At 40.1% G+C, this 144,179-nt stretch overlaps 2 protein-coding genes across 6 annotated transcripts; one reads left to right on the top strand and one right to left on the bottom strand.

Annotated features, from left to right (window-relative positions):
• The first annotated feature begins 32,293 nt into the window (after positions 1-32,293).
• On the top strand, positions 32,294-69,354 carry VRK2 (VRK serine/threonine kinase 2). Of its 4 annotated transcripts, none has more exons than XM_041417257.1 (15): positions 32,294-32,501; positions 32,640-32,780; positions 41,525-41,580; positions 42,073-42,142; positions 42,483-42,570; positions 42,707-42,815; positions 44,010-44,102; positions 50,646-50,778; positions 60,079-60,199; positions 62,000-62,058; positions 63,233-63,423; positions 66,342-66,515; positions 66,807-67,013; positions 67,721-67,812; positions 68,832-68,966. In XM_041417257.1, the coding sequence occupies exons 2-14, from the start codon at positions 32,645-32,647 to the stop codon at positions 67,790-67,792; spliced, it is 1,509 nt and encodes a 502-aa protein (XP_041273191.1). In that variant the 5' UTR covers positions 32,294-32,501; positions 32,640-32,644; the 3' UTR covers positions 67,793-67,812; positions 68,832-68,966. The 4 variants fall into 4 exon arrangements, with proteins under 4 accessions (XP_041273191.1, XP_041273190.1, XP_041273189.1 ...); XM_041417256.1 differs by having other exon boundaries at positions 67,718-67,812; XM_041417255.1 differs by lacking the exon at positions 67,721-67,812 and having other exon boundaries at positions 68,832-69,354.
• On the bottom strand, positions 68,515-90,205 carry FANCL (FA complementation group L). 2 transcript variants are annotated; one of them, XM_041417261.1, is made up of 15 exons: positions 90,112-90,205; positions 88,340-88,398; positions 87,282-87,342; positions 86,455-86,511; positions 84,645-84,742; positions 81,014-81,110; positions 78,322-78,396; positions 75,597-75,605; positions 72,758-72,908; positions 71,054-71,137; positions 70,891-70,936; positions 70,721-70,802; positions 69,839-69,955; positions 69,487-69,558; positions 68,515-69,167 (listed from the first exon to the last, which is right to left on the bottom strand). In XM_041417261.1, exons 1-15 carry the CDS (start codon positions 90,202-90,204, stop codon positions 69,132-69,134), a joined length of 1,137 nt encoding a protein of 378 aa, XP_041273195.1. In that variant the 5' UTR covers position 90,205; the 3' UTR covers positions 68,515-69,131. The 2 variants fall into 2 exon arrangements, with proteins under 2 accessions (XP_041273195.1, XP_041273193.1); XM_041417259.1 differs by lacking the exon at positions 75,597-75,605 and having other exon boundaries at positions 78,328-78,396.
• Between the last annotated feature and the right edge of the window lie 53,974 nt (positions 90,206-144,179).

The raw sequence follows: 144,179 nt of genomic DNA, 5'->3' as shown, positions 1-144,179 counted from the left end.
ACACAGAACATGCCAATCCCCAAAACACTTTAGATCCTGGAAGCAACAGTTAAAAGTCCTTCAAAAATAAAGCTGGAGTTAAAGAGAGGATCATTGAAGGGATCAGCACTGACTCCAAAATTATCAATCCCCTCCCTGCAGTTTTGGTTATATTTCACATGAATCTGTACCTTCCAAAGATTTATCTGTATGTTTATCACTATCCAGAATGTAAAATGTGTGCTAAATACCCTGTTCCACTTTAATAATTTCAACCTCTTATTTTGTGCGAATTCAGCAATCACAATATTGTGTTTTAACAAACTTTTTCTCAGAACAGTTCAGATTGCCCTCATACTTGGCATCCCTTGCCTTGCAATCAGGAGCAAGGATCACAGCCTACAAAGTCCCAGGATTTATTACAGAATGCATAAAAATGCAGGCATAAAATTCTTGTGGTCAAGAGACATTGACACATGGTCTGGTTGGCAAGGTGGTGATCAGTGAAAGGTTGGACTTGGTGATCTCAGAAGTCTTTTCCAACCTAACTGATTCTATAATTTTTCTTTTCCATTTACCAAAGTGAAGAAAAATGAAAAATATGTAAGACTGGGCAGATCAAGAGTACCAGTGTATTTAATATTTCCTAATTTTTTATTGACAAAGATTGTCACCAGTTGCTGCAGGCAGAGCAACAGTCAGACCCCTCCCAGGGGTGAGCATGCATATTTTCTCCCCAGCCCACACTAAGTAATGTCTGGCATATGCTTTGAAGCAGGATGGTTTATTTCCCTACAAAATTTTTTCCTCCTGTCTTTAAATATTTGCCATTAGAAATCTGGATAGTCTTGTTATATTTATATAAATGCCAGTCCTTAGACTTCACTGATATCTTCTGGCAATGAATTATTTATTCTACGAGCACACTGTATACTCGTTTTTAATGTACAACCCTTCAATTCCATTGCAAGTTCCTTTTGCTCATATTATAAACATTGCGTGGTTGAAAATCAGCAGGGAAGAATCCCAGAAACCCCAATCCTAATAGATGCAATATTAACTACACATCCCTGAACAAGTGTGTGGTTTCATACAGTGGTGTGTGTATTTTATCCCTATTTACTATTTGTACAGCTGCAGCTTGCAGAGAACCACACAACTGTGGATCGGGGCGACATTGTTCCAGGTACTCTGCAAAGAGATTGTCACCTTCCTAAGGGCCTTGGTGCAGTACAGGACAAGAGAAAGTACAGGAGGTTGGCCAGATGTGTTGTCATTTACAGTGCCCCTTCCAATGGCCTTATGCTGCCATTGCTGTGCAAATTTGTGTTTTGAGTCTCACTTCTCTCCCTGCAGATGCCGAACTGCTTTGATTCAGTGAGGCAACAGGGCAGCTGTTATTTGGCTAAATTCCCTGTAAACTGGTGTGCAAGAAAGAGGAATGCAGTGAAGGCAGAGGAATGCAGGATGAGCTTCCAGCAAGGCTCCTCTGGTCCATCTCTCTTTCACAGGAGCCCACCGGGAGCACAAAGGCTGAGGGAGCACCCTCATTTTCCAGGGGCAGGGCTCTCACCCACTCACAGTCAGGTGTTGGGGCTGAGAAGAAGAAAAGGGGTTTTGTTTGGGATACCCTTCCATGTTTTAAATAGCAAAGCACAGGAATTGCTACCTGCCTCCAACTGGCTCTGCATAACCCCACCATTTTCTGCCTTTCTGGCATTTACAAAGGATTGTGTGAGGCTACATCCTCCCTAAGCAAAGCCTTAATCAGTTTTCAGTCTGTCACTTTTTTCCTTCCTGGCAGCAGATATAAGGCCACACAGTCAAATAATGAACTTGTCTTTCATTTGGATATAGTTTATTAATGACAAAAACACTAATCCATTAATCAATTTAAAACAAGTTGGTAAATGAAAAAAAATTCTCAGTCTCCTTTAGTAAGAGGATCACATGCATCTTAAAAGGGGGCCATTATCTCCATGGGTTTCTCAGCTGAAGTTAAAAATCTAAAAATGATTTTCATTCATTTCTCATTAATATGCAAAATTATTCAAATTAGATAGTAATTAACCATCTACTCAGTAGAAAACCTTTTCATGATAATTTATGATAAACTCAGTAGCAGCTTTGATTGAGATTGATTTTTGGTGTTGAGAAGCTATCGTGAATACAAAAAAGCACCTGAAAAAATATTTTTAAACACCTAACTTACAGCTCAGCTAATTATATGGGAACCATGTTCACAGATTATTTCAAAGGAAGGCCTATAGGCAAGATACTAATGCTGAATGAAACGGGCAAAACATCCTTTGGAGTTTGTCCTACATTTCATCTTAAAGCTCAGCTTTCTTCACATCTCCCAGCCTAATTCATTTAGAATGTTAAATGTTTAGCGCTATTTAATTCAGCAAACGGCTACAGTGGAACCAGGGCTTTGCTTGATAAGGCTTACAGGATTGCTTTCAAGATAAAACTGGTTTGAAAATCAAAATGCATTCAAGACAAACTGTTGTTTTACAACACTGTGTTCCTGGGAATACCACAATGATTTGTAAACAGACTCCAGGTCTGGTTTTGCAGATGGTGACGGGAGGTCAGTGGGTTATGGAGAGAATATGGTTTTGTTCTCAGTAGCAAAGATGAGCTTCAGGACTGGGGACTTGGTAACTCTAAACACTGGGGACTGGTGTTCAGTAATGTGATTCTCCTGAGGTGGGAAAACCAGAGGGAAAGCAGCAGTGACCTTGTGCTACTGAAGTGGTGTTCAGGGACAGAAAAAACCCCATTCAATACCTACTGCTCCTAGTGGGAATTGCTGCAAGCACCCATGCCAAAGAGGCAGGACTACAGAGGCAAGGAAAAACTGATATTCCTAAAGGCTTTTCCTCTGAACTTGATCACAGAACTAATGCAACCGACAACTGACAATCTCATAATTCACATTTGGGGGATTTTGTATTATTCAAATAATTACCAACAGTAACAGGAGAAATGGGAGCCTTGATGCCAAACCTCTTGAACTCTGTCATCAGGGAGAAGGAGGAGGGGAAGGATCAGGTTTCAGTTATGAGCTCTGGGACTGTCCCTGAGGTTTAGCTCCAGCCCAGATCCAGAGCTGTCTGCTCTCCAGGGTGAAATCAAGGCCATGTGTAAGCTGCATCTCACCTCAGGAAAATCTTTCCAGTCCTTAAACCAAGACTCAGACTGAGTAAACAAGTAACTAGCAGCAATAATAAACATGTAACTAGCAGCAAAAGGAAAGCTTTGAGCAAATCTCCACTCCTTTAAGTACAATGGCATCAGCATCTACACACATTAGGTCTTGGCTGAGGTTTATTTACTGCCCCACCACAACGCCCAAAATCCTTTTCTCCATCAGTGCACTCTATAAAGGTCCTGGTTCATCAATAATCCCCAAGTGGACTTCTCAGCCCTGCATTACTTTTCACACTGCACTGTATTTGCCGTCTCTTGACCTGGTACCTACACGAGCCAAAGCACACTGGATCTGCCTGCATTGCTCCTCGTTATCCCTCCTGCCTGCAATTGCTTCCAGATGCTGCTGTGCTACAATGGCTCCATTCATTCCTCCCTGGAAGGTCCAGCGGGTGGCAATGGACAACCTTTCCCAAGAGCACTCCTTTCTGCAGGCATGGAAGGGACCACATTCATCCTGATCACATTCATCCACGGTCCTGACGGGAGAATGTTTTCAAAGGGTAATAAAAAACTCTGTCAAGAAGTTACTGATGACACCCAAGTTAGTATTTCCTCTTCCAGGGAAACGGTGAGAGTCAGCTCAGATGTGGAACAATGGTTTTAGGATGGTGAAACCAAAATTCCTGCTAAAGTGACATGTCACAGATGGGCCTCAAAAAAAAAAAAAAGCCATTCTGGGGAAGAAAACATCATCTCTCAGCTGGCACATTTAACTACTGGATCAAAGTGAGGGGAGTAACACAGGGAAAGATGATAAAGAAGAATTTCAGAGGGACTGATGCAGTTAACAGTGCTCTCTGAGACAGCAGAGAACAACAAATTTGTTCCAAATTTCCACATCCATTGCTTTTCAATGACCTATTTTTTCTACATTTTGAGATTCGAATAAATTGAAGGTAGGCATATTTTTGACAAAAGCAGAAATAATAACAATTCTCTAAGCCCTTATAAATCTCTTATTTCTTTCCTTCCATTGTAGTGTCTCAGAAGTATGAACTTCTCAAGTGCTGAAGTACCATTCAGCTTATTTTACTGGTGGAGAAATTGCAGCAAAGGACAGGTTTGGTTACGTGTCCAACAGGTCACACAGGAAGCCTTTGTCAGAAGTAGAAACAGTTACTTAACATTAACCTGGAGCCCTTGGCATTAGTCACTGAGTGTTTTTTGTGGTTAGGAGGGAAAAGATGCCAGCAGAGTTTAGCCGAGTGAGTCTGGAATTAAACAAGCCCTGATAAGCAGTGCTGATAGGCCATGGTGAACCACAGGAGCAGTAACACCACATTTCAATGGGATGTGCACTTTGCAATCTGACAGACAAAAGCTGAACGACATCCAGTGGATGGCAGTCAGCTCCTGAGGTCCAGCTGGAAACCAAGTGGGATCTCTCTGATCACTTTGCACCACTTGAATGAGACCAAAGCTACCCAAGCCAGCAAGGCAAAGCCATCAGGCCAAAAAGAATCCAGCTCAGAAAGGTTCTGCCTCCTCAGGAGTGCTGGAACAGCCCTTTTCCACAAAATGCTACACAGATCCTGGTGCTCAGTTTACCCAATCAAAGAGGACTCAAAATGAGGTGGGATTGTGCATGGCCCAGCTGTGAAATTGGGCAGCAGGGACACCCCAGTAACTACACTGGGCAAAATCCCCTCAATGTCAGCCTATTTACTCCCTGTCAGTGAATGAAGCTGTAGCTTTGTCCTTGTGGGTTTCCAGCTTCATTTCTTTCTGCTGCTTGTGGAAATGTGAAACAGTTAACAACCTTGTTTCAATAATATGCAATTCTGAGGGAGGAAAAATTGGGACCTAAGGAACCTGGCTTTTTTTCCTACCCTTATTATAAAGTCATTTTTCAAATCACCTTTCTGACACATTTGTCCATATTGATTAGCTGCTTTTAGAATGACATTGTCTGACCTGTCTAAATCCATCAATTGCTCTCCTGCTGATGCTTCATTCCCAGGCTACTTTAGCTTCTAATGGTATGGTATGAATATTATTCATAAAGTCTTTTTGCTGAAAAGATCAATAATCACATACATCTTACGTTTGCATTCTGGGTGTTGTTCAAGAAGCCCTTTAACTGGCCACAGACTCCTCTATTTCCCTTTTATCACCACAGACTGTAAATGTTTCATTAGTAGCATTTAGAGAGTACATACTTGATACTATATCCCCAGGAGTTTCAAGTGAGTTATTAGGAACTTGTTCAGCATTAGGATTAATGCATATTCCCAGTAGTTTTCACTGCATTTCCATTCTGTGTGCCACAAACTCTGCAGTTAAGTATGTTTTGTCCACTTAGAAACTGTTTGGTAGGGAAGGCATGCCTTAATTGTTCCCAAGACATTGGGTAATGCTCTACTGATGGGCCTAAGGTTGAACTAATAGGCAAGTAAGATGCAGTTTAGCTTCAGCAGGTTTTAAAGTACTAATGAGGCACAATATAATGAAGTTAAGAACTTGTCAAGACAGGCAGTTCATATAAAAAGTAGAAATAACCTTTGCATTTTTTTTTCTTTAAAAAAAACAAAATCAAGATTATCCCAACGCTGAGAGGATTTATTCCACTTAAATATTTTCTGGACTAATAGAATTTCTAGAAAAGGCTTTTTAAAACTAAATGCCCTGGTTGAGCAAGGAGCAAAATGTGTCTGCCTAAATATCAATAGGTCAAATATACTCGCAAAATACAGAGTTTTTTGTTTGAAGAGAGGGTGAGTTGGATATCTGTATTCCAAGCTGGTTTTTATGCAACTGCTTGCCTATATTTAGCAGCTTTGCTGGCTGGGAAATTTTAGAGCTTTAAAAGAACAAATACTGACTAGTCACCATTTTAACTTTATGACATTTTCCTGGAAGCCCTCTCAGAACAAAATCACAACATTCTAGGTATTTTAGTAACTACAGGATTGATTGGAACTTCATTGGATTTTAACTACTGCATGCCAGGCTGTTGTGCTCAGTGACATAAAATATTTCATTTTCATTTTCTGACATAAAAGTCTAAGTGTCCTTCTGCTGAGATGTATCAATCAAATCAGAGGTTCAAATAGAATATTATCTTTATGCTGGCATGAGAGGGAAAATGATGCTTTACTTCCCAGTCAATCGGTACCAAATGTCTTCACAGTCACTAACAGACTTCTGCACACACTTGTGCAGAGCCATTACTTCAGGGTTCATAAAGTGGAGCACAGCATTTCTGACAAAGCTGTAGCTTTTTTAAATTTTTTTATTTTTAGAACATAAAAATCTTGCTTGCATCAAAAAGAAAAATCCAAACTCATTTTTCGAAGGTTCATTTTAAGACAGGCTTTGCAAACAATTAAAGCCCAAGAGTTTTGTGGGGAGAGATATTTCAGAGATGTTTGAAGAATGTTATAATCTGCCCAAGTCCATTTTTTTAAATGAAGACCAGTGGAGAGCTGCAGCAATGGGTAGGCTACAGGATTTTTTATTTTGTTTAATGGCCATGAAGCACATGATTGTTGTGGAGAGGTGGAATGAAGTATTTCCTGCACTTGAAAAGCCCAGAGTATTTTAATGCAGAAGGATGAACAGAAATGTTTAATTAATAAGTATTTTGGCTTATATTACATTTACACCTTAAGTGTGATTTTTCCTTCTAGCTTAGCTCACTACTCAAGCTTAGGACAGGCTTTACAAATTTAATTTAAGACTGTACACCAAGTGTACATCCCCCAAACACCCCTTCTAGTGGCTCACTGAACAGTGGCTTACAGACACTTTTCTTTCATGACACCTATCCAGCACCACGTTAAATTTCCTCAGTCAGCTGAAATATTCAAATGAAAGTTGCTGCTGCAATTAGAGAAAAAGAGGAGTTTGGGTTTTGTTGGGCCTTTTTCATGTCATTCTGGTAGTAAAAGAATAAAAAGCTGACTTAAGTGCTTAAATGCTAGAAAAAGAAAGTATAACCTGCAGGTAGAAACCAGATCTGGGAGAAAGAGAATGAAAAGAAAAGAACAACTCCAAAAGATGAAGTGCTCAGCCTCCAGGCTAGGCTGCCTGCTGCATTCCCATGACTTGGTGTGGGAATGAGCACACACCAAAGGGCCTCTATCAGGCAACCAACTCAAATTTGACTTTTCACACCTCTCAGTACCAGAATCCTTCCATTCCTTGCTGCAGACAAGCAAATCCTCAATTTCGTAGGAATTCAGGATCTTCTTGAGTGACTCCCAATACAGGGGAGAAGGACCCAGGCTCAGCACTCTGCTCCTTAATAAAATCAGCCTGGTTTTATTTGACCAGTCCTGGAGCATGTGGGGCACAGATAGCTTTTTGCACCTGGAAGCCACAGAGATCATTTCTGGCCATGCTTTTGGTGCTTCTCCAGGCACAGCACCAGCTCTTCTCCATCCCTGCATACAGCCACGCTGGGTAGGATGCCTCAGTTTTCACAACCAGACATCTGAGACTGCTCTGCAGGAAGGCATCAGGGAGCAAAACCTACCCAGTGAAAATGTGCAAACTTTTGGTGGTATCAATTGCTTCTTATTGTTCCTCAATGAGTTGTCCTTTTCTAAGGCAGATGTGAATCAGAAACTTGAAGAGGCACAAATGAAGATCCCCAGGACTGGACCCTCACTGTTACTCCGGAGGATATTCCCCTCTGTCCCACTAACACATGAAACATTTCCCTCCCACACACAGAGATAATAACAACACTTCACTTTTGCTGACCCTTCACAAGATCATCTTCTTTGCAGCTTCTCCTACTCACAAGTCAGTTCAAAAGTGCTGCTGTCCTGTGCTTAACCCTGCCCCAAAGGACAAAAATCACTGCACTGCAAGGAATGCTGCAGCACTCGTGCTCACTGCCTCCTTATTCCTTACTTCTGCCCACCACATCATGGAGCTTTTCTACGAAGTACCAAAGAAGAGAGGGAGAAATCCAAGTAAAGAAATTGTTCTGAAGCTTTGCTGCAATAGAATTTATGATGCCTCCTTAGCAAATAACTGAGTAAGGCTTCATTAAATGTTATTGTCGGGATTTTCACAGTAATATCCTTTTTCATCTGAGGTAGATAATATTGACAGTGTTGCCAAGTAATTACACCAACAGAGCAAATATATGGCATTGTGCCCTTACAATTCCTCTTCTGGCTGCCCAGCATGCAGCTCAGCAAGCAAGGCTACAGGCCACTGACAGTAGAAGAAATTGTTTTATTTCTTAATTGTGAAGCTCCTGGTTACAGAAATGCCACTCAGACTTGCTAAGCCTCCCAAATAAATAATTGATTATTTAATAGCTCAGTACAGTTACTGTACAAGCCCTAATGCAGAGAGGAACTGGCATTTGTTGGCACTTTGAGTGTGTTGGCAATCCAGGGGAAGCCAGACTAAATTTGTTCATGTGGTTCCCTCTTTCCCCAACCATTTGATCAGAGCACAGGCTCAGTGTGGTTGTGGGAACTGCCAGTTCAATCAAAACCCACCTGTAGAACACACCAGCACATCCTTTGTAAGATCATCTTGCTCTAGCACTGCCAGTAGATTCTTGGAAATCTCTGGAACTCTGTGAATGTCCTTTCAAATGGTGAACACCTTGTCTCACCTTGGAGGTCAACCAGTCACATATATAAATCCTAGTCCCCAGACTCTGTTCAATGTCACTTGGTCAAACCAATTTCCATTTTCAGATTGGAAGAATAAACAGTGTTCCTCAACATGAGACCCCTTTTTTGTAGATGCTCCATCTCAAGCAACAAGACAATTTATTCTGGTTAGAAAAGGTAGGGATTTTTTACTGTTTACACTGGAAAAAAAAATTAGAGTTATCTGCTCAGTGGATCAGCTACTTGGATTATTTCTCCTACTTGTGAAAACTGCCAAGTTGACAGCATGGAAGTCTAAATCCCCTACAAGACACATTTGTATAGTAAAGGAACCAGCAAGTTATGTCTCCCCACTGTTGAACCACACTGTTTCAAGCCTCCTTTGGAAGGACAAGCACAAAGAGCTAGGATATAAATCCCTGCAGTGCCATTCCATGCCTGGTCTGTGGCTCTCACTGCTAAGCAGACTGTCCATTAGTGTCAGCTGTAGCAGTGGATATTCACTAGAAACATTCTTAGCTGGGAATTGGACTGCAAACCCATCCTCTCATTTCACACTGCAAACCAAAACAGTCATCATGCAGTAATAACTTTTGGTCACTGCTAACCCAGACCCCATCAAAGCAGTGACCTTGAAATGAAAAGGTCTCATCTCACTCTCCTTCCTTCAATTTCTCCAGCAGAACAGCAACACCAAGAGTTCTTAGGACTGGAAGGAATCCAAATGTAATGAGTTTGTCATTGAACTTTGAGCTCTAACTGGAAGCCAATGAGAATTATTCCTACCGTTCCTCTCAAGGAAGATAAAAACAACCCAAAAAAATCAAACCCCCAAGGATTTAGTTTTCAGCAACAGGTCAGGAGCTGAGCAATACCCATGAAACTCATCATCACTGACCTCAGGACATCTCTCACCACCAGCTGATAACATCCAACATTTCCTTATGGCAACCACCTTTGCTGCATTCTGATTTATACGTAGAACATTGAAGATTTTGGAATCAGTCCACTGTAACTGACCACCTAAATTACTGGGTCCTTATTTATTTGAATTATTAGTTCAGATTAATTGAAGAGGTTTGTTCCTGAGCCAATGCTGCTCTGTTAGCCCTGTACAACTTGAGTCAAGTGGTAAGGTTGTTTGGAATAGCAGAGATGAAATTTTGGTTTGGTGTTTTTTATGTCTTTAATTTTTAGTTTAAAAAGTTATAAATATTGCATTAACTGGGTTATAATATAGATAGTGATCTCTTTAATTTCCACTCCTTATGGTCTGGTTTTTGGTTGGCTTTTTTGGTACAACACTTGCTGCCTTTTCATTTTCAGAAAATCAAGCCTGAGAATTTAAAGTGAGATCTGTATATAACTATATATACATATATGTATAGATGTGCTATAAAAATTACAGCACAAATATCTACATATGCTGTGGGTTTTAAACACATTAATCTAAGGCTCTGAAAATATCCAGTATGTGAGCATTCTACTTTTAGGTCCATGGTATTTAAAATGGCCAAGGCTGGTTTTTGCATTGCACATAAGGTTTTTTTCTGTTAAAAAATAATAACTATAAATCTGTTTTCTCATGCCCAAGTAGTCCTTGATGAGACATGTGAGGAAATGCACTGTGGATTGTCATGAACGGAGCAATAATCATAAAATTAGAAACAAAAGAATGAGACAGAACAAAGCTTTTTTTTTTTTTTTTTTTTTAAAGATTCTAAATCACACACAAAACATTTGTTCTGCTCCAGCTCTTTGTGAACTAATTGGCTCTCCTGGAGGGACAGGTAATTGTACTTGACTACACAAGCTGTCCTGAAGCTCCCTTGGAAAGCTCCAGTAAGCTTCCAGTGTTAGCAGCCATCAAGGATTTCACAGGTCAGGCATCGGATCGATACAGCTAAAAGCAGCAGGGACTGTAATGTCGACAGCAGGTTTCAGAAAACGCTGCAAGTGCCAGTTTGTTCCCCTTCATGCAGAAGCTCAAGACAGCTTAATTAACCCTTGGAAAATACAATTTATCCAGAGGCTCTGCAGGTCTGTACTGGGCCTTATTGGTGAGCTGCTGGCAGAGATAGTGTAGCTGGCAGCTCTGAATTCCCATTTCCCCCTTCAATGCTGTTCAGTTAGGATGCAAACAAGCCATGATTTTGGGAGGAGGTGCTCGCCCTGTCCTAGGAGCTGCTGCAGGAGGCCACGGGAGCGGCTGCTTTGTTAGAACTCGCTTGTGCTTGCAGCAGGAGCCCGGCCCAGCAGGAGCATTGATCACTCACGGCTTGGGCTGTGTGTGTGGCTCTGTGTGTGTGCAAGAAAAAGAGAGAGGGGGAAAGAGTCATCTCCCATAGGTCTAAATGCTTCTTTGCCCTCTTGTAAAGATGTTCCCTTGTTAGTTGTCTACTTTTAGTGTCTTTTAATACCACATGGCCATGAAAAGTACAGACAAGGTAATTTTCCACATCCCAAAACACCTACATTTTAGAAGATAAAGAACTTGCCAGGGGTGACAGACCAGTAAGAAGTTAGCTTGTCTGATGTGATATTCAAATTTGTGTCTCCAATGTCAAACCAACAGGCTGAAGGGTTTTCCTTCCACAGCTCTTTTCAAGTTAAGGAAATCTTCTAAGACATGCACAGAACAACTATGAAAAAATACTCAAGTTTCTGAGGCTTGGCAGTTTTAACAAAGAAATCTGTCTGTGAATTCAGTTAAATTATTTATAATATAAACTACTTTAAAACATTAACTACACATTGATTATTTGTGGGTTTAAGGTCTATAATTTCAATTAAATAATGTAAATGTATCTTGTTCAGTTTATATTTACTTCCTTTAATGAATGTAAACCTGCTGCTTTTGTTCTGGAATGGTGAACTCTCACTGGAGAAAACAAGGAAGGAACCACTTTCTGTCTAATGGTTTGTTCCTGTTTCTGATGGTAAAATACTACCTGAATTGAGTAGGATGAGGGAGATAAAATCAAATTAGAAATTTGATTTTTTTACATGAGTGCACACAGATCATCACATAGACTCACTCAGAGACTTGTGGCATTAACTATGCAACTCTGAATCCATATTTTCATCTTCAATAACCATTAAAGACATCAGAATTTACAATAAAATACAAAAATGATGAACAACAAGCAACAAGGATTCTAAAAAAAGCCAAAGCAGCCCAGACTGTATTCGTGATTGTTGTATTAACACCCTCACAAAAATGGCACACTAAAAGCACTTGATAGAATTATTTAATACATCTATGTCACAGTCCCCCTGTCCAAGAAACCAGATATTAATTTTTCAGGATATCTTGTGAGAAACACTCTGCCAGAGGTAGTGAAAGATGCTGCTTGAAGGTCTGCAAGCAAAGGGGAATGACAGATACTTGACACATTTCAACCTGGCATATTGCTACCTACTGGGGAGCCAGAAGGTTCTGAGGTGGGCCCACACTCATCCACATTCGTAATAATGACAGGCAAGAAAAAATAAACCAGTGCTGGAATGACAAAAGCAGGAGTGAGAAAGGGCTGGGCTGTGCCCAACAGAAGTGTACAAAAGGAGGAATCCATTGCAGAGGAAGAACTTGGGTTTGTTCATTCAAAGGGTGGTTTCACATGAGCATCTTAAATACAGGCACATTGCACTCCCCTCAAGAAGAGGGGTTTGCAGAACAATTGGCAACAAAAAAAGACAGAAATGGGTGACAGAAAAGAAGTTTTATGGCTGCTTACACCAACTGTGAGTCTGTCTCCGGAACTGGAGAAAAAAAATCCATCCTGCTGTTTTCAAGTCTTTACTTGCAGTTTGGACTACAAGCAGCATGTGCTTGAAAAGACCACAGAATCCAGCTGGCTATCTCTGATTTGCGAGATCGAGCAGGATAAAAGAAGCATTGCTAAGCACCTTGCCCCAGTTCTCAGGAAGGCTTGAAACTGGACTGAAAAATGTGCAAGATTTTGGTAGATGGTACTAAGGGAAGGAAATATGATTACTGCTAGAACACCAATTAAATAAGAGAACCTTTCTGACTCCAGAGCACTGCAGTCCATGGAAAGATGCTGAGGTACACAGATACGAAAAAGAGAGCTGAATTCTTCTACCTCTGCCACTATTCTCCTGCAGTTTCTGTTTTTCCTGTCACTGTATCTTTTTATTTTTATCTGCACTTAGACTTCTGTTTTCACTGGCTTGGGGTTGAGGTTCTTTTGCAATATTGCCTCTGTAAGGGTCTGACCTGTACTGGAGCTCCTTGGTATCACCATAACACACAGCAGCATCTGACCAGCTGTGCAGTGTGGGAGAACAAAGCAATAAAAACAACCTAGTGGAAACATTTTCTTCAGGAAATGCAAATGATTTCTGGTAAAACACCATGAAGTGCATCTTGGCATTTTCTGACAGTTCCAGAATATAGGACTTAAAGATCCTTAAGGAGGGCTCTGCTCTGATATATTCTAAGCAGTGTTATTCATTAGGACCTGGAAGAGCAAAACCTAAATCTGACATAACTCAGGAATTCAATTTTAATAATATCAACAAAGAGCTTTTACATTCCCACAATACAATTTAAAACCAAAATCCTCCTGTTAATTATCAGGGAGTGCAGGCTCTCCAAGGTTGAGTACCTATTTCTGTTTAAAGGTCGGCACTTTAAGTGCTCTAAAATCCACATACTTGCTCAAATTGCCTTGAAATTTGGTGTGTCTCATGGGGAGCCAAGGGAAGGTTAGAGTCATATGCTGAGGGTCACATTTGCCTGGGTTTTTCAATATATGCTTGAAAAAGCAGCTTTATCTAAGTGATAAAATTTTGATAAACTGTTTGGGGTTTTTTTTTCTTTTGTATTCTTGCATATTCTTAGTGGATCAAACCACAGTTCTATACAACGTTTAAATGTTTGTAACATTCAACATCTGTCACCCTGGACAGGGAAGTGTCCAACTTCCTGATCCTAAGAGTGTATAGAACATCAGTATTCTGAAATCAATGGCTCCCACCTCACTGGCCAACTTCCAAGTGAGCTGGAGAGTACAAGGGGATGTCTGATACTAACCTACTCTGTGCCTGGTGGCAGTTTGCATTTGGTCCTTCAAAGGAATTCTGAAACCAGCTGATCTGATATTATGAGTGATGGAAAAATTAAAGACATATTTTATCGTGTGGGGTAAATACAATAAAAATTGGTTTTTTTAAAAGCAAGTTACACATATGAATTCTTGGCTTAATGAGACAGGAGAAAAGGTCTGGAAATAGTGACTGGGGTGACTGCAATGTTTTTAGGAAAGTTACAGAAGATAAGCTCACTCATTCGTTTTATATGACATATTTAAAATTCCTCTAGCCATCCCATAATAAAAAAAAGAAAAGCCCAAATGTTGGGCAATGTGGCATATTTGTGATTTCTCTGTTAGTAAGCAGGAATTTCTGATTACATAAAGCATCTGCTTGCTGATGGTGTTGTGAGGAAAATATGCTAGGAGCTGATGACCATACGCTTTGTTATTCCCTGCAACAATTTGGTGAGGGGCTGTCTCAGCTCAGGGCATGAGGTGTCAGCCTTACCAGGAGACAGCAAATTTGAGCTTTAGTGATGCTTAAGCTCAGAAAGTCTTATGTTATACATAAAAGGCAGGCTTTGTTCATGCTCCATGCACTGGCATCTGTTTGTTTTTACTGAGAGCTTTGGAATTGGCAGTTTGGAAGAGGCATTTATAGTCCAGTATCTTGGGCCTCTCCTTTTCCACTCTAACATGCCTGTAATTTGGGGGGGGGGGCAATGCTACCACAGAAAAAAGCAAAAAAAACCCTTTAAAGACCTTGTACAATCTATGTAGAATAGGACATCTATTCATGTTTTATTGTTATTAATCAGTAAAATGTTCTGAATAGTAATTGGCTCAATAATAAATGTGGTTTAAAAGATCTCAAACCTGTCAGTGTAGTCAGGGCAAATTAGAAGTTCAGGTGAAAAGAGTACTTGAAGAGAAAATTCTTATTGTGGTATTTTTGCTAGCACCAAAAATGGGTTGTTTGAGGTTGTGCTTGTACAAAATTTAGTCTAAGAAACTTCTGATAGGGGTATGACTTTATTGTATGACTTTTTCTGTCACCATTTTAGAGAACAAACTTTGAAAATCATTCTATAACCTTTTGGATTTGAGCTAATTAGATTTTTTAGTACTTCATTCATTTATTTCCCTGATGTATCACATAAAAATCATGCAAAACACAAGCTTATCATGTCACAAATTTGTTCCTTTTACATTTTGCCTTTTTAAAGTTTAATGATTTAACTCCTCTCCCCCCTCATCACTATCACCCATATGAGGTCAAATGATTTTGGAATGCCAAAAGGAAGATCACCAGAGCCATGAAAACTGACAGCCATTGCTCTATCCCAAAATCAGGAGACATAGAGGAATGGTACAGAATTAGCACAAATTCAGGTCAGGAAAATTCACCCTACTGCTCCTTTTGCTCATAAAGAAAGAGAGAAGAGAGTTTTGGTACTTTTGAAAGGAACAACTGCCCTTTGCAGCAGTTTAGGAGATCTGGCCTAAACATTCTGGGTGAACTAACTTGCTTTTCAAATTTCACCAAGGTACACCAAGATATTCTTGGGAAGTGGAATGGCACAACATAAAGTTGTCTTCAGGCTTCCCTTCACTGCAGCGGGGTGGCTCAGACAGTCTCTGACTGAAGGGTGAAGGAATAAAAAAATAATGATAACGGGATGATCAGCAGTTACCTGGAGAAGTCACCAACATATTTCTGAGGGACAGAAGAGCTCACAAAACAAGAAGTCTCTGCTAACCACAGAAATTTGTTACTCTAGGTAACCACCCACAGGTGAAGTTAGTCCCAGTTTTCTTTTTAGAGGTGTTGTGGCTCCGTTATCTGACATTTTCAAGGCTGCCCCTGTGAAAGCCATCCTGGGAAACAAGCATATGTAAGAGGGGTTTTTTGCCTTGCTAGAAAGAACATAAGCACCATATGGTTAGAAAGGGACAGGCTTCAGTTTCTTTGTCAGCATGAGGACTGTGCACACTCCAGAACAGAATAAAGCTTCTGAAAGCTGTGGGAGAAAATGGTTACTGTTAGCTATTAACTCTGTAATTTTCTACATGTGCTGGGCAAGGATCCTGTGAAATAGCAGGAGTCTCTCTGCGGTTACAGGGACTATAAAGCAACCCTCAACAACTGTTTAGAGAGGAACCTGTTTTAAATCTTGAAAGCCTGGAATCACTTTATTTAGTCAGCAGTGGGGCAAAAGATGATTTAGAAATAGCTTCCTGGTGTGTCTGGAAAAACATCTGTATTTCATCATATAATGGAACAAACATGGCGTAGTTCAAATGCAGGAATGGGTTATATAGATGATGTGTTCATTATAGGTACAAATTAGGAAGCTCCTTTGGGAAGATCAGTCTGTTCTGAAGGTCACTGTCAGGTCAGATTTATTCCAAAGCAGCTTCTTTTTTACAGAACCTGGAACTAACACGCTTCTTTAATAGACTCAGCTTTTGTTCAGCTGAGTTTTTATTTGTGTTTTGCTTTCTAAGTTCAGAAAAGCCCTAAACTTAGGCATATTGCTGCTGTCTTTACAACATGGAAAGCCTTCATGCTGCAGTGTTACACCTGGTGAGAGCCAACACGTGCCAGTGCTGTCACTCTGTTCCTGCTGCTGCTCTGAGGCTCCTAAGCCTGCACTGAGTCCTGTATCCCTGCAGCTCTGCTCCAGCCGCAGGGGACATTTGGGAGCACAGGAGAAGCAGCACATCTGTCCCCAGCTGGATCTCACAGCACAACAAAGCAGCACCACAACTTACAGAAGAACTAATGCTCAGCATGAGATGGAACTGCAGAGCTTTCCTGCAATGAAGTGAGAGTGTGGAGTGGTCTAAAAAAGAATAACTGAAAGGCAAGGTGGGGTTCTTCCAAAAAGAAGGGAGTGCAATGGGAAGGGAAAAGCAAGGGAAGCAGAGGGTGAACATGCTGGCAGAAAGACACACATGGAAGAGAAGGTCCATACATTTCTGGCTGTCCATACACATCTGTTGGTCTTTGATACTGGTTTCCTGTGGGACCCTGGAAAAGCAGGACTCCCTGTGCACATGGAAAGTGAAGACAGAGATACTTCTGCCCCACAAGGGACTGGCAGGAATTTCAGCTCCTTGGCAGGAAACACGGCTGCTTGTGTGGGCACAAACCCCAGCGTTTCTCTGCTAAAGGCAGGGAGTAAAAGTAATCCATGCAAAAGTTCAAATACTTCACTGTGGCAAGCCAGGCTGAAGAAAACTACACAAACTCCTATCTTTCCTTCTCTGAGCAGTTACCCAAAAGCTCAGGAATCTTAAGAGTTTATTCTGTCTAGAAGGCAGAACTGGCAATGGAGCTGTGTTCCCCCTCAAAAAAATTCTGTTCATCTGCAAAGAGCCCAGGATGCTCCATGTCCATGAAGGTGGCAGGACTCAACAAGAAGCATTATTTTTTCTCAAATTCTCTAAGTCCACAAAATAGGCAGTAAATTTCATGGCATGGTCACAGAAGGTCTTCAGACTAACAAATATAATAAGACATTTGAACATGGGAAGAAGCTGTGCATACCTCCAGCCCTCCCTTCTGACAGGATTAGAATTTACAAATTCTGATTTTCAAACCTGCTCTTGTGGGTGACTGCCTATTATGTGAATGTATAATAAAAAGGTCTTGTTGGCATAAATGCTTGGAAGTATATTTGAAACCTTCCAATAAGTTGTGCAGGAAAGCTTCCTTTTGTTTAATAAACTAAGCTTTCATGATACTAGACTGAACAGACTCTTTAGATGTTACACAAACCTTAACACAATTCAAATTATTCTAGATATTCTGTTCTACATGTTACAATTTACTCAGTGGGTTTATTATAGAAAAATGACAAATCATTAATAATTGTAATCCTCACATGACAATTTAACAAGGGGTAAAAAACAGAAAAGAAAGCAAAACAGTTGAAAGAATTTTCATTTATTTTAACAAAAAATTAAATTCAACATAAAAAGTTGGTTTTGCAGTGGGTTAGAATATTACATATCTGTCACAGAAAATACACTTCTATTAATTAAGATATAAAAATAGAATATGTAATTATATTTTAAACACTTTTGTTGTTACCTAGAAATCATCTCATACGTCACTACTTTCTTGAGCTACCGACAACACTGATTATTTCAAAAACACAAAGCAAACACACTTTAAGACAGGCTTCTGGTTTGCTGCTTTTCTTGGAAATCAATGGTTTAATTTAAACAAAACAAAACAAAAACTCAACTACAACAACAAAACCCCTCACATACAGATGTCCTGTGAAAAAACCCAAATTCTTACGAAAGGTTGTTTTATACCTTGGATAGGCATCTGAGAAACAGATGCAAGGTTCATGAAAAGTTAAATATTGATAAAGGTGAGTTTGTTTGGTTCCCTTTGCTGCCTCACACTACCAAATATTCATTAATTATGTCATCAGAGTAATTGTCTCTGGTACCTCAATGAGTGTTTGAATTACACTTAAACCCTGGGAGTAACTTCACTACTGTGATCACCACAAAAAGCACATACTTGTACTCTCCTTTTAACTGCTTCCCCTTGCAAAAGTCCTTTACCAGGATTTTCCCCTCCTTTTTCTGATAATCCATAATCTTCAGCCTGCTGCAGACAAAAGACTTGCACCTCTGTAGTTTGATGCCTAAACTACAAAGCTTTTGCTTCTTTTGCAAAGCTGCAAAACCTTCAAATGACTTCATATATGAGCATCGTGTGTCACTTGGGACAGTCCATCCCATACCAGTCCATAGCACATTGTAACACAGGAGTTGTTTTTTAAAAATCAAAAACTCCAAACTTGAAAGCCTGTTGTGTGCTTTAACAGAAGAATAAAACTCTGAAGAGCAGCAGAAGAATAATGCACTTGGACTTTTCAATGCTTTGCCTACATTTCTGTTTCATCTGCTTGTGTTCCTTGACTCATTCAAATATCAGCAAGAAAATGACACTGATAAACACAGCCCTTTCTTTAAGCATTTATGGGTTTTACTGTGCATTTTGAACAACGTTTTGATATTTTCATTTTACAACCAATTAATGAAAGCCCACTCTGAGCTATAAAGAGGAAATAATGCCACACTCTGAAAGATATTTTGCATGCATTCTGCATTTATTACAGTGTTTCCACTTTAAAGCTGGAAAGAGTAACTGCAAATCAGATTTCGTTTATCCATTAACACATCTTGGGGAGCCCTCAGGAAAATAAATGAAATATCCTCCCAAGACACCAAAAACAAAGTTCCTTGAAGGTACAGAAGTCTTCAGCATTCCTGCCCAAAAGGATACAAACAGGTAAGGTCTTTCCTGATTCTCTTTTACTTCTCTCTTTACAATGTCTTTAAACCTGTGATGTAAAAAACTATGACCCTTTTTCCACTTACTATACTTGCATGTCCTTTGCCTTCTGCTCCCTGGATTTCACTGCAGGAATCAGGAGGTGGATGACTGCCACCAGAACCTCCTCCAGAGGCTCAGCCTGTGTCTTTATCCCCGTGATTATTGCTTGCAATAGACTCATTAAGCTGTTTTGTCCCCAACTACAGAGTTCAGTTGAAAGGTGGCTTTTATGCTTTCTCTGTTTAGAAATAACCTCTTGTCTAATCCATAAAACTCCTCCTTCCTTTAAAAGTTCCTTTTTTAAAAAAGCTATTATTACGCCAGTAATTCTTCTTTTTCCATCAGGAAAAAGATCTCTCCTTGCTATCACAACAAAACTTTAAAAATCAAGTTACCCTTGAACTTTCCCAAATGGCCTTGTACAAAACATCCCGGGCTGGCTGATGAAAAGAACATAAATCTTTTAACACTCAGACACTTGAGTTCTGCCTTTCCCAACTGAAATGATAATGACTTTCCCACCACCCTGCCTCGGAGCGCTGCATTACAGCGCCACACAGCCGCTGTGTCACCGAGGGCAGCGTGGCTCCAGAAGGACACACAGCTCAGCTGTGGAAGCCAATTCCTTGGAGAGCTGCAGTGCAGACCCTGGTGGAGCTCATCAGCAATCCCAGGCACAGCTCCATTAAGGCTCTCCGCACTGACAGCAGCTGCTTGCTAAAGGAGATGAGCAAAGCCATGGGAGCAGGAGGGTTTCCACAGGGCAAGGCAACTTCTCTGCTATGGGCTGACACCAAGTTTTTGCTCAGTGCTGCCAGGAGCCTCCAGAGAGGCCGCTCTCAAAAGAGATCAAAGGTGATCTGGGCAGTTACCAAGCACTCACTCTCATTTAATCAGGAAGCATGCACAGGAACACTGATAAAATTAAAGCCTTGCATTAGACAAATACAAAAGCATGACAGTATTGGGGTGTGCTCAGACAGTGTGTTTGGAACTGCCTTACTCTTCCTTTTGCCAAAAAATTAAGCCTGTAATGATACAGAATAACTGGGGACAATAAATACCTCACAAGAACTAGAAATGAACTTCACTCCCTTGTGCATTTAGCTATTAAAAAAGAGATTTAAAAGCCACAGTGAAACTCCACTATAGAGTCAAGGAACAAAGCACATGAGAGCTAGAGAATGACAAGATCATTGATAGCTTGAGGGAAACCTTGAGAACTTTGAAAGAAAGTGAAAATTAAGCAATTCCAATTCATCCTATTGTAGGGAACAAGTACATTCTGCAGGGCAGCAATACAGACTGAACTGATTTCTTTTTGGATTACAAAATTATGTTAAATGACAGAGCACAACTGCTGTGAACCCAAAAACAATGCATATTTCTGATTAACAATACAGTGTGTACAGTTGAAAGGTCTAGAAATTCCAGAGAGATGTGAAGGTTGTGACAGCCAGTGTGATCATCCATTCTAATAATCACAAGCTATAAAACCCTCTAATGTCCACACCCAACCTCCTTAATGGGGCCAAATTTGTGGCCTGTCAGAACTTGGTAGGATGGAAGAGCTGACAGGAATTGACTTGAAACAAAGATTACTTTTATAGCTGGGAAGAAAGACATTCATTTGACAAGACCCCTGCAAATCTTCCGTACTTCATATTTAACAGTCAGCACACAAAGCAAACCAAAATGGTTTCAAGACATTTTAAAGTCACCCCAGTTTTGGAATGCTGAGGTAAAGATTTGCTTCCTAGGACTTGAAATTCATCTGGAATGGCCTTTTTTTGGCTGTGGTGCTCCTTATCCATATGTTCCTAGCATACTGCCCAGTACACATAGCCCTTCTCTGATGTTAGTACTCTGCAGGTTCCTCTGCTGTGAGGGTAACATTTACCTTGGCTGCATTATTGCTCCTTTACTCGCCTTGGGAATGCATTTACAAAGAGCTTCTTTATAGATTTTCTGCCACCTATTAGAATAGGGAATGTAAGTCCATTTTCTTTATGCATATTGTCCCTCTCATTTGGATTCAGGTGCCCTTCACTCTGAAAGAGTAGGGTCAGCTCTTTAACACAGAGAAAGTGCAAGACTGTACTTTTCAATCCAGATTGGACGAGATCTAGGCTGCACCAGGGGAGGTGGATATTGGAGAAAATTTCATCACTGAAAGGATTTGTAAGCACTGCCCTGGTAGTGGTGGATTCACTATCCCTGGAGGGATTTGACAGACCCTGTAAATGTGGATGTCAGGGATGTGGTTTAGCAGTGAACTTGGCAGTGCCTTGGGAATGGTCAGACTTGATGATCTTAAGGGTCTTTTCCAACCTCAATGATTCTGTGTGAACAAGGGGATGGACTAGGATAGATTATTAGAGCTTAATGACCCCTTGATTAATTTCTTGTTGACATTTACTCAGAGGAAGCAGCAGAACAGAGAAGAGAGCCATAATCTAGGGGAAGGATGTCTCTGGAGACTGTCTGGGGTTTGGTGTGCATAAACAAAGTTAGTCCAAGCTTTCAATGGTTACGCTAAACAGCTGCTTCATTATTTATGCAAAAAGTAGTAGCATATGATGACTCGGATTCTTGGAAGGAAAACTTTTTTTCTTTTCCTAAAGACATGCCTCTGGATTCCTGCAAGTGATATTTATATCCTTAAGGGATTTCCTCAAATGCCTTCCCATGGCAATCTACTTTCCATAAAGGCTCGATCTGATGAACCACTCAATTACTGTAGGTCATTGTAGTGATGTAATGACAATGTCAGGCACAGACACTTACACGAGGCAGTTTCATCTCAGACAAGTAGAAAAATTAAAGTCAACTCAGCTGAATTTCTAGTTATTTCAGTCACTGTGCTTAATTTTGGAGTCTCCTTTATCCTCTTGGTGAAATTTTCTAGGTGGAGCTTGACACAGTAGCAAACAGTGTAGTCAGCACAAGGGTCTGTGCACCACTGGTAATGCTGCTGGAAAGTTCCCTGCACCACTGAAGAATTCCAAGACAGTCTAAACAACATCTGCTTCCCAAATTTGTCTGCTCCCAATGCCAGCAGCAAGCCTCTTCCTACACAACCCACTGTGGGTACCTCCCCCAGGCTACTCTGTGACCCTGGCTGCAAGGTGAACAACACAAAGCCTTGAATATCTGCTCTCTATCTCAACCCTGCCCAGGAGAGAGTTGTGTAATCCACACACTCGTGATGATACATCTTGTGATTTACATTGTCTGTATAAACTACAATGAGCTCTCCTTTGCTCCCTTGCTGCCAACTCTCTCCATTCTCATCTAATCTCCTCATCTTTGGGAATGTTGCTGCCATTTGGACTCTCTTCTGAGTATCTGACTACTCAAGTCCCCTTTGACCTCACACATCAAACATTTCTACTTCATTCCTGCACTTCAAAGTGTATGGGAGACCTCAAAGAAATGTCCAGATCTGCCAGAATTATGGACAGAGAGCCACAGAATGGCCGTCACAGCTCCGTACTGACCCTCAAACCGTGGCAGTGTCTAAGGAAACATTCAGCCCAACTTTCTCCTACTCAGCAATTCCATGACAAGGTGGTCTCAGTTAAAAACGGCTTTGCTTTTCCATGGGAGCAAAATTTATAAGCACAAAAAAAAGACTGTCAGACAAACATCCCCTCAACACCTACTGCCTCTGGCACTAAATTTTGTATTCATTCACTACCACGTGCAGATGAATCATGAATCCCGAATGTAGAGATTGTCTATAAGGTGAGGCACAAAAAAAGTAACAGAAAGATGGTTTCTACTACCATGAAACATCCCTGCCTAATGATCATAAACTACATTCTAAATAGCTGACACTTCCACCTCCATGTTTCTGCCATGTTTGCTCTAGGAAAGATCCAGCCCTAACAAAGACCTGTGGATGCCACCATAACATACATCTGTTATTAGTGCAGATGAAAGCAATCAGGAAAAATGTAAATTGTTATAAAACTGCCAGACATTCAATAACAAACTGTTGCAGCGTTCAAATAGCAAGAAATCTCTGGCCTTGAGCAGTCTGATTGAGCTTTGAAGACTAATAAAGCTTCAGAACTGGTCCTGCTTTTTGTACTGGTGTTGGAACAGATGACCTCAAGAGATTTTTCTTGGCCTAACTTACACAATTTTATGAAATTGTAGTTAAAGTGAAATATAAATAGTCTTGAACTTTTACACAGCATTAATTTACTCCTTTGAACTGTTACTTGTATATATGATACAATTAATTCCATGACCAATGTAAAAGCCTTCATTAGATGTGCTGTATCACAAAAAATTATGTATCATCTAAGGAATCAAATCCCCAGTAAAGAAACTAATATAGTACATTACACCCTAATGCACAGAGAAATCAGATATTTCATCCAAAATCTTTATAACCACAGTCTTTTTATCATCATGTGGAACTCACAGACTCTCCTGTCTGGAGATGATGGCTTAATAGTAATCCTTGGATGTGGACCTGTCCTTGCTTCTCCTTGTTTCCTTCTGAACTAGGGATGCATCTCCACCAGTATTTGGGCTATACCTTCAAAACAAAGCTCCTGATTGTCTCCCCTTATCATGCTTTGCTTTGTGGTACAAACAAGTTGTGGAGCAGTAGAAGTAACTCCATTTGGAGTGAATGAAGCCACGTGAATTTTGGAGTGAATATATCTAGAAAGGCATTTCCTGGTGAGTTCTAGAACACTGATGCTGTACAACTGAGCTGTCTTTTTCAACTCTGCACATCAAACAGTACTGAAAAATAATCCTAATAATACCTAAGGGGTGAGTAAATCTGATCTATACATTACTGAGGATGGGAAGAGAAGCTGAATGTCATGGCCCACCCAGCTAACAGCAGAGCACTGGCACAGCAGCTGACAGAAAGCCCAACTCCCTTCTCCCCTCCCTCCTTAGGCATCAAGATGGAACTGGAATGTCAGTAAATGAGAACTATTGCAAGCTCCTGCTCAGGGGGCCACAAGTTCTCCGAGTGGCCCAGCATGGAAGGAACAGTTTATGGCTTTCTTACAACCTCTGACACCCTATTTGCAACTTTGAGAGATTACTGCTGTAACTTGTCCTAATGCCCACTCCCTGGCTTGCTCAGGAATTCACAGTTTCACTGCTAGGTCTATATAATACCTTAAATATTGGCAATCCAGTCTCCATCCAGCACTTAAAGCAAGTCTGGAATATACTGTAGTAAACCAAACAGCTGCACCCTACACAGAACAGTCCAGGCCTCCAAATGAAGCACTGAAATGAATCTCTCCAGTGCATCTTTATTGCACAGGGAGATGGCTCCAGGAAGACTCTATACACAGAAGCATTATATTTTTGATGGAAGGATCGTACTCAGCTTTTAGAAAAGCAGTGCTAACTGGTTTTCCTGTGCTCCACCACTTGTAAGCACCATGGACCCAGCTGTCCCTCCCACACAGCTTTATGTATCATTCCATATATTATTTATTCTTGGAAGACACAGAGGCACAAAGAAGTCAGAACTTGTTTGCATTTCAGTTATGGAATAAGCTATTGATTCTATTGCATCAAAGGTATTTCTGTTTGTTCAGCAGTCCTATGATCCACACACAATGAAAATAAAATTTAAAAAATAAAAAATGGAGTTCCAATTAAAATGGAGTTGAGATAGGTCCCCCCAAACATATCAGAGTTCTACATTGATTTCATGGCCTGTTATTTTTAAAGTGACTGCTTTTAAAACTTTTGCACACTGCTGCCTTAGCATTACAAAAGCACTGCCAAGTGTAGAAGCATGGAATTAGTGTACTTATGTTAAAGAAAATTAAGGCAGAACGCCCATATTCTTAACTTTGTTTCTTTAACAGATACTCATTCTTCATTTTTTCCTTTCAAATGTAAGAAAGCTTGAAAGACTTAAACCAGGTTTCATTTAATAAGAGAAAATAAGAAGCCTGCCACACAGAAAATTACTAAATTATGCTCAGTTTAGGGGTTACACTCTTTTCTTTTGCCTCAGGCTTTTGGGACATTAAAGCCATGATATAAATCCTGGTCAGTGCTTTTTTCTAAGTAGCAGAAACGAGAGTTTATTAGCATCACAGTGGTTGCCTCAATAATGACAAAACAGTTGCTCATTACTGCTCATTAGATTCATATTAGATTCATTTGCAATAGCAATGCATCTTCTATTCATACTCGATTGCAAAACAACAGATATGATTTGACACCTGCTGTAGTACAGAATTCATTAGAAAGTAATAATACAAATAGGATTTCAATGGGTGGACTTAGTCTTATGTCTCTGATGGGTCTAAAATTTGTCATTTAATGTACAATTTATATAGGATAAATATCACAGCAGGCAGTCAGCTTCTCCAAATCATGTGCTCCAATAAAATACCACACACAGAAGCAGAGAAGCAAAGAGCAGACAGACAGACACACAAACAAGCAAATTAACAGTACCATATGCAGGAACAGACATTAACTGTTTCTTTTGATATCCCTAATAGATAAGTGTAGTTACTAGAGTCACAGAGAAGTGCAGAAAGCTGCATTTTCATCAAAAGATTAAGTCAACAAGTAAACAAGTTCGATTTTCCCTTGAAAACTTCTGGGACAAACAGCCCAGGACAGACAGTCCTGAAACACTTGTTAAGTGCCATTGTCTTAATTTACTTGCATAGTGCAAAACCATTATTGTGTCTCTATGCTTTGGAAGCACCAAACTAATAACAGTGTTTCAATGAGCTGAAATCTCTTCTTTTTCCTGGAAAATCCTTGGAGGAAAAGACAAAATTATCTCCGAACTCATCAGTTCTTGCCTCCTTTTTTTCTTGTGCAAGGGATGAAAGTATATGGAAGTAATAGGTCTTCATATCATAAAGCAGAGAGAGGTTGATTGCACAATGTAGCCCTGCATATCATGAAATAATTCACATTATAATAAATTCAGCCTCATTATTACCTTTCCTGGTATTTCTGAAGGCACAAAACAAATATCCTGTTTCTGTACTCTGCCCAGCTCTTAATTCAACTATCAAGTTAATTAATTCCCTACTATTTACAGCTTATGCAAAGTAGTGTGTTCCTATCCCTCAGTACACCTAACATCTGAAAAAAACCCATAATTTTGCTTACTCTGCCTCTGGCAAGAAACTTCTTCACAATTTCCTATCTGTTTCTTACCAGAACTCCTTCCCAGCAGATGAGTTCCTCTTCCACTCAATCCAGTCATAATCTAGCTCTGCTCTCCACAGAAAAACTGGGTATGGCCATTGCCCTCTGCATTGTTTCAGATAACTTTCATGATTTAACACTCAAGGACTGTAAAGATGAATGCTCAATGGAAGACTACCAAACAGGTATTTTGAATTTCATAATAAAACACCTGATCTGATACAACCTAGAATCAGACCTAACTTTCCTACACTTCTAAAATCACATTACCAGCCATGGTCCTCCTGTGCTTCTCTTCTTTTTCCTCCAAACCAGCAGTTCCCAAAGGCACAGACTTATATTTTGTATCCTAAAATTCTGTTTTATTTCTCTAATACCAATACCCCAGTACCTCACAACTTCATATTCTTCAGCAAATTGTTTAAGGACACTTCTCTTTCAGTTTTGTTGCTCATGAAATTGGTAATACTGAATTACACAGGGTGCTGTTTTCTCAGGACCTATAGAAAATGTACAGTACTATTTAAAGGTTATTTCAATGTGTAATGTCCTATCCCTGCTCCTTATAATGCAGAATTTAGAGAAAATTCACATACAATTACTCTGTGAGGAGCATTAAAAACTAACAGACTTGTCTTGGTTCAACCAACCATTAGAACAGCAGTTCCAAGCCTGGATTTTCAAGAGTCACTATAAACACAAAAGAGAAGGAGGGAAAAATAAATAAAAGTCACACGTAGGGCAAAACCTCACTTGAATAACTGTTTTAAAAAGCAGCTGTTAAGAAAATGACTAGCCTGATTGTTGAAGTCAGAGCCACAAACCATCAAATGATCCCATTCTTCTTCCCAGAACAGTGATTCAGCACAAGGAACTGACTGCATGGCAGTGGGAAGGGGAGCACAGTCAGGTTCAGACAGGGCCTTGCCTTCCCAGACATCCTGGAAGCACATCCCATCCCTATTTTGTCAGATCTGCTATACACTCTGTTTGCCACTTCATCATCAGGTTTAGTTTTTTAATTGAAAAAAACCCAAAACACACCTCAAACCAAGAAACCAAAACACAACAACATATAGAAAGGAGTCTCAACAATCAGGAAAGTCAATGGCTCCCTGATTTCTCCTGGGAAAGAAGGCATTGGCACCCTGCCTCTTTTTTTCTGGTTGGGATTTGAGAAATAACAATGCAAATATATTAATATTGCACGGTCAGGGCTACTTTCTATTAATATGTCATTAATATAACAACCTTTGCACTACATTTAAAGATCATGAAGATCAATATTTATTCTGAGGTCAGGAAAAAAAAATCAATCTTGCAGTAAAATGAGTCATATTTAATATATCCTATCAGCATAATTAAGTTTATACATAAAAAGTAGCATTGATATGTGAATAATGAATGCCATGACAGATGAGTTTCCCTTCTTGAACAACTTCATGTGGGTAATCTCAGAAATTGAAAGATTTCCATGGATAAAATGAAACAAATATGAAATAATTCCTGTAAGGCCAGGCAGTGGCCGAACCAGGATTAGGATCCCAGGAATTACTCCCATGAGAAGAATCTTCCTGATTCCCTTCTCTGCTCTGAGCACTAGACAGTCTGCTCTCCCTGCAACACAACCCATTCCCACAACACCAATAAACTTACATTACCTCTTCACACATTTCTCAAAGAAAATAAAAATGGATAAGAAAACACTTTTTCTTCAGTGCTCAGCAATAATTGCTTTCTAAAGGCACGAGCAACAAAACCTCTGACATCCAAGAGAGGAGGAACGTGCCCAGGCTCTGACCACCTTTGCAGTTACAGTGACAGGAACAGGGAGTAACATCTCATCCCAACAGCCATGAAAATGATGAGAGAGCAGCATTTTAAAATTAAAATAATTCCTCAGTGAGAAGAATCCTGACCCTGACTGGGCACATTCTGTAGCTCATTCTAAAGCCAGGCATTCCTTCTTACCTCTTCCAGGGCTTTTGGTTGCTTTTGTTGCCAGGAAGTTTGCCTTCCTTGTATTGATTTCCTGTTCTGGTGAGTTCAGGGTCTAGAACTGGCTGCACAATTCCATGGGATGGGAAGCAAGGTGAGTGTTAAAGGAAGGCAAGTTCCAGAGGCTAAAGTGGTCCCTCTGGAAGTGTGGGAGTCATTCATTCAGGCTACTTTATACTAAAGCAAATGCCACCTATTGCCACTTCTCAAATAATCTGTTTATTTCAAATGCAAGTTCCCAGATCTCCAATCTTTTGCATTTTCTTTAAAGAGAGGACTAATTTCTTACCTGCCTTTTTCAAGTCTCTGCTTCTTTCTTCTGATCTGCTTAACACGTAAACACCTCTAATAGGCTGAACTTACCGTGAGATGCAAAATACAAGACCTGTCTACAAGAAAAGCCTTAATCAGTCATGAGTTTGGTAAATGATGCCTCCATGCCATCCATATTGAGTGTCCATTGCTCCTGGACATAGCACATTAACTGACTCATTAGCTATTTCAAACCATATGGACTTGGGTTTGGGCGGGTTGCTCTGATAATATCCTGAGGTGAGCTTCCTAATTATCGTAATTACGCGATCTCAATCACGGGGCCAGCCACACAAAAGAGAGTCAGGAGGCTCACAAATGGGTGTCAGTGCACCCAGGCAATGACTGAGCTGAGCAACACGGCCCCTGGATGTTAGAGCTCCCTGGATACTGCAAGAAGTAATTACTCCCAAAGTTCTGAGGAACTGGCAGGGAGCAGCAACAATGGAGGGAGCCCGGCAGGAGCACGGGATCTGCACAGATGCAGGGACACAAATAGATCTCCCAGCACAAACTGGGAAGCAGTCTGAAACTTGATGCCTTGTTGTCAATGCTCTTAATATCGAGATGTTACATCTCTGGAGTAAATTTAGCCATGATATTTTAAGCATCAGTGAGATCTGGAGCAAAGCAGGGGAATTGAATGTGGGAGCACTAAAATGTCAGTGTTAAATACCACAAAAGCATCACAATGCAATGGTGAGAGAAGCTACAAGTGCTCACCTACTGTAGAAAATTTAAGGGGCTTTGTGCATGTGACACTGCAAGATTTCATATAATTGACTGCAATCTTTTATATTCAAACTTAGGTTTCAGCAAGGAGAAGAAAAAAATTAAAATAAATGGAAGATGGACCAAATGTTTAATGTACAGTGCTTTAAGACAGAGACAGAAACAAATACAGCTCCAGGACAGGTTTGCTGTCCTATTAAACACCTAAAGAAAGCACTGACTCTCTGAGAATCTCACCACACTCTTCAAATGCAGCCCATGATAAACCAGCACAGCTGATTGTTACTCTCCAGAACCTATGCTAGAAAGACTTTGATACTGGTAGGATTTGTGCATTTTTACTCTTGTTAGCACATTCACATTTCTCCTACTAGGATTTTTGAATTTAGCAGTAGTGGTAGCTATATCACCTTGAAAAGAAATTGCCTCCATCATAATTAGGCTTTCCTGAAAAACCCAAATCCCCACATCTGTAACCACATCTGTAGTTACTACAGACATTCATTCCCTTTAAAACCTCCCCAAACTGCTAATTTGTAGTAACTGTAAAGAGGGCACTGAGCTTCATTTACCCTGCCTAAATGGAGAACGGTTTTTTGGGAGGGTTGCTAATTGGTTGATTATAAGCAGGCAAAAAGAAAAAAGCCCCACCTCCAGCTCAATCCAACAGGAAAAGAGGATTTCTTAGTCCCACCCATGCATGTGCTACTAGCAGGGCCAAGGCTCTAGAATCAAGCTCTAATCTGCTTGGAGTTATTCCCACTAAAGCCTTTGGTCTTAATTATTTTTTAAAAGTATGTATGTGTCAATGTTGTGTTTTAAAGTCTCTGAAACCAAACAATCAGAACTTTGCTGACACACCTTTCTGTGGGCCTGCTAGTTATGGCTTTTTATTAATAAAGATCTGGATTTAACACATAAACTCATTCTTCAGGAATGGCCTGGTATGTGCAGGAACTTTTCTTTTAATATTTCCTTTTTAAATATGAGTTATATGAGTAGTTTCTATTACATTCCTGAGTGGTTGTCTTTGAGGATTTTAACTTTAAATGACTGATAAGAGCTTGAAAATCTTTAACTTTGCATCTATCCTCTCATTAAAAAAAAGGAAAACCAAAACCAAAAAACCAACAACCCAGCAAACAAAACAACCAAAAAAACCCCTCAGGTATTTCTCACAACTTGTAGGATAAATATCTTAAACCCACTTATACCACATATTAACATTAAATTACACAAGTTGTGATAGAGTTCTAAGTTATTAAAGATGGTTCACTGTTCCTCAGAACTCCATTAATTATTCATACTTAACCTGTTTCGGTTGTTTTGGTTTTTTCTTTTTCCCTCTACCTCATCTGACTTTGTTTCACTTTCTTATTCTAGTGAAACTTTGTGGGCATGGAAAGAGCCTGGAAGCAGGAAGCCCTTTGATAATGCTTTCATTTCAGTTTAATCACATGGATACCTCTTTGCAACAGCTGAACAAAGAAGTTTTCTCCTTAAACAGAGGTTTATCCTCTGATTCCCAGGCAACTATTTCAAGGCAATTTTCATCTGGAAAGATCCTTTACCCAGGTAACACATAACACTGATATTGGTGATGGTTTCTTTGATGCTGAACTGGGCAGGTGTAGTTGCTTTTTTAAATAAGCCAAACAACCCAAACACCACCCTCCTACAGTCTGTTTTGGCAACTGTTGCAAAGGGGAAAAACTCTACAAAACGCTTTATGGAAATTTTGAATTTGTCTCCTTTATGGCTGAGCTTTCTGCTGGTGATTCTTCAGCCGGTCTTCTCAATAATGATAAAACCACAGAGCCTGCAAGACTGATGAATCCAAGAGTTGCTACATGTAAAGGCTTAATTTACTGATGGGCTTTGCAGTCGCAATATGTGTTACTACTTTTAAGTTTACGTGCAAATTCTGTGGTTGCTGATGTTTTGGATTTTGATTGTTCTTTTAAAAAAGACACAAGGGCTTTAAAAAAAAAATAGGTTTAAACTTTTTATACCCTCTTTTCTGGAGAAGGACTTGTAGTCGTGGAGTGGTGGTTCCCCCTCAGGTCTGCCTAGGTTGTGTGTACTTGGGTGAACAGACCCTATCGATAAAGCAAACTCGCACAAAATGGTGGCTGTGATCAAAACTATGCCCTGGGATCTCGGGAAATAAAAACTCACCTCAGAGTGTCCTTTACTGCCAATTTACATGGGAATGGGGCTGAGGGACTCCTGGGTCAGCAGCATCTCTCCTCTGTCCCTGCCTGGAAGCAGCCTGAGGTGGCCATTACCTCTTCCACTGTGCTGTTCTGGGGTGAGTACCTGTGCTTCTGGGTGGAAATGGTTACTCTTGACCTCTGCCAGGAAGATCCTGAGGGAAAACCGAAGTGGCCTGAGGGAAGCGTGGCACCACGACAGTTCTGTGACTTCGCTGCACCTCCTCAAAGTGCATGGAGAACAGTTTTGGGGCTTTTCTTTTACTTCAAATCCTGTCAGCTGAGATTTTCTTTTTTTACCTCAGGCAGGAGACCGTCTGATCTCCTACATCTCTACGCACGAAATAATTTTTTTAAAGTTCCTCCCTCGCGAAGCGCAGCCTCAGAAGCGGGAGAGCGGGAACGCCTGGGGCTGATGGCAGCGGACGCCATCTCCCTCACGATCTCCCTGCTCCATCTCCCTCCTCCTCCGTTCCCCTTAATGTCCCTGCTCCTCCGTCTGCCTTCTCCCGGAGCGAGGAGCCGGAACAACCGGAACACACCGACTTCTCGGGCGCCATCTCCCCGCTCCGCGGCCCCGAGCGGAGGCGGCGGCGCCTCAGGGCGGGGCTGGTGGGAGGCGGGAATGGCGCGCGCCCCGCCCCGCCGCGCGGAGGGCCGTGAGGGGGCGGCTGCGGGAGTCCCCCGTCCCGGCCGGGGCTGCCCCGGCCCTGCCCCGATCCCCGCCCCGGGTTTCCCCGCCCCGGGTTTCTCGGCGGGAAGACGGCATCCCGCTACCCGTTCCTCCTCCTGCTGTTGCTGCGGAAGTGCCCGGCTGGGAAGTTTGCGGGCGGCGGCGGGGGGAGGCCGAGGGCGCTCTGTGGAGGTGGGTGAAGGGGAGCGGGCTGAGGGACATCGCCCCTGTCTCTGCTCCGTGCTGGTGGGCAAAGCACATCGAGGGATATTGTGCCTTCTGGCAGCAATTTTTCAACAGGCTTTCTCTTTCGTTTTCCCCTCCCTCAAGGTACGATGCCGCCCAAAGGTCCCGGCAAAGGCAAGCTGCCAGTCCCGCTCCCTAAAGACATGATCCTGAAAGACACCGAAGGAAAAACCTGGAGGCTGGGCAGTCAGATCGGCCAGGGAGGATTTGGCCTGATCTATTTAGGTAAACTACTGCTGATAATTAAGAGGGTGACTTGCAAATTGCTTTGTAACTTCCTGAACTGGAAAAGGCAGTAACTTTAAAAAGTGTGGTTTACGTGCTGGTGGTGATCCTTGTTCAAGTGTGGTTTTCTGAGCTGTTGTTCCTGCTCCATTCCTGCTCATAATGCACAGTGTTCTCCATGGCCTGTCCAGCTTATTTTACTGGATACTAATGTGCTTTTCTATGGATCTTGAGTGGGGCAACCAAGGTGCCACTGTGTCAAAGCACTGCCAGGTGATGTTTTTCAAAGTAAAAGTAATTTTCCTCAGCCAGGGTTTTGGCCTTGTGCCAGCCTCATGCTCTCTAGTATTCTTTCAGTTTCTGGTTATTGGAAGTGTTATTTGCTGGCCAACAGTAAATTGTTTTTTGACCCCGAAAGTGAAACAGTAACAATACTTAGCTGGGTGCTGCCTCTGAATTCATCTTTTCAGCAGAGGGGGAAGTGGTGTTCTGTATTTGCTCTGGCCTAAGTAAGTTTCAGTGATTCCTTCAGAAGCCACTGCATTTCAGTCAGTTTGTGCTCTGCTCTGTGAGGAGTGAATAGTTGTGAAAGGCAGTTTGTAAAGCATTCTGGGTCCCTGAAGAGGGTGTAATGTATGTTACTGTTGCTGGTCTCTGTGAAAGGGCAAACCCTGTGTCCCAGGCAATATTATGAGCTTGGGTGGTTTGGTTTTTCTTTTCATGGCAGCATATAGAAACTACTTCACAGTGTCTATTTGGAACTAAGTTGAGCTTGTATGGAGCAGTGAAGAATCACCTATAAGCAGTTTACTGCATTGTCCCTGAAGCCTAGCATGGTCTTTTTGAGTTACAGTAATGTGAATTCTATTTGGAATATTAAGGCTTAAAACTTAGTAAGCAAGTCCCTCCTATACACAAACCAGCTTCCTTTTATGTAGAAATCAGCTACATACAGTAGCAAGGTTCCTGTAATGAAGTTTCTGGTTTGGTTTCCTCTGGAATTTCTGTTCCTCACAAATTCACACTGTTCCTCACTGCTCTGCAGACAGAGCCAGTGGGAATGACAGGGATTTCAGCTAACAGATCAGATACAGAGGTGTCAAAGGGTAGGGCTCTTAGAGTATTTTTCTTTTGCCTTTTGGTATATCTTATTACATTTTATGACCACCTTTGAAGCATTAGCTGGTTACATTTGAGAGGTGCTGTGAGTTGGGCACATGAGAGATGTTACTGTGAGAAAATGGACCTTAGCATGGGCTAAGAAGTAAAGGTGTCTCTGGATATTTCCATTCTGAGTTGAAGGACAGGAAGGTGGGAACCTGCAGAAGTCTCCCACAGACAGAAGGCTTTGAGGGAGCTGGGGATGCAGTGCAGAAAGCAATTTGTAGTGGGTGTAGCTCTCCATGTGTAGGACCAGTCATGCTGTGTTCCTGAATCACTCAGAATATGACTGTCATTTCCTGCTGCAGCCAAATCACACTGGACCTTGAGGGTGGCTTAGCACATGGGATTCAGACAGTTCCAGGGAGATTTGAGTTTTCTGCCTGATCACAGAACCCACCAAGATGATTTCTTATATTGAAGTGTTTGTTGCAGTTTGGCTCCCACTGAACAGAGGTGGAGAGCAGTCAGTGGATTAGAATGAGAATCAGGGACTCTTGGTATTACTATTCTCTGTTTTTTTGTAAGTGACAGCATGGCTGAGGAAATGCAGCTGCCACTTTTGTAATGGCATTTGTGTTCATTTAATCCCTTCTTTCAGGAGGAACAGTGAATGCTACCTGCTAACTGCACTGAAGGCTCAGTTCCCCTTGTAGCTCATCAGTTAAAGACAAAATGGACATTTATCTCTAAGTATTGACACTGAAGCTTTCTTTTTCTTTGTCCACCTCTTGATCTCTGATGTGTTTATATTAAAGTATACCATTCAGCAGCTTTTTGGGGCCTTGATGCTACAAAATTCAGCTGTCTTTGAGAACCAGAGGGAGTGAAGTGGATGACAGATTTTTGTGATCAAGACACAGGTGCTTGGAGACACCCTCTTTTCTCTGTGCTGTTCAGACCTGTTTTTAGAACACCTAGAGCAAGGTGTGAGAGGACCACTAACTTTCAGAGAAGGAGCTGTAGAGAGGTGGGAGACAGGAGGTTCGATTGCCTGCCAGGTATGAAGAGCACAGCCCTTTTCTGAAAGTAAAGGTTAACTTTGCCAGCTATATCTTTTAATAAGTATTTTTACAGTAGCAGTGTAAAGATTTTGATGTGGTTGTTACAGCTTAATTTCCCATTAAGGGTATTCCATACTCCATTAATCTATAACAACGTTCTTGAGAAATTTTACAGTATCTCTGCAAAATCTATTTACTAGGGGTGCATTTTGTGGAACAAGGTTCTGTTCACTAAGTCAAAGCTGCTGAAAGCCACTTACTGATCCTGAGTCCTAGGATGCAAATGTAGGGCTTCAGAACTTCTAACTGTGTGCATGAAAGTTACCATGATCTTCAGGTTCTGCCCTGCCTCACAAATGCTTTCCCTTGTTTTCTGATTATTCTTACTCTTTCCTCTCTGTTCCAAATGTTTGTGTTGTTGCTGGTGCTGATTTGCTCTCAGGTAGAGCTGTTACCCCTTTGATGAGGGGAGCAGAATGAAGAGCACCTGTGGAAGGCTGTGACATTGGTGGTCTCACAACTGGTTTGTAGCCCTGTGGAGAGCAGTGGAAAATTAACCAGGAGCTGAGGAGCTTTACATTCTCTCATTCATCTCTCTGATCACAGCCAGTAATTAACACCAATCTTTATATAAATCATTCTCTAGTCCTGCTGCAAGCACTCTATTAATGTACAATTTGGACTGAAAATTTAAATGCAGAAAGGTCACACAATGTTTTGTTAAGATTCCTCTGTCACGTGCAGCCTGCTGCATCCAGTGCTATCTACTTGCAGGCTTCTTTCTCATGGAAAGGAGTGGTTCTGAAAAATAGAATATTTTTTAAAATTTATGTACAACTGTTTGTTAGATGGTGTCTTTTATGATAGAACTTACTGCATTGTAAATGTCTTTTAATTTTATGAAGCTTGGGAAAATAAAGTCATCATTGAATTGTACCCTTCTTGGAGATCAGTATAGCCAGTGCACTTTCCTTTCCTTTTGAGGTTTTTTTCTCACATTTTCAAGGAAAAGAGAAAGAATTTCTTCCTGAGCAGTAAGCAGTGATTAAATGTGTGAATATTGTCTTTTAATACTAGCAGTACAGTGAGCCCTGCTACTGGTGGAGGTAAGGAGATCTGTTAGGGCCTGTTCTTTTAAGCTTGGGTCATAGTGCTGGTACTCTGGGAATCAGGCTGAGGTGTGAAAGAGAGTTTGTTTCTGTTTCAGACTAACTTCCATGGATAGTTTGTATAGTTGTGAGCAGGGATGTACCTCTGTCAAGGGAGAGAAGCATCCATGGAAGCACACTTGCTCCTATTGTTCATTCCTTGGTTTGCTTGGGCAGCTGCTTTAGCAATTGCTTCTGGAGAAACCAAGTCCTTCAGCAGTTGCTTAAATTAAAATAATGCAGCAAATTAATTGAATATGCAATAAAATGATACCAAAAGATAAATTCAGCATGGTTTTTGTTAGCTCAGTGGAAGGATGGATCATAATAGCAAAGCCCTGTAATTAAAAGCACTAGCAGGTAACGTGGGTTAGGGATGGATTTTTCTCCATTTCAAGATGTTAAAGTACCTGCAGGTGTGAACCTTAGTGTGAAAATAAATGTGTTAGAAGACAAACACCACTTCAGGAAGGGTCTTTTTGTCTAGTCACTAATTTTAAACTGTACAAACAGAGATACTGCAAGTGCCCTGTTTGTAGACAAACTAAATCATAAACTTAGCATGATTTTGCTACTCAGAGGCTACTTAGGGGCTGACTGACCTGCACCATCTCTCAAAGAGAAAATATTCCTTACCTTTACTAGTTCTTGCTGGTGAGTGCTTCCTCTGGAATCTTCCCCCTTTCTTTTTCTTTTTGGGTCCCCTGTAAGCTGAGAGTCCTTACTTGGAATGTGTAACTCATTTTCGCACGATAGTCGAAAGCCTGTTACAAAGCCTGCAGAGGTCATTGCTCTTACACTGCAGTGTTCTGCCACATCATGTGTTGGGATTCTTCTTCCATATGCTGAGTAATTCTGGGAGGTCAGGAGAGCAGTTTTGATTGAATTTATTTATTATTTACTTTCAGTGGGGGATGGAGGAGGAGCTTTGGAGGACAGCTAAGGTACCTGTTGTCTCACAGAGGGCACTGCTTCAGTTGTCTTTGGCACCTGTACCCTACTGAAACTGGCATTGTATCTTCTGAGTGGGCACCATGTCAGACCAGCAGATGGGCTGCAGCAGAATCTTGCCAGAAAACAGTTTGTGCATCAAGTTTTAAATATTAGGGGCCTGGGCTCCCATCTGAGAGTGCTGTAAGAGCAGGCCATGCAAAGCTTTTCTGCCTGGGGTTAAAGGATGTGTCATCCCTATTCCAGCTTGAAGTAATTAACTTTGAAAGTCAGACAATTGGCTTCCATTAATGTGGCATACAAAAACTCTGGTGAGTCAAGATTAAGGTTGCCCAGAAACACAAGTAAGAAATGTTGTGAAATTTCTTTACCAGTACTGAATGCTCTTAACTTGGAGGCACTTGGAGTTACCTGTAAAACAGTAGAGCAGTTGAACACTATTTTGTCCCAAAATCAGTTTAGTTTGGTCTTGCAGAAGATGGGTCTTGTGGAGGGTTATGTATCTGTAATCTGTATAAAACCCCTCTACATTCCTAAAGCCACCTGTAATAAGAATCTAGAATAAAACCTGGTCAGACATGCTGCATCTATAAAGTAACAGAGAAGCAGATCTTTCTTAGGCTGCAATGAAAGTGGGGTGTAAACTCCCTTCAAACATGGAATGTTTCAGTTTTTGGGAAATATTGTATATTGCAGTGTCAGGGAGGGGGAAGCAGTGTGCTTTGTTTGCCTTTAAAGGCTTGCCTTAGCACCTTCCCTATGTAGGAGGTAGATGAAGTTGTGTTTAGTAGCAAGTGCTGCTTTTTATTTACTTGTGCTCGTTTTGTTTTTAGTAATTCTATTGCTGCAGCTTGGGTCCTTTTTTATTGTTAGGTGCTCTGAGCAGCACCCCTTCCCTGCTTTTACCCATTGAACTTAACAGCTCTTGGCTTGACTTGAACAGGGTCAGAACTTCTCCAGCTTTTTTATAGGTAGCCTGTAACTTCAAAAATGTGATATTTTTGAGATTAGTCTTGATTGCTGCAAAAACTAAGCTGATATATCACTCCTCAGGATTAGCTAATGAGTGGGACAAAGCAAAAATAAAATAGTAGCAACTAAAGAACTTCTGAAAATACTTTTATTTGTGTTTCCCAAACAAATATATCCTCAAAATATCCAGCAGTGGCAAAGACACCAGCTGTGGACAGGAGCAGGGCTGTTTCTCCAAACTGCCAAATCAGTGCTGTTTTCTTTTCCACTGTGTAAACTTTGTCAACAAAAGTGGTTCTGTGAGAGCCGTTGAAAATATTTCACCATATTCCAAATGTGACTGCCACAAATTAACTGCTAAAACTACAACAAGCACGTTTGAACTGGCAGAGGGAATTGGCACGTTCCTCTGTGTCAGGCTGCAATTGTGCTGTGTGGTTGTAGGAAATGGCAGTTCAGCCACAAACACCCTTTTGTTACCATAGCTTGTTAACATTTACAGAGTGCCATTAATTAAGGATGTGGCACTCAGCAACAAAAAGGATGAAATTAATGGTTAAAGTGGATGATAAGGCCATAACTGCTGTGCTGGGTGCAACCAAGGAATCCTGGACATGGGTTAATTCCAGGTGAGATTTTTGTGCAGGCACAGCAGTTGGAAATCATGGCTAGGATGTGAATCTTGCTGCACTGCTTTATTTCAGAGGGCATTTTAAAGCTGTTTGCCCCACACTGGTGTGGTAGCTGTGACTGTGGATTGAAGGGGAGGAAGGGAGGGCAGAGCTGTGCCCTTTGCCCTTTACAAATGTTTTGTGAGACTCCTCTTGGTATGAGGTGAAAACAGCCACAGCCTCCTTCACGACTACATCCTGCACCAGTGCTCCCAGTTATGCAGACAATGGTTTGGGTTGTGTGCCTGCATCAACACCCCCGTCCCCAAAAGTCAGGAGTTGTGCATCTCTAGTTGACAAAAGCAGCATAAGCTGGGAACTTGTGCACTTGTTATGCTATTTTAAGGGCTTTCTTGCAAACATAATCTCACCATATAGTGCTCCTGGTACCCTCTGTGAGTACTTATCTGCCATCAGAGACCTCCTGCCTATCAGCACTGCTCTCCTGCAGAGTCTCTGCTCACTGTCCTGCAGTCTAGCATTTAACTGATTGTAATATTATAAATAGCCATGTGCTACCACACAGAACGAGGCTAGCACATGGCTAATTACGAGTATACAGTAATTAACTATGAGCTAAACTCGCAGGAGAGTATGTGGTGGTGGTCTATGAGGTATGTAATCAGACTGTTTGTTAAACCTTGGGAGCCTTTCCAGTCTGTTAAATAACTATACATAGTAATGAGACAATTTTTAAAAAACCATTTATGTTTATTTATGGACAAAAAAATAGTCTGCATTTTTTCTGAGCTGCGAATGGAGTATTGCTGGTTGGCATCTGAATGGGTAAAGTGGTGTAGCAAAAGGTGCACATGCAACTTCTGCTCATCTGTGTGGATGAGACTGATTGTCCCAGCATTACCTGTGTAAGAAGCTTAGTGTTATTCGTGGGGACTGTTGTGCCTTGTTCCATGTTTATGCAGTAAAAATAATACCTTTTCTCGTTTTGTACACTTGAATGGAACTCATTATGTGGGGCACCTGTTTCAGTATCGTGTTGAGCTTTGACTTTTCTAACCCTTTTCACTTTGTAACCGTTGCTGGTTGTGTTTGGGTTTATTTTCCTTCAGGATGTGTGACTTCCAGTGTGACTCCAAAAGCATCCAAGCCAGCGCAGTGTAAGAACCACGGGGGTGAAGCCCTTTTGCTGGGCTACCGCCTGTTAATTGCTCCTCTTCATTACCCTGACAGCTGTTATTCTGCTCCAGATTACCATGAATGAGGCCTCTCTTTATAAAATGTCAAGAAGTCTACAGGGAAGTTAGATCAGCCTCTTTCAAATACATTTAAATTTGATACTTGCTACACCTATCAAACCTCTGTTAAGTAACTTGGTATTGAACTACATTTTCTTATCAAGAGGTTCTTTTCTGATCTGTGCCAGAGAAGGGAGCACATCAAATTCTGTTTGGGTAATGTGATGTTGTTGAATGCAGTGAAAGCATATGGGATGTGCTTCTTTTACTAGTGTCTTCTATTAATACATATTCTATATATGGCAGAGAAAAATGAAAGATATAAATGTCTGTGCCTTAATTCCCACTTCAGTACAAAAATATGGTAAGAACAAAGTGTACCAAAACTTCTCTTCTAGTAGATTTAATGTGTGTTCTCGATGTGACTGTTACTTGTGTGAGTCTGTGGATAGTTCACACCTTCCAGATCTACTGTTTTAATATTTTAATTTTATTTTAGTGTGTTATTAGCCCAGCAGCATTCACATGGGGAAGTGTCAGTGGGGAGCCTGTGGGTAGGTGGGGTGTGTACCCTGCCAGATTCAACCAAGATGCTGAATAGAATTGAAGGAAGATGGCAGCTGAAGGAGACTGTTCATTGTAGAAGTATTTTTATGCCCTGACCATCAAAAAAAGTAAGCTTGGATGGTTTGATTAGATCCAAGTTTACTTGATTTTTATGATGCGGATAAAAGGGGTCTATTTTTGTGTGTGCTCGTGGTTGAAGTGTGTCACACCTGGACTGTTGTTGGTATTTGATCATTATCAGAATTTTGAAAGGGACACTTATTTCCTAGGAATTGTATTCTTTTTACCTTTTTTGAGTGATGATTCTAAAAGATGATTTAGTCTCATTAAATTTTAATCCCAGTGTAGCTCTGTGTAGCTTCAGTAGTATCAGAGAGAGCTGATAGTTCTCTCAGGGTCAGAAGAAAATAGGATTGCATTGTCTGTGCACAGAGGTTCTGTCTCCTGGGCTGTAATTGGCACATGTGGTCAATTATTGTTTTGAAATCTCTACTTGCACTGAGAGGCACAATCCCTCAGCTCCCCTTTAGGCAGGTGGTGACTGTGCTATCCCCAACTTAGGCCAGTGTCTAAATAATGCCAGAATAGAAATCAAGGTTCTAGGGCCAAATTAATTTGTGATAGAGGAAAGCAGACAATCCTGTCTAGAGGCATAATGTAGGTCAGAACTTCTAAGTGGTGTCTTTGTCACGACAGCAGATTGACAGCAACCAAATACAGTGGTTTTCCAATTGGCTGGAATGACTTATACAGGGTCTGTCCTAATGGAATGGCTCATTGTGGTGCCAACGTGCACTGAGGACATCCTGCTTACTCCTTAATTAACATCCAGGGTAGACTTCTGAAAGCAGGGCTTCAAATTGCTTCTCTACTTGTTGATTAAAACTCCTCTCTGTGTGTTGGTTTTGTTTTATATTTCTTTGAACTTGGCAAAGCTCTGACCTTTAAAAGCAGGAATTCAGACTATCTTTTGGTGTGTATTTTTGGTTGCCTGACTCAGTGTTAGCACAGTCTTTATTTGCAATTACATTTTGTTGCATACAGCTTGATCTCCATCTCTTTGTTCCTTTACAGCATCCCCTCAAACTCAGGTTCCTGTAGAAGATGATGCAGTGCATGTCATTAAAGTGGTAACGTGTAGATCTCATTTTAAATTATTAACTTGCATGCAGTTCTTTCTCTTAATTATATATCCTTAGTTTCAGCATTGGGTTTTTATTGCTTGTTGCTTTTGGTGCTTTGGGTTTTTTATATCCTTTCCCTGCTTGGGGATATATTTGGCATTTCCATGACACACAGTATTTCCTTGACTTGATTTTTTTCCTTCATTACAACCCCTCAACAGTTTAGTAAGGAAAATTAGACTATGATCTCAAACACACCTGATCTCCAATATTTCTGAAAATAGTGTCTTAAATAATATCTGAAAGAATCTGTGTTGGTTATGAAAATGCATTGCCAAACAACTTTTCTTTTTAGCTACTTAAATTAAATTTCAGGTGACATGGAATCTGGGAGATAAAAGGGGTTTCATTCTCTTGTTATTTCTTATATGCTTTTCTTAAGAAACTGTTGTCTTCCTGATACCTTTTATCATACCAGCTTTATTTGTTTCTCAACAGGAATATCTTGAAAATGGCCCCTTGTTTTCTGAGCTGAAGTTTTACCAGAGGGCTGCAAAACAAGAGCATAGTAAGTAATGTCTCAGCTCTGACTCTGGGTTTAACTACTTTTGTTAAGAACTGTTGCTTTAGAGCTCAAAAGCCAGCTCAATTCATATACCCTGAACCAGTGCCAGTTGGTGCTGTGGTAGTTCTGGATTGCTGTAGGTTTTGTTGTTTGGGTGTTGGCCTTGTCCTTTCTGGTCAGAAGGGAGAACAGAAGCCAACCAGCCTGAACAGGGCCACATTTATTACATGCACACCAAGGAAGGGACTCCAGGGACAGGCCAGCCCTAGGACAGAGAAAACACCCCAAACCTGGTGTTCTCAGCTGCCTCTAACCCAATGTTATGTTCTTTCTATTATTACAGTAAGAAAATGGATGAATCTCAAAAAAATTAGATGTTTAGGAATTCCAGTGTTTTGGGGATCAGGCCTGGCTGAGTACAATGGAAAAAGGTAATGAGATAAATGGTAATTAAGCCTCAGTTTGACTGATGGCCCATTTTCAAAAATGGAGATTTAGTCCTTTCAATCTGACACGAACTTGCAGTCATGTCTTAAAGGATTCCTCCTTTTTTGTATTTCCTCATAGCTACAGGTTTATGGTCATGGAGAGACTGGGGCAAGACCTTCAAAGAATCTTTGAAGATTGTGGAAGCAGGTTTAAGAAGGAGATTGTTCTGCAGCTTGGGGCACGGATGGTATGCACAGACAGAGAGGAAATTGCTGTGTCTCAAATTTGCTGAGTTCCACTAGAGAATCATCTTGCTAATACAGCTCCTTTAGGTGGCTGCTGAGTTTAGAATTAAATGTGTAAATGCTATGTATTTTCTTATTTCTCTGGGGTTTTTTAGGAAAAGAAAGTGTTCAGTGGAAAATCAGGACTCCCCTACAGACTGAAATTTGGTCAAACCAATTTTTTTTTTAAATAGGTTAAAACACAGACCAACCACTTCAACCTGTGTGTCTAGACTGAGATGTGTAAGCCTATTCTCATGTTTCAACATGTATTGATTTTTTTCAGTGTCTGAAGGGTATTGTATTAGACATCCATATTTGTCAAAGTTCACAATTGCATGCCTGAATGCCAAATTTTCAGGGTGTTTGCTGAGCACACCGATCATACAGCCCAGGATTTGGCCAGTCTGCAAATACCAGTTTTGTTCTCAAATGGTGTCACTGGCACATTCCAACAGAAAGTTACATACGTGCTCCTTTGTAACATGATTTGTTACTGTGAAATACTGCTACTGCTGAGCAGAGGTGGGTAGAAAATGGAGTAGAGGCAATGGTCTTAAGTTAGAGAAGAGAAACTCTTAGACTACATGCATTCAAAGCATCCCTTTAACCTAAATAATAATATTTTTTTATAAAAATGGAAGGGCTTTCATAGTCACATGATTGAAAAACTTCTAACACTGTGTTCTCCAAAAGTCAGGACTGGCTTGTCCTTTGTGTGAGTTGCCAAGTGCAAATGTGGTTTTAATAATAATTAGAGCTATTGTGCCTCAGTAAGGAGCTGGAGGTGTTGATGCAGGGGGGCTGTGACATCAGGTGCTGGTCATGTAATCACTGACAGGATCAAATGTATGCCAGACCTTTAGAAATGATGGAATAGGATCTTTCTAAGAGCTTGGTGTTCTCAGCATCTCCTCTGGTGTTTGTCAAGTACTGGTTTCATTCTTGCTCTGTGATTTAGAAGCTGGTACTCAGGTAGTTTCACAGGGATATCTCAAGCACAGGATGACTTGTTTATGCTTTGCCATCATTAGTCCAAGCCAAATTTGGCAGCTCAGTCTGTGTAGCCCTTGGTTCCCCTGTCTAAGTGAGAAATATTTGGGGGCAGAGTGGAGAAGATGATGATGTTCTCTCCTCTGTTCTAAACTCTTTCCTAGTTGGATACCTTGGAGTACATACATGAAAATGAGTATGTCCATGGGGACATTAAAGCAGCAAATCTTCTTCTGGGCTACAGCAATCCACACGAGGTGAGCATGTTTACTTATCTACACTTCTACTCTACTGTGTTTATAACCATTGAAAAGTTTTAAGTTTTGCAAATGTTTTGCTGGCACAATTCACATATTAAAAGGAGTTTAGGCATGAACATTCACATCCCCTCACAAGAGGGGCTCTGTAGAGCTTGAGGGCTGAGAAAGAAGCAGGACAAAGCTGTGCTTTGTTCTCTCTGTGTTCTGCTGACTGGGATACTGCTATGGATGAGTAAGCTAATGAAGAGGATAAATTATGGGACCTAATTGCTGCTCTAGGTTATACCAGTTGAAGGGTTGGACGTGGCCCATTGTACTTTCATTCTGGGAAGTTCTAGATTTCTAATATTGCTATAAATTATTTCCATGCCCTAACTCTCCTGTCCTGCCCATTGTAGTGGATAGAACAGGTAAGTAGGATTAAAGTTGCTGTTCTCTAGCACTCTGAAGGCAGCCTTGAAATGGAAGACTTTGGGTGAAATGTTTTAAAACAAATCTTTTGGTCCTGTCGTATTCCACGTGCTCTTATGATGTCTTTTTTTCCTTCAGGTAATAAAATCTTAAGTATGCTTTTTTAATTGGAAAAAAAATCATTTAGGAAAAAAGGACAACTTCACTTAAATATAATTAGCTGTAAGCAATTCTTCTTTCAATTTTGGTTTCTCTGCTGTCATGATAAAGAACCAAATCTTGCAAAGCAGCTCACTGCCATTGGAGGTGAACCATTGGAGTATATCTGCTCTTTTAAAAGCTTCAAGTTAAATGGCTGAGTCAAATTTAACTTGTCAGCTTTCTGAAAGACATCATTTGAAACACAGCATGGCTGTTTAAGACAACTCTGGGTTTATACAGTGGGAGCAGCCAGTGCATAATCACAGTTTATGGTGTTCTGCTGAATCCAGAGGAGGAGGCTCTTTAGAGCCAAATTGATCTGCAACCATTAGCATAACTCAAATGACTTTTCTTTTGTCTTGGCTATTGTATATTTTTATGACAGCAAGAAATGCTGCTGTTTTTCAAATTGCAATCACTTTGGAAGTGTCCACTTACAGTAATCATAAAATGTTAAAACTTGGAGCTGACTTGGAATTGGGCAGATTGCTGGGTGATTTTCTGGTTTGTTTCATGTGTTATTTGTATAAAGATTGTGCTGTACTTGTGGTTTGCTTTAATGATAGTAAATTCATTGACAGGTTAGAAATAAGGTACTTGTGAGTTGCTGGACAGAGGTTTTAGCATTTTTTTTTAGGGTTTATTAAGGAAAAGAAATCAGTAGATGCTCCAGTTTGAGTAGCTCCTAACTCAACACGTACAAAGTGTATGTCACTGCTGGCAGGCTTGCTGTGGAATTTTGTTTCACCAAAATTTCTCTTCCACTGAAATTATTCTATAAAACATTTTAAAAAGTTCCCATTGTAATTCAGAAGTGCTAATGGGGAGAATTTCTAATATTTGCTTGCATTTCTATGGTATGAATTAAACTTTCATTCCTGTATGTGTGAAGTGTTTGTGCCACCTTTCTCTCTCTGCCAACACAGTGGATAACTCGATTGGTCTTGGTTGGTTTTTTTTATTTTTTGAAAGGTAAAGTGATCAACCAAATCTCATAAATAGGGAGTGAGAGCATCTAGCCTGTGGCAAACTCAAACTCAGGAATACATGCCCAGGGGCTTCTGTAGCTCCAGTGGAAGTTGGCATAATAAAACTGCCTGACCTAACGATTTCTGTTATGAGGTTTTTCAAAAATTTAATGCCAGTGGGTTCTTTCTCTTTAGAGTCTAGGATTTTAAGAGAAATTATATTGTATGTGTTCTAGAATTAGAGAAACTTGTTTTTAAAATAAACCAAAAACTCATACCTTAAAAACAATATTTATCTCTATTCAAAATGTAATTCCATATTCTGTTTTGGTAAAGAGAGATAAATTTCTGTTCAAAAAAAACAGGTGTACCTTTATACTCAACTTTATCTTTTTTTGTAACTGCAGAAAGTCAGTGACAAATTTGCATCTAAGAACACACATCAGCAGTCACTAAATGACAGAAAAAAAAAATGCAATTTTCCTGTGTTAGACTTCCTGCTGCTGGTCTCTCTCTTCTGTAAATTAACCTGGTGAATTTACACCATAGCCAATAAATAAGAATCCCCTTTCTCAAAGGGCATGTGAAATCCATACTGCTGTCCCCTGCTTTCTGTGGCACGGCAGAGAAACAAATAAAGCAAAGGTGCTGTCACTGTGTGACCTCCAAATGATGGTTGGAAATGGGGAGAGGCTCCCAATCGAGTGACCTCAAAGAGCTGCAGATGTGCTCAGCAGGGGGCAGCGAGGCCATTCCCTGAGTTACAGGTCACAGGATCAATTCTGCAGTCAATGGTTCTGAGCACGGGCCTGCACAGGGACTGCCAAAGCAGCAGTGATGGACTGAGGGGAGTGCACAGCCCATGAATCTCACAGAGGCCTCAAAGGAAACTTGAAGTCATCAGACCTATAAATTACAGGTGAAGCTCAGTCTCAGGGCTGTGGAGAGTTAAAGATAATTTGTTGCATGGTCCTAACTGTTTGTATGATAAAGCAGAACAAGCAGCGTGGATAGAGACTCCAAAAGAAATTATAATTCATTCATCTCATTTAAATAGTGATACTATTAAGAGGGGCAAGTGGTCACCAGACAAGAGCTTAAAGCCTGCATTTGAAATAAATGAGATTTGGGAGAGCACCTCTTGCAATCACCTTGTAGCATTTTTTCCCCATGGGTTTTATGGGCAGACGTGTTGCAGATCAAGTCTGTTTGGGTTTAAAAGCTGTGCATTTTAATTGCATGTGCACCTCAGTCCTGATTATAAGTGTTTCTTAGACCAAGACAGTTGGTCTAAGAAACACATTATAGAACTCTGACTTGATTATCAGAGATGGAAGAATACAAAAATTGTTTCAGAAGATACAGAAATCATGCATTGATCTTTTAGGAAAAAGTTGCATGAAAGCAATTCTGACTTCAAGCTGTTTTTCATTGTGAGGTGAATCATTGTGATTCCTGCTTTTTAGCCCATTGGGACAGACTTGCTAAAGTGCAGGTGAATTGAGAAAAATTCAGATCTTCTCTGTTCTCCTTCAGGGCAGAGATGCCCTGTGCCACTTCCCCTCTCTGTGCTGGTAACCAAAATGGACCTCAGTCTGCCTTTACCCTTTTTGTAGTCCAGTGCCCAACTGAACCTGACAGCACTCTGGCCATTAGCAACCAATCTGCCTCTTATTAGTAGGTATCTACTTAATTATTTACAGGCATGATGTAAACCTAGGAATGGAAGCACACAGAGAACATCACTGTACTTCATCCTTCCAGCAATAAATCTCCTGCTCTGTCTTTCAGGATAAAAGAAATACCATGAGAATCCAAAGGGCCAGGCTAACAACTTACCCAGCTCAGTGCAGTTAAATATAATCATGGGTCCAAGTTGTAAGAATTGTGTATGTTTAGCAGATATTTGGCACTTCAGAGACCTGTGCACTGTGAGGGAGTCATGCACAGAAGGGGCAGAGAATGGCTGAAAGTGGCTGGCTGCTTGTGCTCACAAATAATTATTTGTGCCTGTGATAACTCACTTGACCAAGATGGGCACATTTACGTGTGCATGAAATTAAAGGTGAAGACTTCAGAAATCTGGCTCATGGTTTGTAACAAAAATCTATTAATAAGAGACCATGCTAAGCACTGCAGAGCCTGGTGCAAACTGGGCTATGTAGAGAAAAGAAACCTGAACAAAAACAAGGGTTAAAATAAGTGAGTGGGGAGGAGTGTACAGTGTGCCACAGCTAAACCCAGCTGTTCTGGGCTTATGGCCCTGTTACACCTTCATCATCCACATTACCTTTTCTTATTCCAGTGTCCTGTTTGCCTTGATTGCTTTGCTCTGTTTTGTTCTCTTTTTTTGTTCTTATTTGGGTTTTTTCCCAAAAAAAGCATGTAGATAGAAAATATTTATAGTATTGAAACACATAGTAAAGCTGCCTTAATTTTTTTTCAGTATTCTTTAATATTCATCTGCTTTTCCCCTTCCCTATACACTTAAAAAATCCACAACAACTGTAAACTCTAAATGAGCTACCTCTACCTCATGTTCTGAGCAAATTTGGAAGGGCATGCAGTATTACATTATCAAAAAGTGACAACTAGCTATAAAGAACTATATATCTTTTTAATGATGAAAGGGTTATAATGAGAATTGATGAAATGAAATTAATGGTAATTTAAAATAACACAGTCATTCTGATAATGGTTGTGGCAAGGTTGTAACAGTGCCTTGCTGGTTTTGTACAAGCTGAAGGGGATTGATTTTTGTTGGTGGCCAAGAGGCTTTGCCTTGAGAGGCTGCCATGTTTATGGAAAAAAATCTGATGTGAAAATTATGGAAGTGATAAATGGCCCACCTAGAAACAAGCTGAACTGGTACACTCATGGCCAACTTTTGAGGAGAACTGCTGTGATCAGATGTCAGGATCACCCTGCATGTGAGTGGCTTTAAGAAGCAGTTGCTTCTTTATTTCCACATCTTTCCATCTTCAGTCAGTGCAGGATAACTTGAAGTTCCTTCTCACTTCTAGGGGGTTTTCAGTATAAATTGAAAACTGCTCTGCTGATATGGTTACTGAAGGTATTTTATGCAAATCCAGTGGTTAAAAATGTACTGCATTACGGAGCTGCCTTAAAAATAAAAAAGTACAAAGTTACTGTGATAGGATAAGATGGGGGCAGTTTAAGTTTGAGTAGCAAATATTTGTGGCTGCTAATTGGTGTAGTTTGAGAGATCACTAAGGCTGGGCTGTCACAGGGGAGTCTGTCACATAAACAGGTAAGCCCAGCCCAAACCAGAGAGCTGCCAGACGTGCTGTGGGTGTATTTTCTTTCCTAACAGTTGAAATCTTACTTTAATGTAAGTCAGAGCCTTAATTTTGAAAGGTATTTTATCTTCCTGTCTATGTCAGAAACCTGTAGTCAAGCAGAATCTGAAACACACTGCTGAGTCTGGGAAGAAAGCAGCTCCTAGGCTCCTCTCTCCTTCCCAGCCCACAAAGGATGCAGAGGACTCACAGAACTTGGTATTTAGGGTAGTTTGAGTGAGTTCTCTGACTGTGGGCTCAGTTAGGGCAGCACCAGAGCATCAGGAATACACCAGAGAACGGATGCAGGAGAAAAATCAAATCAGTCAGCCCAACCAAACTGATGCCCTGTCCCAGATTTTGTAGCCATCCATGCCTCTGCTCTTTAATCTTGTATCCCAGTTTGGCTGAGCTGTCAGGTGAGAAACATCATCAATAATCTTAAAAGCCACCTCCCTGCAGGAAGTGAGCACTGCAGCCCGGCTTACACGCTCCAGATAAGCTCAGATCCTGCAGCAGAAACAGTAAAACCAAGAGACCAGCAATCCCAGGATTTGAAGCTGCCTGGAGCACAAACAGGAATCAGTAGTTCAACAGAATGTGCTGCAAAGTAATGCATTAAGTTTTCTTGAGGCCTTTTTGTTTGTTTGGTTGGTTTTGCCTTTACCAGGACGGATGTAATTAAATAGCAAGTGAGTGCCAGGAAAGTTTGTTTTGGACTTTTTTAGGATAAACTGTTTTATAGCTAAAGAGGAAACTAAACTAACGTTCAAATGAGATGTGTTTCTTTTTCATATAATAAGATTTAGTAGAAGTGATCTGTATGCCTTCAGATGATTTTTAGCTTTTGCCCCAAAAATCTGTGGATGGAATGGTGATTGTGGCACTATTGCAGTATACACAATTTGGGCCCAATTTTTTTTTCTCTTACATTGATTTAACTCTATGTATTTGCTTCAGAGTAACTGAGAGACCACAGTTTGGTTCTGTGTCTTTTACAAATGCATTCTAAATCCATGAGTGGTTTACTGGGATGGTTTTCTGGCTTGGGGAGGGCTGGTTTGCTTTGCTTTGTTTTAGCCTAGACTTTCAATAGTTTCTGTAGGAAGTTGGTGACAGTGGCATTCCAAGGGGTTGGATTACAGGTGGGTCAGAGCCCAGCAGCCCTGTGGCCACAGGAGCCCCATGTCCAGTCCAGCTGGAAGGAGCTGCTGCCTCTTCCTCTGGCTTTGAAGCTGCACAGTAGAGTTGAATTTGAAGAGTCTCAGCTGCTGGAAAATCCAAATGGGGAAGTGAGTGTGCCTGCTTAGGTCTGGGGAGGAAGGGGTCCCATAAGCAACGTGAGGCTGCATAAAAGGCATATTGCAGTTTATGATGTCTGGATGCCCACCTGGAGAGCAGAGAGCTCAGGAACAAAATGAAATGACTGAAATCCTGCTCAACTCTGAAATAAGATAAGAGTATAGTAGTGGAAGGATTTAAATGGGGAGGGCAGCTGTTATAGCCCCCAGTTGTACATATTTTATCCTGAGGCACCATTTGGTTTAATAAAATTTAGATCTAAGACTGTCCTTAACCTATCAGTTTCTTAAGACTTAATTACAAAGGTTATACTTTCAAAGGACAAAAGCATTATTCATTTGTCTGTTCATGTCTTCCAGGTTTATCTTGCAGATTATGGACTTTGCTACAGATATTGTCCCAATGGGAACCACAAACAGTATCAGGAAAATCCTAGGAAGGGCCATAATGGGACAATAGAGTTTACCAGCATAGATGCCCACAAGGGAGTAGGTAGGTTTCTTTTTTTTTTATTTCAGATGAGTGATTATAGAATGAGTAATCAGGCTGTGAGTGCTGCTGTACACAGGAGAAGCAGTGTTGGGGATTGCTCAGCCCCTCGTGTGGCGACCTCCTCGTGTGCCTGGGAATGCTTCCCCAGGGCTGGGGGAAGGGCAGCAGGAGGAGCCCTGAGAGGCTCTGCACACACAGCACTGGAGCAGCCCAGGACAACCCTGAGAAGTGCTCAACATCAAACTTCATTGGTTTGTGTTGGGAGGACTGGTCTGTGCTTGCTGTACCCTGCAGAGGCAGGATTTGCTAATGCTGCATTGTCAAGGAAAAGGGCTTGGAGTCTGCACTGTCCTTTAGGGAGAGCTGTGTCTGAGTGTCACCATCTGTGTTATGGGAGGGTATTTCAAGATGACATTCCTCCTGCAAGGAGAAAAACCTTTTCTGAAGCCATAAAGTGTTAACTTTTTGAAATCTTTTTCCAGTAGCCTTTCATATATCTTACTTATTTAAACTCACTTTGATGGTATTGGAAACACATTTGCAGGTAAATTACATACATAGTCCTTTTATTGGATATTGATTGTACTGCCTTGCATTCCAAGGCAGACTTAATTCAACAATTCCCTAATTAGTTAAAGTCATAACCTATGTCTTGTATTCATTTACCATTAATTAAACCTTAGCTGTTTATTACGCTGCAGTCCAAATCCAATAGCAGACCCATAGAGCCATGGAGAAGGGACTGGGAGGTCAATATTGAAAATATATGGTGTAAAGTCCCACTGATGGCTGCATTGTTCACAATCAATATGGTCAATGCAACACAACTTTCTTAGTTGCTATGTCAGCAAGACAAAAAGTCAATTCTAATGTTATGCTAGTGAAAAAAATGGTGATTATTGAAAAACTTTGACTCTTGCTACACAAGAGTGTTTTTGTTAACTTTTCTTTCCCCTTTCCCCTCCTTCACCCCCAAGATCATCTCAAGCAGGAGGGATGGTTTGCTGCTGCCAGCTCAGTGAGCATCAGTGTCACCAGCAATAACTGCAGGAATTTGTGCTTGTTAATAGCTGCTGAACTGTTACCTTAAACTAATACTTTCTAACGAGTTTTAGTTGGCACAAACAACTGTATATTATTGCTTTTTCTATTAAAAGGACCATTGACCATGTAATGTAGAGGGTCTTGATAATTTGCTGGAGCTGTTAAAACCTGCAGTCGTTTAACTCTGGTCATTAGGAAAAATGAAATAAGACTGGCAAGTATTTCCTGCTAAGACAACTGCACCATTTCACCTGCTAGAAAATATTTTGTGGTGAGGAGAGCATCTGTTTTGGACTCTTCTGGCCTTCCCAAGCATGCAGGCTGTTTTCTGGAGACCTCACTGCCTGCTTTGCCTGGTAGTGTGAGTGGTGTGGTTGTGCACCATTATTTGATTTGGATGCTCTTTGAAGGGTAGGTGGAAGCTGGAATATTTGGGATTTGGCTGTTGGATAGTTATAGCAGCCAGTTTGGTAGTGTTTGTGGATGGGGATGTGGTTACAGGACAGATAATTCCTTCTATTTGAAAGTGCAGGGAAATTTTACAGACTTGTGTGACAAAAGGTGTGCAGAGGGAAGCGTGAGGTAAGTTTTGCAATCTGTGTCTTAGATAACCTCCTCAAAGAGCTACAGTTGTGATGGAATTGGTTAAAACCAGAGGACTCCACAAAACAAAATGTTCAGAAAGATAGTTTGAGGGAGCTTACCCCCCCCACCCCTTACACTTGAAAAGTGTTTCCTTGATAGCTGCAAAGAGAAAATCCACAGAATTTTCTGGTGCTCCTGCTGGAAGAGACTGCAGAACATGATGTGGGATCTGGTGTGTTGCAGAGCATCCAAACTCTTCACATGGAATGCCAGCTCTGACCTTGTGTTGGTGTCCTGCTTTTGTCTGGGACAGAGTGAATTTTCATGCCAGCAGCTGGTGCAGTGCTGTGGTTGGATTTAGGATGAGAACGACACTGATAGCACAGGGATGTTTTAGTTGTTGTGAGCAGTGCTTACCTTGAGTCAAGGACTGATGAGTTCCCCCTGCTCTGGCAGTGAGGAGCTGTGAGGGAGCGTGGCCAGGACAGCTGAGCTGGCCAGGGGGATGTTCCATACCCTGGGATAAACTGGGGGGTTGGCTGGCTGATTGCTGCTCAGGTGGTGCTGAGCAGCTCTGTTGTACATCACTTTGTCAGGGCGTTTGTTCCTTCCTTTACCTTCCTTTTCATTATTATTATTTTTAAAATTTTAGTTCAAGTATTAAATTGTTGTTATCTCAGCCCATGGGTTTTAACTTTTTTCCCTGATTCCTCCTTCCTCTCCCTCCAGGGAGGGGTAGGGGGTGAATGTCTGTGTGGTACTTTAATTGGTGGCTAGGGTTAAACCATGACAAACAGCCTGAATCCATTAAGATCAAACTGCCAGAGTTTCCCCACTTGCAGCAGAGCTCTCAACATCCCAGGGAAAATCTGCATCTGCAACGACTTCTGTTGGAGATTGCACGGGTTCAGCTGGCAGAACACAGCAATGGGTTTCCCTGCTCTCTTGGTGTGAGGCTGAGAGGCACAGAGATGCTTAGGATGCCAAAAGGCTTCCAGCAGCTGGGCCAAAGGGCTTCTTTGCTCAACAATCTCCTGGATTCCCTACTCATGGTGCAGTCTCAGCACAGTCTCCTTTACAAAGTGAGGTGGGGTGTTCTGAGAAGTCTTTAAAGACTGTTTGCAAATGGAAGGTGCAGAGACAGCCTTCATTTTGGTGTCACCCACATTTTCAGAGTGGAGTGCTTTGTTATTTCAATGCTCCAGGAATATAATTCTAATTTTCAAAATGTTATTTTATATAAATGAGATCCTTTCTAGAGGGCGTTTCCTGCGTGTGTGTAGCAACATAAGTATCTCAGCCCCTCTGAACAGCATCAGTGGCTGTGCTGAGCCAGACAAATGAGAACATTTTGACTTGTCCATGAAGCAGCTACTGAATACATGCAGTGGTTTGAGGGACATGCTGAAGCTTTAACAAAATTAGGAATTTGTACCTTTCAAAAGTGCCTCTTGGCAATGCTTGGAGCTGATACCCTCCTTGCACAGAGCCAGTCAAATGCATTCCCTTCCCAGTAATTTAAGTCAATGCTGGAGTTTCCATGGTTGGATGGACAGTTTAGCCCAGCTGTGTGCTGGGTTATTCCCCAGGATCTCTGTGGAGCTCACCAGGTGCAGAGTGTGCAGTCCACTGAGATCCAGAAAGGTTCCTACCAGTGGCCACTGCAGGGAAACACTTTGTGGTGGTGGGTTTGGTCTGCTCTGGAAAGGCCAAGTGGGATGGATGTGCTGTTCCCATGGCAGCTGCATCCTTGAGCTATGTTTGGACTTCTCCTGGAGCCAAGTAGGGCCCAGGCTGGCCTCTGCCACAGGATCCAACCTACACCATCAGCATTCCTGGATTTGTGGCAGGATCCCATCCCGACCAGCGTGTGGGTATTTGAAACTGAAACTCTTTTTACTCTGATGCAGATTTCTCAGGGCACAACTGTGTTGTTGGTTTTAGTGTCTCATTGGAGCGTACTCACTGTATTCATTTTTAAAGACCAGCCTGTATAAACAGTATTGCATTTTGGTTTGTTGATTGATAATTAAGGAGAATTATATCTGTACTCAGTGTACATTTAAAAAGTTGTTACATAGTTAGTGCTAAAAAGTAATATTTGGATCAATGCCTCCTATGGATTTTTGTAGATTTTCTCCTCACTGAGGCATGCAGTCAATACCTAATTTCTCTGGAGATTTACTGCACTTAACATATTGAGGTTCTTTTAAATACTCCAGTCCTGTGCATTGAATGTGTAAGCCCAGTTTTAATTTGCTATCATTGATGAACATAAGAGTATGAAGTACCTATGCTGAATTCCCTCCAGCATATATTTGTGTTTGCCATCGATTCCAAGCTGAGTCCTCTCCCTTCTCCCAGCATTTCACAGGAACTCTGAGCGGTGTTGCCATCTCTTGCATCAGTAGAGACCCCACTGAAGTCTGTGCAGGACTGATCTCTACATCTGCAGTAGTAAAAGCTGCTTCCCACAGGAGTGGGGGACTTTGGACAGGCTTCTCTGTGCCCCTCACATGGAGTTATGTGCTCCTTGATCTCCATCAGAGCCCTGGGACACCGGGTTTGTCCAGGGCAGTGCCAGCCTTGGGCTGATGGCAGGGAAAGCCCTGCAGCCCTTGTGCTGGTTTTGAGCTCAGCCAGAGCTGCTCAGTGGTATTAAAAACACAGCTCAGTGCTTGGCCGTTTTTCCTGTTCTGCTGACTAAAATATGTGCAGGGTTCATTTTGTGAGGAAGGATGTGCAGGAATATAAACACCTATGCCTGGAAACACATTCTTTGGGAGCCTGCTTCCAGAGAACAGAGCTCTGAGTGGCTCTGGATCAAGAGGTTGATTTGGCATCTGTCCATGCATAGTTAGGATTCAGAGGGAGCCTGCAGGATTTTTTTTCTTTTTTTTTCTCGGTCAAATGAATTATTGATCTGCTGCAGTTTGATATGTGTTTCCCAAAGACTGTGTACAGGACAAACTGTAAATCCTAAATAATAAAAGGAAAATATAACCAGTCTGGCGAAAAATGGGTGGAACTTTGCGGTGGGAAATAAATAAAAAGATGGTTGAGTTCCTGAGAGTTGGATTAGAAATGTGCCCAGCAGAGGAGGGAGCAGAAAGTGGTTGTAAGTGAAAAAAGAGTCACTAGCAAGGAAAATATTGGATGGGCTTCTACAGCCACCTCTGGAAGCTGCCAGGAATGTTCAGAAGCAGCAAAAATAAGATGAGAACAACTCTGTCACATCTTACATCTTGGGCTGTGCCTGGGAATGGGCTGTTTAATTTTGGCTGTTGTTCTCTACACCAGGAATTCAGAGAGGTAGTGAATCTCAGCTGCTTGCCCACCCCTACTTGTCAGGCCCTTACCTTTGTGATTCTTTTTTTCTGCCACACAGATGTGAAAGAAGAGTTAAAACTTCCTGTCCCCACTCTCCTGCCACATGTTGTCCTTACTGCAAGCCTGGAACCTTTTGCTTCCGACCAGGTACCGGCATCTCCTGCCACCACCACTGCATCTCCCACCCAGAACTCGTGGTGACCTTCCCTTGCACCTGCCAGCCTTCCCACTACATGAGCTTCTCCCCATCAGAGCAGAACCCCAACCCTCTTTCTTTCAGCACATCCCATTCCACCAGTCCTGATGATTCCCTCCTGGCAGCTCTGCTGTGTTCCATGCCCATTCATCCCATCGAGTGTGTATCTGTAGGATTCCAGTTTGGGAGAGAGAGCGTGGCTGGCCCAGGAAGTGTCCCTGTCTGCCATGTCACAGGCTGGGTTCTCTGCAAGAGCTGTACTCCAGCTGTGATGGTGCCATGGATTTTCCTTTCCAGCAATCCGTGGTTGGTGGTTACTGTCAGGGAGTACTTGAGCAATGTGCCAAGCAGGGCTGGGCATGAGGAGAGCAGAGATGGTTCCTGGCTGGCTTTTGCCCTGTCTGAGGCTGGATGACTCTGTGGAATGGCCTCCAAGCACTAAATGTATCATTAATTTATTTCTCTAAACCCTTCTGTGGAGCCACCCACTATTCCATTGGTCATCATCCTGCTGCAGGGAGTTCCTCAGACTGACCAGGACCTGGGGGAAGGAATACTTCCTCATCTGCTTTTTGGGGTTTTTTTTTGTCTTTTGATTTCTCCTACCCCTAATAGAGGCACTGATTTTTGTCAAGTCTTGTATTTGTCTGGTTTTTAATCATCTCAGCCTTGAGTTAAGTTATATCACTTTGTGAAGATACATTTTTATCATAATTGTATTTCACCATGATCATGTTTACTGTCCTTTCCTTTATGGGCTTTTGCCTTGCTGGCTGAGGTGTGAGTTCTCTTTGCTTTGAGTTACCATAGATTGGTGTCCTGTAATGCCAGTGAGAATTGGAGGTGCCACTGCACATCCATGCAATATGAGCAACCAGGATGATCCTGCTTATGAAAGGCTTCTAATCCAAAAAATCACTACAGTGAAATTATCATGTAACAGTGCTTATTAAAAATAAGAGAATATTTCATCTGTCACTTGTTAGCTCTTTACAGAAGAGAAAATCAGCTAAACAGAGGCCTTAGAGAAACGCTTATTAAAAATAAGAGAATATTTCATCTGTCACTTGTTAGCTCTTTACAGAAGGCTGGAGAAAATCAGCTAAATAGAGGCTATAGAGAAATCTCCCATTTCTACTTCTGTTTCAGAGGAGTTTCTGGGAGCAGTGGAGTTTTGAGAGCATATTGTGGCTGTAGTGATATCCCTGATCTATTTGGAAATAAGAATCTGAATATAAATTAGAGTGGAGATAGCTGCCAAATTCAGTGTACAGAGATACATCATCTATTTTCTTCTCAGGTGAATTGCTTCAGTTATTCTGAGTTATTGGAGCCTGTGCCTGTGTGTTGAGTATGTTTGTGGTATATTTAAAACTCTGATTTCATTGATGTGGTTGTGAGTTCATCAGCTTCAGGGGAGTTATTCCTGATTTATCTTGGCAGGACTGAGAACAGAATCAGGCCTTAAATCTCCAAATTAAGAAATTAAACTTTAAAGACATTGTGAAATAAAATACCACTGATACCTTTCTGTTAAATACTACTTCATATGAGACGAAAATAATAGTAAAAAAAATCCTGTGAGTAGAAAAGCAGAAATCAAACATCTATTAAAAAAGAAAAAAAAAAAACCAGCAAGTTTTTAGCAGAGAAGTAAGAATTTGATTTAAATAAGTATTAGTTGGAGTGTATACTCTTGTAACTGTGACAAGTTATCAAGCAGAATTGTTTTATTTTCACCTGGCTGTCATATTTAAAGTGAAGGCAGATTGATTTCTCTCCGTTGATGTTTATCAAGAATTCCTGTAATCTTCAGTTGTGTGAGCAGATTTATTTTTGCAAGTAAACATATCATTGAAATTTATCTATTAGTGCTCGATTTGACATGAAAATCTAATAACTCCTTTGTCCATAGATAATACTAACTCGTTAAAGATTAATCAATTACTTTTTAACAAGGATCTAAATGATTTAAAAGGTTGAGGGATTTCACTTATATGGAGCAGAGGGAAATAAGCAAGTACAGCTAAAGAATCAAATGCTGACATTTTCAAGTGGTTCTACAAAAACCCCAAGTAAATGTCTGTATTTAGCAGCACTTGTGGTGGCCAGGGAGATGAAGGGGTAGGGGACTCACTGTCTCCTGTGGAACTGTTCCTGTTGCTGCTGGGCAGAGGTGCTTTGCTCCTTTTTGTTGTCCCTGTGCCTCCTGTGGCTTTGGGCAGGTGTCAGCCGAGGCTTTTGCTTTGTCATGGCTTTGTCCCAGGAGCTGCAGGTGAGAGGGAATGTCATTAGTCATGGCCAAACTGTGAAGAAACTTTAATCTCTGGGACTGTTTTGTCAGAAAATGACTTTTCTTGGGGTAACACCTGAAATCTGATTGCTTTGCTGTTATTTATAGATGCACATCAATGAATCCCCCTCGTGGAAAAAAGCTGCCCGTTGGAATTCTGACAATTTTCCTCAAAAGGCCACTTTCTGTAGCCTCTCTCACACAAACAGGTGCCAGAAAGACATTGTGAAAATTAGAGGATCAGCAGTCAAAAACGCTGGCTTATATGGATCCAATCTGGAATTGCCATAATGGAAAAAAGAGTTGTGAACATGTGTGTGTGAATGGAACTGTTCCACAGTTACTGGGAGATTTATGGCCAGAGAAATCACTACAGAACAGCAAGTGGTAGAGATTGTGTTTTTATTTTAATATGGGAGCCAAGTCTTGCATTAGGACGTTGCTGAATCCAGGGCAGGAAACAAACGACGCCCAAGGGACAGCGCAGCGGTGTTGGATCCAGGGCCTTTAATAATCCCAAGCCTAAGAGCAGTTAAGATAGGGAATGTATAAAAACTAATCTGCTGCTTTTACAGTAATGTGTGTACAGCAACGAGGGACAGTTATGATGTGTTGGCACCGTGGCTTTTAGCAGATGACTTCTTAAATTAAAAGATAAGTTCACCGAGTGACTTTCTGGAATTTATTTAATGAAGGCCCATAAAATATGATATCTGTTTACAGCTGGATTAACAGCACAGTGCTCAGCTACTGGTCTTTACACTGGATAAAAAGTGCCAAACAAGTCTGAACTCTCCTTTCCTTCTTGGAAAGCACAAATTCATTTTGGAAAAGCATAAATTTAACTTCTACATTTGTCTGTCTTTAATCATGACAAGCAGTTTCTGGTTTTGTAGATTCCATGTGGTTTTGACATGCAAACTGAGGCTGCAAGTCAAAGAAATCCTGCAGTGCTCCTGCTTGTTCAGTTTTAGCAAGTTTGGTTTCCTCTGGGAACAGCAAGCACAAGCAATTCTGTTGATATTGCACTTTTCCCATCCCTCTTTCTCTAGGAAAAGCCAATCTATAGATTTAACTTCAGTTTTTCTGCGTAGATGATGCTCAGGGATGGGATTAATTTTTGATTTAATTTTGTCTCCTGTATTTGTGTCTGCCTGGGGCGTGCAGAGAGTAAGTTGTTCCTGAAATAACTTCCTTTTTGGAAGCAGCAGTGGGAAGTTCACCCAGGACTTTGCTAAACAGCGAGTGCATTTTGGGCTGTGCCGAGCTCCGCAGGCGCTGCTGGAGCCGGGAGCAGGCTCAGGCGAGTCAGTGCACACTAGATGGCACTTTTGTCCCAGCATCCGAGTTCAAGCGGCTCCACGGGAGAACAGGAAAGGCCATCAGTGTTTAGTCTGCTCTCACAGAGTCCCTGCATGACCAATGTGGACCCCATGGACTTCCTGGAACATGTGTTAGCAATTTAGCAGCAGACATTTATTTCTTTGTTTTACTGCTTGGCTCTTTGAGAAAGTGTTGGTACTCAGTTATGGGCTGTCTGGATCATGTCAGAGGCCATGGGGATCAAGTCCATGTGACAGGCCAGACTGAGGAAGGATGGAGTTGGAGGAGGTGAGGAAGCTGACCCTCACTTGAGCAGGAACAAGTCGCTGCCTGTCTGTGGCCTGTGGCCAAATGCCGGGGCGGTTCAGGTCTAATACAGCTGAACAAACAAAACACTTTGCCCATTTGGCTTCTTCATATTTCATCAGCACCAGTTCAATCAAAGTCTTTTCTATTTCCTAAGAAGAGGTTCCTATTCTTAATTGTATTTTTTTTTTCTCTTCCCCCCTCCCCCTTTCCCACATTTTAGCCCCATCCAGACGAGGTGACCTTGAAATCCTTGGCTACTGCATGCTGCACTGGCTGTGTGGGAAGCTGCCCTGGGAGCAGAACCTCAAGGACCCTGTAGCTGTCCAGAGTGCAAAAACAAAGTAAGGACAACACCCCCACACACATGGACACACCAGCCTGGAACCCTGCAGCATCCTCACTGCCTCCCAGCTCTGGGAAACACAGCTTTCCATGCTGTAGAACAGCACCTTAGGAGAAAGCTAAAACAATTTTCCTTAATTAAGAGAGATGTTGGAAGCAGTTAAAACGGGAACTTTATGTGCATGTCTACCCTTCTTTGCATGTTTATGTCTGTGCTGCTGTGAGGAGAGGATGGATTCCAGTGCACAGCACACAGGCATTTTGTCTGCTGTGTATTTTTCCAATGCTCTTTTTTTTCCCCAAGAAATCATTTGTAAATTAGCACGGGCCTTGGTGCACATACAGAAGGTTGTTGTGTGGTTCCATTAAACTTCACGGGCACTTTGTGGAGACCGTAGTACAAACATCTCTTGGAGGTTTTTCCACATGTGCACTCAATTTATTTAACTTTCATTATGATACTGTTTTTCAAATGTTTTCCTGTAGGTTTTTAATGTTACATAAGCCTACTGCCATTACAAACAATTAAATACCAAAACACTAAAGAGCTTGGTGAAAATCTTTCCTTTTTCCCAGCACGACTTGGAGCTCACTGGAGCAACAACAGTGCATCAGTGTTTTCTTCCTCTGCTCTCCCAGCCGGGACTGGAGGCAGTTAACTGCACGTGGTACCTGCAGCAGGCTCCACAGCACAGGAGTTACCCAGAGCTGTAACATGGCAAAGCAGGAGGCAGCAGACTTTTAAGTAGGGCAGGTGACAGCAGAGGTACCTGCTGGGGCTGGCTGATCCCCGAAATCATCGCGGCAGCGGCTCCCGGCACAGGGAAGGGCGGCTGCAGCCTGCGCCGGGGCTGAGCCGGCTGGGGATGTTGACACTCTCTTCTGTGTTTAATATTTCTTCTTTTGAAGTTCTGGTCATTACACAGCCCCCCTGCAAGGTAACACTTATACAATTCGATGGGAAATCAATTTAATCAATCAAGCTGTTCCACCTATTCTTCCCTTTCCGTTAACCCTTGGTTGGCTCATGTTTCCAGGATGCTGGGCAAAAGGAGGCTTCAAGGAAATGCCCAGAAAATTACACAGATTCCACTTATCAGAAATATCTTCTTACTCTAATGAATTGCATTCCTGGAATTAGGTATCTTGCCCAAGTTATCCCTCTTATCTGTCTTAATTTTCAGGTTTCTCTGGGTGCTGGACTTCCCAGGATGGGGGCTGGTGTTATTCCTGTTTTTAGGAATTGATGCCAAGCTTCTTTGCTGTTCCTGTTTCTGAATGGACAGGAATTCCAGCTGTGGCCCTACTGTTTATGGAGTGTGTGGGACTTTGGGTGATGTGACCTCCCTGTCCCCTTGTGGTCCTGCCGTGCCTGGGTGTAACTTTGGCAGGCGTGTGCTCCATGGCAGAGGGGACCCGATGCTAAATGATAGGAAGGCAGAGCAGAACTGCTGCTTAAATTCCAGAATAGAAATGGGAATCATCAATCTGAAATTAGAACGAGCCATTTGGCTCAAAGGGCTTTTGTTTTTCCTTCTAAAAAGCTTAAAATATGTGCAGAGAAAAATTTAAAGTGCAGTTTTAGGTGTCAGCTGGTCTTGGTGAAACCAGCAGTGTGCAAAGAGTTAAAAATGGAGCTGGTGAGGGGAGATCTGGGTTCAAAAGCAGTCCTGTGAATCATTAGCTATCCTGGAGGTCCACTCCCTTTGGAGCTGAGACTTGCTGTCTTCCTAAATCCCAAATGAGGAATCACCTGCTCCAAAAGCGCATTAAACTGTTGCACTCTGGTGTTGTTTCAGACTTATGGATGAGCTCCCAGATTCAGTGCTGAGGTGGGATTCTCCTGGAAGCAGCTGCAGTAAGTGTACTTGCACCTGTACCCTCTGGCTCTTCAGCCTCTTCCGACACACAGTTCAGTGTCTGACTCTGGGGGGGAGCAGAAGAGAGGGAAAGTAACACAAATTGAACAAAGTCTTTGACAAAAAAAAAAAAGAATCTTGCTCAGTCTGTGCTGTATCCCATGGAGTGACATAAGGGATCTTGGCCATATGTATTCCAAGGTGTTGGGAAGCAGTGACTATCTTGGAAACAGAAGTAGCTGTTAGTATGGAAATAGTAAGCAACTGTCTACCAAAGGTTTATTGCTCAGTCCTCAGAGTTTGAAAAAGCAAATGGATGCACAGTTTGTCTTGTCTTGTTTCTTCCTTCCCTGAAATACAAAAGTAACCCAGGGAAAACACCAAAAGGTCAGTATCTATTTTTGATTTATTCCCTTATTTTCCTAGCACTTTTGTATTGGAATTACTGGAATGCAATGTGTATTAGGTGAAATTTATTCATGATGTGTATACATATTTAATAAATCTTTCCTGCTGGGATTTGACCAGATGCTAATATCTGGTGTAGCACTCCAGTTTTAGGATACACTTGGGTCTTCAACTGAAAGAAAAGTTTGAACCCCCCATATGTTTTTCCTGCTAGCATTATTTCTGCCCATTCGGTGGTTTCCCTGTTTTTTGAACCACTTGATGGAAAAATGTTGCTGCTGTTGGACTGTTTTGGGATGCAATCAGAAAAACAATAGTAGGGTTTGAAGAAAAAAAAAAAAAAGTTGTATTTTTCCAAAACAGTTCCAGTATAGTATTTATGCATAGATTTATAGATTAAAATAATACTGTTCAGAGTCATTAATATTTAAGGGGATATTGTGATCTATCAAAGACTTTCCTCTTCTACACAGAACTATCAATACCTGTTGGTAAAATGTTTTCATTTTTATCCTTGGATAGCTGTCAATGCTGTGGGAATTAGTGCATGAACATAACAAGATGGAGCATTTCAAGCCTGGCTTGTTTATCCAAGTCTGTCTTTTCCTTTTCTCCTCCCAAAAAGACAAGACATTGTCAGTTCTGTGTTTTGAGTGTGCCTTCAGCTGAAATTGTGTTGTCTCATTTGGCATCCGTGTTGGAATGAGATCCTTTCTGAACTTCTGGGGTTGCACTCTGAAATTCACACTCAAATCTGCTCTACAGGTGAAATAGCCAAGTTTCTGGCCTCTGTTTCTGGCTTAGCTTATGCTGAGAAGCCCAAGTATCAAGTGCTGAAGAAAATCCTGCTGGATGGCCTGGAGTCGAGCGGGATGCGCTACGACGGCCCTCTGGAATTTTCCGCGGCAGCAGCAGCAGCGTGTGCACGGAATCACCTTGCTGCTAAGGTGTCCAGAGTGAGTGAGACAGCTCCTGCCTCTTCCCTTCCCTCATGGAGGGGAAGAAATGGTTAAAGCTCTCAAAATGAGACTGACACAGCAGTTCTTCTGCCTTAAATACACCATGTTTGTTAATTCCTGTTTCCCCTGGCTTTGCTAAAAAGTGGAATGTCAACCCTCAAGGAGGAAGAACTGCCATGAGTCCTTTTGACCCACAGGCTCTCACTTCAAAGCAGTAGGTCTGTGGAGAATGATTTACTTTCAGGATAATGGGGAAGTCAAGGACTTTGTTCACTAACATCTTGAAGACAGGCCTGAATGCCAGGTTTTTCCTTCGTCCCAGATTAAAAGCAAAGTTACCTTTATTAGTGACAGCATTTAATTCATTTTCTTGCTTTCAGGCTGTTCTTTGTCATTTGCCTTTATCCTCCTGCCGCCCCAGTGTGGAGGAGATGTTCCTGTGGCTTTAGCTGTGCCGTTGGTGTGCGCTGGCACAGGGTTTTCCAAGTGACACAGCTCTCCTGTGCTGTTTTCCTGCGGTGCTCTGAGTTAATAAAGCCCAGCTTCCCTAAGCAGAGAGGGAGGTAATTAGCAGTTTTGCTGGGAAATGTCAGTGCCGTTGTTCCTGTGGAAGTGCCCGCATGCAGCAGCCCCGTGCGGGGCTCTGGGGCGTGTGCAATAAGGCAGGGTCAGGGTCCCATCCATTTTTAATATTCCTGGTGAACTTTGGACCATCACAAGTGTACGTGAGCCAAGAATGCAGGATGCAAACTAATGTGACTGATAGGCTGCGAGATGAATGGTGATTCAAGTATCAGTGCACAGATGGTTCTGATTTGCTGAGTTTTGTAGCTGCTGCAACTGAAGACATAAAATATCCTTCTAGTCATAAATTAGCTCTTTGGAAGCAAAACCTTGGCACCAGAGCTTTACAACCTTCAATTAGTAGGGAAAGAAGTATTTGAATGACTGTGGTATTGACATCTGTAGGCCTGCATAGTAATCATTCCTAATAGAAGAGAATATCTGTTTGAGGGGGTTTTGCATGGCTAATTAACCACCAGTGAGAATATGTAATTTTTTCATGATCTCCTGATTGTCACCTTTCTCTCATGATACAATTAGATTTTATTGTAGCAAGTGCCTCACGAACCAATTGTCAGCACTATTTACGTATTGTGGAAGGCAGAACAAAAGTTCACGTTTAATGAAAAGGTACCGGGTTTTGATCTTGGTAATTACAGATACTTAGTTTAGCACTTTTATTGACTTTTCTGGTTTTACCCCTTTTCTTTTTTTTTTTATTTTAACAAAACCAAAAGCTGTTTTGGTGACTGGACTTGTGTGGCTGTGATGGTGACCACTGTGCCCTCACTCATTTGAGAAGCTCTTTTAAGTTTGCACTCTTTTGTGAACTGACTCAGAGCATCAGGTAGCTGTGAACTGATCTCCAGCTGATCCTGCTGGATCTCTGTTTCACAGGAGTCTTTGATTTCTTAGAGTCAGACACTAAATAGTAAATCTGTTTCCTTCTTAAGCCTGGTCAAAAGCTCGACAGTCTGTGGCATAAAAGATGATCCCAACCTTGCAGGCTGCAGGAGCTGCTGCTGCACTGGATATTTGCAGGTCACACCCCCCTGGAAAATCCCTGGCTGAGGAGTGAATGGTTGTCACCATTCCTGTGCTGCAGGGTTCAGTGGGATTGGGTGTGATGGCCAGGAACAGGACTGGGGGAATGCTTGGGTGTTACTAAATCTTGGCACCTGTCAGCACTTTCTCAGGGAAATCTGTAATGCTGTGTCTCACTTCTTGGAACAGTGAGAACACTGGGATCACCTGTGTATGACTGCAGCCTGTTCCTTCAGCCAGTTCTGCTGCTGACATGAGCCGGTTTCCTCTAAGCACTTGCTGCAAAACAGCTGCAGAAAGGCAATTTTAGGGTTATCCAAAGGATCTAAGGACTACTTAAATACAAATAGAGAGGGCAGGTAACTGAACTCTCTTGAAATTTATTGCTATTTTTAAAAAATGCAATGTTTTAGTAGCCTGGTGCACTTGTGCTGCAGCCCTGACAGTGCTGGGTGACAGGCAGGCTCTTCCCAAAGCATTTCTTTGTGGCATTGCCTGGAGTGATCCTAGGCCTGATTCTTTTCATCTCAGTGTTCCTTCCCTTTCCCCCTCTCCTTCTCCCATTAAAGAGACAACCTTGGAACAGTGGGAGCCACTGCAAACAAGCCACTGTCTCCTCACTTGTTGCTTGTGAGCAGGATCTGACTCCAGCTGATCTGTCTGATTCCTCCTGTACCACTTTGGTACACAGGAAATGAGGAGATTTGGGGTTAATTCCCTTCTGAAGAGCCGTGAACACCTGTAACAGAGGCTCCTTGATGATGTGAAGAGCATTGCATGGATTTTAGGATATTGCTCCCTGTATAGAATCTGAATCTAATCTTGAGGTGGCATAAGAAGTGTAGCTGTAGCTATAGCCTGATTCTTGGTTCCAATTGCACACCAAAGATAGGTGATAAGATATTATTTGCATTAATTCCTGTATTTGTTTACCAGATTTTTTTGCTCTGGATAAATATTTTCAGCTTTTCTCCCTCCAGTGAAAGTGCTGATGTTGGGGCTAAATGAAAGTGGTGTGAAAGTGGGTGGAAAGCCAGGTCACTGCTTGTCTGATCTTGTAGAAATCAGACTAAAAAACAATTGCATTAATACCAACCTGTAATTTCATTATTATGAAATATAGTCATTTTTAGATGTAAACCCCCTTATTTTCACTTCTGGACCTTTAAGTGAAAACTTGGTTTTGCTTTAAGTCCTGTTTGGAAAGCGATGCAGTTGTTTAAGGTGTGTATATATGAAGATCATTCTTTTTCTGTGTGAGATCTGGGCTTTTTTTCACTGTACAAAGTGCTTACTGTGCACTCCAGGTTCGCCTCCCAAAGCCTCCATCAAAACCAGCTCAGCAGAAGGGAAAAAAGCCACAAGGTGAAGAACCTGCCTATCAAAACAAAGTGTGTGAGGGGGTGACAGGCACACAGCTCCTGGAAGAAGGAAAGCCAAGTACACGGAGCCGGAGGCGTCCCCAGGCAGAGCTGCAGCAGGTGAGGATTTGGGTGTGGCAGAGCACCCAGCTCTCCCTGTTCATTAGCTCCATGTCCATCTCGTGGGGTGGGTGAGGAGGAACAGGGCTGGAAGAGAGCCAAGGGCTCTGTCACAAACTCTAGGAGCTGGCAGATGCTTGCTGGCTTCCAATATTCCGAAGAGGAGCCCGAGTCTCTGGTAGCCCAGGGCATAAGTGCCAGGAGGGCAGTGCCTGACCTGCCCCAAACCTGGCACCTCCAAGTGCTGGATCAGGACCTGGGCTAACTCTGACCTTACTGAATTCCTTTCAGCACACAGAGTTACTGTCTGTACCTCAGTGGGCTCCCTTGCCCAGGCCTTCCCTAAAATCAGTGCAGCAGAAGGAAGACGTGGGGCACGAGGACCACTCCAGCTGCCTGAGCAGGCCCCACACCAGGGGAACACGCCAGCAGTTCCACATGGAAGAGAAGCCACTTAAATTGTACACTACCTGTCAGGAGCCTGGGCACCCAAAAAAGGTGAGGGGTTTGTGATACCATACAACAGTCACAGTGCCTTGAGAAGGAAAGATCAGCTTTTCTAAAAACAAGAGTTCCAAAAACCCCTTGAAGGCTCAACTACATGTACACAAACTGTTTGCCATGAATGCTAAAGGTTTGTGTAATTGCCTGTATGCACTGTTGGCCAGCTACCACTGCAGTTTGTGTAGCTGCAGAGCAAAGCCCTGCACGTGGATGCAAATTGTTATTCCCCAACTCTTCTATCCTCCTTTGTGGACCCTGCTGTTTGCTTGGTACAAACTTTGTTCAGTAGTTTCCTTCTCTGTGTAGTGGAAAACTTCATAGCTCTCATTACTTAAGTCCTTAAATTGTGAGATTTACATCAGAGGATTTCAGCAGTTAACAAACTCACCTTGAATATTATTGTTAATTTAGTGCATAAAAGGGCTGAATGAATAGTTTCAGTCTTACTCTTCAACCATACAGGAAAAAAAAAGAAAAAAATGAATCAGTTTTAGCACAAATGATACAGCACCACGTCCATCTCAGTGATCACTCTGTGCTCCTGTTCTCTGGAGCTCTGGTGATTTTAGTGTGTGGATTCCACCTGGTTTTCTTTCATATAAACAGATAATTTGGTTAAATGAGGACAGTTTCTAATGAGCACAAAAATGCAACTTTAAAGGTAGCTTTATGATTAATCCAAAATTCTTTGCTTCAAGCAGTCTGATCATCACTGCCTGGAGACTCCGGTACAAGCTGGGAGAGGGAAGCAGCAAAAGCACAGCTGTACCTGAGAGCACCAGGCAGGACAGTGGTGAGCAGAACCATTCTGGGAGATGTTTTGGCTGCTTGCAGGGGACATGGAGTCTGACAAGTCAAACACAACTGTGGAATAGGAAAACATTCCAGTGTTACTTCCTAGTCCTCAAATGTAAAGTTTTTTTGCAGAAAAGAGACCAGTCACTGGGCTGGTGGTTAGATGATATTTGTGTTTGGATTTAGTTTTTCTAATGGAAAAGCTGCTATTCCAATAGGATTAAAGGTGCTGTTTCTATGTACAACCATTCTGTGGTACTCAGTGAATATTCTGCATAATAGGGGGGACTTTAAATGGATGTCAGATAACATTTAAGCCATTCAAATGAGAAAGTGGAGACAGAAAAAAGGCAGGATTCGCTTAGCTTCATTTTGCAGAATTCCTCTCAAGTAATTCAGGAGCTTGGTAATGGAAAGCTCTGTAGGAAACCAAAGCTGTCCCTGGTGCTGAGGGGCATTTGAAAAGAGTCAAGTCTTGGCTAAGTGAGAAGTGGGATTGTGGTGTTTGGGAATCCCTTCCAGAGGTGGAGGCTGGCCAAGGACAGCATTGCTGCTGGAGATGTGGCACCCCTGGCCAGCCACAACCAGCCCCACTCTACAACTTTATGTTCCTTGTGGTGGGCAGAAGTTCAGCTTCACTGTGAAATGCAAAACTTACACAAATCAAACCAGCACCTTCACCCTTAAAATCATGTCTTGAGTTTCCAGGATAAACCTTTATTAGTAGGAACACAGCAGAGACTGAATATATTAAATGTTTTTGGACAAAAGTCAAAGGTTTTCAGCTGTAGACTTCAATAGTAAATATAGATGTCTCTTCAGGAGGTGTTTAACCATGCCTTATGTTACACATTTACCATACAATATCCATACAAGTGCAAATTCCAGAGGTAAGACTCTGTAAGAATTATAATACTTTCTCTAAATAACTTAAATACCTCAATGGCATCTCTGGTTTTTTGATTCACATCTGACTTCTTATTAGCTTTATAATCACAGCTTTGTTTTCCCCTGCAGGAAGACACTGCAAGAGAGCTGCCACCATTTGACCCCTACAGAATACTCTCAGAATTCCAAAAGAAACACAATCACCTTGTAACTCCAGCTCCTGCAGCAGCATCCCAGGCTGGTGCTGACACCACTCGTCCCTCTCTCTCTGCTGTGTTTAGGCTGGCATTTGCTGATCAAACCTACCCCTACACTGCAGCTGTTCTGGTGCTTCTGCTGCTCATTGCCCTGTCCTTGTATCTGCTTTGATGTTGTTGTTCCTGTGTCTTCAGTGGGAGTGCAGTGGTGCTCCCACCATGCAGCTTTTTCCTAGAGTTTCTTCATTGAAGATTTCAGTGTCAGCGGCTTGAAAAAGAAGTTTTTAAATAATCCTGTCAGTACACGCCTTGTACAGGCAAGTTCTCATCTGCATTCAATAGTTATGGATTCTCTGAACTATTTGTGTTGGCTTCTGTTATAAATGTTGGGATTCTTTTTGTTGCTCGTAACTGAACCTTTTGTTACGGCATTAAAAAAGTATCATTAAATACAATGGAGTGTGGTCTTTAATTTCTCTGGCATTAGTGTGGGACTGTCTTTATACTGTGTCAGAAAACCTTCAGTTAAACACTGACACATTTGCCTCTTCCACTCCAGTTCACTCCTACTCCTTGGATTTCCTTACCTTATTACAATAGGGACATTCACCAAAGATGACATTAAAACTCTGTCTGCTGGTAGGAAGGCCTTGTAGCCACTGCAACACAAGAAGCGGGTTAAAAGTCACATTGGTTTCATCTCCAATTTAAGAAACATCTATTAATTACCAGAGTTCAGCTGATGAACATCTGACAGGGTGCATGCAAAGTCAGCCTGTGGCTCCCTTTCCAAGAGAGCTCACGTAGGAATTGGGGGTGACAGGACAAGTGACTGCCACGATGTTCCTTATGGGCTCTTGCTTAATGCAGAATAAGTGGCCAGTGCTGGTTGTCCAGAACGTGCCAGCTCGTGGCAGATTGTGCCAGTGCTCACTGTACCTCATAGAGACAGGCCTGGTGGAAGGGCTGCCCACAGCGAGGATCGTCACACACGTGGTCGGGCGTGCTGCCGTCCAGCCGATAGGCGTAGCAGATCCCACAGTCCTTGGCAAAGTCCTGGAACACAACAGCACAGCTGAAAGGCAGGGCTGGGCTGCTCACACACAAACACCTTCACCTGTGGTTTTGCTTTTGCAGTTTTTGTTGGCTGGAATGACTACTTTTTGCATTTAAGACATACATGTTTATGTCACAATGGCTTAGAGTGACACTGGGTTCTAGGTGTGCAAGATTTGACTGGGTTGTATTTCATCCCTTACTGAATTACATCTCATTCAACAAGCATTTTCATACTTTTGGGCACTTTTTGTTTATTAACCACTATCACTTCTCATTATGATTTAACATTAGACACAGATCAGATCTTAATTTAGAAGCTTCCTGAGTGAAAGCAAAGCTCGTAATCCAATGTTAAAGCACTGTCAAAAATTAGTTCCCAGTTTGTTTGAAATGCGCCAGTATTTGGATGGCCTCTTGTCCCCTCTCCAGCTCCACCTAATTAGAACTGAAGTCATCAACATCCATAACAGAATGTTTGGATTTTCCTCATCTCATTAGCCACTCTGGAACATCCTCTTCCTTTTAATAGTGGAGCCTGTTATGAATGCCCTCACTGCTATGAAGGCCACAGGGAAGTGTGCACCTCTAATCAAAGGTTAACAAGCTCTGACAACTGTTGCTTGAAGTTCAGAAGTCCTTGTGACAATGAATTAATCCAATTACCTCTCCAAAGTCCCTGATTGTCCTTGGCTCTTACACAGTGACCATTTAAATGTGACTTATTCAGCAATAACGACTGATCGTTAACCAAAACCAACTTACGCTTTTTTCCAACACAGCACGAGATGGAAAATCAATTCCCAGGACCTCTCTCAAGTTCTGTAACAAACTGATTTCTGGATCCCTGTGGGTGGGAGAGGGGAGAGAAAAATCCACACGAGGAACTGCAAACACCATTTGGGTTTCCAGCCTGCTTTACGGGGGACACTCACCACAAGTGCATGTTGTTGTTGAGTTTAGTTCTCAGAGGGTTCACTTCTGCAAACAACAGACAGAAACATTGGCATCACCCCAGTGAGTCTCCCAGGCTCCAGGGAGGGATTGGGACCAGAGATCTGAGTTCAGAGGAGAAACCAGTGGAATTTGTTGCCTTACCATGATCTGCTCCAAGGAAATAACACTCCGGAAGCATGTTTGGATGGCGAGGATCTACCTCTATGTTCACTGAGACATTGTTCCCTGCAAGGAGAAAGCAAGGCCATGGGGAAGCTTTGCAAGGATTTGAAAAAGGAACCATTTTCAAAGGTAGTTTTAAATTGGTTATCTCAGGCTGGGTTTCATTAGGATAAATAATAACAAAGTTAGGAGGCATCCAAATGATTGTACAAAATGTCAGTATATATCAAATATTTACATTTTCACAAACTGTAATTAAAAATAGCAACTGATTAATAAAATCTGTCAGGCTTGTGTTTCTTTTAGACTTGGCTTAACCTTTACACTTATTCAGAAAGAAACATACTCAACCCAAGCTAGATGACAACAGCCATCCAGAATCTTGGTGAAACTTTAAAGGTAGAGACATGTGACTTACTAATTCATCTCCATATTTTATAGTCAAAAAGAGAAGTCCAAACCCAATATTAAGCAGCAGAAGTCAGTCCCCTCCCCAGCAAATTCCAGGACTGAGACAACAAGGCTGTATTTTTGAAACAGCAAATATTTGGCTTTACAAGACCCCCCACCATCCCTGGAAGGGCTCTGTTCCTCAGAGGGAAGCAGCTCAGTGGTGCTCTGGATCCAGCTCCAAAATATCACAGCAGAGCCTCTTCTGAACAAACCCAGGTAAAACCCAACCTGTTCTGTAATTAAAGCTGTGTTAAGCTTTCCATCCTGGAAGAGGTGGGAATGAATGAAATCAAAGTTCAGAGGTAGCTGAAGGTTCTCTGTGCCTGACAACAAAGGGCTCAAAGCCCCATCCCTCCTCTGCTCAGCTGCTCCAAGGCACTTTTTGAGGCTTTTCTTCCCTTTTCTTGGCCTGTGACAAAGGGCAGCAGGACCAGGACACAGCCCCCTGCCTGCACACAAAGTGGTGTCTGACCCACATCATTCCAACCACTTGCTGAACTTTTCCTGTCCTTCCCTCCACTCCCATGAAGCAGCTGCCCTCCTGCTCCTTCCTCCCTCCTTCTACAGCTGTCAGGGACAACGTGGGTCCTCTGTATTCTCACATTTCTACAATTTACTATTGGTGATGTGGATTTTATATAATTATAAAATTCCTCATCCTATGTATATTAAGACCTTAAAATGCCAGATATCAGCATGTAAACTGAGGTACATTTTCAGGTGTTGACAGGGAAGCCTCGTTTCTTCTCTTTTATTTCTGTCCTTTCCCCTTGCCTCCTTTAATCCCCTTTTTCCCCTTGGGCTGCACTCTAATATTCCCTTCCACTCCAGGATAGGATGAATCTAAAGTTTAAAACTGGAATTTGTGACTGAGGTAAGGGCTTCATCTAAGCTGCTTTTTTATAAATACTGATTTTTCTAGGGTTACCATGTAAGTGCTCAGCTGTTGACAGTTCCATGTTCATAATTCACAAATACACAAGGTTTTCCTGCAAAAATTTTAATTTATCTGACACCAGAAAGTTGTAATGAATTTCCCAAACAGGATCAGCATTCTGTTATGGAAAGTTATCTTTTTAATATGCAAAAGAGGAGTTCTGTCTTTGGTTTTAAGTGCTGCTCTTCCTTTCCCAAACCCAAAGAAGCACCATCTGATGAGACAAGCAAAACAAAACAGCTGCCTGAGTTTTACTTCTCAAATCCACTGTATCCCTTTAAATCTTTTCCTACCTATTGCAATTCTTCTGGTTGTAGCACTCCGTGTGGGATTTTCTGGCTCAAGCACCCATGTCTTCCCATCGATTTCATCAAGGGCATCCCAGAATTCCTTCAGCGACTCCAATGCTGCCAGGAACTGATTGTAAATGTCTGTTAAGGAGTTCTAAGAAACAAGAAATTCAAACAGATTTCATTGAGTTTCCACCACAGCCTGAAAGTATATTTAATAACCAATTTATTCATTTAAGGAGTGTTGAAATCCATGTGTGTGTTCCAGTGTATCGTGATAACATAAAACATGGAATATCACCTAACAACCTCATCATTGTCTCAGAATTGAGCAGTATGAAAACAGGTGCTTAAGATCAGCTTTCAAACCCTGTAAATAAGGCACAAAAAGGAGAAACCATCTAATAAGCAGAGGATTACACGTAGGGGATTTCAATATTTGAGAGTGGATTACACGGAATCAGAAATATCTTTCATTAGACAGGACAACATACAGGCCAGCAATGCAAAAGAAATCTTTTGAAATTATCAGTGGGCAAAAAGAAGTCACCATTCCCCTAGGAAAAGAGTTCTGCAAGAGGAGAAAACACTTGGTGGTCAAGGGAACCCTTTGCAGGTGCAGATGCCCATTGAGGGACAGATTTCAGATATCTTGAGGTTCAAAAGAAAAAGCAAATTAAACATTCTGTTCTCAGACAGGTATTTTTCTATGAATTAAACAAAATACAGAAGGAATGGTTTGCTTTAATCTGTAGTGATTATATTCTCCCTTTCTCACCTGGACTAAGAGCAGCAAGTTATCTGAGTGTTCTCAGATGAAGAAATAGAATTTTTCTACATAATAACTTTTTATATTTTGTGCATTGTATTTTAGAAAGAAACTGCGTAGCTTGGAAATAAAATGCTACATTTTTTCCTGCTGTTGTTAAATTATATTAAAATAGGAAAGCACCTAAGCAGAGAAGTGTGAATTCTGCCAATCTCAAAATGTAACGCTTATTATCTTTAAAAGCATTTTGTTACTTTTATAATACCTGAAGTGATATAATAGTGTCAGTCACTTAACCACATCTTAGAGTATAGTATCTTCATCTTAAGTACTATTATTTCCAGTATTTTAATAATTTTCACACAGTCCTGAAATGTGATCTTTTGTGCTCTGATGACACTTAAATTAATAGCATAATTTTCTGGTACTTGCAACAGTTGTTTCCATTTTGATTTTTTACATTTTTCTATATCACATACAGATAAATCCTCTAATAATCATTTTTATCTTTATCTTCCGGGAATTCAAAGGGTTTCACTAGAAAAAAGAAACATCAAGGGATTATAACCCACAGATAAGTTTTAAAATCCAATTAATTTTAATACTAATTGTAATTTTTCAATGATGTTCCTTAAAAAGGTAGTTAAATCTTTTTTTTTTTCTACACTGTTCATTTGATCTTATTTGCATGCTTCACTGAAGTTACCAGCTGTCTCCTGTTCTATACGTAAATGCATCTATAGCTATTTAAATACATCACCTGCTTGTCATGCAAACCATGAAAACTCCAAGATTCCTTTTTATTTGATTAACCAACTAATTTTTGGTCGCTGCCCAGCACTTTTAGAACAGGCTGAGATCACACTTTTCTTTGGTCTAAATTACACCAAGACCATTGTTAATAATGTCAAACAGCACAACTCTGTTTCATGGTCCCCCTGTACAAATGAATTAGAATGTGTGTGAAATATGTCAAAATTCCTTGGAAAACAAGACATTCCTCATTCAGACTGTCAGTGCCGCTCACCCTCGCTGTAGGAGCACTCCCAAAGCCAAACTGGTTCCTCCATCCTCCATAAACACACTGGCTTTGCTGGGTCCCAGGAACTGTGACCCCAATGTCACCTCTGTTGTAAGATCCATGAATCCCACATCCACTGACACCACTGACTCTGTCCAGGGAAAATCAGATACTCTGGACCTCTCCCTGTCTCCAAGGGGAACACGCCTTGTCTTTTACCAGGAAAGTATCATGTGATTTCTCAACCTTTTTATTTCCATTTCTATCCTCTGCACTCTCATCTCCCCTCATCACCAGGACCTCCTCATGCCAATTCCTTTCTTCCTTCAATTCAAACACTCTCCCAAGCCCACCCTTATTGCCCATACACCATTCCCTCCAATCAAAGGAATAAGAAAGAATGGGGGGAAAAAAAATCTCCCCCTACTCTTGGTTCTTATTTCTAGAGCCACAGAGGCTGGGGAGAATAAAGACAAAATATCAAGTCTGTGCCTGCCAAAAAGCCAATGAAGCCTTTCAGGAACTTCTAAGAAGTGCTGCAATCTATATGGCTGTTCTGCCAAATTTCAAGCATCTGCTCCAAATCCTGGATGAACTAAATAGTAATCAAATGGTAGTAAAAAAAGTTCCAATTAAGGTAAATACAGAACAATTAATAGCAAATTATTTTTCAAAACCAGATAAAAATGCAATCTTTATTCTGAGATTTTTTGGGTAAATTCTTCCTAACAAAAAATTTGCTTATCCAAAATTAAAACAATTGCAAAGCCCCCTAATAAGAAAGGTGAATTAGCCTAAAATATAGGTACCATTACCTCCTTGCCCTTCATAAATTTTTATTCATAAATAAAATACAATTTAATAAAGCAAACATTCATTAAATGGAAAAGGGGTCACCTAAAGAATTTATGATTCCTTAGATTTGTTTGGAAACAGTTTCTCATCAACAGCAGTTTAACAATTTCCCCTCTCCTTAACAGAAATCAAGCCAAGACACAAGCCTGAAATCTTTATAAAGTGTCTTGTCAACCATCTCCATTTTCTGCATTTACAGCTGGTGCCTGTGAAGTTCCTTTGCCAAGAAAAAGCACAATTACGATGCTTTTTAGTGTGTTTTCATCTAAATAACCCAGGAGTAATCTCATTCCCACCACTCCACCTTCTGCACCTTGCATTCCTGTTTCCTTGCTGGCTGCTGCACGACCTCATTAGTCATTAATTTCCACTCCTGTGACCTTCATGTAGCCAGCCAGGTGGGCAGTGGTCAGTCTGGAAACCTCACCCTGACGTGAGACACCCTGATTCTGCAGAGCTGCACTTCCAGCATGTGCTAAAACTGGAGACAGCACGTTTATCTGGTTCTTTAGAAAAAGGCTATAACAGAAATAAGTAGATGTTCTTGCACTTGTCATTGAGAAGCACTCTGCATTTATTTGGCACTTAGAGCAGGAGCAGCAGCAGCAGCATTGCCCTTGGTGCTGATTTCTTACTACTCTAAAACGTCTCCTCTGAGCCAGAATCCACTGGCTGTTGCTGCTCATGCTGTGAGACACCTGCACTGGCTACTGGGCTTGTCATGACGCACAAAACCCCACCATCTTCAGCTTGACATTGTGCAAGTTATAATTATTCATCCAAATGAATATGTCAGAGCAGCAGCAGCAGACCTCTCATCAGAGCAAAAGAAAAATACATCAAAACATTATCAACCCAGCAGGAAGACAGGGACCATAAGGAAAATTACCCATTTTTAATATGGATGCCATAAAGCCATGTCTATTATTATACGGAAGGAAAAAAAAAAAAAGAAGAAAAAAAAACCCAACAACCCCTCAAGTTTAAAATCCATGAGCCTGAAATAGGCAGCAGCACACACAGGGGGTGGGAAAGAAAAATCAATTACCTGCAATCTATTTATATTTTCTTTCATAGGAGTTTATATTCTAACGGTGCCATTGCACCAATTTAGGTAAGCCTTGTCAATTTATACTTCAAAGGCATAATATTAAAAGTTTAAGACCAATTGGTACCAAAACACCACGTTATTTCACTAGAGAAGAGGTGTAGCCTGTTCTTTTTCCCTTTTAGGAACCAAAATTTTCATGCACTTGAGTACCTGCTGAATTCTGCTGCCAGTGGTGCTGCAGCATTATCTAAGCTTAACCCGTATTTTATCACGGTGTGAGGGCTGCTCGCCGCAGTGATTCCCACACATTTGGAAAATAAACACAATTTACACAATTACCAAAGCCATTTGTCCCCACAAGTGTTGGGTTCATGTCACTCCCACACAAAAGGTCAATTTGCAAAAGCTGCCGTGCAGCTTAAAGCATTTCTCTGTGCTGTTATTTGGTTCAGGATTAGAGCAGGCTCTCTGCAGCTGGAATTAGTGTCTCATGATTTCAGAACAGGCTCTTCACTTACACACAACACCGTTTGCTCATGTTTTCAAATAGTCCCCAGGTAATTCTAACTGGAAAAAGATTTTAAGCATCAGAGTGTTGTATTTTTAACAGAGGACTTTTCCTTGGCTGGAGTGCCAGTGGATATCAGTATATCCACCCCCATTTTTCACTTGTCAAAGGCTGCTCCATGTCAGGTTTTTCCAGAACATTTTATTAAAACACGAGTCCATCTTTAAAATTACTAATAGTAAACACAGAGAGGCAGTCACTGTCAGGGATGTTTGAAATGTTGTTAATTTGAGGCAACATAAATTGCAAGGCTGTAAAATTAATAAAACACTGTTGAAAATATGTATTAAGTTTGAGGTTAAAAACAGCACTTCAAATCCTGGCCGGAGTGTAGGGACTCCAGTAAAATTCAAAGGAACAACATTTATTTAAACTGTTCCAAACCATATCAGAGAATCAAAATCTAAAACTACATAAATAAATACATTTTTCATTTGCAGTGGTTGATTCTTGCAGTTATTTTCTCTCAATATTGGTGAGTCTGAGGTGACAAACAGAACCTTGAGCTCTGCAGAAAAATTATATGCCCAGCTTAAACTCATCCTGCTGCAACCTCCCAGCCATGCTCCCTATGTAAGTTGTTATTTATTGCTAGGTGGAAAACCTTGTGAGAATTAAAATTATCAGCGCAATTATTTATGAAAAAAACTATTTTCCCAATTTAAATGAAATATCAATTATTTTCTACATATAATTAAAATTAACTTGCATCTGAGTGGACACATTGAAATTCATTTAATAAAGCACACATGCACTATTCAGGAAGAAAGGTACATGAAATAATGTGACAGACCCACTAAAGACAGTGTGGTTTTTCATAGCAGCAATATCAGTTAAACTAAGAAATTACAATTTCATTAAATACTTTCCTATATTGATTATAACTGGAAAAGTTATAAAACTCTAGAAGATAACAAACTGGAGAAAACTCTATAGGATAACCAACTCTTTTTCTCAATGTCTGTCAACTTCAGAGGGTGTTTCTTTTCTAGAAGACAATTTTTCTACATTTCACTTCCTTTTCACTTTCCCACCATAATTCCTAGACAATTTTCTGTCATATGAACAACTAAAAAAACCCCAACCAGTACATACAACATGCAAGATATATCTCATGGCAAGGAAGATACTTAAGGTACTGTGATAAGGAATATGGAATTCAGTGCTATTACATTTTCATGAGCATGTACAGAAATAAAATGCACACAGGGAGAAAAGCTGGAATTAAAAACCAAAGCCAACCCCTTGTTACCACCCCTCCATTGCATGTGTATTTTTATTTTAAAAAGCTGCCTAGTCCAGCAGTTACCTGTGGCATCCAGGAAACAGCAAATGGAACAGGAAAATCCACAAGGCAATCTGGTGGTTCTGTGGGATACTGAGGGAGGGAAAGAAAATTGTTTAGGTTTTTTTTCCTTAGTGATTTAAAGTCAGACTGATACTCAGCTGCCAAATTTGATAACAAAATATGAGCACTTCAAGCATCTTGAGAATTTGGCTCCGAGAGGAAGCAGTATGTAAAGCATTTTCAGGAATAGTTATGAATGTTAATTATCATTTAAAGAAGAAAGCTACATGTAAATGTTTTATATATCAGTATTTAGAAAATCACAATTTTCTGTGTTCAGTGGTCACAAAGCAACATTAAAGAAACCTTAAGAAACAAAGCATGAAATATTTTTTAAAATTTCCCCTCAATTATACATACCAGAAAGCAAAGTTTAAAAATCAAACAACCCTTCCATGAGTCAAGAGCTAATTTTTGTTTAAGCTGAACTATTTGTTCTGAATGGCAATATTTTGTTTTTTAAAACTGAAAGTAATGTAGAATACTTAACTATTTAAAAGGAGATGAGTGAACACAGACACAAAATGAAAAAAAAACCTCAATCCAAATTAAGGGATAACAATAAGAACAATTTGTAAAAGGCTACATAAAAAAAAAACAAAAAACCAAACTATAAAAGGTTTGATAACTCCATGACATCTTAGCTTATTACAGTTATAATCAAATGTGTGTGTCAGAAATCATCCTATTTTTCCTAGGCCAATTTAAGCAATTATTAAATACAATATTTATGTTGGTTTTCTGAGTATGCAGCTAACTTTATCTAGAGAAAGCATTTTCATAGCCCTTGCCAGATCATTCAGATAATTACCAAAGTGTCTTAATTACTACACATCAGGCAAATCCTTTCAGTGGCCTATTTGAAGCCTTGAGGTCTGAAATGCTCCTGCACTGATCTTAATCAAAGAAACAGCATAACAGAAATAAACATACTTTTATTAAAGCATGTTATCAAAAGAAATGCCTTCCCAAAAAACACTTCAGCCAAGTCTTCTCAAATTCAGTGTCTGTGTGTATGAAGGCAAATCAAATCCCCAGGTCACCAAAACAGTATTTCACACACAAATTTTGTCTAGCAAGTTTAGATGCCAGATATGGTTTAAAAAGGACAAGCAATTGATCCTTCATCATCAAAAACACTTGAAAACAACATGAAAAAAAAAGAAAAGAGGATGATTACTTATTAAAACAGACAAGTCTGATAATCTAATCTTTTTGTTATACACATCTTTAGTTGTTAGATGGTGCTTTTTCTGCTATGAGGAGTATTCAGCTATTTTATTACTATAAAAAACCCCATGAGTTTGTACAAGGACAGAAAATGGGAATCTCCATTCCCACAGGACAGTGCTAAGTTAAGGCTGAACTGAACCAGCCAATGCACCAGTGCCAGTTTGACCAAGGCAGCTGCTTGGGAAAAAAAAGGAATATTGCACTGTATTTTTTTCTGCATTTTTATATTTTCAAACAGTTAAAATACTTTACTTCTGTTGTCCTAAGAGCAAGAAAGCCTTAGGGCAACAGGTTGCACCAAATTCTAGTGCCACACAAAGCATATTTATCCCTTATAAACAACACAACCTGGTTCCTGCCCTTGCACAATAAATAGGCCATAATTGTACTTCCAGATGAATTTTTTTCCATCAGTGTATTTAATAATGGACTGACTAGCAAATTAATTAGGCACTCATTACTCTCTGCATGTAGGACAGTTTTACTCTTTCTAAAAATTCACTTGAGCAACACTCATTCCCAAACAGTATTTTTTCCCCTCCTTTTCCCTTTCAAAGGTAAAACTTGTTCATGTCATGTAAGACTAAAAAACTTTTCAAAAACCCTCCTGGTTTGTAAAGGAATACAGGATGCCTGTGAGGGTGGGATTTCATCCTACAATACCATGTCCCTTCCTCAGGTTTTCAAGATTATAACTTGAGATGATGGACCACAGATAGTCCCAAACAACATCATCCTGAGACTTTTAGATCCCTTTTTCCCCTGGACTGATTTTCTGAAGACAACAGTTATTGCCAGGCAATTGGCACCACACAGCCTGGATATTCACAGTCTCTGGTGAGAGATTTATGCCTTGAAATGAGACATTCTATGAAGAAACGTTGTAATTTGAGTTCAGTGATAAGTACCAGGAAGAATTAAATTTTTTCTGTTTCTGCAAATGCCATGGGTTTGATTTGCAAGTACTGTCAAAATGAGACATTTATTTAGACTAAAAAGAAATAATTTTTCTGACTTCAGTTTTTCATGAATCTTTACATCTCTGACTTTAACAGCAAGACTTGTTAATAACCAACCCAACATCCTCTAATTCTTGTTCTGTGCACAGTCTCTGGATGGAGTGATAATGAAGGAAATTCTCCCAGATGGCTTTGTCTGTAATCCAGTAAAATGAGTACAATATCAGAGTGTTTTTCATGTGATGCACAGATGCATCTTACAGATAACCATAATCCAATATTAATTTTAAATATAGTTAGTCTGAAAACTCAAGGGAAAAAAAAAATTAACTGACCTATTACCTTGCAGAACAGACACACCGGCAAACAAACCAACTCTCTAAAATCCTAATGAATTAAGAAAAATCGATATATTTCAAGGAAGCCTCAAGATATTTTGTCCCACATCAATTTACCTTTGCATTCAACTTGAGAGTGATGAGATGCTGTCGACCACAAGAGTCTTCAGCTTTTAACTTGACTGTGGTCAGCCCAGTGTCCACATAGGCCACTCTGGAAGAGAGAAGACAACTCTCAGAGCCCTGCAGTTTGAAAGGCCTGCAATACTCTGATTAGTCTGTTACAAATATTAATCAGAAGGAGTCCTATATGCCAAGCATTTCTGCTGCTGCAGATTTACTGCTGTTAATACACCAGCCTAGTGCTTAATGCAGTCATATATCTCTGGGTTATTTACAACGTGTGTCAGGGCTCACGCTGTGGTCAGTGAGCAGCGTGTTGCAGTTTTCCATCACCGGAACCTTTGACACACACAGCATGTTCCTGTCAGCCTCTGCTTATGTACACATTAAACTTCCTGTCAAATCTTTGATCCATTTCTGCAGTTTCTTACTCTATGAGACTTTTATGCTCTTGATTTGCTTTTCTCTTCAATGAAGTTCTCTTTTATTATCAATGCTATTATTGTGGGAAATTCAGTGCATATTGGTTCATATTCCAAAATTGATTTTCTGGAGAAAATAGTAGCTGAACAGGTACAAAATGAGTTATTTATGATGATTTGCCTTCATTTCATGACAGTTTTACACTGTATTCATGCACCCTAGCAAGCAGAAAGTACATTCTAAATGTGAAAAAGTTTTAAAAGTTCTGACTCTTTGCTTAAGATGTCACTGGTTTGTGTCTCCCACCACAATGAAGATGGACACAATTGTAAAATATATTGTTCTCTACAGCTAGATTCTGCTTACTAGCATCAACAATTGCCAAAAAGGTTCAAACATCCCCATATATTTACCAGTAAACTGGGCATGTGGATATTTTGGCATTTTTACTATGTCATTCCTGTGTAAAGATAAAAAGCAGTCCAAGATAATTGCACAACTTATCACCCAGACTGATGGAAAGGCCTAAAAGAGTTCAGAGAGAGCATCTGCTTGCTGGCCTAAGCAACATTTATTTTTTTTTTAAACCACAACATACTAGAAAAAGTCACATGGTTCTCTCAAGTGAAGCTGGCAACAGAGTTGTAGAGGCTTGTGGAAGAAAAGTAGATGTATACTGAAGGGTTGCACATCCCTAGGAAGGAAGTGAAAAGAAGACAATTGTCTACATAAATGAAATAGCCTCAATAGGAGGGAACTGAAAAATACTCATGGAGAAAGCAGCAGTAGTAGTAAAAAGGGAGAGAGAGATTATTTCATGTTTAATGCTGATTAATGCAATATTAAGGAGACCTGCAGATTTCTGGGAGTATTTCTCCACAACAGCTGAAAGAAACTCAAGTCTTGATAAAAGTGTAATTCAACTGGAGCCAGTTAAACTTTATATACTTCAAAGAATTAGAGGATTCTTCCTCTAACTGGGGAAAAAGAAGTCATTACTCCTGCTTTGTTCCAACTTTACCTCAAAAATGTATCAGAGTTCTACAAAGATGAGAAACTACCTCTATAGCACCCCTCCACCTGCTGCTTCCTGGGCTGGGGATTCCTAAAGCAGCAGCTAAGGCCCAGCATGGATACTGCAGTGAAAAATGCAGCAGGGTCCACACCAAAGCACAGCTGGTGCCTGCAGCATGTGCTGCAAAGAGCCACAGCAAAGGAAAACAAAAAATTAAAGGTATGTTACCAAGGTGTCTGGGATTTTACCTGTTCTGACAATCATCTTGTTTGGAACCACTTCAATCTTGATTTATAAGAAAAGTATGGATTCTTTTAGTTTAAAGTCACACTTTTTATATAAACACAAAGAATTGTGTACAAAGGTGATACTTCACTTCTACAGACTTTTATTCCTCTGTAGGCTCTGTCATTTTACCATTTTTTTCTTTAAAAAAAGAAAAAAAAAGGAAAAAAAAGGAATAAAAGGAATCAGCATAAAGATGGAAAGCCTCAGGTAAATCTCTGAAGTCCAGCATGACACACAAATGACTGAGAGCACAGGACCAGGCAGGATTCCCTGGAAATGGAGAAGGCAGAGGAGAAAATACTTTGTATTAAATAAATGGGAAAGTATCAAGCATAAGAGCTTTGAGATTTGAGAGAACATGGACTTAAGAGACACTGGCAACCCTTCTGAATCCCCATGAGGGTTATAAGAATCCTACAGGTGTTCTACAGTTGATGATTTGCCTTCCCAGGACACTGTCACTGACACAACCAGCTTGATTAAGGGAAAGTATTAGAAGAGCCTTTCCTATAACTTTACTTCTGCAGTAGTATCTGTCTTTCCCCCACTCAAATCTTTCAATCTTTCAGCTGGATTTGGGTGCAGACAGATTCCAGCACGACCCAAAGCTTGCTAGGAATGAGTAAATCTGGGGTACACAACAAGCAAGGGTTTTTTTCCTAAGAAAAATCCTTAAATAAAGCTCAAGGTGTGAGCAGTGATTGCCCCTCACCAAACACAGGCAGTTCTGCTGAAAGATCTTTGCAGGATGTTCTTAACTGCCATGCAAATAAAGCATCACCTACAACTCAAAATCAGCCTCAGTTAAAAGGCTTTCTTGGAGAGTCACTTCAGTGTTAAAAGCACTCTGAAATCAAAGGTGTGACTTGCTAATGGAGTACACATTGCCTGTCCAGGTTATTCTCCTTCCAAGTCAGAATAAACCTGATGTGATTCCCTATGTGCAGCATAGTCCTTTGATCAATGACCAACTTCTCCAACCCTTCTTCAAGATTTTGGGTGTTGTTTTTAGTTTTATTTTGGTTTTTTTTGGTTGGCGTTTTGGTTTTTTATCCATTTTGGCAGAACAAACATAATTGAAAATTTACTTCCCACGTGATTAAGAATTTTTACCTAATATTCTCAGGCTTGAGTGTGAAATTTGAGTATGGCACAATTACATATTAACAATGGCAACCACTGACAAAAACTTCAGCTGATTTCTCAAGGGTGTTTCAAATCTTTAAATAAAAATGGGTCTTGAAATTGCCATTTAGTGTTAATCACATGTTGTTTACCTATATAGAAATCAGGTGGGAAAACTCAAAACTCTTCTTACACCTAAAGCTTCTTTATTCCATTTAGCACAAGGTACACCTGTTAAAGTTTTGGGTTGAGAGCCTTTCACATTCTCCCCTCCACTTATGAATTTTTTTGGGTAGATTTACCTTTCTGTGGAACAAATAATAAATTCCTCTAAGAAGATCCTTGTGCTAAAAGAGCAGGTTCTTTAAAAATTATTATGCTAATTCTAAAAAAAGTATGAAATGTTTTTATGAAAGCATAAAGGTAAATGATGATCAACCATAATCTATAGGGTTAGTCACAACCAGCTGTAAAGAATAGGGAAAAAGAAAACTATAAATATGAACATTAAATATGTTTAATATACCAGTAGTTTATAGGTCAAAGAAGAAATGATTTCTTAGTAGTGTATCACCTTTTAGCTCAGTTGAGACAGAAAATATCCCTGCAGTTGATACAGGTTTGTTAGGTGTTTTTAATTTAAAACAAAGCCAAATCAGTTTCTGAATAGGGTAAATGAACAGAACAAGTACATTTGATATGTTCAGCTCACAAATACAAAAGAAGAACAGATATTCTAAAGATGATGTTTGTTAAGAACTAAAATAATCATACCTATTCCAGCCCAGTATTTCTAGATCTCTGACAAGACAGGAGTAGTATTCTGGAGGCCGTGGGATGTGCAGGTCTTGTGTGTTCTTTAAAGCAATTTCCTGTTTAAAAGAACATTAAAAACATCATTAAGAGCAATTTCAATATTTTTGCATCTATTTAGCCATGTGATTTTTGCAATTCATTCGGAAATATTAAGCTTATGTAAAATTAACTGTACACTGCATTTGTTTTGTTATAGCCTCCAGCTAAAGCAGACAAAGAAGCTGTTTGGTAAATTACTTCAGATACTGGTAATGAAAACATCTGCAATTTAAAAAAAAAAACCACAGATGTTGACAACGGAGTCTTCAGATGCAAATATCAAATGTGCTTCTTTTTCAGCTAATAAATTTGAAGTCAAGCATCTTGACTGAAAGAACATTTCAAAGGAAGGTTCTATTAAGCCCACAGCTGTCTCCTGGGCTCCACTGCCACAAAAGACAACACATCTATGATATTTCTTGTATTTTACATACATATATATATACACACATATAAACTTTACATAGCAATCAAAAAACAAAATCAGTTTCTCAATTTTAACATCACAGCATCCCTTGGAGTAAGTTTTGGTACAGACACTCATCAAGAATGTAGTAAGGTTTCAAAAAGAACTTTTTTATAAAAAGTTAATGTTACTGTGAAAAATAAGCCCTAACCAGGTGTTTCAGTTGTGTTGTGCTACTTGTCCTTTGAAAATGCATTTGAGTTAAAATTATGCTTACAAAACACATACATTTATGACATTTAGAATAAAAATATTAATAATTTAAAATAAAATGTATTTAAATGAAAATATAATTTATAAGACAAATTTAATAATCATTCCTGCCCAGGTCTCCTACACCATTGTCAGTGTTTTCATTCTCTGCAGTAACTGAGAATCACTATTTTGAATGAATTACACTTTCAGTGCATTCTCAGTTCCTGAGTGCTTGTGTATGTAGGCAAATAGATTGGAATAACTATTGTAAAGAACTGAGAATCACTATTTTGCTATTTTGAATGAATTACACTTTCAGTGCATTCTCATTTCCTGAGTGCTTGTGTACGTAGGAAATAGATTGGAATAACTATTGTAAAGCCTTCCAAAACAGACATTCTTATTCAGGCCTATTCCAAGCATAGCAGAGCAGCAGTGTAATGCCAGGAGGAATTTCTGCTGTGGTTTGGAAGAATACTTCCTGTGTTTTATTCCTAAAGTAAAGTAGGTTGGATGAAGTATTCATCAGCAAGAATGTCCATAGAATGTTTTACTAATAGATAAGAATTCCCAGTTACATGTTTATTAAAGGGTTTGCTACTCTTCAACCCCAGACCTGAAAAACTTTTAAAAGAAGAATAAACAGCAGCCTCTGAAATATTAGGGGGGGAGGAAAAAGCTTTCTGCATTTATTTGTCAAATTGTTAATCAGGCGAAAGCACCTTCAGCAATCCACTGACTGTATAGCCCATTGTATAATTAGAAGCCTGCTTTACCACCCAGACAATAACAGGAATTCCAAGAAAATCACTGTAGAGAGGATGGCTCTACACTGAGATCCCTTGCTGAGATTTTAAATTTTCTATAGCACTCTAACTTCCAAAGAATACAGTCACTTAAAATCCTAAAGGATATTTATATTACATGAACAGCATATATACAAAATCACCTCTTCCAAAAATAAAAAAAGAGCTATATATCTATGGGACAGTAATCTGTAAAACACTGAAAGTGAAACCCAAAGCTCTAAGAGCACCCCATGTCCCACACACATTTTCTGCCACTCACCAAAACAGTTTTCAGCTCCACCATAAAGCTGACAAGATCTGGGCAGCTGTGCAGCCTCTGGAGGAAAGAGAGGATTAGTTAATTTTCTGCAACTTCTGGTGGTTCAGCCCAACTGTTTTTCTGGTATTGTCAAACCAAACACAAAAAAAGACCAAGTGTATACCACATGTTTAAATTCTCCAATTACAGAAGAGAAGTTCCAGGAAACTTTACTGAGAATGAAACACCCCCTGGCATCACTCATTTATGTATTTATTGAAACCACGTCCATGAGATACAGTGTCTCAAGCAGCACCTGTGGCAAAGGCTCCTTCTTGGAAACAAAGTATTCTTTGGGACTCAGAGGCTGCTGTATCCTCACTCCAAAGCTTCCTTTGGGTACTGAGATGTAATTTAGATCCCGAGAATGAACTGAGTATAATATTAATAATTAATGTGAATTCTCTCCTTTGCATTGTGAACAATTTGTAAAAAAAGTAAATACATTTAAAAAAAGACAAAATCTGTGCTAATTGAGAGAGTAAAGAAAAATTCCAGAAATATGTCATCAGTCATTTCTTAAAAATTGTTCTAGCCTGATCTCAAAAAAAAAAAAAGAATAAAAGTTGAATAAAAATAAATATTTACTAAATTCCATCCATTTCTCATTGCAGTTACTTGTAAATCTTCAGGCATTTAAAAACAAATCTTGGCTCTACAAGGAAAGGAAGGTTCTTTAACCCTTTTAGAACAGGCATATGAGGACAAGATGTCAAAAAATCATTATAAACAAAGATTTAAGACTGTTTAATGATAATATTTAAATAAGTGGTTTTAAACTTGTATACCTGCTTTAAAATGTGCTGATACCCATGCAGGATCTTCTTCAGACGCCAGCTGCACTCTATCCTACACAAACAGAGTTTTGTACACATTTCAAACTCACACTACATGATTTTTCAGAGAGCAGAAAGCCTTCTACACACAACAGCTTTTCTTAGAAGAAAACAAAGGAAGGAAACAATACTTCAGAACTGCTTTGAGTTTTGTGCTCCCAGTTACTTAAAACTTCCAAATGTCACCATGCCAAAGCCCATTAAAAATTAAGCATCAACCTGCAAAAGCCTGCTCTGTGCCGAAAACAACAACATCATTCTTGTGAGTGCAACTTCATAAAATACACTAATATTTAAAAGTGATAACCTGAAAATGTCAAAGTTACCTGTAATGCAGTTTTAATTACCCAGCCCAGGATGTAATAAAGCTATGGAATGCCACATCTGCTCCCAGTTTGGAGCGGGCTGGCCTGGGCAGAACTGTGGAATACGAAGTTAAAGGCTCATCCATGTATTTGTGGATTAGCCTCTTTCACCCCACTTCCCACAGACTGCTGGGATAAACACAGAAATAAGAACAGAGCTTTTAAAGAAAGTTGGGTCATACCAATTAATACATAGAAACAGCAAACAGAAAACGAAGTTAAAAAGCTCTGTTAACCATCATTGCTTAAATTACTTACATAATTGCTTAAATTTACAACTTTGCACTGAATTTGCTGTTTCCCAAATGGTGACATAGAAATGATCTATAAATACAAATTATATAAAAAAATATAATTTTTCCCAAGTACATTGCTTCATATATGTAAATACAACCAATTAATTACAACATGTTTCAAAGTTAATTAACAACAAAATATTTTGATATAGGCAATGCTTATTGTCAGCATTTATTAACACTGATGCTGTGCAATTTTGTTGCAAGGTTAAGCTGAAACCAGTGAGAATTAATTAATAACAGCGATATTGGAAAAAAAGAATAATTCATTTTAATATCCATTATTGCTTTTATCAAAATTAACTTTGTTACATCACATTTAGAAATTGCTACCATAAAAGTCTCTTACCTGGCATTTTTCAATTGCAAATCCACTGGCAGCAGTATCCTGATGTGGAAGTTTCTACCCTTGAAAAGAAATATTTAGTTAATAGGAAGGTCAGAAAAGAAAAATATTAGACACTTGTGGGAATGATTCCCCATCAGATCAGCTACTAAGAAAGAAACTTTGTCTTTTCTGTCTTTCAGGAATATTATTCAGAATCTCTTTCCTTAGGGATAAAAAGCAGTATGAGTGACAGGAACAAATAATGTTGATTTTAATTCTAAAGCTGAAGTACTCTTAACCTTTAATTCACAATAATCTGGAAAAACTCTTCAGTACATCACATTTCATAAAGCAAACATAACACCTTTCAGGAGAAAAATAAACCTTATCCAAATCTGGACAAGACAAAAACATATAATTTAATCCAAATCATGCTACTGTACATGAAAGTTTGTCTTCAACTCCTGTAAAAGACAAAACAGATGCTTATCATAAAAGTAACTACACTAAAAAGAACCTTGGGCACTGATCCACAGCACATTCCAGCAGAGTTTTACAAACTGTAAACAAAAGCAGCCCCAAGTATATAATTTTTTTTTTTCCTGTTAGTACAATCCACATGGGGCAGCTTCTAAATCCTCCGACTTGAATTTTCAGTCCTTACTGATGTTCTCCTACTACTTTCTTATGGGATGATCAAAATAAAGCTGAAATAAAGAAAGTTGGTGAAGCCTCGAAGCAAAGGGGGCAGATAACTGATCTTAAAACTTTTATTCCAGACCCTACCCCAGCTGAGGACACCTTGCTGTTGGGAGCACTGGGTCATGGACATACTGGAGTTAATCCAGGGAGGAGCTCTGAAGGTGACCAAGAGCTCAAGCCAAGAGAGCCTGAGGGAGCTTGGACTATTTAGCCTGGAGAAAAGAGGGATCATGGAAGACTAAAGGTACAGCCATATCTGAGTGACACAGTGACAGGAATACAGGAAACATCACCTAAATTGAATGAAAAAAAAACAACTTTAAATAGTTAAGGGGGGATCAGAAACTGGAACAAGCCATCTAAGAGGCTGCACACTCTTGGTCGAGATAGTCAAAACCCAGCTGCAAATGGTCTAAAGCAACTACTTAAGGCAGAGGACCTCCAGAGGTTCCTTTCAATATCAACATCAACTACATTTTCGACAATGCTAGCGGACAGAGCCCATGTCTTTTGCCATCTGCTTAGAGGAGTAAAGCCTCATGCTATTTCTAAATTAAAATACACCCGTTCAGAGCTCTGTGTATGCGATATTTTAAGGAGCCCCAGCTGCTGCCGGCGAAGGCAAAGCCGGGCTGGGAGCGCGCCTCTCCCGCTCCTCAGGCGCTGTTCTGCCCCTGCTCCCGAAGGGCAGCCGCTTACAGCCGAAGCCTCAAAAGTAAATGAAAGGAAAACACCCACCATCAGTCATTTATGTCAACTTTTACCACAGGCCGTGAACGCACACTCAGCCTTGCCCCAAAACCACATTTGTCAGCACAGCTAACCCAGCCCAGAAGGCAGCAGGAAGCCATTCCCTGAGCAAACCCGCGGGACGGCGGCGGGATCCCTCAGGGCAGGGAAACGGCATTCCCCAGTTCACATTCCCGGTGGCTCAGGCAGGAACCCCGGCAGGGCGGGAAGCGCTTCCCCCTCAGAGCCAGGCGCGGCACGGCGGGAAGCGGTCTCCCTCCCCAGACCCGGCAGGGCGGGAAGCTCTCCCCCTCCGCCTAGGAGTAAGGTGCACCGGCCAAGCGGCGCCCGGGCCGCGGTACCTGGGCAGTGACAAAGCCCTCGTAGGCGGTGCCGCGGCGGTCCTGCGGCAGCAGCAGCGGGCATTGCCGGAGCAGAGCCCGCGCCCCCGCCATGTTCCCGCCCGCCGCCGCCGCCGCCGTTCGAACGCGAGGCCCCGCCCCCGCCGGCGGGCGGCGCACGCGCCTGAGGGGAAGGAAGGGAGGGGCGGGCTCGTGAGGGGCGGCGCGCGCGCACCTGAGGAGAGGCGCGTGCCGCTGAGGGGGAGGGTACCCGAGGAGAGGCGCGCACCTGAGGGGACGAGCGTGTCACTGAGGGGAGGAGCGCACCTGAGAGGAGGATTGCGTCGCTGAGGGGAGCACAGCTGAGGAGGGGGGAGCGTACCTGAGGGGGGAGGTGCGTGTCACTGAGGGGAGCGCACTGAGGGGGGAGCACACCTGAGGGGAGGGTTGTGTCCCTGAGGGGAATACGCTCACCTGAGGGGGAGCATACCTGAAGTGAGGGTTGTGTCGCTGAAGGGAGTACACCTGAGGAGCGGGAATCTCACCTGAGGGGGGAGAACACCTGAGGAGCGGGAATCTCACTGAGGGGGGAGCACACCTGAGGTGAGGGTTGTGTCGCTAAAGGGAGCACACCTGAGGAGGGAGAAGCGCACCTGAGTGGAGGACTGCACTCGAGGGGTGAGGTTCGCACTGAGGGGAGCGCACCTGTAGAGAGGCGAACACCTGAGGGGAGAAGCGCACCGCGCTGAGGGATGAGCACCCTCAGGGAAATCGCGTCCCGAGGGCGGGAAACCCTGAGGGGAAGCCCCCGCGGCTTCCAGAGCTCCTGAAGGGCAGATTCCACAGAATCCCGAGGGGCAGCTTCCAGAATCCCGGGGAGCAGCCCTGTCTTCTCCCACAGAGAGGAGGGGGCTTCTGCTACTTTGAGGGTCGTCTTTTCCAGAGTGCTGAAGGAGCACGGCTTCCCTAGAGCAGAGCCGGGGTTTCCTCACTATTTAGCACATCCTGGGGGTACTGGATGAAGTAAGGACTAGCTGTTAAGTAAGGATTAATATTAAGTAAGGGTCACAGTAGTCAGCTGACTGTGTCATGGAGATTTTTGTGCCACCCAGGGCAAGGGGTTACTCGATTTGTGCATTCTTTTCTAGGGGTCAACGTTTCCTACCATAACACTTTAAGGGTCATAATAGCTCTTCTGCCTTCTCACACAGGTGCTGGGATGAAAACCTTCCTCTCTTTTCTGGGTGGGTTGCTGCCAGGACCTGGCAGCCACAGTGTGTGGGAAAGCCTGAGGAGAGAAACTTAAAACTTTGGGGTATTTTGCATGTGTTTTGGAAGACATTGAAACTTTGCACATCACTGAGGCTGAGCATCATGCAAGATTCAATTTCCACCCAAATAGGCATGTTTAAGAAAGAAAACACTGCTTTTGCCTAATTAAATCTATTTGAACAAGAAAATATGGTTTTATTAAGAGATAGGTGACTTACCACTTTAGTTTTATGAAGAGATACGTGACTAAGAGGTGTGTGGCACAAGCAACTGTACCTGTGTGGGACGGGAGGTGGATTGAAAGACAAATGAAGAAAACCACACAAATGTTTACACCTGCAGCTAAATCCCATTCCCTTAGCTTGGGAGACCCATTCACAGGGATTGCATGGAAATAGAAGAGTCAAAAGCAGTGAAGCCCTTTGCAGCTTTATGTTGTTGTAAAGGCTGTTGGAAATATAACATAGAATGCACTAGGAGGCAACAGATAGGTGAAAGAGTCCCAAGATTTGACATGTAAACTCATCATAAGAAGATTTTCAGGAATATGTGCTACTAAATATATATTTTCACCACTGTTTAACTTTTTTTTTATACCTTGGAAGTGTCACTGGTGATTTCCAGACTTCCAGCAAACTATCGGTGTATCTGAGAAAGAAAGATTCGGTTCTGTGCAAGAATGTTGCTTTACTCACCCTTTTCTGCTCCAGAAAACCTTGGATAATGCAAGATTGTTACCAAGGCAAGAAACATTTTCTAAACATATGCACAATCGGGTTTTAAATACCGCGGTGCTCAGCCCTTCTGTAGTTTGCTCCCCTGAAGCTGTTCCTGTGCATTTCACTACCCAGCATGGCTCACCACGAGCAGTTAATCCAGTGTTTCATAGCAATTTGTATCCCTCGTGTTATCTATTAATTTAATTTTGACTAAAACATTTCTGCTCTTGAGCTGTTTTCTCTCAGTATGCGTTGTACTAGAAATTACCTTATTTAATTGTGAAGTAGCTCTGTACTTTACCAGGCCCACTGATCATTTCTTAATTGCATCAAGTGCAAAATTGAAGGCAGGGGGTTTTTTCTTCTTTTTTTTGGCCATGCTTGTCTGAGTCTCTGGCATTAAAAAAATGTCAAGTCCCTTTAGCCAAGTGCATTTATGGAGTAATGTAGCTAAATAAAAATACCATAAGATCAGAAGCATAAAATATTCTACTACTGGAGTCCAGAAAACATTAATCATTATCTTACACTGTATATACTGCACGCTTTGAAACTTTGTGAAAAAATGCAATTACTTGAAGCATCATGTTACTTTGAGCTGGAACACAGACCAGCATTTTTAAAGCAGAAAAACAAGATCAGTGAAAAGTTGGACAGCTCTGCTCCTCAAGGGAAAGGAGCACGGATCTGATCCTTCGGCCACAGGCCACATATACCAATTTAATTACAATTATTGTTTGCCCGAAGAATCATAATGGAGTATGTTATTAATTACTTGTCCATTCAAATATCATATTCAGCCAGTTAAGCCATCAATAAAATCATGGCTCCAGTGGCAAAACAAGCAGCGTACAGAGCAAACACATGAAAGGACCAATTTCTGGGCTACATTTTGTTAGTTAAGTCATCCCACAAACAGGCAGAAGGAAAGTACATTCATCAGTCAGAATGCACATGGAACCACATTGAAATAATGTGGATTTTTTAAGAGCTGATTTTTTTATTTATTTAAGGGTGTTATGAAAGGCAAGAAAATAACAGTGCATTGTTCTCCAGCATTAGTGTCTCCAACAAAAAACAATCCATTTAAACCCATGCAAAATGGCTAATACTGTTATTGCTGTCCTTTTTCATAACTCAGTGTCATTTTATTCATCTCGCCCCTAAGAAATGACCTTTTCTGTGCACATCACCACCTTTTCCCACAAATCCCCTGAGTGACAGAATCTCATCCTAATCCCATTTCCATTTAGATGTTACAGGAAAGCATTGTAGACCTTGGAGGCAATAAGTAATCATAATGGAAAGATAATAATATGTTTATGAAATCTGGATTTTAGAATAGTAAATTGAAAAATTACAATAGTATTTCAAGCCACCGAAGGTCAATGTTACTAAGAGCAAAAAGCCATCGATCAAGTGTTCTCAAACTTTTCTAGTTTAGATTATTTTGATGCAAAGCATCTCTATTTCAGAGAGCAGCACCTCTCTCCTGAGGTGATTCCTCATCTACCTAGCAGTCACACAATATGGTGTTATAAACAGGATTTAATATATTTTCCTACAAACAACTCCTTTTCTAGTGTGGCTTTATCTTTTAAGCAGACCTAAAAAACAGAGAACAACTTCCCAGGCCTTGTCAAAATGCACTATAGACCCCAGTTTAAAAATTCCAGCCCTTATTAATTCTTAAAGATAAAACAATATGTCAGAACTCATAACTAAATATACCAAAATAGTACTTTGAGTATTGTGTAGTTGTAGGTTTTTTAAATAAAGGTATATTTGCTTCCTTGTGTCTAAAAGCTACAAAGTTGTACATATAGAAAACCACTGAAACTTAACTGAAGTACTAGACAAAGAAAACCAGACAAAAACCCAGAACAACACTCCAGCCTTTTCTTCAGTAGTGAAGGAGTTCTCCTCCCTTCAATTTTCCACTGTTTTAAACACACCTCAGACTCACCAACAGCCATTTTTGGGACTCGCTGAAGTTTTCTGTGAACAAAGCAGCAAACCATGGTTGTTACCTGGAAAGGGTTTCATTGCACTGCTGCTCCCCCTGAAAGGCTCCCTGCTGCTGTCAAGGACTGTTGTGCTCTGCCCTTCCCCTGTTCTTGGCATTCCTGGCCCTGCAGCCTCTTCTCCCTTATGCCAGCTCAGGTTCCCAATGAATGCCCTTGTACAATGGGCCAGTTTGGTCACTGACCAAGAGCTAATGTGGTTTTTTTAATTCTTTTTAAACTGGCCTGGTTTGCTGAAGCTGTGACAGAGGCACTAGAGATGACATGAAGAAAGCATCGGAGGGCACATCCACAAGCCAAACCACCCTTTTTGGAAGCAAGATGTTAGATCAGACAGTGGAAGAGCAGACAGGTGAGAACCACCAGGCTTCCCCTTCTACCACCGTCCTCCTAGGTCACGAGCTCTTACTGCCACAGTTTCCACAGACACCTCTTCCTTTGCTTATCCCTGGAGTGACAGGACAAGGGAGAATGGCTTCAAAGTGAGACAGAAGAGGTTTAGATTAGGTGGTAGTAAGAAATTATTCCCTGTGATGGTAATGACACCCAGGCATAGGTTTAGTGAGACAGAAGAGGTTTAGATTAGGTGGTAGTAAGAAATTATTCCCTGGCAGAGGTTATCCAGAAAACTGTGGCTGCCCCACCCCTGGAATTGTCCAAGACCAGGTTGGACAAGGCTTGGAATAACCTGAGATACTGGAAGGTGTGCCTACTCATGGCAGGTTTTGGAACTAAATGGTATTTAAGGTCCCTTCCAACCCAAACCATTCTGTGATCCTATGTTCACAGAGTTGTCTTACACTCTACTTTTATTTCTGGCTATTTAAAAACATTTTTCATCATTAACAGCTCACAAACTCAGGGACTCTGGACACCTCCCTCATAACACTTGAGTACAAAGCAGTGCAGTTGTTCACAGAGGTGTCTAAGCAGCAAACACCTCTGTTCTGATGAGTTTGAATGCAATTATTCTTCTGTATTTAAAGAACTTTACTATCATATCCCAACCAAGAGCAGTGATTGATCTGTTAACAGCATAAAATGATTAAGTAAGCATTGGCTATTTTAAAAATGTCTTGGGACTAGAGGGCTCTCAAAGCACACGTTCATCTTTGTATATAGAGGCAAAGTCTTGGCACTCTTTTTGGCAGATGACCCAGCAAAATGACTGATGTATGAACATTAATGCATTCACATAAATTAACTCTGCACATAAAAAAACCCAGAGCCTTTAAGCCCAATTACATCTTCCCCAATTGTACAAATACTCCCTTTGCAGTCAGTGGCAGCTCAGGAAGATGAGGCCAATCCATATGCTATATTGATTCTAAAGGCACAAGAGTATGCAGTTAATCCCCTTCAAACCTTGCAGAGCACAAGCTCTTGGAGATCTTCCAGGCAGCCAGATGAAAGTTGCCTTTCAGAAGCAGGGGCTGTATGTTGTTAGAGATTCCAAAACATGCTGGGCCAAAATCTGGCCTTGCTTTAACCAGTGTAAAATGTGACTCTTTCATATCTGTATATGTGCACTGATATAAAACCAATCATCATCTTGCAAAAAAGTGTATAATACTAACATGCTTTCCTCTTAATGGCCAAGAAAAGCAAAGCAAAGATCAACAAATGAAAATGTTTTCTTCCAGCCAGGAGTGTTATAACATCTGAAACATGTCAGACAGTTTATGATAGTTTTTAGGGTCTGTTGTACTTCTAATAGGTTTTTTTGTGAAGATAATTCAGATACCAGAGCGATGACTGATGTGTAAATCTTCCCAGGTAAGTCAAAAAAGGTAGGTTAAAAATTGCAAACCCACACATGAATCTCCTGTAGAGATATGGCTTGAAGCATCCAGAAGAGTCATTGCAGATGAGAAACACCTTCCTGTAAAGCTAAAGGTCAAGCACTTTTAGATGCATTCACACTGCATTTCTCTCCAATAGCAGCTACCAAGTCTGAGTATCTTGAACTTCTGGTGTTTCACCTGGGTGTTTGCACTGCCTTTTTGTGGGATTTTCTAACTACAATACACAAGATACAAGCCCATCTCTCCAGCATAGCTCAGAATCCAGGCTGACACCCAGAATCCAGTGCAGAATCCTCAGATTTTACAGTGTAGCTGGATCATGCAAGGTTGCATGAGGTTGAAATGATCCAGTTTACAAAATAAATGTATCTCTATGGTGTTGAAGTACATTGTTATGGCTAAGTTACAACCCTAGTGCCCATTTTAAGTCAATGTTGTCTAGCAAAATAAAACTAAATTCCTATTATCCAAAATGAGGGAAGTCATTAAGACAGAACTGTATCACCAAGCAGCAGTTTCAAGGTTTCTTCAGCACACTTAAGAAAACTTGCATAATAAAACCAAATGTTGAAGTGAAACTAAATATAAATATGTTCTTTTAAAAATATCACAGTGAAATAAGCATGAAAACCAAAAAGAACCTAACAAGTCACAGAAAAAACCCAGACATTATCCACAAATATCAGTTGATAAATTGGGGCAAATCCATTATTTGTCTTAGAAACAAAGGAGACAAAATTTTAAATTTAGACAGAACAATAAGTATTATGTGACCAGTGGCTTAAAAACTCATTGTAGATGCACCTTATGAAGAAAGTTCCTATTTGTTTAGATCAGTTTGTGAGCCAGAAGATGCAACTCCAGGGATTTTGCAATAAGCAAGAAGTTTACATTATAGCACTTTATTCCATTTAACTTTATAACAGTTTTAAGTAAATGCCTAAGAGGAGCACAGACCATAAGAGTAGAGAATACTGTGCAGAAATTAGAAAGAAAAGAGGAAAATACATAATGTATGATGTAAAAAGAAACAGATAACAAAAATTAAAAGGATTTTACTAGAGGAAAACAATTTCATTTTATTGTAAAGCTCTAAATGAATAAAATAAAGTCTTTGAATGTGAAGATGATTAAAAAGACAAAATCATTAGCTAAAGATATTTACAAGTTTAGACTTTCATTTTGATTGTAATTTTAATTAGCTGGACACTAGGGGGGATGAAAATGAAAGCCTACATCATCTACTTACTCTTTAAATTGCATTCCACCTTAATTTTCTGCTCTTCAGTTCTTAATTTTCTCTATTTTTGTTCTAACTAATCCGGTTATCAGAATAAAGTGATTTTCTCTCAGCCAGGTTTAACATTCAGTATTTGAGTCTGTGAACCAAAAGTTCATCCCACTGCTTCAATTTTTATTCTTTCAATAGCAGTAACTCTCCAGGAAACTTTTCCAGTCTTTTGTCTGTACAGCAGGGTGCTTTATGTACACACGACAGTTATGCAGCTAATAACAAAGGATTCTATTTTAAAAATAATTATGTTCCATTTACACAGTTTCCCATGAAATTTGCTCATAAAATGCAGGATGCACCAAAAGATTAAATGCCATTTTCCTGTTCATTAAAATCATTTTTCTGAATGTAACCAGTTACTTGCCTTTTTGTTGTGAAGGAACCACATGTCCAAGCAGCAGTCAGTTTATTCTTAAACAAAAGAACTAATTCCCTTGGCTGTCTCTGCAGTGCACAGTTAACTCCCAGATTTGTGCCCTTGTCTCAGACCATGGACAGACAGACAGACACCCCATTCGTGAAAAGCTGCACTGAAGAAGATCACATTGCCTTTTCCAGAAAAGCTCTGGAAGCACACATCCAGAGCTGAGGTGGCTGCTGCAGGTGCATAAGCAAGGCAGTCTATCACTGTGTGAGCATCCTCACTATCAAGCCTTATCTGGTTGAAGGATTCCTCAGCTCCTGCCTTGTCCAGAAGAGGCTCTGTTATCAAGTCATGTGGGATTCTTCTGCAAGCTGACTCGTAACACACCTACCTAGTTGTGGAAAGGGTGTAAAGGGGCCATCAACACGCTGGGGATTTCACCTGCACTGACCATGGAAGGTGTTCTGAAAAAGGGAGCAAAAGCTGTATTTCAGCCCTTAACCTTGCCAGGTTAGCTGGTTTGGGCTAAAAGTAGCTACCCTGCAATTTATGTGTTCTCTGAAAGGTCAGCAGGAGAGTTTATATTATCTCAGTATGTCCTTGTTCCTTTCTGAATAATTCCTTTTAGGAGAAATTCAGTCCTAAGACATGTTTTATATACCATTCTTATATTAGCTGGGTGAAACCCAGGAAGGATAGTTTGATCTTTTCAAGATAAAATTATCTTTTTGTTTCAAGCAATGGATTCACAGGCCTTCTCGCCATGTTTTCTTCTGAAGATCCTGAGTGAGGATTCACTCAGGGACTTTTTGTAAGAGAGTTTCCACTGAGAGTATAAACAATCTTCAGCAAAGCCTACCAATAGCTCTCTGTACCTGGGAGTTCTTATTTTAGTGTCATTTCAGTTCAGATCAGCATTGTGCTTTTGAAGTGAATCTCTGATTGTCCTCATGTTCTGTGCTTTGATTCACATCATGATGTGGTATTGAACCACATGAACCAAATTCCTTTTGGATTAAACTCAAGTGGAAAATGGAAAATGCTGAAATGCATCTAATGTACTCCAGCTGTAAATGTCCAGTCAATCCAGCTAGAGCTTAAAAAAAAAAATTAAAAAGTGCCATGGATATCACACCCTCATCACCACAGATGTTACTTTAAATTCACATTTCCTCCTGCTCTGCTAATGTAGATGGAAGTTTAAGAATAATCTACTTCAAATTCAACACTTTTCTATTTGCAGTTTTACTTCTCTCTCTTTTATGAAAGTTGATGTTCATCATCTAGTCACTCTCTCCCAACTAATTCTAATAGGTTCAGAACTCTGTCAAGATACAGTTGTCTGTTCCCTGGGCGGAACAGCCAATTGCAAATGTTTTATTTAAAACCAAAGGTCCAATTACAGGACCAATTTATGATCTCAGTCGAGCCAGTATAAATCTGATCTAGTTCATTGACTTTAACCTGACTGCAGTAACTTTATTCCAGATTTGCTCATGTGTAATGAAATTGAGTTCAGACAATGGCTCTGATCATTACTTTTTAAAGAATTAACTAGTAATATAAGTTGCAATACAGAGTCCTTCCACCTTTGGAACAAGGCTTCATAATTATCACTTGTGGGTCAAAAGCATATATCCAGTCCAACACAGCTTTAAGGACCAAAGTGTTTTAAAGATTTTGCTTAAGAAAGCACAAGGTGGGCATGGCAGGACATGAGGATTTCAGCAGCACCACCTGAAAATAAGGACAGAATTTCACCACCCCCCCAGTTCATTCCCTCATAGAAACATAGTAGTTTTCTGATGCATCATTAAATATCTGGTAGACACCTGTATACAGTTTGGGTTGGGTTTCTTTAAACACAGAGGAAAAAAATACACTCATTTCTTGGCCACTCTGCAGCATGTGGTTAAAAAACCGGAGCAGGCACATATGGCTTCCATAATGCACACTACTCCACAGTCATTTTCCAAATCAGAACTCAAAGTATGTCTTCAAGTTTTAGGTGTAGACACTCCTTCAGATATTTAGCACTTACATCTTCTTTTCTCTGTTTTTTCAAGTTATTTAATTTTCAGGAATTTCCTTAACAATCACACGCAACATAAAGATTTTTATTCAGTTCAGGGTTTTGATTTTAGGGCATTCTTGTTTGATTGTTTTGTTTTTTTTTTTAACTTTCTGCAGTGGAGTAGTTTAAATTTCCTTATTTCCTAGGGGAAAAAAAAGGGCAAAAAACTTTAAAGACAAGACAAACTCTGTCAAAGAAGGAATACAGCACTGATACTCTTCTGGGCTTTCTTAATCAGTCTAGTACCCTGGTTTCTGTGACAGCTACTTGTGAATTGATACTAAAAGAATAAATATTCCCCTTTTTAGACTTACTGGCTTTGACTAAGAGGGAGCAGAGATGGAAACTGCTGACTACAAGAGCGGTGGATAAAGCACAGGGATTGAACACAGGGTTAAACCAGGATTCAGTTGCTCACTCTCAAATGACACTACATACAATATGCTAGATACATAATATTAAATATATACTATAAATAAACATGTTAGAGCTAAAAGTGAAATATTTGACAATGACAAAAGAGTCCTACCTGCAAATCAGAATCTATGCCATAACCTGGCATAGCTCTATAAACTTCTGAGCTTATGCTGGCCCTGGGCTTAAGTCTGTCTTTGAGTGCTTGAAATTAGTTTCAGGTGCAGTAATCACAGAAAGAAAACATGTGCAGGGACATAACTTTTTAAAGAAACAACAAAACTGAAACAGGTTTGGAGATTATCCATCAAATTACATTTTTAAGAGTGGCTATTAAAATGTTGATGAAAGAATATAAGATGATGAGTCAGGGACACTAAAAGACCAAACACATGGTTCTACGAGATATTACACTGAGTAGTAAGAATTTCACTTTATAACCCAATGTGATTAAACAGCATACTGCTGAAAATGCAGATGTTATACTACTACAGTAAAAAAAAATAAAAGAGGTTTTTTAAAGATTTTTCTAATTAAATCATGAAAGATCACAAAGAAAATAGGGAGGAACTTTGCTAAGAGTGCAGTCATATAGAAGGACTAGGATTTAGGGGTGGTCTTTGAAGTTTTCTTTTTCAAACTCCATGGCCTTGAAACTATTGAAAGCTTGGAAGTTTTTTTCTGACGAAATTGTGCAATGTTAGAGTTATGTTGTACTACTCAGTAATATGTGTGAGCTGTTTGTGAGGAAGGATTATTTTTAAGGAAAATTGTTTTCATATTGACCTTGGATTCATATTTCTAAGGCAGCTAAAACAAAGGCAACATTCTCAGCAGTGAAAATTCCTGCCAGGAATGTAACATTCAAATCTCAGTTAACATATTTTAAAATGGCAGTGATAGTGATAGAGAGAAAAAGCACAATAATTCACTGATTTTTCAAAACAGAGGTGTTAATATGCAATAAATTTTCAGCAAGGACAGCAGGATTTATCAAAACATCATTTGTATATGAGATTTTATTTTTTATTTTAAGTAATCCTGATTTCCTAAGCATTATACATGAGAGTTTCTTAACTAAAAGGAGTTTGACTATTCTGTAACATTTTTTAGGGTTACAAGCACATGTCAGTAAGTATTTATATAGTCCATAACACAGCTGAGATTGCAAACGATGCTTAATCTTAAAATATTCCAGTACCTGCAGAATTGTGTCTTCTGTATTGCAAAGATTTTCCTTCTGCTGTTCAACCTGCTGCCATTATGTGCCATTATGTATTGTATGAAGGAAGTGTTGAACCATAAGAAGTCATGGATGAATATGTTCAAGTATTCCATGCACACACTTGTACAGGGTCAAGTCTAGCTTTCTGCCACTGTTTTCTTCTGTATAACCAAATTCCTCCAGGCTGAACAAAAAGTGCACTTCTGTTGAGTCTAATCTTCTTTCCCCTACAGAAATTCAACATTCTGATTTGGGAGCTGAACTTCCTCACTGCTCAGCAGGTGAGTAGTAATTAATTGATTTGATGCTGTCCATACCCTTCATTGTCTACAAGAAGATACTCCTAAAGATCAGATGAGGATGGAATTGTGAAAAATGTTAATTCTTGCAAACCTCTTCTGAAAAGAGCTGAAGAAATAAATTCTTTATAGAGTTAGACTTGCCAAGCTCCTTGGCTGATAGCCCAAACTGAAAGCTCCCTTGTGTTTGGGAGTCTAAATGTGATCCCTTCACCTCCTGTTCTAGGGAACCACTTCAGGTTGTTTGCTTTATTCCTGTCTTTCTTATCTCTAAAGCTCTTGTAAGTTTGTTTGTTGTTTCAGCACAGTGACCATACTATTAACCCAGGCAGAAGTGTCTGAATTAACTCCAAATGATTGAGCCATCTGGAGAAGTTCAGTTTCTATTAAACTCTGAGAGTTAATTGGGTTTTATGTGGCAGAGTTGCTTCAGGAAGCTCATTGAGTCCTACAGCAATATGATGTAGATTTAATGCACCCCTATGCATTAAAGCCTCCATCAGACTCAGTAACTGTGGTTTGTACATCCATTTTGGTAGATAAATTTATTCAATCATATGCATTTGCAGTGGGCTGTTATATCTAAGTGTACTTCCTTTTCCACTGCTTGTAACTTTAGCCAGTGGCATCTCCTCCAAGAAAGAACACTTTGGCTTCATCCCCATAACATTTTAATTGCTCACTAATGAATCATGTTTAGTATCTGAGCATTGGGTGGCTGTTAGTTTCTCTGCATATATTTACCACTGTGGCATTTCACACAATTTGCAAAACTATTGCTTCTTCTAATACCATAAACTATTTCTGAATTCCTTCCTTATGATCCTTTAGAGATTGCAAGTATTATGCAGTCTTTCCCCATAGCTTTTGATGCTGGAATATTTTTTTAAATGTTTAGTCTTGAATTTTGTCTTATTTGTACTAACTTGCATTTCAGTTATTTTCCAAAGTTTGCTATTTCATTTTAGATTTTTTTTTGGTTATCAGTGTTATCAATTCACTGCTTTTGTAATATGCAAATTACTTGATACAATAATCTTGTAAAATTTATAGGAAGATATTCACTCTGCAAACAATTACATGAAACCCAAAATGTAGCAGATTTTTAAAAAATATTTTATGAGAATATTTGTTTTATACTTATCTAGACTATATTTGTTTAAAATTTTATTGTAATAGTGTTTTCATAGTTATTTTAAGAGAAAAATATTGGCAATTATTCTTACATACTTTCTCTAGTTTTTTTTTTGTAAAGAAGGAATGACATTTTAATAGAAAAATAGGCAAATCAGAAAAGGATATTGTCTTCCTTACAATACTTATAAGGCTTCATTAAAAAGCAAACCCTGAATGAAAATGTTTTAGGCCTGCCTTCTGAATATTTCTTGAGTAGGATATTCACATCTTAAACATTTTGCATTGTCACATGTATGTTTAAAATATCCTTTAGTGGTCTTTCCATGCTACTACTTTAAAAAGGAAATATTACTGCTCCAATAAATTTGCAGGGGGAAGAAAAATATTTATTTGACTTTTGTTTTTCCTAACTGCCCAACAATTTTCAGCAATTTCTGGCCATAGGGAAATATGCAATAGATTTTAAATTCTCTGGTTTTATGACATGCAACAGTGTACACGATTTCTCTTTCTTTTCTCTTATTATTTTACAGTTCTCCTCCCAGGAAAATTTGGGAGTGCTTCAACTGCTCTCAGGGTTGCAAGATTCCTTCCAGCACAAGGAACAAAGGTAAGTTCACATTCTCTACTTTTGTCAAGATCCCATTTACTTATGACACTTTATGATTAGGACAAGTGGATTTTCAATTAGAAAAAGTTCTCCCCAAAACCAGTTTCCTGCTCCCATTAAAAAGCAGAGATCAAGGTCATGACAGCCCATGCTCCTCTCACATGTCAGCATATTCTGGCTTGCATGGACACTCAACAAAATTCAACAGCTGATACAGATAAAGAAGACATTTCTTACCTTTTGAGACAACCCAAAACAGAAACCCCAAACATTTAAACAGAAGTTAATTGGGGAAATTACATGTGCTCAACATACATCATCCTTAAACACCTGATATTTTAAATCTGTGGCAAATTTCAAGAACATTTTTACTGTCCTCCCTACATTACCTCACTTGGATCATTTGTCTTTCAAAGGACTAGTAAACCTTAATTTGCTTTAGCAGCTTTGAATGGATTTTTATTGTTTCTTACCACAGCCTTTCAACTCTAGTAATTTGAAGACTAAATATGAACTGCAAAACTCAATCAATCCTGTAGTATTCTTTTAATATCAATTTCTATATAATTAGCCCCCAACCTGTGTTCAATTACTGACAATTATTCTCATGCACTTTGAGGGACAACACTAATTTCACAGCTAGAAGCATTTAAAAGGAAGGTGATTCGAACACTATATGAAAAAGTCCCTGTCTCAAGAGCTACAGAGCATTGTTACAGACTTTGTGAGATAAAAAGGATTCCACTGGTACAATATCAGAACTCAGATTTTACAGCCCCACACGTGTGTGTGTGATTCTGTCTGGCAGGCAGTTTGTGTCAGTATTCTTTAAATATAACTAGGCTTATAATAACTTTGGCTGTGTTCTTTTAAAACCAATAAAATTATGGAAAAATCCATGAAAACTGATGCACCAGATAAAGACTAATGATTAAAGTGATGTAATTGGGATTTCTCACATCCAGATTTTTTTCTCTTAGGTTGTCTTACAGATATTTGAAGCATCTCTCTTATAACTGTTGCAAGGTTAACATTATAAAATTCCCTTCCCTCACATTATAAAATCATGTTTTATGACCTTCAGCCCATTTTGTGTCCCTATCCTATAAGAACACAGGTGGAAGGGATTGGTGATCTCATGGTGGTTCTGTGGTAATGATGTACAGCTCCTGGTCCAGTGAGGTCACTGGAACTATCAGTCACTTTGTAGAGACACATTATTTTTGTTATATCCATTTTGTTGTTGGGCTCTGATGGACCTTGTGACAACTGGAAATTGTGTTTATATATGTGCATACTTAAAAGGTTATCAGTAGAGCCCAGAGCACTGACTGGGTACTCTTATTATAGAGTAGTAAATATCCAAATAAAGAAATAAATCAAATGACACCTTTCTCAAATGAGAATTACAAAATGGAGCTAACAAATATTGATAGGCAGCAGTCTTCACAAGATCTTCTAAATTATCTCGTAAGTGCTATGAAGTTTAAGCAGAGGAGACAAGGAAACAGAAGAGTTATTGTCAAAACAGCACACAGACACTTAACAACAAAAATAACAACCTTTTGTTGGTAAATGACAGCCAATCTTGGCTCTAGTGTATATCTCAATGATCCAAAGGAAAGTTATATGGTAAATAAAATTGTGTGCGTTGTAAATTCGAAACACACTCAATAGCTGAAGAATAAAGACCAGTAACTAAATTCATGCAAAAGACACATAAAAGGCTTTTATGGTTTAAAGGTAAATTTTGGGTAGAATCCTGCAAAAACCAAGAAATGTGTTGGTATGTTTTTAAGATTCCATTCTTTATAGAAGTCTCTAATTTCAAGTGAAATGCTGATTTAAACCTTTAGATTTGTGATTTCAAAACCAGCCCACAGTACTAAAGTACTTGCAGGTTTTTCCAGTATTTTTGTTGGGTTGGTTCAATTTTGTTCCAAAAAGCTGAGCAATAACTTCCTTCACCTTGGTGGCCTAGGAATGCCATCATAAGTCACCAGGAAAAGGTCAAAATTTTATACAACCCTAAGAGTCAACTACAGATCATGCCAGTGACTACTTGCGTAAACATGAGGGACAAGATGAGAATGTAACAATAAAAGAAAATTTGAAATCATGCTCAGACAGCAGCACTGGAAAAAAACAAGACCTAACTTGGGGGAAAAAGGTGACCAAAATGCAATGGAGTCCCTGAAGGACACGAGTAAATGATGACTCACATGCTGAGTAGCACCTGTCTTTGGGGACAAAGGGGAACTGTGCATGTGTGAACCCACTGGGAAAGGTGTGTTAAAATGTAGAATAATCCAAAGCCCAGTGAAGGCTATAATTTATTTTTCTGCTGACTTGGGAGGCTTTGGGTAATGATCCCAGAGGTGACAGGAGCAGCCTCAGAAGCTTTTTTGGACTAAGGAAAGGTAAGTTTTCTCCAGGATTCCACCACTTGCACAGGTGCAGGTCAAGAAAAGGTAAGATTTCTCCAGGATTCCACCAGATTTCTCCAGGATTTCTACAGATACAGCACAAAGAAAGGTAAGATTTCTATAGGATTCTTGCATTTGTACATGTAAAGGATTGAAAATCTCAATGCAGGTAATGACACTGAATAGTCCACAACTTCACAGCAATACTTATCCTCTCTAAACTGAATAATGGCTATGAGAATTAGAGGCAAAAACTATTAATAAAAAACATTAGAATGTTTCTGGTAAGAGCTTGTACAGTGTATCAAGTAAGGAACAGGAATTTTAAAATTGGGTTGCACTAATCTAGCTAATTGCAATGATGTTTTTAGCATTGTAGATCTAAATAATTATGTGAATAATGTAATTTAAAACATTTTAAAAAATATTTAATGCATTTGCACTTGCACAAGGGATCACTAAGGATATTTTGTGCCGGGTCATGTAGCCTCGACAGACATTTTAAAATTGAAAAACTGAAACAGCAAAAGATACAATTCAGGTTTCCAAATTTGAGCAAAAGACAAAAAGGTCTGATTAAACAATGAGGCACAGAATCTTACAGGGAAGACTGAATTGTATTACAAGTTCACCTGCTTTTGTTTACCTATTGCAGTGATCCTGGTATGTACCAAACAATATGTACAGCAATATCCAGGCACAATATAGTGAGTTAATAATGGAGCTTCAGTCTTAACTGTGAATTCCCTTGCATTACTTGGTATATTGCTGATACAGATAGGGTTTTGTGGCTTAATTCGTGGCAGCACATAGGGTGTCAGCTGGAAATCCATTTTGTCGTTGTAGAACAATATACAGAATATAATAAAGCCATTCCCACCTTCCCATTCTTTCCTTACAGTAGGAAGCCAACATTTAGAAACCCATAGCAAACAAACACCTGCTAAGCATAAATCACGAGCACAAACACAGTGCTGGACAAGTTCAGAGAGATACGATGGGAGAAAAATCCATGGAAAATCTTAATAGTCATTAGGAAAATCTAACATTTGTTTCACAAACTGACAGGTGGCTACTGAATCGACTTCAGAACAACCATAAAGAGAGAGCTGGTTATTATGCCAGTAAAACTTAAACAGCAGAGCTTTTTAATAAGCTGCACTCTGTTAGGAGTACACTGAGGGAGCCCAAGCAGGAAAAAGCAATAATCACATCTAGCAATAACAAGAGGATCAACTAATATCCATCATAATTTCTCCCTGTTTTGCTTCTCCCTATTAGTATGACATATAGTAGAAGTAGAAGCAGCCTAACAAGATACTGAGCAGAACAGGTGCAGAAACTAAAGCTCTTCCATTTAGAGAGTCAGCATTTTTCTTTGAAAAAACCTCTGTGCACTGTGCAGGTTGAAGCCTGGGTTGCCCATTGCTTATACCCATTGTGTGATGTGTGCACTATTTTATCTCTTCCTGCAGAGTTTGGTTGTGACATACATAACACATGTGCCCATAAAGTTACCCAGAAAGGCACTGAAAAGGTTCAATATATGTCATGGCAAGCATATTTCTTTGTTAATTCCATAAAGACAGTCTGGAAGAGCCAAGTCTCCTACAATTTTTGTGTCCGCAGTGGGGAGAATCCAGCACATTGCATGCTATCATTATCACAGAATTATGGTGCACTATGTAATACTTTCACTCTTGCCAGAGAATGATAGTGGAAATGGCATTGCCCCATTACTAATGCTTAATGTATGACCAATCAGAAGCTGAAAATCATATGACCAGTGGCAGCTTATGCCATCCCATCAGTTCGTAAATTGGATGCAGTTTGTCAGATGGACACAATATCCCTCCACTGTAGGTGGTCTCTGTTTCATTAGGTTTCAGATTGATGGTAGTGAACAATAATCCAAAAGTGTGCAATAGGTACATCAACCTCATTTTTCATTAACAGTGCTTCCCAGACATATTGGGAGCAGGTACAAAACATAGATTTTGTTTGGCTTACTTTGATCCGTGCAGAGACTATTGGGTATCTGACTTCTCTGTCGGAGGCTTATGGTTTCGGTTAGCAGAACCTGGTACAGCAACTGGATGAGGTGTTTTTGATATAATCTATTCATTTAGGTGTGATGCAGAAATAGTGGGTGGCAAAGCTGCTAATTTTTTTTTTTTTTTATGAAGTAATGAGTAACCAACAATTTATTTACATACAAGGCACTGCAGTTACTAGGGGACCTTTCTAAATTATGGGGTAGATACAAGAGTGGTAGTGATTTTTTTTTCTTTATTTCCCAAGAGATTAACAGAAATGTTGGTGCATTTTTGCAGCTTCTAAAAGAAATTAAAAGACTGAAAGCCTTTTCCGGGGTCACTGAAATGACAAACAAACCAACAACGGCTGTAACTTAGACAGTTTGGCTTATAGGGATGTGTTTTACTTCACAGTGAAATAAAGCAGAATGCAATGTTGTTCAAATAGTGAGTAATTGAAAAGCCATTTCTAAAGCAGAGACTTTGAATCCCTGCAAATGATATAATATTTATAAAGCTGGCAGAAAACTGATATTAGACTCTGCAGCAGATGAGTAAGAACTGCTATCATCAGGACTGATCAGGTACCACATGCTTTCACTATCTTCAATACAGTTTTCTTCCTAATTTGTATATTAACAAAGTGCATGTACATTAATAGCAAGTTAAACATACTTATTTAAAAATAAAACCAAAGCTCTAAGTAATATATCATGCAGGAAAAATCATGTTTTAATGTTCAGATAAATGGATTTTCTTATGCAGAAGCACATATGCTGTTAATCATGTAACATCAAGCTATACATGTAGTCAAGATAGGCAATATGGTTTACTCTTTGGATGTAGTTCTTATCTCAGTGTATGAGAAGTTTCCATCCACAATATTTCATTGTCTCTTTCTAAGAAATGTACCTCTAGGCCCTGAAGATTTAAAGAATCCTCATCATTTGCACAGCACGAACACGAGCTCTATTCTGTGTGGGGCTGGGGGGGGGAATTCTGTGTGTGCATGTATTTGGCATGAATTTCTATGGAATATATGGACGCAGGCTCTCACATCACGCCACTTTTCCAACAGCATCTCTTATCATTGTTTAAGAATATCTTTTCACTTTCATGCTTTTCTCTAGTTATTTAACATAACTGGGCAACTTTTCTTCTGAAGTTCTAAAACATGTGTCCATTGCCCTGGTTTGCCAGCCTTGAGCAAATCTCTTTAATAGATCACTTTCAAGATGATGATACATTGATATTCAGCTTTAATTAGTGTCATGAAAGAGAAAAAGCCCTTCAAATGTCAATGGCTTGCAAAAGTTGTTGGAGCATCTTCTTAAAGCAAATCTGAAGGCCTGGCCCTCAATATTTTTTTTCTTTCTTTCACATGATCCCATTACAGGAGTTTTTTTGTAAACTGGTGTTATAAACGATTATTTTTAGTTAAGAGAAGCACCAGGAAAGATTAAAAAATGGATATAAAGACATTCTGGTTCTTGATCTTCTTTCTTCTCATCTCAACCTTTAGAAAGTCTTGCTGGAAGAACACAAGGAACAGCGGGAAGGTTTCTAACAGATCTTTGAGACCTCCTTGCAGTCAGATCCCAGGGGAGCTAGAACAGTATACCTCTGTGGTTCAAAAACTCTTTGGGCCAGAAAAAGGGGCCTTTATCTGCTGACATTTCAAACATATTCAATCAAATATTGATCTAGAAAATCAGCCACTTTTTCTCTAGCAAAGAAATTAAATTAGTGCTACCTACTGAAGATCTACAAATGGTTCTCCTGAAGATAATGATAGTACCCTAGGCTGTTCCTAGGATCAAAAGTTTTTATGGACACCAAACTGATTTAATATTTTCTGTAATGCATGGAGAAAAAAGGGTGAAAGATCTGCGTGCCAATAGTAATGTGCTGGAGATTATCTCATGTGGCGAGTCGTTGCATCAAGGAGCCAGGTAGGTTTTTCAAATCCATCTCATCTTTGGAATAAAAGAAACAGAATGTAGCCCATTTCACCTTAGACAAAGATTTTCATCATCAGAAATATCAGACACCTCTTAAAGTTGGTGCTGGTAGCACATGCTCCTCTAAGTGATAAACATTTCCTGTTCAAGATGTCCCTTCTGTTGCTTTGGAAGAGGAGAGAAGTCTCGTCTTCAAACTCTAAACACTAATAGACCACAAAACATGTCTAATGTGAAACAATGGGAGAAACATTTCTTCAAATATATTTCAAGTCCCATTGTTGAAACAATGTCATAATTTGTATTATGAAAAAAGGTAGGCTATACAAAAGAGCACAAGGGTTTAATGATTTAATTAGTACTTCATTCTATGAATTTACTGGAAAAAATAATGAGGCATTAGTTCCTATTAAAGCATTTCTCACATTCTCACCCACAAAATCATGTCTTGGGGATTTAACTACAACGAGACAAAGAACTGAATTGTTACAGGTCAGATCAGTCAACAGTGGATTTATCACTTCTCTCACTTCTTCATGGAGTGCAACCAGTTGATGATGTTTTGAAATTCTGACAGTTTACATTTATCACTGGACATATATGACTGGACTAAATCTTTGCACAAAGAAGAGGCACTCAGTATACATTTTATAAATGTATCAAAGCATCTCAGAGATTTCGAAAGACTATCTTCAAATGGAGCTAGTTCAGTAGTTTGGAAATTGAAAGCTTCACCAAAGATTCAACCAGTCTCATCTGTTGTTTGGTTTGTCTGGTTTTGGATTCTGTTTGACTTGTTAATTAATTCCTGTGTTTAGACTGTCTATTAGATAATTTCAAATAATGATAATTAGATATTCCATATGCATTCACACAGAATTGTTCAGGTTGGAAGGGACCTCTTGAACCATCTAGTCCAAAGCCCTGGCTTCAGCAGAATCAGCAAGAGCTGCTTGCCCAGGACTGCTCCCATCAAGTTCATCTCCACAATGGGCCTCTAAAGCCTCTCTGGGCAGTCTGTTCTAGTGTTTCGCCATCCTCACAGGAAAAGGGTTTTCTTTTGTTCACACTTTCTTTTACACTTTCTTTGCCCCCATTATATTTGTTCACACTTTCTTTTACACTTTCTAATTTGTACTCATTATCTTTTGTGCTGTCAGTGGCACTACCAAGAGAAGTCTAGCTCCTTAATTCTTCACTCCCTCTCCTCAGATATTGATGCACATTGAAATTCCCCCATTTACCTTCTCCTGGCTGCAGCCCCAGCTCTCTCAGCCTCTCCTCATATGAACAGATGATTTTAAATCATCTGTTTAAATCAGATCTCAATTTAAAAAAAGAAAAAAAATCAGTGCACATATCTCGAAACCATTGGACAATGCAATACACATTTTCAAGGAATTTAGAACAAAAAAAATTGTGTGTGCCACCCTTTCATAAGAATTTTTCTTTCAGTACTTTGTATGCAGCAGATAATCCAGCAATGAGGTAGAAAATCCTTGTAAAAGGACTTCTTTGTGTAAAAATATTTCCATTCTTCATATTGAGCTCAAAGAGCTCTATGTCTAAATTAACCTGACCTGGTAAATAAAAATTGTCTTTCTGGCTTTCCATGTATGTCAAGGCATCCTTGTACCCATTTAACTATTAGAGCTCATTGAATATTTCATAAAAATACAGATAAAGGTAAACTGTCTATTCATTTAAGTCTAACCTTTCAAACCTTCAGGAAACTTGAGGCTATTAAGCAGTCAGAAAGCTGGAAACAAAACCAGAAATTTCATGTCCAACAAACTTCCTGTATTAGTTAAAAATATTTCACTTAATTTTTGTTATGGATCATTCCAACTAGGAGCTATGAAAAAGAGGAAGGAATGGATTCTCAGTTTTCACCATAGTAGAATTTGACATCAAGTCCGTGATATTCTGCAGCAGGAGTGGTATCATTTAATATATTTTTTTAATGAACTGGAAAAAGGGATGAGCATTGAGGTGATAAAATTTGCAGGTGACACAAAATTATTCAGGTTAATCAAATCTGGAGAGGGTAATAAGAAACTTCAGAAGAAAATAAACAAGTTAGGTGAATGATCAATCTGATGGCAGATTAAGTTCCGTGTTGATATATACAAATTAATGTAATTTACAAGGTTGGGGTTTTTAAAATCTATTTTTACACCTTAGCAAGTACTAAATTAATTGTATCAAAGGAAAAGGACCTAGAGAGCATTGTCAAGAGTGCAATAAACTCCTCTATTTGGCATGCAGCTATAGTAGAAAATTTTGGTACAGGAAGGAAGAATAATCTTTAATGTCATTAAATTGGTTGTCCTCTGCATGTCAAGTACCATGTGCAATCCTGGTCACCAGCTGCAAACAGAAGGTTTGCAGAAATAGAAGCAGCTCAGTTATCACTGGCAAGAATGCAAAGGATAAGGAGGAAAGACTGGAACAACTGGCATCACCAGTTTCACAGAAGCATGGTAGAAATTATAAAAAGCCATTAAATAATACCTTGATAAGGATAGTTAGGATCTTGTCATATGACAAGAACACTCAAGGAAATTAAAAGCAGAAGACATACTCCTCAAACAATGTAGAGCTTGTTGCTCTACAACAAATAGGAAGCTAGTTTGGCAAAAGTAAAAAAAGGGATTGGACATTTATATGAACTCAGAGATCTTAAACTCTGGAGATAAATTTTTCAGTTTGCTTTTTTTGCTTTTCAAAGACAGTTCTGCAGGAATTGCTGTTACCTAGTACATTGAGACTCTTTAATCATAATTTTCCTCAAAGTGTTTCCTCAGGATGATAATTCCTGATTAAGGAATTCATGATTAAGAACATCTGCAGTAAGATAGAGAAGACTAAACTGAGAGTGAGTGATAGAAAGGAGAAGAACTGATAGGTAAATAGACCCTAAATGCAGGTAATGGACTTTTAGTATGGGTCAGCTGTGCTTTAATTGTGAGCTAAATATAACTGAATTCATAGCCTGTAAGGAGTGACACAGATGGCTAAAGAGCCGTCCTTGAGCTAATTCAGCAGCACACCAGCCCTTCTGAAGAATGTTCAGAGCATTTCTTTAAGGAGAATTTTCACTGCTCTGTTTAAGGTTGATTGCTATTGAAATGGAATCCACAGGAGCAATTAAGAGTCAGCAGTGCTGCACTGTAACCAGGGAAGAAGCCCTATACAGAAGAAACCACTATACAGAGTGGTGAATATGAGGTTTAATAAATAGAAATTCCAAGGGATTTTCACAGGTTTAGTGGAGTGGTGACATATGTTATCATCTTGCTCACCATAGACTGGGATATGATTTTACACTGTCATGTCACATCGGCCCATGATAACCAGAAGTCATTTATTTCCCAACAAAATAGTAACTGGATATGACAACCTGTGCTGCCTCATGGTGAGGTTATGGTAGTATTTACTGATAATGTGAAGTATAACTTGTGCCATCCATTATATTTTTTCAGTAGAAATTCAGAGCATTTCTAATGTAAAAAGAACATCCCAGCTTTTTTTAGTGTCATTTCTTTTTACTTGGTACTAGAATAAGAACTTCCATCACTTGCATATAGCTTAAACTAAAATTTATATAGCAGTTCTCAAATTTAGAACTAATATATCTTCAAAGTCCAATAAATAATTAGACCATGCTGTTATTATAAAATTCCTCACTGTTTAGCTCAATTTTTTGCAGAAGTAGGGTATTTGTCTGTCTGTCTGTGTTTCTGCCTATCTATTTGGTCTCTTCTGCTTTTATTTTTTTACATAGGATATACTGTTATATTTTAATGCTACAGAATCTAAAATGAGACCTCCATTAAACTAAGAATGCATAGTTACCATTCTGTTTTTATTTTCCCCAGAAAGCATAAATAATTAAACTTGACTTCAAATAAAAAGATGAAGTTAGCCTTCCTACTCTATCACAAACATTTTTCCTTTATGGTTTGTCTAGAAGGATGGTAATCCTGTACTCTTGCTAGAAATTATCACATAAGAGTTCTCTTCATTTTAGTCCTTTTGCAAGGTGGATGCAGTGGATGTCTACACCACAATTTAAAAGGCTTTTCATCAGGCTTCATTCTTGATTTCTATTGTAAATTCCACAAGCTACAGTAGTTTAATGCAGAAGCGTAGATGTCCATAAAAAGCTGGAGGGAATGGTGTAAGTTATAATGCTGTTATAAAACTGTCCGTGATATTAACACACACTGTATATTAAATACACAAAACTGTTACAATAACTTGAAGGTTGAGACAAACTCATGAAAACAAATAAATTCTTTAGGACAGTAGGCAAAAGGTTGTTCTTTGCAAAAAGATTTAAATACAGTTGTAGAGCAGTCCAAATTAAACCCCTCAAATAAAAAGCTTTTTCCACTACTCATAAAGTCTATGCACAAAAATCCATCCACAAAATAGATTTTCCAGGGAGATTGCTCCCCTCCATGCAAATTTAGGCACCTGATGAGTATTGGGGGGAAGGCAATTTCCCTGTATATGAGCCGAGTGAAAGGACCCTTCACTGAGCAGTTCAGAGCAGAAGCCTGATTCAGGTGCTCTCTGACACTCTCAAGAGGAGCCAGTCTTTCCACATGCATTTTACAGGAAGCTTTGGGATACCAACTGCCCCACCAGGACAATGTTCTCAGCTACTAGCAAATATCAGGAGGATTAATATTTCCCTGTTGTCTGCCACATTTATACCACTGGCCCTCCCAGTCTGGTAAATCAAGTGAAAACAAAACTTGGAAAATTAATGTAAAAATTAAGACACAAATTCATGCTCATACTCTGCTCATAGTTACATTATTGTAAATCCAGAATAATTCCTTTGTTTAAAAAATAATTACCCTATGTCACAGGAGGTGAGGGGAGTAGGATCTTCTGTGACCATAATTAAGAATTCTGCATGGAGCAGCTCAAGAAAACAAGACTGGTTATACCATAAACTAGATGGGGTTTGAAACCCTTGCAAATGTTTTAGTTTCTTTAAGCAAAAACAACCTTGTTATTGAGTGTTTGTTAGGTACCATGAAGAACCAAAGAAGGGAAGAAATCCAGTTGGCTCTGTCTTGGTTGGTTAGTTTTTTATAGATTACACCACTGTAAGCAATGTAAGCACTTCTCTTCTGTGCTCTGCAGCTCTGGTCAGTGCCATCAGGGAAAATGAGCTGATTTGCTGTGCTGAGCTGGTTGGTAATCTTAGAGCAGATACCAGTGCATCACTAAAGGATGTGCAAACCCTCACTGTTTTAACATTGATTTCTCAGGCACACATTACAGGTCTTTAATGTGCAGTGCTGAGACAGACTTAGTTCAGGGTAGGACAGAGCACTCAAACTTAATTTACTGAATTATGAATTTTTTTCTCCTCAATTTATAGCCTTACCACCTGACTGTAAGACTATTTTACATGGTAGGGTCTCTCATTTTTTGGCCTAGCATAGTGCCTGGCTTTTAAAATGCCTCCTAAAACCACTCCACGTTCATCTTTTCATGGGTTTTTTGTCTCTTGAAACACGAACAGAGGGAAAGTACAGATGTGCTTAGGCACAATTGCATTGAATTAAAGGTGGCTGCCATTTTAGGTAGTCCCAAGGTCATGAATAGCAAAATATGAAAATTTCAGCTTTTTACTGTTGGTCGAAACCTTAATATGTTCCATGACCCTACACTAGATTCAACATATAAAATGAGAGCAGCTTAATAAATCTCTCCCTGTAACAAGTACTACACATTATGAGAAGGAAAACTTAGCTCAAGCTTCTCCTTTGAAGTTTTAATGGACACTCCAATTTGATGATAGCAACTCACCTATGCTTATAATAGGTTTGCAAAGCCTGGAGCAGCTCCAGTCATCTTGGGCTGTAGCTCTGGATGACAATGAACTCAGGCAACTGAAAGATTCCAAGGGCTTATTCAAATAGTCCAGCTATTTGCCTGCCTTACTAAGCATGGCAGGCAAACTTTTAAATACTTTTCTCCCTATGAAAGAGTATTTCCAGTTTGAGCTGCTCATAAGAATTTTGTCCTGTAATAAAACTGCAAAACCTTCCAGTCTGAAAAGGATTAATCACTTTATTCCCCTTTGTTCCACCCTTGTGCAAGCCAGAAGAAGGGGAAGGGGGAAGAAGAAAAAAAGAGAGAGAACACAGCAGGGAAAAGGAAAGGAAAACTGGGTCTTCAGGCTGTGTGCTTCTCACTGCTCTGTATAACTACATCAGGTCCTACCTGAGAAGTCCACCATACTGGATGTTTTCTTCTGTGGAGAAAATTCTATATGAAATCAGGGACTTCTGTTTAAAACAAAACTTAAATGTGAGTTTGCTATTATGACCCAAATCTTGCTAAGATTTATGCAAATATTTACCTCCCTGCATTGCAACCCTCTTGATTTTGGTGGAACTGCCAACCACGTGTACAGACAATAATTTGTGTAAGTCTGTCTGATAATGAGCATCTAAAGGCTCAGAATTGAACTAGTTCTCTCTTTGCATAGGAAGGATGAAGCCAAAGTAATTCTGTTTGTCTGGCACCGTGTGTTGTAACCACAGCGTTACGTACCCTGTAGACATGAGTCTCAAGTGATTAAAAGTGCTTTAAAAGGCAGGGAAAAGTCATTCAATGTCTGTAAGATTAAAAGAGGAGAAGGCAGCACTGTACATTTTCAAAAATCAATTATGTAATAAGGATGTAGTTTACCACGAGAAAACATAAGACAATCATTTTAGCAAGGCTGTTCTTCCTGTTAAAACATGGGAATCTGCCCCTGTCCAGGCACAGATCTCCCTCTCTTATCCTGTGAGTCAAAGACAACTTTGATTTCCTCAATGAGCCTTCCTGGGTGAATGTGACACCACATTATCTTGGCTTATATTTTTCATTCCCAGTTTAACAGTTATAAACACCTTTCAACATCAAATAAGAGCAGCAAGGTAATCCAGATAAAAGAAAATTCTTCAACCCTAACAGCCTGACTCAGATTTATATGCCTGTTTCAAATTTCTGTTCCTCATTCCAAGACTTGCAACATTTCACAAGTACCATATAATGTGCTACTTGATTGGCCTTTCCAAGGATACAATGTGCTACAACACATTGTTCAGGAGTTTTATAGGTAGGCATCCCCACCACTTCTGGTATTCATTGAAAAAATATATCATGGGCTTCTCTTTCTGTGCTCTACAATCTTGACGTTTCTTAATATAAGGTTGTCTTCCAAGATGTCAGACTGGTTTTGAATTATTTTATGGTGTTCTCAGTTAAAACACTGTCATGTAAATCAATCACATCCTCAGTTCTCTGTCAGAGAACTGCAATCTTAAAGTACAGCCTTCAAATGGAATCAGTACTGCTACCAGATTTCACTGTAGGAGAGCAACCATCAGTCTGGGATTTACTTGTTACTGTCCCAGGTAAAACCTTTGCCAATAAATTACTGCGACGGATATGAACATTCCAAGTGAGGTTTCACTTGTTTAACCTTGATCCCAGCTTTGCCACTTATCACTGTTAACCAAGCAAATATCACTATTACTGTCCTGAGCGGCTTTCAACCCCCGTTGGGAGGTGTCTTGTAGATTTTCTCCCAGCTGAGCTGTTTTCCCAGCAGATTATGGAGCTGAACCATATCCAAACTGATTCTAGATACAGAGTAATGTGGTTTAAAGCACCATTACTGATTATTTTCTTAATGCTACAAAGTTCTTTAAGGATTTTATAGAGACCCATGCTTTATAAATTATTTCCTTTATAAATTATGTCCCAGAGCTTTAAAGTTTACAGCTGGTAGTTAGACCATAATTTCTTAAGCATCTTTTGAAACATCACTCATAAGTGTTTCCACATATTGAAACATACCTACAACAACTTAGTTTTGAAATAATTTCTATCAGTCTTGTAACATTAGTTAAATATTTATAAATGCACCTTTAAGTGTCACCAATTTATTCTCAGAAGTCAGTAACTGGTGATAAATTACTGGTGAACAATAATGGTGCATTAGAGTAATCCACAATTTTGGAGACTTCAAAGCTTCAATGCAGTTGTTTCTCCTTCCACAGGCAATATACATGTAATTTTGCTACTTTTCCCCCTTTCAGATTCATAATGTATTTCCTGTTGTCTCTTTCAATGCCCTCAAATCCTGAGGGGGGCAATCTTGTAATTACATGCATTAACTCTATTATATTGTGAACTTGTATGATTCTGCACCCACAGAATGAGGAGCTGCTGTGTTCTTAAATGCCAGCTACTCTTTAACTGTAAAGGCACCTACTATTTTATTGGAACTATTCTTGCTTTATTACTGTAAACAACTTTGATCATAATGATGCCATTTGAAAGAGCTGATCAAGCTGAGAAAAATGACACCACAGTCATAAAGTCACACTAAATTTTGCTATTAACATTTTATAGTGCATATAAGGAAGGCGTTCCAAGTTGCAACTACAGACAAAAGAGAAAATTAATTTTACATAGAAATGTAGATTTAAGCATTAGCAATATACTGGTACAATCATTTGCACCATATTCTTAAGCACAACAGATGACCCTCTCTGAAGATAAGGGAGCCTGCTGGCTGTCACATCTTTGTTGAATCTGTGCTTGCTCTGTGGCAAACATGAGAATATATTACAGCCCTTATCCCTGCAACAAAGATAGAATGATTGAGTTAGGAGGAAAATACACAAATGTCATATAGAACAATTTGAAAAGTTATCAGGAAGAAAACTCGGTTCATGGGAGAACTTTTGATAGAAAAGAAAGCCTCAGCTGAAGGCTGAAACAGTTTTTCCAGCAAAACTGATCACCTGACCCCTAGGATAAATTTGCTTTCTGACATATATGCAAAGCATGGAGTTTGGACGCAACTGCTGAAGTACTATTCTGTGGCCACAACTGAAAAATAAAATAGACTGGCATCTGTACTGGGAAATTTTATTAAAAATAGTTTAAAAATAGTTTAGTTTGGGCTTAAAGGTAAAATTGGTACAACATATGTTGTGAATTCACCAAGGAACTGCAAGTGACAGATCCAAACAGTGAAGTAACTGCTAACTGCGCTGTAATACAGAACAAACTGTAACAGAGTGAAAATAAATGGCAGTTTGTAGCAAAGATAGGCAACTGTTTAAATGTCAGTTAATGAAGTTTGATGTGCAGGGCTGGAAGCTGCCTTTCATTAGGGTAATTTTCTTTTTCTTTTCTCCAAACACGTCCCCAAGCAGCAGTAAGAGGGAAGTCCTTGCATGAGGGTATCTTGGTGTTGCTTCACTACAATAAATGGCAGGGGAAAGCAATGTCACAGGAGCACTCCTTATTCTTTATGGTTTCCAGCTGCAGGAACAGCCTTTTTTACATCTTTTCAGCTGCCCAAAGCTATGACAGTGATTGCAGTTTCCTGCAATGGGAGCTCTTGTTGGCCTTGTCTTACTGCAGCAGTCTGAACTGGAGTTACGGGGGCAAATATCCAGCAGTAGGAAAGTGAAGCAGAGGAGATCCAGTTCCAGCAACTCTTGGAACTCTCTTTGAAGGGCAAAAAGGGCTGGAAAGGAAAGAGGATGAACTTCCAAGGATCAGCAGGCAATTTGAAAGGAGTCCAGGTTCACAAAGCAGCTTTGGTGGACATCATGGTCTGGAGACAGAACCGTGGAAGTGGAATAAATTATCTCACTTCAACCTCTGACATGGGCCACTTGCCTTACTGGTTTCTGAATATTATAAATTTATTTTGTATATTTATTTATATGAACTGTGAGCTTTCAAGTCAAAGGGCTACTTAGGTCTGTGTGCTTTTCTAGGTGCACTGCCTTCACTTGGCCAAGCCCAAGATTCAGCAGAAAATCAGTGCATTTAACATTTAAAAATATCAGAATTTAGCAGTATCATTTTATGGACATTTTACTTTTTCCCAATAATGTAGAAAGTTCCACTGTAGAAGTGGAATGTAGAAAGTCCACTGTTTTGAAAATACATTTTTGGTTTTTGTAAGGCGTGCTAAAGTGAAAAGAGGTATTTTAAACAAATACCTGGTGAACTATTAAACTTCCTAAGTTACAAAATCTCTCAACCCCAGCTGTTGAAACTCTCTGACCTAAACCTATTAAGTAAGTCTGCTGAAGAGAGTGTCTACCAGTGCTATACATTAAAAATAACTTATGTAAAAGAGTACAAGGTATCTTTGCTAGAAGCAAGACTGCTGTCCACTGATATTCATCCAGCAGCACTGATCCTCTGCTATTTTGTAACTTTTTTTTTAATGTAATTTTCTAGAATTATGCAATTATCAGTAATTTGGTGATTTGGTTGCTGCATTTTGGAGACCTGTATTTTCCTACTGTTAAATGCAAATGTTATTATCTCTGGCTTTGGGATCCTCCTCTCCTTGATAGCCTAAGATTTCTCTATGTACTTAAGCAAGTGAAATAGCTGACAAACAAAACTGTGAAGAATTTACTCTTTATGTGGAAGAATTCTGTGTTTGAAGATTGACTAATGGCACACCAAAGAGAACATAGATAAGAAGGAAAAGAAACAGCAATTTTTGAAATATCAGATATCTTACATGGAGAATAAGAAAAATAAAGCATGGGGGCTGAAAAGAGAGGAAAAGAAATATTTTTTCTTAATTGGGATCTAGGGGACCTGAAGTCGTAAAGCAGGAAGCTTTGCACCGTTCCTCTGACATTCAAGTTTGATAAATGGCAGCTTGGTTAGTCCACATCTCAAATGTCTCCATTCTATACAAACAGAAAGTTACACATAAATGTGTAACAAACCTGAGTGTGTCTAAACTGAACCAAACCAAACCAAACCAAACCAAACCAAACCAAACCAAACCAAACCAAACCAAACGAAATCCAAATCTAAGCAGGTATCTCTAAAGCCATGGTAAGAAATGTGCTGATGCATGTGGAGAGACACCTGATTTCTTACTGACACTTTTATTTCTGTAACAGGTTTTTGTTTATTCTTCAGGGCAGAAAGGCTGCATTTTCTCTTGCCTTGAGCTAAATTCTCTAAAACTGCTAGGCAGGAAATATAATATCCAATATCCTACTATTTCTCACTTCATTATACTAATATAGTTTCACATACAATGAGGCAGAAATAATGAAGAAAATATGCTGTAGCAATGAGTCTTTATGTGACTACTTTTTTAATAGAGTCTTACACAGTGCATTTTCAGGTCCCATAGATGAGATTTTCTTTCTATATCTATTCTAATACATTTAGCAGTACTTTTTAGGGAAGAATCTAAAACCCAGCACTACAATGGCCCTGATCCTCAGCTGTCACAGGAGAGCTCTCTCACCTGCAGGAATGGTGATCAGGAGGTGGAACGTCTTCCAAGATAAATTTTTGCTAATGCCACAGAATCAGTAGCTTGGGCTGGTGAAACTGCACATTAAAGAAGGGCCGAAACTACTCTAAGGACTCATCTGAAGGACAAAGTTTTAAAAACACTGTTCTGAAACTACACTGTAATGACCTTCACTTACTTCACATCCTTGCTGTAAAGGTGGTTTCAATACCAGAATCATTTGTGCCCCATGACAGGCACAGACCTGAGGCTTTCACAGCAGAAGTCCGTTTGAGGGCTGTATTGACTTCAGCAATTGCAACAAAGGCTGTTCAACAGTGTCACAAAGCCTTTTTCAAGCAAAAAAATATGAAATATTTTCTTGTTCTATATTGCCTGTATTTCTCCAATACTTTGCTCATGTGAATACCTGAAGCCCTCCAATAGTCCACAGCTTGTAGGAGCAAGGAATCCCAGCTTTAATTGGGAAATCTAGGCTGAGAAAAGGCCCTGATTGGCATCCCTAGAGGCTGATGACCTCCATCTATCTGTAAGCGATAGCAGGAACTCTGCTCACTTCTGCACAGCCACCCTGATTGGCATCCCTAGAGGCTGATGACCTCCATCTATCTGTAAGCGATAGCGCACAGGCAGGAACTCTGCTCACTTCCGCACAGCCACAAGCATGACCCAGAGGAGCCCATGTGGGGCTGCCAGCTCTGTTCATTTCTCCTCGTGCCCACTCAGTCCATACCTGTGAGACTTGCAGCAAGGATGCTAACCTGGATCACTCCAATTCCTGCAGCCTGAACACTGCAGAGAGAGGAATTGGAACAAACCCAGAAAAGTCACTTAATCTGGGCCACAGACAGAGTTGTTGGATAGTAACTCCTCTTGGTAACTGCTAACTACAGCTGAATTCAACCCAAACACTTAGAAAGTTTCTTGTAACGTATTTAACTCAGTCCAGCTGGTCTCCCTGGATATACTTTCTAAAGCTATGCTTCCAACCTAGTTGTCATTATTCATGAGGCTTTCTGGAAGTGCTGATCCTTGCACTTAGCTTCATCATTCATTTTCTCCATTATATTCCATCTGAAATTGCATCTGCTACTTGTAGATTGATAAACACTGGCTATATCTCCTAGGGGCTCCTATAGTTTCAAAATCAGATTGGTTGCTATTATTATTTAAGGCAAACATGTCATTAAAACACATATACAAATAGTGCAGACTAATACACTACATATGAAGAAAATATTTTTTGCTGTATGAAAACCTTATTCCAAATTTTCCAAACTCTAAGCAAGCTTACAAAGCTTTAAACCATTCTGTTGAGTGTAAAACATAAAAGCTATTTGACCATTACAAGTACTCTTTCTGTCTGTTTTCCATGAACTGGATTTAAATATATTTACATCCTTCTTGTGTGGAACATAGTTTTATAATTGTGTGGTTTAAGGATGATTGTTGTGCAGCATAATGAAACAATTACATGTTTTAAAGTTGTTTTTCTGTTGAGTTTAAGAATTTATTCCCTTGGATTAATCTACCTTGCTTTACTTTCTCCACTGTTGACTCCTTTCTCCACAAACAATTTGTCTTTGAGGCATTTTTTTCCATTTGTTTCCAATTCTGTCAGGTCACAGTACCATAAAAACTTACAATGAATCCTGACAATTAAACAAGGCAGTTTAGATTTCATTTAGTGATTATTTGAGCTACAGAATTTTATCAGCGCTACTCATAGAGAAATAGGTGTGTAGATGAGATTTCTAGATGCTGGTGGGTAAGTCTCAAATGTGAGAAAGGGATATTCCAGGATGATGACACAGGTTCTGCATCATGTACACACATGGTTCAATGCAGAAATTCCATCTTCATCTGTCACTCTCTTTGTTGCAGCATTTTATGTAGTAAAATGGTACAGTAAAACTTGATAGTAAATAACAGTAATAGTAAAACTATATAGTAATAGTAAAATAGTAGATAGTAATAGTAGAAAAAAAAGTGATAGTAAAAAACCCCTAGATAGTAATAGTAAAATAGTAAAACTAGATAGTAATAGTAAAACTTGATCATAAGATGCAATGAATGAATTAAAAACAGGGTAAATGGCAGAGAACAAACCATAAAGTGATAATAGATGCAAAAGTATCTCAATGGCATCTCATTTTTAATATATTACACAGTAAGAAAAATTGGCAGGTTTACTTGTCTTTGCTACAGGCAAAGAACTCCAGGAAGTAACTTTGAGTATCTGGCTGATTTTCCAAGATGGGTACATTAAGGTTCTTTCCTTGGATAATCTAACCTGGATTGTTATAGGACTAGTGCAATAGCAGACTGCAATACTGCTTCCATAACACATTGTTTCAGGGTGTATTTCCCACTTGTGGAGCAAGTAAAAAAAGGAGAAAAATCTGTCAAGTGAACTATCAAAAGGAACAAAATAAAAAACAAAATAGATATAATAACACTTCAGTAGAATCACATGCTCTTTTGACTATCAGTGAGTCTCACAAAAGGCTTTCCAGAACTTTGAAGGATAAAACGCTCTCACATGTTGGCGTCAGACAGCTCCGTGCAAGCCGGGCGTGATGCATTTCAAATGGAAAAGCTGTCCTCTCCCAGAGATGGAACTTGATCCTGGCCTGTCTGTGTCACAAATAAATACATAAGTAACTGCACAGTAATTGCCAGGCAGCAGGAAGGTCACAGAACAGAGGGAACCATCCCTTTTGGAGCAGAGATGGCTTTCCCAGCCTCACGGCAGATGCACATGCAATTTGGGAAATGGAAATTCCACACTGGATCATATCAGCGGTCCAGTGCTCTGTCTCTACAGTGAGTGGCCAGGACCAGATGCTTCAGATGAATTTGCAAGAAAACCCATAATGGACAATTATTGAATAATTTGCTCATAGGGGAAGTTTCTTCCTAATCCCAGACAGCTAATGATTGGTTTATGCCCTGAAGCATGAGGGTTCATACATCTCCACCCCCAACCATTTTTATCCTATCTAAGGTATCCCTGGGTGCTCTCATTATCCAAATAAGTGTATAATCCTTTTTGAATCCTACTAAGCTCTTGGGCATAATGATAGCTTGTTGCAGTGAGTTCAACAGGCTAATTATGCATTGTGTAAAAAAAGTATTTCTTTTTATCAGTTTTAAATTTGTTTCTTTTCAATTTAATGCATGTCACTTTGTTCTTACATTATGGGGAAGAGTAAATAGGAGCATTCAATTGACCTTCTCCATACCATTAATTATTTTATATCTCTCTATCATGTCCCCACTTATTAATTTCCTCTTCCAACTGAACACTTCTTATCTTTTAAATCTCTCTTAATATGGAAGTTTCTCCTTGTCTCTGTTCCCCTTCTGTTGCCTAACTTAGGGCTTCTTCTATTTCCTCTACATATTTTAAGATGGCATGACCAGGCATGAATATTGTATTTGGGGAGAGTGTGCCAACAATGTACATAATTGCAGAATTACAATATTGTCATTGTTTTCCATCCCATTCTTTCTACAATATCACATTTTGTTTGCTTTTTTAACCTCCACTGCTCATTGATCAGATGTTTAATTGAGCTGCCCGCAGTGACCCTCAGGTCCTTTTCCCAAGTTGTTACAGTTAATTTAAAAGCCAGCAATGTGCATGAGCAATTCAATCTGTTCCTTCCAATATGTGTATTTTCATATTTGTCAATGCTGAATTTGGCTGCCATTGCTGAATTTGGCTGCCATTGTGCAGCTTATTAGGTCGCATTGAACGTCTCTGCAGTGCTCTGTAGTGCTGACTAACCTAAATAATTCTTTGCCATCCAGAAAGTTTTCCACCCTCCCAAATGCTTTTTGCCAAGTGACTGAATTTATTTGTCAGAATCAACCATAAGACAGTGTTTCTGGTGTGCTACATGTAGTCTGTGGCTGGAAATGTGACTACTTTTGATTAAGTATCTAATAGGACACAGGGGTTAGAGTAACTAGAATTTCCAAACATAAAAGCTAAACCCTACCTGAAGTCATACATGAAATTAACTCTGATTGCCTAGTGAGTCCCCGTTTGGATGCACATCACAACCACAGTGAATTTCCACATGATGTGCAATTTTTGTCATAACTAACAGCATCTTCTGCAAAGAGACAGAAGTTTGCTGAGACCTGTGTGTGAGACTTTAAATAATATTCTGCATTTCAGACTGTAAAAGCCAAAGGTGCAGACTGTCCCTTCCCAGTTTGTATTTTGCATTGGTTAATACATGGCCCCTCCCTGGTGGCAGATCAAGGTGCCACAGCCTGGAGGTCAGCAGGAGATTCTAGGTCTTTAGCTCTTTTATTTCTCTTGTGCAATAGAGACCCAAAAAGTTTCTCTTTATATACACATTTTTTTTAGTATTAAATAATCTTCATAAATAAGATCACATTCAAGTTTTAAGAGTGACTTGAACTTAAGGATTGGACAAATTTAAAACAAAAAGAAATTTCTGCAAGTAAACCAGAGACTTAAGTTCTCAATTCCAAACTTGTACTGGCAATTCAAGTGGAGCATCATCCAAAGGCAATTTTTGTTTACAAAGAATAAGAAGTTTCTTTGGAGAACTAATTTTTTTTGCACCTGTACTGCTTTTCCAAAAGAAATCAAGGTAATTGCAATGGTAAATCTTGATTTTATTTGTGGCCTCTTGCAACCCACTCCCCAACAGCTTTTCCTGTTTTGCTGCATTTTCACACATCTCCATCTAATTTACATTTTTAGAGAAGGCACACAGGGCACAATGAAACCTCCTCCAACATGATGTTGATTTGAGGGGTCACTATGCCGTGTTTCTGTTAATCTCTCATTTTCACAAGCAACACATGGATATAAAATCTTAGCAGGCCCATGTACTTTTAGTTGTGCTGATATGAGAGCTGAGGGAGACTGGAATGCAGCACACAGCCTTACCCATTTTGGGATATTCTTGCTTCTTAGTATCTCTATCCCTCTGAAATGTGAAGATCTTCTGTACCCTCTGGCAGACAAAACTAGCCAAAATAACACAAAACAGAGGGAAAATCAGGAAAAAAAAAATCTGGTAATATGGCTTGTCCACCCAGAACTTGTACTTCAGAAAATTTAAAGCAACAGACATGTAAAGCTGATTTAAAGAAGAAAACGTTCATGATTAATTTACTGTAATTAATGAAAAGGCTGTTGATAACTAATATTGTTGTAGGCACAATTTAAAAAAAAAACACAACAGGCTATAAAAACATCTATGTGGAATAAGATACATGAACTCCATTCCACTGTTGTTTTCATTTAGCATGCATACAAGGAAATTTATTTACTCACCATAATAACACAGAACTTCTGGATATGCTCCCTGTTCTAATTTACAATTTTCATGTGCACTGAAAATTAGCTGGCCTACTTTTTCCTAGTAAGTGATATGGATTGTTGCTGACAATTGCCAAGGAAGCAGTATATTAAAAACCTATTAATTATTAATTACTTCAAAATATTTTATTAAATGCATTATGAAAACTGAACACTGGACTTTTTTTCTAATTGCAATACACCTGTTATTTTGCACACTTGCATTTGAAAACAGTAAATTTCTTCAGCTGATATGAGATCTTTGATATCTGTATCTGCAGAAGTTTCTTGTGAGTAAATATGAAGAATAAAGAGAATATTTACCAGTTACAATTAACTGTCATGTGACAACAGCTTTGTGAATGGCACTGAAGAGGTAAATTCTACACTAAAATTTCCTTTCAGGTTTTTATCTTAAGTGCATTCTCAAATCAGTGTTAGGAATCTTCCAGTAAGACAGCTGATCCTAGAAGGTACTGAACAACCCAAAAATAGCATTCAAATAAATCAGTCCTTATAGGACTGAATCCTAAACCAAGTGACCAGCAGTACCAAGCAATACTATCCTGTTCAGCTAGGGACAGATTCTAACACAAATCCATGATTCTACACTCAAAAATCCTTTTGTTTGAAAAAAACTTTTCTGGTAATACTCATGTAAATAAACCTATTTAAAAAAAAACCCCAAGCAGATAACCTGATTTCAGATGTGATGGGAATAATCATAATATATGAAGAATTGTCTCTTCAGAAAATGTGCCTGTAAAACCTGCTGCCCAAGAGCACCCCAGTGCTTTATTACAAAGCACAGTTTAAGAGATTACATATATACAAGGTTAATGTGATTAAAATTAGAAATAAAACCATAAACAAAACAAATGGGTCTGCCAAGGCCTTGCTTAAAAATAAATATAACAGTCATACAGAGACACAGCAATGACATGTTACAAAAGGTATTAGCTATTTAGCCACAGAACAGTTATAGTGTCAAAGGCCATCTGAAATGAAAGGTGTTTTAAACACAAGGGGAGAAACAACTCATGAGAATAATAACTTACTGTGTATATCCATTATGCAGCTTTTGGTCTCTATTATCCTGGACCAACACCTACCTGGGCAACTAAAACTCAACATGACCAGATTTTACCATTCAGCAGCCGTTCTTCTAACTGGGGAAGCAAGGGGACACCGTCTTTTAGAAAAGAAATTCTTACTTTTTCAGGAAAGAGCCTTTACATTGCCAGTTCCTAAATCTCCTTGTCGGCCTCAATTTCAATATTGCCAGGTAGTTTAAGTTTTAACAAATTTCCATATCTAAGAACAAAGAACCGAAACTTTAGAACAACGACAAATACTGCTGGGAATTAATGAAAAAAAAAAAAAAGAAGAAGAAATAATGAAGAAATCTTAATTTCCTGCATTATGACCCATTCTGAGACTGAACAGAAAAGCTGTTTTAAAAAAGAGGTCTGTGAAAACTGTGCTGAGATGATACAGATTGAGTGCCCATAATAAGGTCTTGTTCTTTATTCAGGTTTTACTTTTTGAGTTAGTCTGTTCCATAATTCGATGAACTACAAAATATTTGTGAGTCTGCAAACTCATGAAAACTAAGTAACATAGCGTCCATTCAATACTGATTATTGCAATTCCAGTATCACATCATGAGACTGTCCTGGGAACTTTGTCAGGACACCAGATATTCCCAGAGTTCTTGGATGTCTGCTCAGACCATCACTGCGAGACTGCCCAAGGATGGAATTTCCAGTCAGGATTTTGCCTGGCTTTACCCCAATATATTCCAGAGATTTCCATCCTCTAAAGAAACTCCACAGTCTTGGAAAAGTTAGAGTGAATATTTCTAACCTCCACTAACAACCTAATTGAGTGCCTTGATCATAGGTAATTCTTCCAGTATTACCCCCTTCTGTTCTCTTCCATCTCCTAGGTCTGTATCTCTCTTCCTGGAATAAAGCAACCAGATACATCTTCTGCACCCAAGGCAGGGTGGATCAGTTGGCCAAGATCACACTGACCTTGGATCTCCTCTGAGCTCTGTGTCTTGCCCCCATGTCCACACAACAGAATTATTCCTGAGTGTGTCTGTGCTCTCAGGAACTGAAACACTGTGAGAGTTCCTTGCTGTACCATGGAGAGTGGCATGTGGGCACAGAGAATATTAAAGGTGGGATGGTGCTGGAGGACTAGAGAACGGTGGGAGGCAAGATTAATGCAGTCCTGTCCACACAAATCATGTCCTAGTGTGGCTTCAGAACTGAGCCAGGGAGCAAACTACATATTGTGCAAGAAAATATAATTAACATAATATAATATAATACCCACACAAAGAGCAGCCAGGCTTGCTCTCAGGCCCAGCACACAGTCTGTGGCACCAGCCACACGGAAGGTGAACCTGTAACTGGCCCTGCAGATGACCTGCCTGAGAACTCTGGCTATGAGTAAAGTATTGTTAGGGAATGAGGACAAGGAAGTCTGTATGGGCGGGTGCCACAACGCAGACGAGAGGAGGTGCAGTTTCTGGGATAGATTTATCATGCTGCAGCTCCCACTTGCATTCATATGCATGCATCCTGTTAGAAATGTGATACCAGATGCTGTTTCCTGGCAACAGGCCCAACACCCCCTTTCTCTTAGGTGTGAATTTTGACAACTCCAATTCACTGGAGCCCTAGTTATGTTATCTTTTCTAAATGCTTAGAGAGTAAAAAGACCTCTTGCTCTTTCTGCCATGGACTTACGTGCCACTCGGGCCAATTTCCAATGCTGTATTACTCCAAAAATATCTTCTCTTATGTGTAGCACAATTACTACCACTAAATAGGGAAGGATGGAAACATTCTGACTCGAGCATGGATAATACAAGTCCTTTTTTGCTGTGTTGTCAGTCAGAGCTGTTGTTATGCTTGGCATATGTCACATCAATGTATAAAAAATGCCCATGTCAGTCAAATGCATGTTACGTGTAGATCGGATGTCAATCTAATGTTTTGTATTAAAATCAGTGCCACAAAACATGCACAACTTTATAAACATCACTGGGGAGATTTTCATTTGGAAGTGTACAGCTGCTTGCAGCCATCATCTGCACAACACTTTAAGAGCTCAGAAATACTTGGGAAATTAAACTTCAGAAGAGGGACACTAAAATACCAACTTCACTTCTCTGTTGTTACTCACAGACCAAGGAGAGGTCACCTATGCCACTTGCTTCTCCCCATGGCTTGTCTGCTGCTAGGAAAAACACAGAGAAAAGCTGAGTTTCCAACAAAGGGAACTGCAGAGCAGGGGGTGCTGGGGTTGGCACAGGCTGACACTGTGGCCCCTGTGTGAGCTGTGCTGTGCCTACGTGAGTTCTACACACAGGAGTGGGAAAGGTCGGAGAGGTGGGGACAGGGCCAGTCCCAGCTGAGAGTTGGGAGCTCAGCAGCACTTCCAACCCTACACAGACTTGCTGCCATGGGAGAAGCTGGGAGGCTTTCAGGGCAGATGGTCACTGGGTATGGACTTGGGGTCACTGTAAAGCTGGTCCCAGTGTCACTGTGGATGTCTCCTAAGGAACTTTTTTCAGCCAAGCACAGCCCAGGTGTAACAGCTGCACATACTTTTGTTCACACAGATGCTGTGGCCTGGCTAATCCAACAGCAGTTTTGATAATAAAAGCTGTTCATAAGCATTAATTAATCTTTGCAACGAGGACACTGCTATTAACCCTGTTGTATGTGTGGGTCACATCTGTGGTTGGTGCAGGTTTGTTCAGTGGTCTGACTCCCCTAGGACGGTTCCAGCTTGTGGCAGCATGGATTTTGTCTAGAGAGAGTTTTGCAAAAATCAGACTGAGGGTTGTTGGACTGATTTTGGGAATTCTGGTTCTGACTGTGCTTCTGAATCTCCAGAATACTTACTGATGAATCACGTGGTCCAAGAAAGCAATCTTGCACACAGACAAGAATATAAAGCCATCTTTGTGGTCATTCCAAAAACTCACGAAATGTATCATTTCATCTGCATTTGACTGACTGGGCTCAAGTGATTATTGAATAAAAGGTGGCCTGTTGTGGCCTATTGCTTACTCATAAATACTTATTTTCCCATTGTGACATTCTGTTGTTAATCAAATGAAATCTATTCATGTCTTCCGTTAAATTAGCAGATTTAAGCTGAAGAAACTGCTTCGTATAAAACAGCTAACCCAAAGTAGATGCATAAATGGGGGAAATGCTGTATTTTGCTGGCTTCTGAACACCCAAAAGGTTGAAGACTTACCTCTTGGTTTCACAAAGCAGTAGGCAAAACCAGTGATTCCAGTTCCAAACAGGATTCTCAGGGTTCTTTTAATGTTTTCTCTTTTTTTGATTCTGAGGCACCAGATGTTCTTGAGAGAAGGAGCAGGAAATCCACTCTCTAACCCCATTCCCTAATTCAAGTTGTTACTCTTAGAGAGAAACCTATACATCATCTTTGTATATTAACCAGAGATCCCATGGCAGAGATAAAGATGCTGTATAGGCAAAAGGTCAGGATGAATAAGTAAAAAGGAGGATGCTCAGAGGGACCTGAAGCTACCTCCCTTCCAAACAAACAGAAACCCCCTCAAAAATGACCCTAAAAAAGGAGGCACATGGACAAGTTCACAATAAGTGACTCTGCAAGCAATGTTCCTTAATCTTTTAGAAAGGCAGTTGGATTGTGCTCCAGAAGTTCACCAGACAGTACAGACTCCCAGTCCCCAACAAAAAGGGAGGTAATGGCCTCAAACCTCATGCCAGGGGTTGTGAATGGCAGCACACAGGCTTTTAAAAGGCAGAACGTAACAGTATTAGACTCATAAAAGAATACACACATTTGGCATTAAAAGGATGGCATAAATATTTTTAAATGGCTCCTGGGGCATGGACAGAGAACACTGTAAAACAGTCTCTTTATCTTTGCAAGAAAATATATGCTCATTGAAAAACTGCTGGATTGGGAAAAAAGTGATTTCCTTGCAGTGTTAGAGCCCCAAAGCCTTGGTAGCAATTTTTCATCATTTTGTTAATTTTCACTAATATGACAAGTATGCTACTAATATGATTGTTCTGTTTAAAAACTAATACCACTATTAATATGTTACAGTGATGAATTACTAACAATAATCTATCACGAAGGAAAAATAGTGACATAATTAATGCAGTGTTACTATTGTGCAATAGCAATTTGTTAACTCCATGCAAAGCACTCAAAGAAAACTTTATTTTTCATATTTTCTTCCATAATTGCTTTTACCCATATTTACAGTGGAAAGATCTGCTTGCAAAAGAGAAACTCAGCACCTGAATCTTTTCTTTTTAGTCCAGTAGATGCAGGCTCTTAGGCTGACAGATTTAATCTCAACCTTACTTTTAGAATCTGGATATTACCTTTTTAGGCAAGACTTTTACTGCTGTTTTTAAGATCTTTTCTCCACTCTCTTGTACAACAGTGCAGCTTATTACAGAGCTCCACACTGCAACCATTTTATAACCAGGGGATACATTGTCATATTGCATTGATTAAAACACTCCCAGTGTACACATCATTGCTTTTTTACACACACATTTCAAATGCAATCTCAGGGAAGGTAAACTAATACAGAAAACAGCTTTTCAAAGAATCTAGTTACTTTACCACAAAGACTTACGCCCCAAATGAGAAGAATGAAGGAAAATGTGCATATTGCCTTTATTTTTTTTCATAGTTTTAAAAATCTGTAACATTCTTTCAAACTTTGTCTGCAAGAGTCTTTTACAGTGCCCATTTCCAGCACAAGATACTCCACCATAGAGATCATAAAGATACTTGAGTACGGATCACATTGCTGTAGCTCTTTGCACACTTTCTCCTATGATCCTTCTACTTCCATTCCCACTCAGGTCAGTAATTAGTGCCCCTCTGGCAGCCTCTTCCAAAGTGTGGAAAAAGCAGCCTGCTCCCTGCACAGGTGAGCAGGACAGTCAGGATGGACTCGGCCATGGATCTGCTGGATTTGGGCCTGCTCACTCTCAAGACAGGCACTGCCACTTATCCCAATTTGTCACCAGCACCACAGGGTCCTCTCTGCTCCTGCTCATCGCATCGGGGTGTGATACAAGAGCTAATTATAAAATCAATCATTAGCAGCTCTGTAAAGTCAGAGGAAATACTATCATGCAGGTCTGGTGTGATTTTCCATAACTCCTCACAGCTGGAAGCAAGAGGTTGGAAAACTCTGACCAGTCTGACTGGTGAAACTGTCTCTAACCAGCAGTTAGTGAAAGACTGCAGGATCCATCACAGGATCCCTCTATCACCTGTGCATGTGCTGTGATAAAAACCACTACCTTAATTACATTTATTTAATACTGGCCAGTATTAAATACCAGTAGCTCTGCCATTTTCTGGTCACTGTAATAAAAAAGTATTAAATATTACTATTACTATTACTATTATTATTATTAATAATAATAATAATAGCAATAATAAAACCCTGGAGCAAACAAAAGTTTGACTCGGTAGAAATATTTCTCAAGCAACTACTCAGCTGGACTTCCACAGTGGAATGCATCTCGGATTAAGTAGTACATTTGTTTCTTAAATGGATAAATAGAGAAAGGAAATTTAGGCTATCCAATGTAATCTCATTTAATAAAAATCTTCTTCGTATCTTCAGAGCCAACACAGCACTGCCTAAATATTCCCAAAAATTAATAACACAAACACAGTTGTGCAAATCTGTTTTTCAAAGCTTAACAAAACTTTTGCCCTCTTTTAAGCCCACATGAAAACTTGCTTTGCTGTTCAGCAAGCCATATCTAAGAGTGCAATAAAAATACCCTTGTGCACCCACAATGCTTAATTTTCATAAAGTTTTATGCTGAAATAAACTGTTCTTAAAGGATTGTAAAGCAACATGTTTCTAAAGTCACATCATCAATGCTCTGGCATGTCCTTTTTGAAAAGTTAGTGGAATGAAGACAAGATCTGAAAGCAGTACAGAGTGATGGCACCATTTGGAACCACAACAAAATTATTTCTATCTTCACTCTCATTTAAAAAAAAAAAAAAAAAAAGAGCCTAAGAGCTGAGTATAGATTAAATATAGTAATTCAAATCTGGCTGAGAAGCTGCGAACTTTTATGCCAAGTTCTAGCCTGAAATGAATTTAAATGGCCACAAGTAAAAAATCTACAAAGGGGAGATTGCAATGAAATCCTAACAGGGAAATAAAAATAGAATCGTAAGCAAGTAGTGTAACCTTAAAAAGAGAAGCAGAAAAAGCAGAAACTGGGAAATATTCTTGAACTTCTGTATAAAAGAACTAGAACAAAGTAGGACAGCAGAACTAGGGTTGCTGTGAAAAACCAAGTGATGGTGTTTGTTTGGTATTTGAAACACAGGAGTGAGGTCAGACTGTGAGGGGTGACCCTGAGGGCTGCCAAACTATTGAGAGCAACTCCAAGGCCCGCATGGCAGTCGCTCCACTCTGGCCATGATCCAATCAAATTACCAGTATTTTACTGTAAAATAGTTTATAAATACCTGTGCTGTTCTGAAATGTAACTTGCAATGCAACTCTGTATTCCTATAGAGTGTCAGTGTAACGCATATGTATACTTTTTTTTTTCTACACTCACTGTACGTGCAGACCTCCTTAGCCCAACAATTAACAACGGCTTTACAAGGGATTAGTGAGACTTAGACAAGGTTTTGGGAGTCCAAACTGGTGATCCCTTTGCAGAGAGAGGACCTCTGTCCATGGCAGACACAATATTTAAGGTACAATAAGGCACAAATGATCAGTGTATTTCCAAAGCCAAGGCAGTTTCTTGTGGGAATGGCGGCCAGTATCGTAGCAAGAGGCTCAGGGCCAAATGGATTTGGAATCTATCTGATGATTAGTAGCTGTCACAGAGCATGTTCTCTTTACTGTGTAACAGGGTGAGTAAATTGTCCTGTTTTCCTATATAACAACTCTTTATATTGTCTCTGCTGTATTGCTCTTTCTACGCATGAACAGCAAAGGCAATGCTGTACATTCTGTAGCACTTGAGGACCTCCTAGAAATGATTGTGTAGGGAGACATCAGGAGGTGGTGCTCTTCCTTAATATAAAAAGGAATAAAATATGAGCAATGGAGAATTTCTGGAGTCTTTGGCACAATTCCTGAGAGATGTGATGCCTAAAATTCCTCAAATATCCCAAGGGAATTGTGGGGCATCCTTCCTGGGTAGCTGACAGGTTTGGCACACTGCAAGTCAGCCTCCTGCATCCCTAGGCACCTCACCAGAGCCTTGGGAAGTTGAGATCTGATAGGATCAGGTCTGTGGAAAGGGGTTTATGGACATTGATGAAGTGTGTTGATGTCTCTCTCAAGTAGCACTGGCAGGAAATACATTGGTATTTCCAAATAGAGAAACTTGCTGCCAAAGGAGGGCTGCAGGTGGAACTTGTCATGATCACACTTCCTGTACAGTTCCTATAATAAACCCCTATTTCTCGATAGGGAAATCCCGTACAATAATAATAAGAAAAATAGATAATAATAATATGCACGCTTTCCTGTCAAGCTTGAATTTTAAGGAAATGCAAAAAACTTAAGGCTGGAAGTTTCCACCCGTCTCCCCCCTGCACACAGCATCTTTCCCGCTGGAGCGGGTGATGCCTTTGGAACCGCTGCCTTTTCTCTGGGAGCGCCGGGCGCTGTGGGAGGTGATGCGGCCGCTGCCCCCGGCCCCATCGGCCAAGGGAGGAGGAACAACCTCAGCCCCTCAACCGGCGGGAACAACTTCCTGTCCTTCATGCCTCCCACCGCCACCCCACAGGGATATATATAAAGATTTAAAAAAAAAAAAATAAAAAAATATAAATATTTGTAAAACCAGCAATTGATAAACGCAGCTAGTAAATAACCACCCTTAAAAAAAAAAAAATAAAAAAATATAAATACTTGTAAAACCAGCAATTGATAAACGCCGCTAGTAAATAACCACCCTTAAAAAAAAAGAAACGAAAAGAAAAGAAAAACACCCCACACAAGCCATAATGATGATGATGATGATGACGGGAGGGGGGGAAATAAATAAATAAAAGCGAGCGAGAGTCGGCGAGGGAGAGGGAGGCAGGTTCAATTATCTAAACAAAGAAATCATGGCGGAGTGTTTACATTTGGCAGCCCAAAGCCTCTTGGATTACGGAACCCCCCCCAAACCCAAGCGGCCCCCCCCGGCCCCCCGCAGTCGCGGCTCGCCGGAGCNCCGCCGCCGCCGCCGTGCCCCGCCGGGCGCAGAGAACTGCCCGCCCGGGCACGGGGGGGGGGGCTTCGCCGCCGAGCCCGCACCATGGCGGGGCTCCGCTCCTGGGGAGCGAGAGGCCCCGAAATAGGCAGCGGGGGGAGACGCGCGGACGGTGGCGGGGGCGGCTTGAGGCTCCTTCTCCCGGTGTCCGAGAGCCGCAGCGCAGAGCGAGCGTGGGCACCGGCGGAGGCGGTTGGGAGCTGGCAGCAGCGCAGAACCCCTCTCCCCAAAACACTCTCACCCCCGAACATGCCGGCTGCCAAATACCCTTGACCCAAATGCCCTCTCGCCGAAATGTTTTTACTCTGCAAATGCTCTTATCCCCCAAGTGCTATCAGCCTCCAACACCCTCACCTTCAATGGTCCTTGCCCTTGCTTCCAAACATCCTTGCCCCCAATGCTTTTGTTTCAGTCTCCCTCGCTCCCAAACGCCCTTGTCTGCAGACAGCTTCACCCCCAAACAGTACCAACCCCTTAGGGCAATCTTGCCCTAAAACATCTGCACTCCTAACATTTTATGCCCCAAAACTCTCTTGCTTCCAACCTCCCTCAGTCAAGGAACGGGTTTAGCTTTTGCTGCTGCACAGAACGGTGTTCCACGTCCTACCCCCCGCCACCCCCCGAAACAGCCAGAAAGGCGCCTGGGTCCCTCCCCCTGCCAACACCAGCCCCCAGACTGCTGATCTGACACTGCCCCCCCACTTCCCACCCCGCCATAGGGCACTGCTGTGAAATGTGGAAATGACCCTTTCAAGCAGGCTGCAAGTGTTGCTCCCATGTGTCCATCAAAAAGTCCCCCGGCCCCAGAGACATCTCAGTGCTAGAAAGCTGTAAAACTAATTTGGCACCTCTGCCCTTCTGGATGTGGCTAAGGGGCAGTGGCCTCCCCCTGGTTTTGTGACCCGAATATACTGGCTGTGAGTCCTGCTGAACTGCACTTATCCCGATATCTGCATGTTTGGGAGATGCGTGAATTGCTTCCAGGGCTTGGCAGCAGAAGGACTGGCAAAATGACTTTGGAGGTAGCAAGGTGTAGGGGCTGGGGAAGACACTTGGCTGGTTCCAGGCTTTTTCTGTCGCAGAGCTGAACCAACAAATATTTCTGAGGCTGTGCTCCTACATGTCCCAAATTCAGAGTGCATTGAGCTATGTGAGACTGAGAAAAGTAGCAAAGATAGGTCTTTATTAACTGTTTGAACTGTTTGACTTCAAAAGTTTGTGGAGGTCAAATTCATGAATGAAAGAAAAATCATTTATACTGTAGAGTTATGAAGCAGTGTAAGTGAAAAAGGGTTTGGGATAGGGAGTTTGAGACATTCACTTTTCTTGCTCATCTTGTAGGAATGGGTTTTAATGTTGTGTGTTGTGTGGTGCTGAGAAGCCTGTGCTCATATCAAGAGAATGGTGGTGGTGCACTGAAACATCAAGTGAAACAGAAATGGGTGGAGGTGCTTGTGGGTGCCACGGCTGGGTGTGTTCATCCAGGGGTTGTAGCTTTGGTTCTCAGTGTGTGTGTCCATCCCTTTGCTAAGTCTAGGGCCACCAAGGGAGGGGCAGCGGCCTGACCGAGGGCTGAGGCTGGCTACAGACCCTTGATGCCTGTCTTCCATTACCAGATGTTGTGGTGACATGTTGAATGACAAGGGTACAAAACACAGGTTAGCACCAAATGTCAAGTCACGCAAAATTTTGGCTCTGGAGACATCAGTGAAGAAAGTTATGTTTCCATTGCTTAGAAGGTCATTACTCAAAATTTCTTGTTTCCTTTCCTCTCTTTATTCCCTCCTCTGTGCAGCTACATCCCCCTACATCGACATTTCGGCCAGGCTTTTCTGGGTTTGTACACCCTGCAGATAAAAGGTCTTGTGAGGAAATTCCCCATGCACTTCCATCTTTTGTCACTTGACTTCCTAGAATCTCTGAAGGTCTGGGGCTGTTTTCTCAAGGAAAGCTCTTAATTTAAGTGGCTTGTTAACTGTTAATTGCTGTTCTGTTCTGGCTATTTGCTTGAGTATCATGTCAAACCTGCTGTTCTGGTCTGGAAGCTACACTGGTGATCTGCTCTGATCTCTAAACTGCTGTTTCTTTCTACTGTGCTATTGAAGACCAAGGTAATATTTCTCTTCTTAATGCAAACTGACATTGCCTTAGATTTAAGAATTTTGGTAAGCAAGGTGTTCCACTTAAAACTGTTCAAAAATCTCAATTTTATGGCTGCTTAAAAAAGAAACAAAAAAAAGGCTGCCCTAAGACTGAAATAATTTTGTTTCTGTTTCTGCAGTAGGAATGTGTTTAGAGGAGAAAAACATCTACAGCTGGGCAAAACAATGATGATTTGATGGGTAGGTAGTTCACAGAGTTCTGCAGGAACTCCTGTTTATCAAACTGCAGCCATTGGTGTGCTCAGTGTAAGCAGAGCTTGAACTTCCAGTGTGTGCTCCTAGGCTGACTGGGAGTCTGGAGGAGGGTGCATTATCTGTCTTGAGGTCTGTGCAGTGTTTGGAGCAGTGGCAGTGCCAGAGAGATTCCATCCCTAGAAACAATTTCATTCATTTATTGTGAAGTTAGGTACTATTTTCTAGTAACTGTAAAATCAATGCTCTGTTTTGGCTGTTTGACCATGATAGTCACACTGAAATGATAAAACAATGCTGGTGGAATGGATATCATCATGTCTCAGGCTGAGGAGAGCATTACTGGGGCTGGCTCTCTCATGGTGAGTGTTTGTATGTTTTTGATTAATGAGAGTTCATTCGGGTATTGAGAGAAGAAGAGACCTCTCAAATGATGCTGAATCTGTTTCCCCAGTATGTAATAGAATGAAACTCTGGGGCTGTCGCTGGACAGTAAGATATTCTGACATGAATATATATTTCAGAGCTCTGCACAAAATGAGGATTTCATGCATAGGCAACACAGTGTGACAAGTCATATCCTGTGTGACCTTGTGCTTACAGTATAAAGTTGTGTAATAATATATTCTGCTAAATTAATACACAAAATAAATAGAACATACCTCATTTTTATGCTAATAATGATACTTTTCCATTCTAAGCACCTTTTATTCTAAGACCTCAAAGTAAATTACAGGTAAGAATAAACCAAGATTCACAACACCATTGTGAATTTTTGTATTATCATACAGAGAAAGGTGTCATTATTAATTACCGTTATTTAATTTTCTGGTAATTATTATCTGATTTGCATACTCTCTGATACTGTTCTCCCTTCTAATATGTTGACGATAAAATATGATCTTATGAAACAAAAAAAAAATAATTAATTTCAGCCACAGGAATGGACAGATCTGTCAGAGTTAAGAGGGAAAATAATACTGACTGATTCCTGAAGGAATTAGCAGAGAATTTTGACAGTAGAATGTATTTCATGTGGCTGGAACAGAAAGTAAATTTGGAATCACTCTGCTGTGTGGTTCATCCTGTGATGTAACTGATGTAGGTGAAAGGCTGATGAGACTGTACAAAGACATTAGCTGAGGGAACAAAAGAAACCCAAACTATTTTGTTTAATTCAAACCACAAAGAATAGGATTTGTTTAATTCATGTCTCCCAGGACAGGGTTTCCAAAAGGAGGGATTACTGGTTTAGTTCTACTGCCAGTGGTGAAAATGCCATTTACTCCAAGGAGAGCAGATTTAGGCCACTGACAAGTGCTTTTGCAATCCTGTTCTTTATGTTTGTAAAGTGGGAGTGCAACTTTGCATTCCTGATACTCAAGCATCTGTTTCATACAAACTTCAGCACAGGATTTGATTCTCTGTCAGACCCCTGTATGTGGAGGTAGAATAACATTTCTGGGATGAGAACCCAGCTTGCAATGTCCTTCAGCAGCTTTTTCTCCATCTATGGCAGTGAGGTTGTGTGGGCAGGCAATTAGTACAGAATTTGCTCTAACTTATTAATGCATATTTACAACCTTAATTCCAGTTTAACAGAATGTTTTGTGGTGGAACGTTTACAGAGAGAGCATGTGAAAAAATTATCACTGCATGTATTAAGCACAAAGAAAGCATCCCAATACTGCTGTGTAGGAGCAACTGACAAGACAGAACATATTACAGAAAACTATCTTTTTCATTAAGTCTGCACAAAATGAGGATTTAACGCATGGGCAGCACAGCCAGTCCCAGCGGTTTAGTGCCCATAATCCCACCTTGAAAATGGCTTCACAATAATAATTACTGCTACAAAATGGACACTGCTTCCCATTTTGGCGGGTCTACTTCACACATTACTAATTGCAAACACACAAGGCAAGGTCTATATTTTCCCCTCCACCTAGTTCCAGAAACCTTCCCATAAGATTTCCAGTCTCCAGCTGACAACTTTCCACTTGGCCTTGTTTAGCCACACTAAGACAGAGCGTGTAGGGCAGCCCCCCTTGCTTTGGAGTGCTCCAACCATCCCTGGATGTTAAGGTGCTATGACATGAATATATATTTGTGAGCTTTGCAAAAAATGAGGATTTCACGCATAGGCAACACAGTGTGACGAGTGGTATCCGGCATGACCTTGCAAATGCAGGCTGAGCTCCAGAATAAACAGCTCAGAAGAGCAGACTATGGCAGATTCCCAGGTTCTGGAAGGAAATCCCAATGTTTAGTTCCAAGCCTGCAGAGACTCTTCCTATGAAACTTACCTGTTTTAACACATGGTAAATTACCCTGAGGACAGCAATTTCCAACTACTGTTAGAGAGCTAGGCTCGTTATTACAGAAAATCCATGGTCAGTGGAACTCACCATAGAGAGCTGAAAATCCTCATCATGGCTGGAGATTTCACAGCTTCTGTGTTCCAGATGTGGATTGTTGGTTTTCATTGTGGCAACACTCACATTTATCACTTGTTCAGGCTGTTGTTCCTTTCTCTCATACATTTTCTTGCCAGCTTTTATCTCTGGCTAAGTGAACAATAAATTGGGATGAAACTATTTTTTTTCTGCTTTTCTGAAATAAACTGTGATCTTTTTAAAGCTGAAAATAACATATATGTTCATGGTACATATATGGAGATAAGCAAGTGTCTTCCCACACATCCCTTTCTCACAGTTCAAAACAACCTGGTGCAATCTGGCCCTTTCTCAGAGCTGTCTTTGAGTATGGGCTGTCAAACTCTGGGTAGGGGGCAGGGCATTCTTGTTCAGGAGAAATAATATGAAATAGGATCTTGAAATATACATTATTTAGACTGTATCAAAGATCTATGTATCTATATGATTCCTCTTTTTTTTTTTTCTTCTTTTTTTAAAAGTTCTTGTTAAATTTCAGTGGGTTTCATTGATTTTTTAGGCATAAGCCTGAGTCTACAGTTGTGGTCAGTTCTGGAGCAAAAAGCTCTGTAGAAACCAGCCAGAAAAGGATGTGGAGAGTCTGTCTTCCTTTCTCAAAGGCAGGATAACTGTGCCATTGTTTGTGGAAGTTTGTTCACTCCATTTTTAGAAACCACAAAGATTTTGCAGTCTTCCTGGGTAGGCCATTGACCTAAACCTCCCTTGGCATATTGAATTTCATTACCACTTGTTCTATCTAAATTGGACAGAAAGAGGAGTCTTCACTCCTCTCTGTCTTCTCAAGTGTCTGGAGAACTTCACTGTGTCCCTGGCAGTCATCCCCTCTCAGGCCTAAGCAATCCCAGGTTGTTCCCCTGCTCCTCAGGTCATGTTCCAGCCCTGCACTGGTTAGTCCAGATCCATCCCAAAGGGTTGAGCTGACTTTGCTGGACTCAGTCTAACAACAGCCAATGCTCTGCCATCTTTCATCAGGATGGGAATTATTTTGGCTTTTTCAGTACTCTTACTGTTTTCTATTTAGTTTCAGTTCTTAGAGCTTTATTATTACACAAGGCTTGGAGACCATGGGAAAAGTGCCATCAGTAAAAATGAATAATAAATATATCTTACTATGGCAATATTCCTTATCTTTACACTATCTTTTTCTTTCTGAGTTTTATCTTTCTTCTCTCTCCTTTTCTTGGTGAGGAGATAATTTTAGGTAAATGACAATCCCACTCCTATTTCCAATGTAAGGATAGAATTGTTTGTAGCAGAACACAGTCCCATGCTACATAACTGTCCTATATATTTACAAGAATAAGTTATTCTAGTTCTGCTTTTTGCTGTGGTCTATTAGGGAAATCATGCCTAAATGTTAGAATTATTGGTAAATAGATGCAGACACAGCAGATCATAAACTCAGTGCACACATTTTGGCCTAAGACCACATTCATTTTGCTTCTAAAAAGCATTCTATAGAGTATAATATATTCGAAAATATTTCTTAAATTGTGAAGTCTTTGAGGTTGGGATATTCATAAATGTTTGCAGAGTACCTAGAATTCATCTCTGATTGGGGCCTATGGGTAATTTAGAAACATAAATATTTAATGGTAATGGTAATTACCCCTTTTTCAGAATAGTAATGTCTTTGAAGTTCCATATTGGATGAGTGAAACCCCCTTAGTAAGTTTCTCCCACCACTTTGAAGAATATTTTCTTGTCATTGGAAGCATTTCTGGAATTCATAGTTCTGTATATTACAAAAATGCCACACTTCATAAATTGCAGAACTGTTTGCTCCAACCTGTCTCCTGCTTATGGTGCACAGAAATTGGGATGCAAATGGGACCATGGATTGTGCTCTGTGGGTGTTCCTGCCTTGATGCTTTAGTTGAGGTGAAGAATAATGTCTGCAGGGGTCAGGCCCACTTTCAGCACTGGGATTCTTGTTGTGCAGTGGTCTCCCAGAACCAAAACTGGATTAAACCACACCAGAAGCACATACTTGGGAGTGTTTCTTCCCTTGGAGCAGACCAGAGCACTCGGAGAATTATTTCAAGTGTCTAATGAAAACTTGACAGAGTATTGACTATATGATACCAACTTCCAAATGGCTGCCATGATGTATTGACAGCAGCACTGGCAAATAAATAATACATATTTTTAAAATTTCTGTAATTACATGTTTACCCAATAGGCCAGAACAGCTCTGTCCCAAGGAGCTGTTGCAGTCTGAGTAAATAATACATGTTTTAAAGTCCATAATTACATATTTAAACGATAGACTATCGAGGAAATAATGCACATTTTAAAAAGTCCATAATTACATATTTACATGATAGTCTGTAAATTCTGTAATTACTTATTTACACAATAGACCATAGCAGCTGTTACAGTCTATTATGGTAACTCCCATAGAATTATATTATGGATTTTTTTATAACTTAAAAAAATATATTTAACTGGAAAATTGTATTGTTGGTCTTTAAAAAACCCTCCACAAATCTCTAAAATAGGAAAATATGTGTAAAGTTAAAAATTTAGGATAATACAGAGATAAGGAAGTTCTTATCCCTTCATGGCAAATGTCTTTTGTTAGCATGAGGAGCTTAGGATTTTTTATTAATTTCAGAATTTCTTTACTTAGGTAGCAGAAATATAAATATGCAACATTCTATGATTATACTTTCCTTATTGTCATGTAGACATTCAATTTGGATAACCATTTGGGATTCTTAAATTCTTCAGTTCCTGTTCTGCTCTTATTAAAATCAGTGATAAAACTCCCATCAACCCTGGTTTCAGAAATCATTTATATTGAGGACAGCACTTACACATGTACTTGAAATCAATGGCACTTAAGCATCTTTTAAAAATAAGCACATACTTAAGGACTCTCATGAATTCTGATGGACCGAAACATATGATTAAATGCTTTCCTGAATTGGGATACTGCCTTCCATGGAGGCAGGATTGGAACCTTCCTCTTCCATAGCTTTATTGATGGGCCACAGGTTTTTTGTTGCTCGTGCTGTGGCTTCTCCCCAAGGAGAAGCTTTTTTAGCGTGTTTAACTCCAGACACACGTGTGTGAGAATTGGTGCTACAGCAAATGCCTTGCTGCTCCTTTGTTCTTTGTGGAGAGCCATGAATTGAGAATTCATCCAGTGTTTTCCATAGCTCTGCTGCTGAATTTATTCCTCATGTTAAAGAGTGGATCAATACACCTAAATGAGACTTCTGTCCATAATTACTACTAAATAGCAGGGCTAAATCAAGCAAGTCAGAATGTGACATTTAGCTCAGCCGGACCTTATGCATTTAGTAAGGAAACAGAGTATGAGAGAAACCTTTGATCCCCACTGTTGGTTTCATTAAAACATTGGAGTTAAGAGAATCTGAGCTGTCGGGAGCCCCATTTAAGCCTTGCCATAAACGTGATGAAATATGCAGGTACTTTTTAACGAGGGTTTGAAGGGTGTTCAATTGCTGGTCACACATTTTGACTGAAAGCACCAGGTAAGGAGCTGAAGGTTTTGTCTTTCCTTCACAATGAGCATTACAGCATCAAATTGGGTGAAGAAATATCTGGTTAGAAATAAAGAAGACTTTTAGTAAAGTGAAATATGC

The sequence above is a fragment of the Onychostruthus taczanowskii genome, unplaced genomic scaffold, assembly GCF_017590055.1.
Source record: "Onychostruthus taczanowskii isolate IOZ18803 unplaced genomic scaffold, ASM1759005v1 scaffold55, whole genome shotgun sequence".
Taxonomy (NCBI): Eukaryota; Metazoa; Chordata; class Aves; order Passeriformes; family Passeridae; genus Onychostruthus; species Onychostruthus taczanowskii.
The sequence above is the reverse complement of the archived record's forward strand: the minus strand, read 5'-3'. Positions and strand labels throughout refer to the sequence as shown.

What these genes read in the sequence shown, in the direction of transcription:
- VRK2 (XM_041417255.1), top strand. Translation starts at nt 32,645, where the DNA reads ATGCCGCCCAAAGGTCCCGGCAAAGGCAAGCTGCCAGTCCCGCTCCCT. An exon ending in GCTACAGCAATCCACACGAG is followed by an intron (nt 44,103 to 50,645) that starts GTGAGCATGTTT and finishes CATGTCTTCCAG; the next exon opens with GTTTATCTTGCAGATTATGG. An exon ending in AGCCTGGGCACCCAAAAAAG is followed by an intron (nt 67,014 to 68,831) that starts GTGAGGGGTTTG and finishes TTTCCCCTGCAG; the next exon opens with GAAGACACTGCAAGAGAGCT.
- FANCL (XM_041417261.1), bottom strand. Translation starts at nt 90,204, where the DNA reads ATGGCGGGGGCGCGGGCTCTGCTCCGGCAATGCCCGCTGCTGCTGCCG. An exon ending in ATCAGCACATTTTAAAGCAG is followed by an intron (nt 86,512 to 87,281) that starts GTATACAAGTTT and finishes TCTTTCCTCCAG; the next exon opens with AGGCTGCACAGCTGCCCAGA. An exon ending in AACCAGAAGAATTGCAATAG is followed by an intron (nt 71,138 to 72,757) that starts GTAGGAAAAGAT and finishes TTCTCCTTGCAG; the next exon opens with GGAACAATGTCTCAGTGAAC.